The 144,179-nt window shown below is 42.8% G+C and overlaps 2 protein-coding genes and 1 long non-coding RNA gene across 3 annotated transcripts; 2 read left to right on the top strand and 1 right to left on the bottom strand.

The window, feature by feature from the left end:
• Positions 1-32,579: 32,579 nt before the first annotated feature.
• Positions 32,580-34,377, bottom strand: LOC310676635. Its single transcript, XR_014510655.1, has 2 exons — positions 34,305-34,377; positions 32,580-33,053 (listed from the first exon to the last, which is right to left on the bottom strand). It is a non-coding gene; the product is annotated as an uncharacterized lncRNA (long non-coding RNA).
• Positions 33,965-84,493, top strand: ADAMTS5 (ADAM metallopeptidase with thrombospondin type 1 motif 5). Its single transcript, XM_083438605.1, has 8 exons — positions 33,965-35,758; positions 48,463-48,595; positions 63,902-64,069; positions 70,035-70,318; positions 71,225-71,408; positions 72,193-72,368; positions 73,445-73,620; positions 75,253-84,493. The coding sequence occupies exons 1-8, from the start codon at positions 34,658-34,660 to the stop codon at positions 75,821-75,823; spliced, it is 2,793 nt and encodes a 930-aa protein (XP_083294731.1). The 5' UTR covers positions 33,965-34,657; the 3' UTR covers positions 75,824-84,493.
• Positions 84,494-97,174: 12,681 nt separating this feature from the next.
• ADAMTS1 (ADAM metallopeptidase with thrombospondin type 1 motif 1) lies at positions 97,175-110,700 on the top strand. The gene is made up of 9 exons (XM_083438597.1): positions 97,175-98,684; positions 101,896-102,242; positions 103,048-103,180; positions 104,258-104,425; positions 105,602-105,888; positions 106,458-106,644; positions 106,741-106,916; positions 108,089-108,264; positions 108,537-110,700. Exons 1-9 carry the CDS (start codon positions 98,051-98,053, stop codon positions 109,267-109,269), a joined length of 2,841 nt encoding a protein of 946 aa, XP_083294723.1. The 5' UTR covers positions 97,175-98,050; the 3' UTR covers positions 109,270-110,700.
• Positions 110,701-144,179: the final 33,479 nt, after the last annotated feature.

Genomic DNA, 144,179 nt, shown 5'->3' with positions numbered 1-144,179 from the left:
CTTCACTATGGAATTTGTTGCAAAAAGATGTGGTGATGGCCACCAATTCAGAAAGCCTTAAGAGGGCTTACACAAAGTCATGGCGCATCATGCTGGCTTCCAGTCACGAGGCCTACATATTTTATCCTTGAGCATCAGGAGGCTGAGGCTAGGGTACAACTTTGAGCGCACAAAACACACGCCCTACACTTTCAAAGGCATTGGCTTCTGGAAGATGAAAACTAAGTAACTTACGTTATAGATGGTTTTGAAAGGAGGTATTAGACAAAGTCATGGAGCTTAAGACCATTGATGTCTCCTAGTCATATTTGCCATCTAAGTGGCAGAGTGCTTCTGAATACTGGTTGCTAACCATAGCAGCCAGCAGGATGCCACAGCCAAGGCTGTGCTGCTCTCCTGGCTTCCCAATGCCGTGCATTTCTGGCAGTTGCCAGCTATGCCATTTCTTCTCTTGCAGTGAAGAGTTCAGCATACTGTACCTGCACTGTCCCCAATGCCTTGCCCATCCTCCTCTCAATAACTGGCAGCGACATGGTGTTGGGAAGCCAGGAGGCCCCACTTGTTCACCCAATGGCTAGAGCACAACAGTGAGAGAGGGCTGTTGCACTCATGCCCTGTTTGTAGGCATTCAATAGGCATCTATTTCACTACTGTAGGAAATGACATGCTGGCCTGTAGGTTTCTGGTTTAATCCAGTAGGGCTCTTCTTATGTCCTATAACCCTATTAGATACCAACCATCCTGTCTAATGTGGAAAGAGGAAACAACTGGGACTGAGGATTTCCTCCGTGGGGCAATCCAAACCAAGCAACTAATCAGGCTTATTCAGAGCTCCCATGGTGGAAAATAATGGTGTGAATCACCTTTCTAACAGACTTTCCTCACTTTTTTGGTGAAAACCACTGACTCCAAATTTCTGGGAATATCTTTGTACTTTGAAACTAAAAGTTTAAGAAGCCACTAGACATCGGTACTATGCTGCCTAAATCAGCTACTGAGAACACCCTTTATGAAATGAATGACAAGCTTTTAACAAATACAGCTATATTTTGACACCAGACAAATTAGTGTCCATAACAGACGTCTTAACATCTAGAAACATTCAAAATGTAGCAATTACATTTGTCATATCCTAATTGCATTATTGCCTCAAAATGAGCCATCTATTTTCCTTCTGAGAACATTTTCAAAGCAGACCATTGAGCAATTTCTCTGCTTTATGAATAATCGGTCCTTCAAGTTTGCCTCCAATGTGAGGTCAAAGCTGTTTTTATGCACTCTGAACAGCTGAATTTCTCTCTGCTTATGTAATTCAGATGTCGGCCTGCCTGAAATACTTCATCACAATTCTGACTGCCAAGAGAGGCGGCAAGTGGTTCTAGCAATATATAATGTAACCTAAAGTGACTGAAAATGGCATTTCCCCCCCTTTTATTTGAAACGACTTATGTGTTGGCTAAACAGAATTAAATAATAACCTAACTGTAGTATTATGAAATGCTTAATGACTGAATTTTGTTTAATGGCGGGTTGCTATATTACAATGAATAATGTCTGAATCTTGGTCGTGCTTTAAAGGAACACATACAGTCAGTCAACATAGCTTTTCTTGCTAAAGAGGTGTAATCCACTAAAATTACTGAAGGATGAGATTCCCCAAACTTGCTCTGATTGCTCTTGTTTAGCAACCAGCTGAAATTACTGATTAAGCTCCTAGTCATCTGAGCAGAAGATCTCTAACAATAAATTACAGAGTTCATGGTCTGCTGCTTGTTTTGCCTATTATTATTATTCACTTGTAGCAGGGATGTTCTGGCAGAGAATTTCAACCTCTTGCAGAGGGGCTTGCCATCTTGTTGTCTTACTTTACTGAGTAGGAATCTGCCCTACTCAGATTCCAAAACTTTCTCATCTGATTAGGGTGGATCATGATCTGGATCAGATCAATGACCCACTTCAGAATCTGCAATGCGGCAGATTCATTTATGAGGTGATCAGGAGGTTGTGCTCTGAGAGGCAACCCCCACCCACCCCAAATTCTTTTAAAATGTGTGTCCACGTGAGTGGCTAGCAACATGGGGACAGCCATACAATTCCCTCTGGTGAACACCAAGTCTGCATCTGTATTGGAATTGTTTTTAGATGTTGTAATTGTTTTGTGTGTCTGCTTCCATTCCCTCGGGAAGAAGAACGGGATATAAATTTAATCAATCAGTCACTAAGTCCTGTTACTCCCAGGGGAGATGCTCTAAACGCATTGGCAGTGTGCATGTGCTGAATGCAGAGCAGGTAGGTTTGGATTGCTCTGTAAATGATATGAGGAGATTTATAATTTAAAATTTTGATACTTGAAATCTTGATAATTGATATGTTGACATGTTTTAACTTACTCTTGCATTGTCTTGGTGGTCCTTTGTAATTTATTTTTAAGGCCATTAGTCACAGACGATAAAAATCTGTCTTTCCGAATACTCATCGTCACTGCTATAATCATGGGAATCACTACAAAGCATGCTTCAGACACTTCGTATCACCGATATACCCATATGGTTTTGCCTCCAGTTCAGAATACAATTGTATTTGAGCAGGAATGAACAATCCAATGTTGAATGTGCATTACATTCAATATTTGGAACGACATACATATATGTGGGCTCTGCGCATACTTTCTATAAATATCTAATTCCCAAAATAGCTAAACTAAACCTCCTCCAGAACTATGTTAATACTGCTTTTCATAGAATAATGATCCTTAGGTTCCTGACTTCCTTGTGTAAGTATGATGTACTTAAAAAACAACACACAAATTGGCAGTAAAACATTTTGAGCTATTTGAATGGCCCCAGTCTTGTCAATCAAGGCAAAAAAGGATAACTTTTGGTGCTACACATTGTATACCGTGGATGATCAATTTCCCTAAATCTTTCTATTTTGACCCCTATTTCCATTCACTTACAATTGGGCCCAGATGTTCCTATTTTTAAGTCTTTTAGACGAGGCTTGGAGCCTGTTTCTGATAGCAGAGGCAGCTATTAAGCATCTAAATTTGACAGTGATTGACATTAGTAACAAGTACATTGCTTGTTTTTAAGGCTGAAATCTTCATTTTAAATATGTTTTCAGTGATACCTGGAAGTGCACCAGGACCGCAGGTTATCCCTAAACTACAGTTAAAGATCCACTTTTCCTTAGGGAGCTATAGTTCTAACATCACTCAAACGATGAAGAACTGTGTTAACTTTGAATTTGGAATGAGCTAAAGAAACGTTAAATAATATTTATGAGATTTTTAATCAGTTGTCAATGGGCAGGTTTTCCTGTGTTGAGCACTTGGGGTCAACTCCAAGTTTTGGAAAGGACTTGGATGGAATGCTGTCTGTGAGCCCACCTCCCCCTTGTTACTATCAAACTGCCCATTACCTTGCCCTCTCCTGTGGGCTCAGTCCATTCAGCTGCCCACGGGGAGGGGGGGTGGAGCATGAATAGAGTGCTGCTACCACTGTTTGTTGCTGTCACCTGCAAAGGTCCATGTTAGAGTAAGGACCCCATTGCTGACTCCTGGAGCCTCTGCTGCAACATGAACCCTAGAAGGTGCCCAATGATCCAAACACCTGATGCTGGCCTTGTAAATATTCCTAAGTACTCGATAGATGCCATTCTTAAATACTTTGTTCCTGTGTAGAGAAATGCATTAGTTGTCAAGTATTCTGCGGGGAATTTTTAAATGTGTTCTGGGAATGAACCAAAATTTTCTGTTTTGCATGCCAAACCAGCTGCATTGATCATCTTAATAAACAAGTGCTATTTTCTTCCCTCTTAAATTTTCTTACAGACTCGAACTGTCCCTCCAAACACAACAGGAAGGGAGTCAGACATCTTTTGGCTTTTTGCTGCTCATCCAGATTGCATTAGGTTTTCACAATTTTTCCATAAGAACTTCCTTGTGGAAGGTGGGGAGAAATATTTTCCTCTCCTGTTTCTTAGAATCAACAACATGCTTGTTACCTGGAAAACAGTTTGGAAGGGCTTAACCAAGACCACAATTGTAATCATATGGTCAACCAGTGGCCTTTTAAAGAGTTCCACTGCACACCTATTTTTCTCTTTCACCAAAACTGAGTGTGGGTATTCACCAGTAAATGGCCTCTAGTTGTTGTGCCAGTGTAGAACAGACAGAAAACAACAACTGTTTTCTGCTTGATTCTGCTAAATTTATGTGTTGTGAAATATTTGGTATGTATAAATGCATGCGCCATGATGAATCTGGAGCAGCAAAACCAGACTCCTTTATCTGTCCCAGCTGCAATAAAACATATATCTCCCATTATTGGTTTCTACAGCCACAGCATGTGCTGTAACTCTCCAATGGTTTACTTTAACCCCAATGGTGCACTATTCCATTGCTTCTTGAGACTGATGGATGCCAACAATTATACATCATAAATTCATCATAAATGTACATCATAAATTCACAGATCTAGTTCTGTGCTTTGAAGTGATCAAGAGCTTATGTGATTGAAATTTAGAGTGAGGAGTGCAGGACACTGAATGACCACAGAGTTGAATGTAGGGTGCCCACATGTAGACCCATGCTCCCTGCTATTGAGCTGACAGGCTGATTTCAGGCAAGTAACTCCATATAACCTATCCCACAGAGTTAAAGAGATTTGTGATGCATTAATTTTTGTACACTAAAAAACAGTGCTCATTAGGCGTTTGGGGGCAGCAGTGGCAGATCTTGGCATCTCAGATTTCAGTGGCACCCTATGTGATGCCAAAATTTGTCATTCCATCCCTGTCCCCCCATTGCCTTCCATTCAACATCATAGTTGGGGAGTCCCCTGCGGGACCCCCAAATCTCCATGCCCATGACTGAACAGGTCATGCTCCATTAAATCTGGCTCTGCATACAGTTCCATAATATCATAATCAGGAGAGGTTGAGCATGATCTAGACTATTGTTTGGATGCTGTGGTGGACTGAATGAGGGCCAATAAACTGAGCTTGAAGCCTGGGAAGACAGAGGCACTGTCAGTGGGTCATTTCTGTATTGAGGAGATTGGCCAGTTTGTGGTTGATTTGAAATAGCACTTGCTCCAATTTCTTTGTTCAAAAAGCACTACGCTCAGCTGAGAAGGCATAACCTTGCCTCTGAAATATCTGTTTCTATTTTTTCTGAAATCTGATTATGAAAGAAAAGTCTTGTGTAGGTTGAAATCTTGCAGTCAATATTTAAAGATTTGCTAGTTTACTAAATGGTATAATCTCATTTGTCCAATATAGGGGATTTTTTTTCTTTCCTTTTAAAAAAGATTCTCACTAAATCGGGTTTTCTACATAAACTGAACAGTGTATATGGATTTATTCTACTTTTATATTGATCACAAAACATAAAGAGCAGATCCCATGATCAGGTGGGTGTTTTGCTATATTTCTCCTTCAGTACACAAAAACAAGTAGGCGAATTGCAATTAGCATCTTCCTAGCCTGACGTTGCATTAATAAGTGCTGATGCAAAGTTATCATCTCATATTGATGCAGTCAAATGGAAAGGAGATACAAGGTCATGAAATGGAGATGGAAATCTCAATGCAGCAGCACGAAACTAACCCCACCAGGTTTTTTACCAGCCTCATCAGCTTCTTAGGAAGCTACCTCACATAAAGCCAGACCAGGGTCCCTCTCACTTAGTCTAGCCTACAGTGACTGGCAATGGTTGCCATGAACCAGGGCTAGGAAACATTGCAGTGCACAAGACTCAAATAAGGATGGGGTTTGGGCTACTTCCTCAGTGAGAAAGCCTCCAGTACTTCCAATAGGATGGCACAGTCCTGCAGCCATAGTCTTGACTGTTTCCTCTGCAGTATCTCTTTCCCTCCAGCCTTGCAGGGGCCAAAGGATTCAAAATAAAATGAGGGCCATTTAACCCACAAACCAACTCCTCCTGGGAGGTGAAGCTCATTGCATGTCAGGCCATGTCAGCCTACATAAGTCTGCAACTGGATCTAGTCCTCTGAAGAGATAACCTCTCTTGTATGTGACTTAGCATGGACCATTGGAGTTGGCCAAGCTCTGTTTGACTCAGCCTCGTGTTCCAGCTGTCTGTGTCCCATGTTGAGCCTCAAGAGCCCACGGAACTAGAGAGCAGCACTCCAGCATGTGCTTTGCCATTTGCCCTCCAAAGCTTCCCCTCAAAGACATGAAGCATTTTCCATGCAATGCTGGCTGTCCTCAGTAGTGACAGTTGCAGCCAGAAGATACTCTGTGCAGGCCAAACCTGCATTGGTTTCTATCAGTGCCCAATGTGGAGTGCAGAGCAGGAAAGGGGGCATTCTAGGAATACAAAGAGGACTGGAAACTCAAGTTGAAAAAACAAATTGGACACCACAGTTCATTCACTGTCAGATTTTGGGGCATAGATTGAGTGCCAGTGCTACATCTAAATTGTTTCAGTCATTAACAAACTAAGCAGGGCGATCAACTGAGGTGCGATTGTATCAGACAGTCTGAAGTAATCCCAGACCCTTCAATCAAAACCAGCTGCTCTGCCATGCAGCTGCTGTCCAGCTTCTGTTGCAATCACTAACCACTCTTATTGACTCAAGCAATGAGGAAGCAGCAATTTGAAAGCCCCGCTTAAGAAATCCTGCTTATAACTTGGGAACTTTGACACATGCAATAGGAAAGAAATGATTAAGAAATGATGATGGGTTGTTTTAAGGATTTCCAAAGTGAAGAAAGAAATTAAGTCACCACCGAGAAAGGGAAAAACAATCACGACCACCTAGTGCTGATGAAGGCCCAGACACCTGCCTTTAATTGAGTGCTTGCAGAAAAACAGTAAAAGCCTGGTTTTTAATTTGTAATGAGGTTTGACTGGCCTTGACATAAGCTGTGAGAATGGCTGTGGGGGCCATTTGTCAAAAAGGAACAAGGATGTTCTGTTCTGCAGTTTTGTGCTGAAGTCTGGTGTGTGGAACTAAAGGAAGGGCTAACATGACCTAGGATTTGATTTTTGACATACTACATCACAAACTCACAGCCATGTTGCCTCCAATGCCGCAAAGAGAACTGTACTAGCGCAACCTACAGATTGGTGTTGTATAGGAAGAGTCACAGCCTGTGTAGATGCTACCTATTACATTATCACAGATATGAATGCTACCACTAAATGATGAAGCACAATAGCATCTCCCCCTCCTGTCATTTCCAGCAAACGCTATTCAGAAGAGTTGTTGCCTCCAACTGTGGAGGCAGAGTATAGTTTATGAGGTAACTGGAGTGTTTGAGTTTTTGATTATTGATGATTTTGGAGATGATTCTGGCTCTGTTCCCCTGAATCAGAGGTTCCAGCTTCTAGTCCCCACCCAAAGACAGTTAAAACATGTTACATCATTTTAGATATAAAAAAAGGGTTAGCCTATTTCATTTCAGGTTGCTAAAGGATATATTTCCATAAGACAGTTACCCTTTTCCTATTGCTTTATTTTTCAAAAGCCACAGCTCCTCAATTTGTTTTTCAAATTGTCAGTGCATTAAAAGCTCAAACGGTTCTTTCATCACACTTCCTATTATTCAAAATTAATCTTTATACCATGCTTCCATTGACATTATTAATATTAATGATCAAAAGCTCAGTATAAAGAGAGAGGTGCCTTCAAACAAGCGCCAGTGAAGCGTACAAATGAAATCTGTTTTGAAGGGCTCTTCAGAATCCTTTCATTTTCATTTATCTATTTATTTATGCAATAGTGCATGACAATTCCTGTTTTACGTTAAGTGCAACGAGGGGAGGGAAGCCTCAGAAGGGAGACAACTAGTCTTTGCCATCAGGTTGACAAAGACTGTTCATCTTGAAGTATCTGGTGTGAGTTTTCAGGTTCTCTTATATCAACTATTTTTGTAGAGGCCTATTCAAAAGCTTTCAAACATATTTTTTTGAAATGGCGAATGGCCTGCTTCTATTTACTTGTCATTTTACAGCGTGGTACAAAATGGGTTGGGGGTTATTTTTCTGGCGTTTTGAATGACACGTCCTAGAACTTTTATATACTGGATCTCGGAAGCGGCCTGCCTTGCGACATTTTGTAAACCCCTTTTACAATCGAGTGTATAAATTTTATGAAATAAATCACATGTCTCATACTGTATCTGGGGCTCTAGGCATCATGGAGGACAGGTTCCAAAAAAACCCCCCACTGCCACCAGATAAATCCATGGCCAAATAAACCATAGGTGAGCGAGAGGGACAAATAGGTATGTTCATCAGCACCAGTGCCAGGGAAATTGTCTTTCAGCACCGGAGAGTGCTGATGCCAGTCTTCCCTTCAGTGGCAAAAGACATGGCATCTGGCCAGTCCTTCTCTGGAGAAGTCTCCTTCTCTGGAGAATGATTGCAAGAATGTTCACACTGCTAGACTGTTGGGATGTTTAGGAGAGTTACACTTGAAATATCTGCAAAGGGGGATAAACATGTTAACAGAAATGTAAGTTTATTTGATTGAAATGTACGTAGGTTTATATTCATCCAGAGTTGAGGTCCAATAACCAAACACCACTACTCATATTGTACGTCTAATTATCACTTTCGGCAATAAAAAGTATTTTCCTGCCCAACCTGAACACCTAAAAATTATATCATGAGTTAAGGCGAAGGGACGTTTATGACTATTGTGCCACTAGAAGGGGGGTTCATAAGGGTTATTTATTTAACGTGAGTTTTTGCACAGATGGTGGCTTCTGTCTGTATTATGTTGGATAAGCTCTACAGTTATTTTTATACAGGATTTTTTTATTACTCTCTGTTTCACCATTCAGGTCTCTTAATGAGTGCTTCCTTTTTAACTGCAATAAAGCCTCTCTCTTTTCAGAGATTAGATTAGCATCCAGTGACCCTCCTTTGTTAGCGCCATCTGTCTAACAAAAGAAGAAGAAGAAGGTTCTGGTAGCTAGGGCTATAAACCAAGGGAGTCACTAGGACCTTCTGACTAACCATTTACAATTGTCATTAAGCTAAGCAGCCTTTAAATCATTTCGGCATCGCAGACAGCAATTTTGGTCTTTTCTCCCCATCCAAAGGGCATTAAGCCAGGATCTGATCAAAGAACAGTTTCCAAAGCTTAAAAGACTTGAAATGAACTTCCCTTGTTACAAAACTGCCGGCAAATAGAGAATCCCTTTATTAACAAATAAACATCAAAGGGCCGCTGAATCCATATTGCAGCAAATGAGTGATGGTAAAGCAACCTAATTATGAATTACTGGTAATTGCAAGAGATGTGGGTTACACTAACCTTTTTACCAAAGTCATTGCTTCCCCCAATGAATCCTTGGAAGGTTACTCTACCCCTCAGAGAGCTATAATTCCCAGCACCCTTAACCAACTAAAATTCCCATGATTCTTTGGGTGCAGCTGTGCACTTTTAAATGTATCGTCGGGATGTGACCAGAGAAAGGATAAGTCTGCAATTTTATATATACCTCCTAGTGACAACTCCATTGAACTCACTCTGGCTTACTTCTGAGTAGACTTGCATTACAATAGCACAATTAAACAATGATTCACTTTTCTTTTTATCATAACTTTCCTCCTCTGGAGCACAGAAAAAAACTGTTAAAATCAGTAATGAAATTATTGTGGGATAGAATCACAACAGCAAATGTTCTTCATCGACTGTGGATACAGTTGGTGTGTGGAGGGAGATCAGAGTTGCCACAAATCCTTTGTTGATCACATCTTGTTTGCATGTGCAAATGGATGCATGTATATAAATGTCTGCTCATGATTAAAATCATTTATATCTTGCTTTTCCTCCCTAAGGAGGTCAGAATAGTATATAGTGTACAATAAAAATAATCTGTCAAGAGATTTGCCATTGTGTGTCTGGATGTTCTTCAAATGCAACCTCATATAGAACATATTGCAGTAAGTATAATGCTGATGTAACTTAGGCATGGCAACATCTCTATTCTCAGAAGAAGGCACAGTAGGTGTATATACTTAACCTTGACAAAAGCATTCCTGGACACAACTACTAGCTAGGAATCCAGAAACAAGGCAGAATTCAGCAACTGCCCACCTAGTTTTTCAAGGAGAATGCAACCCCATACAAAACACTGAGCTGGCCTAGTGTTATGTCCACTTTGTGGCGTACATGAATCACAGTACTGTTGTCTCCATGTTGGAAGGTGATGGGCTATAATACAATAAGTGTTACAGGTGAGTTTGTGGTCTATTGAAGCTAATGCAGTACTGCTACCAGCTAATATGCAGTGACATATATGGAGATAGAGAAAATAAAGATAAAATATGATCTCCCCACTAGCAGCTCCATTTGTATTTGCAGAGGTTGTTAAGGACACACAAGGATGTTTCTGACAAAAAGGAAACAGTTGATGATGCTTAACTTTATCTCCACTCCTTTAACGAATAACAGGCAAAACACAGCTCATCTGGCTTTAAAAATGAACAGCCAGCCAATTGCTCTGACATATTTCAAAACATTTTTGTTGTGCACAAAAGGCAGGAACATGGAACATCACAGTGACCAAACATGCCAGGGAATTGTTCAGTAATCCACACACTCCTACATAATTGCATAATTCACAATTATGTGGCTGGTCCAGATGCTCTGGATGTTTAATTCTCCAAGCTCAAAAAGCAAAAACTTGTGTGGGTAGGTGGGAATCTTGGAAGCAATAAGTCTATATAGCCTTGTCCTACGAAGCTAGTAAACATTGCTGGGTCAATGACTACTTTCCATTAGCTACAGAGGGCTGCAATTACACGGAAGTGCTGTTGGATGAAGTAATTCCATTTTAGGAGGCAGGGGAAATATAACATGGTTCAAAGAGAAGAATAAATGGATCAGTAAAACATGGCATGTGATGCCATTTTAGCACTGGCCTAAGGCATTTTGCCACCTGAGGCACAGGACAAATAGTGCCCTAAGCCATATTCCATGTACAGCAGCTGACCAGGCAGACAGTTTAATCAAACTTCAACACTGGTGATAGGATTCTCCACTGAACTTGAAGGTATCAGGCTAGCCTGGGCAGTGAAAGACAGGCCACATGGCACACACAGTTCTGTCTTCCAGCAAAGGGAGCAGTCACTGGTAGTGCTGCCAGTAGTGATCAGTGATGTAATATTGCTCACCTGGTTTTGCCACATGGAGCATAGATGCTGTTTGTCAAGAGGAACAGGAGTGGGAGGAAGAGGAGTTTTGTTGTGCAACCACAGTGGTGGGAGCATTGGATGGGCTCCCCTGTCATATCCACACCATGTTGAGCTCCCTGCAAGATTGCTCCTCCCCTCTTGACAAACAGCAGCAACATTCAGCATTAGGAAGCCAGGTGAACCAAACCTCCCCATCCACACTGCCCCACTGACCTCTACTGGCTGCCACCATTACCTTCCATACCTTCTTGCATCTTTAAATGTGCCCAATGGTAGGGCCGGCCCTGGAAATTTGGAACAGAAGCGAGTGAAATATGGGAAATAAAAGCAAGACTTCTCAAGTAGCTTATCTTCATATTACTGGGCAATAAGCAAGACATTTTTGACTTGACTAGAAAAGGTTAACCATTCCTGCATTATAGGGCTCAGAAGTAGTGGCTGAGGCACATTGAGGCTGGTAGGGCAGAAGACAGGGAGATTGAAATTAGACGGCGCAAGAGCCAATGGCAGGCAGAACCATCTAACTCTAATCAACGAGTTCCTTTTGTTCCTGTCTTCCTTTCTGCTGAATTCTACAAGGTTGACACTGAAACCATGCCAAAGCTACCTTCTAGACAGGAGGGCTTTGAGGAATCAAGACTGAAGATTATGGGGACAATACCATATTTGCCCTAATGGACTAGCCTCCACTGGGACTCAGAGTAACGCCCGCCTCATTCAAACCTATGGTAGTGAAGGGGCTGTGATAACTGAAAAGTGAACATTTGTCTTGAAATTCAAGTGCTCAACTTGAATTAATTAATCTACACCACTGAATTTGCATATAGTGACAGTAGGTTGCGTAGATCCATGCAGAGTTCTGTGTACGGCAAAACACTTGGGTGACTTGTTCCTCATGCCACCTCCTCACACTCCATTGCTAAGCTGCTAGAAGTGAATTGGGCTATGAAGCAGTAAATGTAGGTTAAGCTGAGTGAGGCATTCTGTGGTCACAGGATCATTTCCCTCAAATTATGCACAAATGCCCTAATATAGGCAGCTTGGTCTTGGCAGGTGTTGAAGCCACTGATCAGTTTCTTCCATTCCATCACCAGGATTGGGAGTACTAAATAGCATTTAGGATGAATCCTTAAAGCTTAATTCTGAAACACGATCCAGATTACTGAGTTGCATAATTTCCACCTCTTCCCCTTGGAAATGTGGATATACACACCAGATTGCAGAAGAGAGTCTTAAGGTCATAACAGAAATAAAAATAAGTTCTAACAAAGGCATATAAAAGGAATAGCATGTGTTAACCAAATTATTTCAAACACAGACGTCTCAGACCACAAAGCAAGTGTCTCTTTTTAGATACGGATTTGAAGAGTCTGAAAATAAAGCCTTTGTTTCTTTGAGAAGAAAAGCATTCCACTGAAACTCTGTCAAACGTCTTATATTTCTGGCAGCACGTTTTGGAAAAGACAGGTGAAAAGTGAAGTGCAGTTTTTTCCATTGCGCCAGAACATTTTTACTTGATCCAATGCCCTGTGAAAAGTTTTATGAAGTTTTATCTAAGGCAAAATGACAGTTCAATTTAACACAAAAGCAAAACAATACTAGAGGTAATATGCTGACTTAGCAGTATTTGTTTTATTTACATAGTAGACTTGCTGATCAGAAGGTCAGCGGTTTGAATCCCCATGACGGGGTGAGCTCCCCTTGCGCGGTCCCTGCTCCTGCCCACCTAGCAGTTCGAAAGCATGTCAAAGTGCAAGTAGATAAATAGGTACCGCTCCGGCAGGAAGGTAAACGGCATTTCCGTGCGCTGCTCTGGTTCACCAGAAGCGGTTCAGTCATGCCGGCCTCATGACCCGGAAGCTGTACGCCGGCTCCCTTGGCCAGTAAAGTGAGATGAGTGCCGCAACCCCAGAGACGGCCACAACTGGACCTAATGGTCAGGGGTCCCTTTACCTTTACCTTTATTAAACTGGAAAAAAACAACTTAAAACAAAACAAAACAAACAGTTATAGCAAACTGCACAATAAAAACTGTCTGAGAGGGTGGCTGATGTGCCCCCACCCAGTGTTTTTGCCACTCTTGCCACCACTCTGCCCTGCCCCATACTGGTCCCAGCAAGTGCCAACACCATGGCAGCCAGGAGGGCAGAGCAGAGCCCCACTTCACATGCTGAGACTGGCTGTCACATGCTGTGCATCTCCCAATCAACATGCAGAGACAAAAGGCTGTGGGTGGAGGCTTCTCCAGTGTGGCAACTAAAAGCTCTAGTACTGCCACTTTTGCACTGGCACTGATCATCAGCTGGTGAGCTCAAAAACAGACTATGTTGGGGACATGCCTAGTGGATGCATTGGATCTGCAGGATCTTGTTTTATTTTGTGGGATCAGTTTCTTTTTTCTTCTTTTTTTGAGGCCTGAGAATGTGTACCAGATGCCTCCAGATGTGTGGCCCACAATATGCTCTCTCAACCCTTGCCCATCAGGATTTAGGATGCATTCAGATGCAGGGATCACTGCATTAGTGTTCCAGGTTATAGAGCTAACACTTCTGTCCCTGTTTCTAAACTTCCTGTCACACTGCACTACCTGTTCTGTTATAGAACTGTGGCTTTTTGAGCAACGCACTCTGCTAAATTTTAAAGGATGGGAAAGAATGGTAAGCCCCAAATTTCGCCACTTGAAATTACAATGCGAAACATCTGTGGTTTTCTGAGCTAAGGGGGTTGCAAATAACCAACACATCATGGACAGTGCTGTTGGGAGAGGCCCCTGCCTGAGCAAGCAGAGATGCAGCCAGTCGAAGCCACCCACTCCAGCAGGTATCGCAAATGTAGATATGTTGGTCTGTTCATGTGACGTGTGCTTGCACCACCACTGTTGTATTGCAGTATTTGTCTGAGTGGCAAAATGGGCCAAGCAAAGCCATGAGCAAGCAGCAATGGCGCAGCAGGAGACTTAGCCATGTATTCACTGCCTGAGCTGCCCTGCCACTCACAAACATTATCCCCTTTCTAGTGTTGAAGTAAAGTCATTAGCCTCCATATGTGGAATGCCATCGCCTTGTCCTTCTCAGGCAGTAAAATGTCTTCGGCTGGCCTTGACCTTGGGGGTGTCCGTAAAAATCATGTGACCGAAGAACAGCGAAAATAGCTAAGGCAGGTTTGTATTGCCATCTCTTTAGTACAGAAGCAAATGCCTCATTTTATGACTGGCTGGCTGCTCCAGAATTTAGAGGGTTCACTAGAGTTCACTGAGAATCATCTCAAGCCAATGCAGGTAACCTTGAAAGAGAATCCCTTAAAGAGAATTGCTGAGCGGATCTTATATAAGATACTCCTGCTCACTCAAAAGTCATTCCACCTGCTATCTGGCAGAGCAAATATGAGTATAATTAAAAGCAGACGTTTCAAAGAATGTTAGTACCCACAGGCTCTTGAATTCTGTGAGTTATAAGGGCTCCACCTCATCTAAGCAGAATATTCCTCCCTTTGGGGGCTCTGGAGAAATTAAGCAGCAACATTTGGCTAATAGTGACACACTCTGCAAAGCGAAAGAGTGTCATGAATGTCTTGTCCTGCCAGGAATATGTTATTTTAAACACACCTCTCCTCAAAAATCCTCTCTGTGCCAGCCCCATCCATTTCCAAAGGACTCACACTGCCTCAGGCACTTAAGGACCGGAATGCAAGTTAATTAAAACATTGAGAAACTTCCCAGCTTCAGTCTTCTTATGCCCTAACTTCCTCTGAAGGATAATAAACTATGGTGGGAGTGTGAACATATATTACATTAACGGGAGTAACAAGTTGCGCAAGTTACTTTGGAGAACGGGGTGCACCTCCATAAACTCATTCCAGTGATTAACTACTTGGAAGTATGACCTCAGACTAGAACCAAAGATTTATATATTCAAATATTTTCCACAGAGAGAAAAAATATGTGATGGTCTCATTTAATGTTTTTGATTCATTATCTCTTGTACTCTCCACCCGTGTTAGCATGTAAAATAAAGAATCAGATATTGAAACAAACTTTGGGTGGGGAACATTTTGGGATTCTCAGGGTGAAATGTGAACTCTGAGGGCATTTTTTAAAAACCCATTTGTATCTTTAATGAAATAAATTGCTGTACATTAAATTATACCTAGATACCTTCATTATATATAATTGCATACCTGCCTGTCCATCAAATATTAATCCTTAATTCTTAATCCTTAATCATATTTTTAAATGTTAGTCAATATTTTATTTTTTAAAAAAACAAACTGACTCAATTTAGATCTGTCTGATCCATGCTACTACAAGATCTTATGAGTGAAGTTATTTCCCCAGCCCCCCAACCCCAACTATAAATAATTGGTGAACACTTCACTTAGGGTGATATCCAACTTAGCAATCACACTACTTCAAGAACTTTTAGTTGCACAATGAAATTTCCCCACCCTCTCCTCTCCCTGCCGCCCAACCCCTAAATCTATTCCAGAGGGTTGGGGAAACCTAATTACAGATTTATGGGCTGCTCAGAGGAACAGAGAGAGAAGAGGGGGCAGGAAGTTCTACTGCCCAATTAAAAGTCCTTGTTAAAAGCAGAGCTGTTTAGTTTGAATAAATTACCTTAGAAATTGATCCTTCATTACAATAACCATATTTCCACTAATTTTTAATTTGTTCAGTCTATATCAAATCAGCAAAAGGATGTTTCAAGAAAGTAATGGCCAAACCTATCTGTGAAAGTCTGGCCTAACCTTCTAAAAGCCCTCATGGTGTATTATAGGCTTTTTCCATATTTATTTTATCTATCTAGACTTTTATTCCACCCAGTCCAAAGGCTCAGTGCAGTTCATGTCACAGAGCAGCAGTAGAACCCTGGTATTCCTGGGTCACACATTGGTAGTGTTTACACATAACAGTAAACTATAGTTAATAGTTTGTCATAAGCACACACAGATGATATCTCCTTTGCTCCTTTCCTGGCCCAGACTGTCCCCAGGAAAGGAGTCATAGAATCATAGAATCATAGAGTTGGAAGAGACCACAAGGGCCATCGAGTCCAACCCCCTGCCAAGCAGGAAACACCATCAGAGCACTCCTGACATATGGTTGTCAAGCCTCTGCTTAAAGACCTCCAAAGAAGGAGACTCCACCACACTCCTTGGCAGCAAATTCCACTGTCGAACAGCTCTTACTGTAAGGAAGTTCTTCCTAATGTTTAGGTGGAATCTTCTTTCTTGTAGTTTGTTTAGGTGGAATCTTCTTTCTTGTAGTTTGGATCCATTGGAGTCACCTGTGAACATAATGGCACCAGCTTTGCTTCTCCCTCGGCTGGAGTGGGAGCAACCAGCCATCATCCTTGGCTGAGCATTATATCTGAACCAGGGATCATGGTTTGCTTTGTGCCCAACAAATCAAGATGATCAGCCAAAGTTTATTCTTGTTTTCCCAATCATGGTCTGTCCGAGGAAAACAAATCATGACTACTGGTTCAAATGTGGTTTGTTGCTCCCAGTCCGATTAAGGGATTCATGAAGTGGGAGGCATTATATTCACCATGCAGTTCCTTTCTAGGGGACATGCTGGGCTAGAATCTTTGTCTCTGACTTTCTACTTTTGCATGCATGCTCTAAAGTATATTTCCAGGAACATTTCACCGCAACAAAGATTTCTCTGCATGTATTAGGCTCATAGCCATCTAAGTATCTGGTAAATATTTGTCATTCCAATAGCAACTCAGAGACACGGCATATAATTTATAATATGCATTTAGCAAAAATTATATTTTGATTCTTTGCACTTTTTGCCTTCCTGCTGGATAGGAAAGTGGTGGGTGGGAAGGTGGCACACGCATCCCTGGTGAAATGGCAGAAGCCAAGAAGCTTCCATTTTCTTTGAAATAGTAAGCCACACGTACCAAAATGACATGTTTAGTTCTGCATGCATGAAAAAGCTAATGAAGGGAAGCTGACAGCCTTTCATCTACTACCATCAAGCTGATTTCTTTTGGAAAATATTATTTGGAAGAATTTTTAACCAGCCTCCTTGGTTTTGACTTGGCCAAGTCACCCCATGCTGATACCTAAGTAGAAGAATGGAAGCACTAATCACACTTCAGGCTTTAGCAGAAACCTGAATCCCCCTAGAAACACACATTTTGAAAACAAAATGTATTTTCTGTCAAAGCAAAGGAGCCATTTGATCTATAACCACCCACACTTTGCAACATACACTGTGTGTTGTGTGTGTGAAAGTGATGCTTGGCTCATGGACTTTTGATGTCAAAAAGAGATAGGCCATTGACTTCACCATGCCCTGGATCAAGCCCAAACACTGAATTTTTTACCTTCGATGACCTTTTAAAATGTGGCCATGGGTCCTAATTTATTTGAATGACAGAGAATATCCCTCTGTTTGAAGGGCTGCCCTGTTTAAAGATAAACAGTTATGAGAGCAGGAGCTTTGAAGTTGCTCATCAACAGCTATACATATAAATTAGCACATGCAATTATTATTTTTTGCAAATCAATGTCTTCTTTTGTCCCGTTTTGTTGATGCGTTTTCTTTCCCCCCATTAATGCACACATGACCACCCTATGTGAGAAAATGTAAAGTTTGAAGTCAGTGGCTTGCCAAGAACCACTCTGTAACTAAATATGTGCCAATTTGAACCAGTTTCCTAAACGGAATCTGTTACTTCCCACAGCCAAGACAACATTGGCTTATCTCATGTTTCCCATTGTCCATAGCTGAATAGCTGCAAGAAATCACCTCTCCTGTGAATAAGACTTATCTTCTAAAAATTGAATGTGCACAATTTTTTGTGATCAATAGCATTTTTAACAGCACAATATATGTCTACTCAGAAGAAAGTTCCATTGTGTTTGATGAGACTTACATCCATGCAAATTATCTAATTCAGTTTAAACATTTTAGACAAGTCAGTAAATATTTGCTCAACTAACATGAGTGAAGGAAACATTACTCATGTTAAGTTTGCTAGAATGATAAAAATAAAATTGTGTCACGGAAAATGGATACGTTGTGAGCACATCCTTAATTGCCACCTTTACAAAGTTCTGAACCGCATATTTGTTTCATATTATGAAAGAAGCACAACTTTATCTTTAAAAAAGCATGCTTACATTTTAATAAAATGTCAGTTAGAGAAGCATAGCTTTAAACGGAAGTATTAAAATATTCTGACTCTCATTAAGGGTGCACTTCCTTTCAATATTTGTATTCTACCTGCAGATTCCAGGGGAAGAAACTGTTTCATGCAGCCCCACTTCTTGCTTGCACAGTGTTGTTAACCATGGATGGAATCTCTGAACAGCCCTTTTAAAAAATCTGGTCCCTGAAACTCTCCATTATATGCTGTTTTAGTCTGATGCATTATTTGTTTGATCTTATGATTTATTATGCTGTGGTTCTTTAACAAAATGTAAGCTTCCCTTGAATATAGACACAGGATATATACAATGTCAGAGGTGGCCTCTGTTATATGTGTTTTCTAAATTCTTCTGGATGTTTATCTCTACCAATATGTCCCCTTTGTAGCTATCTGAACTCTCGTCTGGCACTGAATTATGGAAACAAAATTGGGAGACTTAACCTTCGAACAAAAAGATACCTCTTCCTTTATGACACAAGAAATCCTACCACATATACAGCCAGCCGACTTTAGTTTGGATTATTCCCTGCCAATAGCAGAGCTGAGCAGGGGAACAGCTGAAGCCCTTGGTACATATGGTCTATAGGGATGCCTTCCTATTTGGAGTGAGGTGCCATCACTATGCTGATAATACTCAGCTCTCTCTTTCCATTCCAACTGAATCAGGAGATGCCACTGAAGTTCTGGACAAGTGCCTGGAGGTGGCAATGGGTGAGATGAAGGCCCAAAAAAGAAAAGAAAAAGAAACTGAATCTGCACAAAATGAAAGTATTATGTGTTCTGGGTTTATGAGTCCAGAGAGTGATAATACAGCCTGTCTTTAGATGGGGTAGTAAAAGGTAAAGGTACGGGCCAGTCTTGACAGACTCTAGGGTTGTGCGCACATCTCACTCAAGAGGCCAGGGGCCAGCGCTGTCCGAAGACACTTCCAGGTCACGTGGCCAGCGTGACATCGCTGCTCTGGCGAGCCAGAGCCGCACACAGAAACGCCATTTACCTTCCTGCTAGTAAGCGGTCCCTATTTATCTACTTGCACCTGAGAGTGCTTTCGAACTGCTAGGTTGGCAGGCGCTGGGACCGAACAGCGGGAGCGCACCCCGCCACGGGGATTCGAACTGCCGACCTTACGATCAGCAAGCCCTAGGCGCTGAGGCTTTAATCCACAGCGCCACCCGCGTCCCTTTCAGATGGGGTAGTACTCCTGTGTAAAAAGTGATCTATTCTCTAGTAACCTCCAGACTGTGTTACTGAAATTCGCACTATGTGGGGTTTCCCTTAGACACATTTCAGAAGCTGCAAGTAGTGCAAAATGCAACAATTACTGTTGATCAGCACAATCAGTAGGCCTCATATTTCACCTGTGAGAATTTAATTGGTTGCCTGTTTTAATAGACACCACTTATTACTGACATTTTATGAAAGCTGAATGTTTGGAAATTCTGAGGAAAGAAGACGAAGAAGAGGAGGAGGTGGAGGAGGAGGAAGAAGAAGAAGAAGAAGAAGAAGAAGAAGAAGAAGAAGAAGAAGAAGAAGAGTTGTGGTAGTAGTATAGCAAAGAGGGAGGAAAATGATATACCAAAATACAGTTTTTGTTGTTGAGTGTGGGAAATGTGTTAATCCCAGCCTCCAAAGCAGCATTTTCTGAGTTGCTTCAGATGTGGCTAGATTTGGAAATTTATTTTGAAAACCACCATTTTGGAATTTCCCAAGTCAGTGGGATGGATCCAAAAGACCTCTACTTGAAAGAGTGCCAATGCAGCAGCTTGAGTTTCTTTCTGAAAGCAGAGTTCTGGTAAATGTTTATAACTCCAACTAGTGTATGCATCCTGTGGTCTATCGTTTCCTCCTGATTACTCTGCAATCCAGCAAAGCTCAGACACCCACGGCTGGCAAGCAAAGGAGATTTCAGCCATTTGAACTGAACAAAAACCCCGTAGTCCCACCAAATGGGGCTTGCACACAATGCAATTTTACCTGCGGTAAGAGAAACACATTTCAAAAATAATGACAGGCCTCATTAAGAGCAAACACATGGTAGGTGCTCACACTACTTCCATATGTAATACCATTAGACTGCCAACTTTCTGTGGCTTTTACTACCCCAGCGGTGCCTATTTAAATTTGTTCTGGAATCTTGCCTGTGTCCCAATATTTCGGGAGAAATATTGATACAGTATTTCAAAGAAGAGTTTTAGAGCAGATATATCTTAAGCAATGCATTTATTTCCTTTCTTCAAATATCTACAGATAATGTACTAAGAGGATGGGTCCTTGTCTGCTTTACATATAACTGATTATCTTATTAAAAAGCTATGTATAACTGAGTCACCAGAGTATGAGTGACACAAAGGATGTTGAGCATGCAGATACTGTTGGACTCCAACTCCCAATAGCTGCAAGCCAACATGGATCAAGGATCGATGGGAGCTGTAGCTATAGTCCAAGAATACCCGGAGGGTCACAGGCTCCCCACTGTTGCATTAAACAAGCACAAACACATAAGGGCTGATTCTGCCATAGCGCATCTCTCACCAACAAGTGCAACTACTGGCACAAGGCATGGAGGGGCCAGGATAAGGAATAACGAACCTGTAAGAATTCACCACACTGTGGCAAATGGTGCAACATAGCAGTGCCCTTATGGGGAATGGGGGAAAGGGTCGGATGAAGTAGTTCTTATTTGAAGGGGTGAAGCTACGTATGTGCTGTACTGCTGCACATAGAAAGCAAAATGTCAAGGCTAGATAGAGTAGAAACTTTTTCTCTGGCATTGAAGATTCCTTGGCTTATTTTGTCTGAAGGATCATCTAATAATCTGAGCTTCACCTCCCTCCCAAGAGAGACTCTGAAGTGATATGGTTCAGGAAGAGATTTACCACCTCAGTGAGAAAACCTATACTTTGGTTCGTCCATGCTTATTCTCCCATACTCTGCCTGACTTTAAAAACAAAGGATGGGGGAGAAATTTGATTCAGATCATACGTAAATGCAAAGCTGCACAATTCATACTTTCTGAAACAATACACAAACCAAAACATAGACATCCTTAAAAATTACACTTCTTCAAAGTTTGCAATGGAGTTTTCCAATCAAGTAGCATGTACAAAAAAATGCATATACAAATGCATAAAAATGTGGGTTTTACTGCAAATAAGATAAACGTGTTATATTTGGGAGCTTTGCTGGAGTGTGTCCAATTAGAGGAGAACATTTGCTTGTAAATTCTTATCCTTTCCTGAAAAACAGAAAGCTTACATATTGATCCTTTGAAAATTGAATTCTGCATTTTAACATATTTTGCAAGGGAAAAGCCCCAAACTACTTTGGTATATCAAGGCATAATAATAATAATAATAATAATAAATAATAATAATAATAAATTTTATTTATACCCCGCCCTCCCCAGCCAAAGCCGGGCTCAGGGCGGCTAACAACAATAAAAACAATCCGACATTCTAAAAACTTTTCACCATAAAATCAATCAGAAACAAATTGATGGCAACCAGCAAGCAGGACCCTGTGCAGATTGCCAGAGGAGGGGGTCAGGCTGCGCCCTGACCAAAGGCCTGGTGGAACAGCTCTGTCTTACAGGCCCTGCGGAAAGATGTCAAGTCCCGCAGGGCCCTAGTCTCTTGTGACAGAGCGTTCCACCAGATTGGTGCCACAGCCGAGAAAGCTCTGGCTCTAGTTGAGGCCAGCCTAACCTCTCTGAGGCCTGGGACCTTCAGGATGTTTTTATTTGCAGACCGTAGGTTTCTCTGTGGGGCATACCAGGAGAGGCGGTCCCGCAGGTACGAGGGTCCTAGGCCGTGTAGGGCTTTAAAGGTTAAAACCAGCACCTTAAACCTGATCCTGTACTCCACCGGGAGCCAGTGCAGCTGATATAGTACTGGATGAATGTGATCTCGCAGTGACGACCCCATAAGGAGTCTCGCTGCGGCATTCTGCACCCGTTGGAGTTTCTGGGTCAGTCTCAAGGGCAGCCCCACGTAGAGCGAGTTACAATAATCCAGTCTGGAGGTGACCGTCGCGTGGATCACAGTGGCTAGGTCAGGGCGAGAGAGATAAGGAGCCAACTGCTTAGCTTGGCGGAGATGAAAAAAGGCCGCCTTTGTTATAGCTGTAATCTGCGCCTCCATAGAGAGGGAGGTATCGAAGATTACACCCAAACTCTTAACGGACGATGCTGGCACTAGTTGCACCCCCGCAAGAGATGGGAGTTGCCCCCTCAATCCCATATCGCCCCGTCCCAGCCAGAGGACCTCTGTCTTCGAAGGATTTAACTTCAACCGGCTCCCACGAAACCATCCAGCCACAGCTTCCAGGCATCTGGTCAGTGTGTCTGGGGCCGAGTCAGGATGGCCATCCATCAACAGATAGAGTTGGGTGTCATCAGCATACTGATGGCAGCCCAGCCCAAAACTCCGGACAAGCTGGGCGAGGGGGCGCATAAAGATGTTAAAAAGCATCGGAGAGAGAATCGCACCCTGAGGCACTCCACACACCAGGGAGTGGCGCGATGACAATTCCCCCCCAAGCGCCACCCTCTGTCCCCGACCAGAGAGAAACGAGCGCAGCCATTGAAGGACTGTGCCCTGGATCCCCACGTCGGCAAGGCGGTGGTCCAGGAGTTCGTGATCGACCATGTCGAAGGCTGCTGACAGGTCTAGAAGAATCAGCAGCCCCGACCCGCCTCGATCCAGCTGCCTGCGGAGATCATCTGTTAGGGTGACCAGAGCCGTCTCGGTCCCATGACCAGCGCGGAAGCCGGACTGGAATGGATCGAGAGCCGATGTCTCATCCAGAAACCTACCAAGCTGTTCAGCAACCGCTCTCTCAATCACCTTACCCAGGAATGGAAGATTCGAAACCGGGCGGTAATTGGATAGATCTAAAGGATCTAATGATGTTTTCTTTAAGAGCGGGCGCACCACTGCCTCCTTCAGTTCCCCTGGGAATGTCCCGGTGCCAAGGGACAAATTGATGATATCACCCAGGGGGGCCCGCACCTCGTCTGGACACGCTCTAATCAGCCAAGACGGGCACGGGTCAAGAGGACAGGTGGTGGGCTTTCCAGCTCGGAGGAGTCTGTCCACATCGGCTGGGGATATCTGGTCAAAGTGGTCCAATACTGGACCCGAGGACAGTCGAGGGGCCTCCAGTTCCCTTATTGTGTCCAAATTGGCAGGGAGGTCATGGCGGAGCAACAGGACCTTCTCCGCAAAAAAGCTCGCAAATGCCTCACAGCTGTGTGTCGAATTGTTATTTAAATTTGGCTGTCCTTCAAGGGACGTTAAGGACCTAATTATACTAAATAATTGCGCCGGGCGAGAGCTAGCGGATGCAATGGAGGCCGAGAAGTAGGACCTCTTAGCGGCCTTCACTGCCATCTCATAGGTTTTCATAAAAACCCTATAAGATGTTCTTGAGGCTCCGTCACGGGCACCCCGCCATACTCGCTCTAGCCGTCTGAGGTCCCGCTTCATTTTCCGAAGCTCCTCGGTAAACCAGGGAGCCCGGTTTCTGCGGGGTCGCAGAGGGCGCTTAGGTGCGATCTCATCGATGGCTGCTAGGAGCTGGGTATTCCAGCCCTCAACAAGCTCAGTCAATGAGTCGCCAGGGGGAGCAAGGTCCCGCAAGGCCTGACGGAATCTATCAGGGTCCATCAGCCTCTGCGGGCGAGCCCAAATCGGCTCGCCACCTAAGCAGGGTGGGGGTGGAACGTTAATCCTGGCTTTCAGAGCGCAGTGATCAGACCATGGCACCTTCATTGAGGGAAACATGATCACATCTATACCGACACCAAAGATCAAATCCAGCGTGTGGCCTGCTTGATGTGTGGGGCCCGAAACAAACTGGGAGAGCCCTAGTGTCGCCATGGAAGACACCAGGTCCAGAGCCTGTGAGGAGGGAGCGGCATCAGCATGGATGTTGAAGTCCCCCAATACCAATAGGTTAGGGAACTCCAAGGCCCAGCCAGCCACAGCCTCCAGCAGGCCTGACAGGGTGGCTGCTGGTGCGCTAGGTGGCCGGTACACCAGCCAGACAGCCAAGCTCACCTCGGAGCCCCACACTAGGCCAACACATTCAATGCCGGGGATCGATGGCGATGGTAGAGCCCTGAAAGAACAATCTTCCCAGATTAATAGTGCCACCCCTCCCCCCCGGCCCACAGTCCGCGACTGGTGGAGGACGGAGAAACCTGGGGGCGCCATCTCTCGTAGGGTAACAGTATCCCCTTCGCGCACCCAGGTCTCCGTCACACAAGCCAGGTCGACCCCCTGCGAGATAAAGAAATCTCGCAGGGTGGCAGTTTTGTTGCCTATAGACCTGGCATTGCACAACACCAGTGACGGAGGTGAGTTATCCTTGCTCACCCTACCCTCGTTCCTCGGGATGGGGCGCAGATTGGAAGGGGTACGAGCATATCCATATCTCGATCCCCTTCGCCTATAACATCTGCCCCCACCGCCATACCTCCCTCGCCCCACCACGGTAGCAATCCCAAGCCTCATACCAACCTCCATTTACAAGTAGAAAGCAAGCAAAAAACAAAAACAAAAAACAAAACAAAGCAAAGCAAAACAAAACAAAGCAAAGCAAAACAAAACAAAAAACAACAAAACAACAAAACAATTGTACCAAACAACACCAGGCCCCACCCCACTCAATAACCAACCCCAAACCAAAATAAAACGGAACAAAATAAACATACATCAATAAAAACCACCGTACATGGTGGAACAACAAAGTAAAAAGTAAAAACCCCTTTAAAATACTTTAAAATAAATAAAAACATTTTTAACATTTGCTGCAGCAGCACCAGTGTCTTTAGAACTATAGCAGAGGGGAGTCTGGGCCCCGCCCCCTGGGCCAGGTGGAATCAGCCTAAGGGGGGAGCGGCCTTCCCAACTCACAGTGCAGCAGCAGCAATGTCCCTGTGCCTCCTGAGGCCTCTTAAGCTCTGGCGATGGTGAGTCGGTCTGGGCCCCGCCCCCTGGGCCAGGTGGAATCAGCCTAAGGGGGGAGCGGCCTTCCCAACTCACAGTGCAGCAGCAGCAATGTCCCTGTGCCTCCTGAGGCCTCTTAAGCTCTGGCGATGGTGAGTCGGTCTGGGCCCCGCCCCCTGGGCCAGGTGGAATCAGCCTAAGGGGGGAGCGGCCCCCCTTACACAATAATGGTAAAATATAAAGTCCTCCCTAGTTTTGCACTTTCACTTATATTGATTAATATAGGAAATGATTAAAACTGGTTAGTTGTTCAACATCTGTATATAAAGGGATTCTCAAAACAACTGGCCTGGGAAGACGACTTGATCAGAGATTGTAAAAGCACTCTGAGAGTTCTAGTTTTGTGAGTGGGGTAGGGGTCTCCTAACAATTCTTAGCACCCTTAAAAAAACACCAACCACACTCCCCAGGATTCTTTGGGAGAAGCCATGACTGTTTGAATTGTTGTGTTACTGCTTTAAATGTATTTGTATAACATTGTTCTTGTTTATAAAACCCAATTTAAAAAATGTATAATGCAGATGGGGCCCTTTTCACAGCTGACTGTGGCCCACTATGGAAGGGCAGCCAGATCAGACCACTACGCACAGTATAGCATGGTTGTAACCTAGGCTTGGCAAAGCATATATTTCGTCCACCCATCAACTTATTAATTGTACCACTGCCATGTCTAGGGAATAAGTCCAGATGGAATGTACCAAATCTAGAGGTTGTGTCTGGACAGCAGAGGAGAAGCGATCACATGGAGTATGAAATATTAATGTAAGGAGGATGGGGGAGCTGAAGGGAGCATGGAACCAATGTTGGAACTGGGTGGGTGGACAGAAGAGGGAACAGTGTAGTGGGTAGAGGAGATTAGCTGGGTGGGAATGGATTACCATTGAATAATTGTCAGTAAAGCACATGCTTAAAGGTTTGCACATGTAATGCCAATACTTACTCCCATGCAGAACTGTTAGCACAGCAAAACTGTCTCAGAATAGGAGTTCACATTGCATGAATAGGAGTTCACATTGCATTTGCAAATCACCTGCTGTCATTCATTTCTTCAGAACTGGCACAATTAGGATTACATGAAAATATGGCCTTTTAGTAGGGAAATATTATACCCCAATTGTTTCTCCCTTATTCACAAAATGCTTTATTGACTAGTTTGAGGAAACAACCTTTGGATCTAACCTCATGACTGTGTTGCTTAGAAATATATTGAGTAGTATTCAAATATGTTTTACGCAGAGAAGTTAAAGGACCTAACTTAGTCATGTTTATTAATTTCAGTAGGTCGCCTCTGAGTACAACTTTCTTGAGTACCTTCCCCATTCTTACACAGTGCAATATAGAAGTTTCGCCAATGCTAGGTCATCAGGGGCAGGCCAGTGAAATAGATCTTTGTGTGCTAGAAAGTGCTTGGTTCACCATTTATTATTTACTGGCTGTAACTGAACAGAATTGCTATCTTCCTGCAGGAAACTGCAAAACAATTTAAGGTTCCTTAGTCCATCTTAAATGTCTTACACAGTAATGTCCTTTGAGAGTAAGTGCTGCTATTGTCTTATGTTACTTTTCAATGATAATTTATCAGGGGCAGAAGGATACAATTTCTCTCTCTCTCTCTCTAAGACAGGGCTTTCAGGTTAGATGAGAAAATGAACTGCACAGGACAATAGAGGAAATGAACTGGAAGAAGTGCATGAATACACAAGGTTTCCTCTGTTCCAGCCATTCATATGGAGACACAGAATGGAATATTATGCACAGGGCAACACCTGATCCTAAGGGAAGCTAGTGAGAATCTCAAGTTATATCAGTCTGGAGACTCCTATAAAGGATGTATTGAAAACGTCACCGCAGGATGGAAGCATCCATGTTTTGTTCCCCCAGGTTAAAATTTCTTGGCAGGCTTAAAATAATAATAAAAGATTGAATATCCCTTCTTTTTATACTATTATTTTAGGCAAATATTAAGGATAAAGCAAACTTTGCTCAGTGGCCAGCTGCTGTAATAATGTATAATCATTAGGCTGCTTGCCTTGGATGGGGTTGCTTTCCAAAATGAATATTACAGCTGTGAGGATATATGGATGTAGAACACTTGTATTTGAAAGCCATGTCTGACACTTGTACCCTTCAAAAGTTCAAAGCACAATTATCAGGGAACCTTCTATTCTGATCTATTGGAGCAGTATCCCCCATATCTAGTAGATGAAACTCCTATCAAGAGACACAGGGAGAGTGAAGAGAAATTGCAGTAGACTCTGTTTTTCACAAAAGGTATTGTATATTTGTGTAGGGTGAATTGGAGGAACCATGAAAACTGATATTATTGCCATTGGGAGATGGATAGCTCATAAATATACTGTACTTTGCATGCAGAATATCCTGCTTAACCTCTGACATCTTGAATTAAATAGATCTCAAGAGGGGCTGGTAAATGCCTCCACCTGAGTCCATGCCAGTCTGAGTAGACAAATATTGGGCTAGATCGTTGGTGGTCTATTCCAGGATATCTCAGAAGCTTCATATGGGCATTGCCATTATCTTTGTGTTTCTTTCACATGCTCTGGAATGAGCTCCAAAGTATAGCTCATAGAGAAGAGGATAGAAAATGGTGGTAGAGGGAAAGGCTTCCTACAAAGAGGAATTTAAGAGAGAAAAGATGTTAAGAGAGAAAAGTGGATGGAGAAAAGAGAAAAGATCAGGCAAACAGTACTGTGGGAGAAGTAGAAGATTGGAGTCAACAGGCTATGCGGAACAGAAAGGCTAAGAATGAAGGGAGAAGAAAAATCACCAGAAATTTTCACAGGAAAATGTCTTGTGAGAAATTTTTGCTCAGCTCTAGAAAATGCTGAACAAGAAGGACCAATGGCCTGCTTTGGTATAGGGTAGCTTCATATATTCATGTAGGCTGTGTCTGGAAGTTATGCTGAATGCACATGGAGGAGATGTGGTCGCAGGCGCAATCCCACTTCACACCCATTTGCACATTAACAGGATCAGTCAGCACCAGCAGTCATTCCACTTTTAAGGGTTAAGGCTTAACCCTTGCTGTGATGGCACTCTTGAAAGCAACACGGAAACGTTCTTGGCCATTCTGAGTTTTGAATGCCCTTTTCAAGGAATAGTAGCCTAAAGGGCTACTATTTGAACTGCACTTGGGCCTAGTTACATTTGCCCTGCCTTGCTACAGATACATTAACCATTGCAGAGGTGGCTCTTAAATGGCAGGAGAGAGATTAAGGAAACATTTGCTTCTCCCAGAGCAAAGTCTTCTAAAGTTTTTGACCTCTGCATTTTTGTGACGCAACAGCTGGAAACTACATTATCTATATCTCTATATAGAGATATATCTATAGATATCTTGTTTTAAAACATATTTTTACAAGAAGTTTCATGTTTTTTTAAAAGGGAACAGTTAACATTTTACCCTTCCCTTGATATTCTTGCTGTGGTTTTTGGAAGAAAGGGTAAGGGTCCAAAAGCATCCGATACTTCCTGTAGACAGATGTCTCCACCCAACATGTGTTTTAAACACGTTTCATATTAGGTTCAGTGGTCAAAAATTACCCATTTATTTTGCACTGTGATTTATGTGAGTTCAGCAGTTGCATTAAACCTAGAAAATGGTGTGATGTGAGGCCTCTATAAAATACCCAAGACTTCATGCACTCCACACACACACACAGGCTTGTGGATTTTTAAAAAACTATCTTCTTTGGAAGGCGTATCAATTAAACTATTATACTGGGGATATTTGTGCCATAAAATTTCAGTATTTCCCATTGCTGCTGATTTCTGAAGCAAAGCAGAAACACGTTAGAGTGCTTGGGTTTTCAACCATCTTTTTTTTTCTTTGTACCCACAATTTCATGGACAGGCTCTTCCCGATATAACACACCAGTAAAACCAATTGCCTTTTTTATGACCCAGCTTCCGCACTGCAACCATATACAGCTACTTGCCTTAAGAGGACATATGAAGCTCATGTAGGTTTTCAGCCTGCTGAAACCGTTAGCCATACGTTACACACACACACACACACCACTTACAAAAACACAACGGCTAAGCCAAAGGCGTTTCCTTTACTTCCCACGCTGCTCTCCTTCAGGAAGATATCGCAAAGAAAAGCAAAACTTTGCTTCTTAAAGCTGCAGTGCTCCATGCAGGGCAAAAGGAAAATCCTCTTTAACATGAAGCAAAAGCAATTCACTGCATTAATTATAAATGAATATTTTTAGATGGGAAAACTACATTTTGGAAACTTTCCTCAGCCATGCTGTGGTATGTGTGTGCTTGGGTGTGATGGAGAAGGAGCCTCTGCTAGGCTCTGATTATTATTATTTGGGGGGGGGGGGTCTGCTGTAGAAGCCCCTGCTGTGCCTGCTGATGGTGTGAGCTGTTCTGGAGCTATCGCTGGTGGTATTCCTGTCAGCAACAGAGAGCACATGCCCCTCAAATGTGATGCTTCAGGTGCAGGGCAGAGCAGGGCAGACTGGCCAAGGGTCAATGGAGCCTTGACTGACAGGGGTCAGCAGGGCTTTGGATATGGCAGTACCTCTGGCTCTCCCCCAGGACAGAATTAAAATTGTTCTGCCAATCACTGTAGCATTCTAGTGGGGTGGTGCTGTGATCTAAACCACTGAGCCTCTTGGGCTTGCTGATCGGAAGGTTGGCAGTTTGAATCCCTGTGACGGGGTGAGCTCCTATTGCTCTGTCCCAGCTCCTGCCAGCCTAGCAGTTCAAAAGCACACCAGCACAAGTAGATAAGTAGGTACTGCTGTGGTGGGAAAGTAAATGGCGTTTCTATGCACTCTGGTTTCTATCAGTGTTCTGTTGTGCCAGAAGCAGTTTAGTCATGCTGGCCACATGACCCAGACAGCTGCCTGTGAACAAACGCTGGCTCTCTCGGCCTCAAAGCGAGATGATCACAGCAACCCTAGTCGCCTTTGACTGGACCTAACGGTCCAGGGGTCCTTTACCTTTTACCTTCTAGTTATTAACACTGTTTTACAGCTCATCTGTAAGACAGACTGGTACGTAAGGCACCTTTTCTGAGTTTGCTTGATTGGGTCAACAATTCCTTTTGTTCTGGTCACATTTCTTTATTGTGGTGTCCTAGTCAAACTATCACATAAGACAATGCAACTTCTGAAAAGACCGAGACTGATATAACATAGCAAAGCACATTGTCAGCTCTCCTGCACCTTATGGCAGTGACAGCTTTGCAAAACCTAGGCTGCTTGGTTAGAGCAGAATACAATGCAAAATGTTAAGTAGAATAAGGCCTGTTTTGCAAGAATCTAAACAAAACAAAACAAAAAATATATATCTATATTGGTTCCTATGTTACTGTCCCAGTGCTGATTCTAACCAGCGTGGTGATTTAATAACAAAGGGTAACTTATACCCCTCTGCTGTCAAAAGTACATATAGTTCCACCAAGGCCCCACTTGATTTTTTTTTTAAAAATGTAACTCATGCAATCTCAAGCTATTCAAGGATTTGGGGCTTTGTACCTTTGAGCTGGGAAAGGTCAGCCCTGTGATTTCCAGGTCAGAACTATCTGACAAGGATTTGGTGGTGTGGTAACCTGAGAAATGTTAACAAGGGAATGCTGTTAAGAATAAAGAGGGCAAGAAGGACAAACACTGAAAAGTAACTATTATATAATGGTGTATTATAGTGGGCCTTGACAAATCTCTCCACCAAAAGCTATTCTTTATGACAAGGCATATTACCGAGGTAGTCTCCATAGTGCTGAAATACTGTTGTTTTGAACAGTGAACTATATAATCATGTACAGGTCTTGCTACAAAGTTTCTGTGGGGTCATTCATGATAGTAAATGCTGTATTTGCTACAAAGTGTTTGGCCTCTTGAAACCTCCTAATCTCTCAGTAAAAGGATCTTTGTTATGACCACGGCATGAAACTGAGATAGCCTCCTTAGTGTTGTTCTGAACATAAATCTATATAATCATGTAAGGGTCTTGCCAAAGAATTTCTGCTAAGGTTAGAATCTATCAGTTCTGAGTTCAGACCCAGCTACAACCTCCTCCCCTTCTGCAGCAGCATTTTTAATGGTAATTTACATTGGGTTTTAATTGCTGGGAACCACTCTGGCAAGCTAAAAATAAAGCAATCAGGCTTAATTCTTTGTCTTTTCTTTGTTTTTGTTTTTTAAAAAAAGATGACTTCTAGAATCATACAGCTACTATAAAATCTTGCCAGGAAACTCAAACTACTGATTCCCTTCCTGATGAACCATGGCCCACTTCAGGTGTTTAAACATGCAACAATAACAAGGATGTAGGGGCTTGGGCTCGAGCATTCCATGTGTGCTCCCCTCCCCTCCTATCTTTCGGTTTTGATGGGAGCTTCCAAGCACATTCAGCTGGAGACTGGGAAGTGTAGGGGGTGGAGGCACACACCTACTCCCACATTTTGCTCTTCTGTGTCTAAAGAAGTCTATGGTTTGCTGTTACAGCCCGGTTGGGTGTACTATAGTTTGTACTGCAAACCAGGGCTTGCAGGGAAAGCATAAACTACAGCTTGGCAGTTCAGATATAGACAATGAAGCAGGAAGGTAGGGAAGTGATCACAGCATGGGAGGATAGGAGGGAGTGGGAGTAAGGAGCATGAAGCTTAAGCCTCAACCCACACTCATTCGCATGACTCCAAGACAGGGTTTGATACTAAGCCAGGAGCTCCTGTTCAGCTAGGAAACTTATATGTGTGTGTGTGTGTGAACAATCCAAAATGAATATAGGGGAAATGCTGAATCCTTTCTTGTTGCACTAGAGACTCCAGAAAAATAGAGAAGGCCAAGTGTAATGTTCCCAACTGCCTGTCCTATGATCACAGCCCAGGTCTATCAGGACTACTCAGAGTCTGTACACTGGACCTTGGTTTCTTTGCTGCAATCATGTGTAGCTATTTGTTCTGTTTTCACCTTTCGACAAGCTCCCTGGCCTTACTGAATTCAACCGGAGGACCTACTTATGAGCGAACACACATATGCACGGCTTCACTGTCAACAGGCCAAGATACCCTTTTCCCTTTTTTTAAGTGACTTGAGGATGGGACTGCTAATTCAGAATGCCAGTCATGAACCATACATTAATTTGTTAGGAGGCAAATGTAACAGACTTTGAAGAACTCCAAAGAGTTGGGGATAGAGTCCTTTCTAGTTGGTCCTTTCTAAAAGTAAAATAGAATCGAAACATTGATTATCTTAGCCAAGACATTGCCACATTTATGTTTTACAGGCCACAATACTGTATACGGTTTGGTTGATAGAGGCCACGACACTTAATGTCAGGGTTGCCCCACGTTGGGCAAAAAGATTCCTGCATTGGAGGTGGTTGAACTAGATCCTTGTGGTCCTTTGCAATTCTATGATTCTATGAATAAAAATAAGGTCATTATCTTTCCCAGACATAATTCTTTTCTACATAGGTGATAGAGTCCCATTATTTACATAGCCTCTGAAGCTGCAGAGATCCAACAAGCACAGCAAACACACACATAGACAACCACGAATAGGACTCCTTGTTTACTCCTGTGAATCTTGTTCACTTTGGTACCTCATTTGACCACATTAGCAGGAATGATGGCCTGGTTCCCTTTTCACTTGTCACATCCCCTTCTGTAAAGAGGCAGTTCTATCTTGGCTTCTTCCTTTGGGGCTGTGGAGAGCCAATCTGGGTGGAATAATGAAATTGGCAGTCAGCTGAGACTATGTGCCCGCCTGTCGGGTCACCAGGGCAGGGGGGCATGGGTTAGGCTGGGCAGAAGGTGGGAAGGCGTTTTCCTTCCCAAGACTGTGGTAAGAGTTAACTCTTCCTAACCTTTTCTGCCCTTCTCTTGGGCGTGGGAGGAAATTACAGACCTTGGAGACTAAGTGACAGTTGGCTTGGGATAATGACAGGCAGGCTTGCCGTGAGAATCCAAGCGATAAAGATAAAAGGAAGGGGAAAGGGCTCGGCTTTTTCTCCTGTTTGCAGAGAAGTGGCAGCTGCTGCCCTGGGCAGGAGCTGAAGGACAGAGCAGCGCCCCCTCCGCCTTCCTTGGTGCCGTCGCAGCGGCTGCTGCCTCTGATGCGCTAACCATTCCCTCCTCGCCCTGCTTGCAGCACGCCAGGAAAGTGCCGCACGTGTGTTGTTGTCTTCTTCCCTACCGGGCATCTGCCGAGACGGCGGCAGAAGAAAGAAAGAAAAAGTTTCAGGAAGATCCAGCCTTTTCCTGTCCCTATAAAGTTGTCTCATCACCCGCCCAATAAAGACCTAAGTGCCATAACAGGATCAGGGGCCAACCTGGCAGGACACCGGGGGAAGAAAGCGAAAGGTTGTAGCAAGTAAACAGGGCTGGTGAAGAAATCTCAACCTTTTACCAGGGGACGCTGCGGCTTTAAAGGATTCCGAGAGGCGATCGGGTGGGTTTCCTCCCCCGCCCCGCTTGAACAAACGTCCCCTCCCTGCTCCGTTGCCTCGCTCGCTTTCTCACCTCCGCGAACCTCCCCCGCCCCGTCCTTCTTTCTTCCTCCCCCTCCCCGTTTCAGCGGTCCTCTCCCCCTCTCCGCCCCCCCCCCCCGCGCGCGCTCCGGTGTCTGATTAAACGAGAAGGAAGTGTGGGAGTGGAGGCTGCGAAGCTCTCCCTTTAAGAGGCAGCCTGCAATGACGAATTGTTGAAATTGCCATTGCAGGATGGCATTCCACTATAAATTCATTGTTCCACCTCCTCTCATCTTCACAGCTCTCGCTCTTCTCCTCTTGTTCACATCGGCGGACTGGGGATAACGCCGCCACCGCCACCACCAAACACCCATTAAACTCGGAGAGGGAGGAGGGGGGACCTTGAGAATCTGGGACCTTTCTCCCACCCCCTGGCCGGCAAGGGAGGGCTTGTTTTCTCCTACCTCTCTCTCTCACACACACATTCACTCACTCACTCACTCTTTCTGCCGTCCGCCTCTCCAAACCAACTCATCAACCCAAAAAACAAGGGGACGGAGGAAGCCGGCGAGACCCTCGGAGCTGTGCCAGAGCCGACCTCGCTCCCGTCGGATGACTCGGTGGCCGAGAGAGCGAGCGAGAGCGAGCGAGGCGCCAAGTCCCAACTTCGCCGATGCCTCCTGGCTGCTGCGAGAGCCGTGTCTCCCTCCCACCGATGCGCTCTTGACTCGTCCGGCGAAGACTTCTCCAAGCCTTTTGTTTTCCACCAGCCTGTCCCGTTCGCGCCCCGATTTCCCGCCCGGATCGCCGACCCGGCAATCGATTATCCGTCTGCTGCTGCTGCGGAGCCCACCATGCTGCTGAAGTTGCCTTGCCCTCCGCTGCCGGCGCTGCTGCTGCTTGCAAGCTTGCAAGCGGCTGCCTCGGCCGCCGGAGTTTCCCCGGCAACTTCAGCACCTGCCTATGATAAAGCTGTGCAGCTCTCCAAAGCAGCAGCAGCAGCAGCAGCAGCGCCGCCGCCGGGCGCTGCGCCCCCCTTCTTCGTCCCGGAGCAGCAGCAGCAGCCACGCGGGTCCAGCGGCCTCGTGGAGCGCGTGGACCAGACGTACTCGGGGGGCGGCAAGGTGGGCTACGTCCTGTACGCCGGCGGGCAGCGCTTCCTGTTGGACCTGGAGAAGGACGCGCTGCTGGGCTCCGCGGAACAGCTGCTCCAGGGCAAGGGGCGCTGCTACTACCGCGGAACCGTGGACGGCAGCGCGCAGTCCTTGGCCGTCTTCGACCTTTGCGGCGGATTGGACGGCTACTTCGCGGTCAAGCACGCCCGCTACACCGTGAAGCCGCTGCGTCTGACAGACGATGGCGGGGAAGGGGCCGAGGAGGAGGAGGAGAAGCCCGCCCGGGAGCGCATCTACGACGGGGAGTCCGCGCGGGTGGCGCACCTCTTCTCCAAGGAGCACTTCAGCTTCCAAACAGTGCCTTCTCGGCCCAGCTGCGAGACGCGCGGCTCGCCCAAGGTGCCCTTTCTGGACCAGAAGAAGCTGGGCCTGCGGCAGGAGGAGACGGACTTCACCACCAGGGCGGCGCTGTCGAGAAACTTCTCCCCGCCGGCCGGCTCCAGAAACAGAAAGCGGCGCTCCATCTCGCGGGCCAGGCAGGTGGAGCTGCTGCTGGTGGCCGACGACTCCATGGCCAAGAAGTACGGCAAGGGTCTCCATCACTACCTGTTGACCTTGGCTACCATTGCCTCCCGCCTCTATGGACACGCCAGTATTGAGAACCACATCCGCCTGGCGGTGGTGAAGGTGGTGGTGCTGGGGGACAAGGAGAAGGGCTTGGAGGTGAACAAGAACGCGGCCACCACCCTCAAGAACTTCTGCAAGTGGCAGCACCAGCACAACCAACTGGACGACCAGCACGAGGAACATTACGACGCTGCCATCCTCTTCACCCGTGAGGTAGGTTTGGGAGGAGGCCATAGCTGAGGGATCCCGCTCAGGCCTCCGCCAGCCTTGCGGAGCTGGGTTCATCACCCTCAGCTTCATTCTTCTGCTTCACCGCAGGTGTGTTGGACTTGATGACCCAAGAGGTCCTCTCTTGGGCTTTATGAATGTATGTGATTGTATTGTTGCTGTCTTTTTCTTTCTTTCTTTTAAAATTCATCTCTGGTTGTAAATGTCCAAAGGTTTCGTAGCTACTGTCTTAAGAATCCAAAGTGCTACTGAAAACACTCATTTGCCATTGGGTTCAATATCACTAATGCTAAGGTGGTGTCACATCAGGTTTAGTAGATACTTGAGGTTCCAGTAATAATTCCAAGCATCTGCTGGAAGCCTGAGTGAAAGGGGAGATGATAGATTAGATAGATAGATAGATAGATAGACAGACAGATAGATAGATAGATAGATAGATACACATATGGATAGGGAAGCCCAGGGTGCTTCCACACAGCAGCTTATTGTTGACTCGTGTTGCTGCTGTGCCCAAGTTCTGCACAGCATTCATGTGATGTTCTCATCATAAGGTAGTCCCCTGTTATTTTCCCATTTATTGTAGGCTTACTGTTCCTGCAGAAAACTAAAGTTTTGCTTGTTTGTTTTTTTAAAAAAATCATTGGAAATAGTCACTCTGGATTCAGTGTGGAAGGGGGAGGATAGGTTGGCAATTTGATGAGAATATCACATGTGCAAAAGTTGCATGCATGAGCAGCGCTGGGTCCACAATGAACTGCTGTGTGGAAGCGCCCTTGTTTCCAAACAAAATAACAAGCAATTGGGTCATGTGTCCATTTGAGATGCATCATCCTCCTGCACTCATTGCACTAACCATGAGATGTTTCTCCCATCTGGTGCACAGATTGGAAGTAGAACTGTTGGAGCTCTGTATGCTGATGGTGAAGAACTGATGCAATTTATGTTGTAGCAAAAGCAGGATCTTAAACAGGTGTTTGTAAACACAGTTGCGAACCGGAGGTTTTTTGAAATTATCAGGTCATTGGTCCATCTAGTTCAGTACTGTCTACACTGACTGGCAGCTTCAGGGTTTCATACAGGGGTCAATTCCCAGTCCAATGAGGAGGTGCTGGGAATTGAACCTGGGACCATTTGCATGCAAAGCCTGTGCTCTAACCACTGAGCTATGACCTATCACAGCAATTATGATCTTTAAATCCTGTCCAGTGAGCAGAAACTTGCCTTCTGCCTCTTCTGTGCCAAAGACATCCCTGACACCTGGCAGTGCAGAGAGAAAGTATGTGCATTGCTCATCTTTCAACAAGCTCTTCCAAGATTCATGTCCTCATTCCACCTACAACCTGTTAACTTTCTCATAAGGCTGTCATGTGTCCATAATTTGCATAGAATAACCATTAGGAGGTTCTTATTATAGGAGAGCAAGCTGTTAAGATTTTAAGAAATAAATAAAAGTAAGTTTTTTTCTATTGATGTTGCTCCTGAACAGCAATGTATATCCCTCTATTAAGATGACGCAACACATGTTCTAGCCAAACTTATACCCAGTGCTGAAGCTGACCTAAATTTTCTGTTGGGTGGCGGTGGAAATGAACCCATTTAAGTAATAAGATAAGGCACTGGTAGGCTTGCCAATCTTTCAGTGTATCTACCAGATGAGAAGAAGAACTATGAACACCTCTGGCTCAAATCCCAGTCTGACTCTGTTGAGATTAGAGGGAAAGGAAAATGTGTGAGGTGGCCTCAGGGAGCTCACAACTTCCTTGCTTAGTTGCTGGTAATTTAACATGGCATTTCCAGCATGAAAAGAAAGTAGCAATAAAACCGGAGAGGCGCAACATGTGTGGCTCAAGAGAGGGGAACGTAAATTCAAACCACATGTAAACATAGCTGCAGAAAAGTGGTGCACCAAGGTAGGCGAGGGGTGGGGCTCTAATGCCTCATTATCCACAGCGTGGAAATTGGTCTCCTAATCTGTTAGAATTCTGAACTGGCAAGGGTTCTCCATACAGCTTTCTGGATGAGTGCTGAGTGATAATCCAGCAGCATTGGCTGAACTAGTTAAGGGGAGTGGTTCCAGAGGAACATGTGACACTGTTTATGCAGCAGAACTTTTCAACATGAATGTCCCCTTCAGCATGTTCTTCCGCTTTTCCTTCTTTAATTCAGAAAAACACATAACTTTCCATTAGAGTTCCCTTCCTCCGCTACATCACAAGAGTGCCAGGAAAAAGAGAGGCTTGGGATAGTTTGTGGAATGAGTTACTCCAGTGAAGGAGTAAGGAGAGAGACAGAAAAAGCCCTCGTATGTTTATTTATTCCTCCAAATACTTGAAATATTATGGTGTTCCTGTCGTGCTGCACTTGTGCTGTATGTTCTCTCTGTTGATGTCCAAAGCCATTTGTTTTCAACCATGAACTCAGGAGTCTCCTGAGTTCAACCCAGATTTTTATCAACACAAACAAAATCTGACATGCTTTTCTAGGCTCCTTTGAGACTAGCTTCCCTCAATCTGATTCTGCAGTTTATATAAGCAAGGCGTTTGATGGTCCACCTGATTTTAGAAAATTGCTTTGGAGAGCTTGACAACTTGCATTTTTCTCAATACAGTCACACACATATGCATGCACTAGAGTTTCCCAGGGAAAGGGATCTAACAAGGTGGCAACTCAGTACTCTTAAGACAAGTTTTTAATTACTGCACATCAGGTATGACCAATGTAGTGTCCTCCTGATACTTAGCAGTAGCTTTTAGGAGCAGTCCATATTACCAAAGTGGGATAATCCACTTCAGATATATAACCAATTCAAATAGACATATAGATAGATAGCCATTATACCTTCAGAACATGAACTGGATGTGCACATGGTGGAATAGTCATATGAAATTGCCATCTAGAGCACAAATCCTTTGTGTATAAAATCAACAAAGAGTGTTGTGGCACCTTAAAGGTTAACACATGCCATCAGCTTTCTTTCTTGGACTAGAATCCACTTCTGATGAAGTGGCCTCTAGGCCATAAAATATTACATTGTAATAAATGTGTTTGGTGCCACAGCAATCTTTTTGGTTTTTACTGCAACAGACCTTTACAGCTACTCTTCTGGAAGTTTTGTGCAGATATTATCACATGGATCATAGCTGACCCACACAAGTTGTTTGTCATTTTTTTTGTTCAGTCCTTGAAGAAGGGTAGAAATGGACTGCTGACTTATTGATTTGTGTTGTAATGCACCAACTTGTAATGAAGAAGTTGTGTGGGCCTTTCATTGGGTATCTACTGTGATGCTCAACCCTTACTCAACCTTACTCATTCTCTCACTAAATCATTTTGAAAACTTTGGAATGAGATGGTTAAGTTGCAGGTTGGAGGTACATCAAAACAATGTAGAGGCACATTACGTAGAAGAAACAAGAACCATACATTTTGCCCATGTGAGTTTTGCCTTGTCCCATTGATATTTCTTTTGAGCATTAACAAGGGATGCAGATTTTGCAACAAAGTTAATGGCCAAACATAGTGTTCCTTGTCTATGCTGTCCTTGCAAGGAGTAACTGAAACACGAGAACCATCACATCTTCAGCTCTGTTATCTCAGATTATATAAGCTGATGTCTAAATCTGGCATTTTCAGTTCATTGGAGATACATCTGAATTGATTTTCCTCAATTAAAAAAACAATCTAGGGAAGAAAGAGAGGTGTCCAGGAATGAATAAATGTACATAGGTCTTCATCTAATGGCATTTGAAGTGAATGATTCACTGTTCACATTTGCAGACTGTAAACATGAAAAAGAGTTAAAAGGTAAAAGTGTCAGAGGAGAAACATCTCACAGGGCACAGGGCTTTTTCAAGCCTACTGGTGTTTTTTGTGGAGGTTTTTTTTTTTTTTACCCATTTTTGTTTTTTCAACAAGACGAGAAGTAGCAGCAATTGGCATGAGTGTTCAACTTTTACAACTCTGTTTTGAAAGTATGAAGTCGGTTGCTTAGCAACTAGACGCTTAGCCACAGTACCATGTTTTGATGGGCTCCGAATGCTGCTCTGTTAAGTTTTTGTATACCCAGATGCCTTCTTCTAAATTGCTTGTTTTTCGGTTGTGGATCAAATGTGTGAGGTACACTTTCCATCCCTGTTTATTATTCAAGGCCACTTTGAACTTCAGTAGACTAATATTTGCATATCATCTATCAAATGAACCCACCACAATTAGAATTAGGGAGCAATTAAATTCAATTCATGTTTAAAGGCAAATCTATCAAATGGAAAAGCAGGCATTGTTTGAAATTTGTGCTGGGTGTCTGAATTTGTAGTTCTCCAACCAATGTTTACGAAAATGCATATATTAGAGGAAGGTGTGCAGAAAATGGGTAATATAGAAATAATAATATAGGGGAAATTGTTTGCAGAAATCAGTCAAAACTGCATATAACAGTAAGCTTATTAGCAGAAATTGTCATGAAAATGCTGATGAATTTTCACAGTGATTTTTTAAAAATCACAAATTGCTCCAGAAATGTGGAGAACTGAATTTAAGACTGGAAAAACGAGAAACCAAGATAACCTAAACGGACAGATCGTTCCATCCCTAAACACACTATGCAAACAATTCTTCATGCCTAACTTTATGTTCATTAAATATTCAGATTGCCATAGGATGTGCTCTCATGTTGTCAATGGTCTATAACACGAGTGACTAACAGATGCCACTGGAATACAACCTTCATAATTCCTGGTTTTGGGGCTGTGTTGACTGGCGGGAGTGGAAGTCCAACCATATCTGGATGGCCACAAGTTAACCATCTCTATCTAGTCTTCAGAAATTCTTGTTTTGAAAGCATGTAACATTTGTCAGAATGGAGTTACTAGTTAAACATGTGTTTTATTTACTTGTTATGTAGCAACACTTTTTCTTGTGGCATTTTTCATGGTGAACTTTTAAGCAGTGGTCAGAATCCCCCCTCAAACTGGTGAAACTAGTTCACTGAGCCAAAAGGGGGATGTGCAGTGTGTTTGTTTCACCAAGTTCCACTAGCTCTGTGATAAATTTGCTTGTTAGCTTCAGACTTGACATGGATGCCTTTGAACTGCAGAGGATCATGCTCTGCTTTCTTCCCTCACTTGGCCATCTAGACTTGAGGGATTCTGCACTTGCTCTGTAACAACAGCGCATGCATGCCCAGAGCATACCTTGTAAGCTCCCAAGACTGTATTTCATGGAAAGATCTGAAATAGTAGGTATACTGACTTTCATGAAATCTTGTCTGCTGTTACCATTCTTCTTATCAAGGGACTCATGATACACTTAGACTGCAATCCTTAATTAGAATGTAAGCATCATCAAGCACAGTGGCTTCCTTCTGAGTAAACATGCAAAGGCTTATTCTGTTAAGGGGGTTGCTTTGAACACTACTGAAAATGACTACAAAACTACTATTACTACCTCTAAAACTCAGCTTTCTAGCATTTATTTAGTATCTGTGTTGAGTAACATGTGAAGAGTGTTTCTGAGGATGATACAAGTGTGTAGAGGATTCAGAGTCCAACATTCAGTTACGTAATCTGTGTGTCTGCTGGAATGCTGACCTATTTTATGAGGGTTTCATAGAATTGTACAGTTGGAGGAAAACTTTATTTACCAAATTTTGACCGCTAACTGTAAAAATGTCCCATTTTAAAACTTTTTTTCTAGGAATTGCAGTGATTGTGGTCTTGGACCACATATATACCAAGTTTTATCTTAATAGTTGTAGAAGAAGTAATCTAACAATTTGTCTCTTTGATGGAGTGAGCGAGTCAATAAGCCACATGCATCTTTTATTTGCACAAATACCTGCACAATAGTTGTTCTTTGTGAAGTTTGAAAAAAAAGAAGCTTATTTTGTTGCATTCATTTCAATATTTGTTTCAATTGATAACCTGTTCTAACTCAGTACCCTGAGACAGGTTAACAGTATTGCAGTTGGAAAAGATGTAGGAATAGGACCTAAGGTGAAAGTCAAAGCAAGTTAGAGGAACTCTTAACTGCTTTGCTGCTTATCAGTGAGATTTTTCATTCCCCTTCCCACTCCTGTTTGTTCTGTTTTCTTGATGTTTCCTGTTAACTTCCACTTTATATTTGAGCTTCCACACAATGTAAAAGCCACTTCATGGAATATGGCAACAATTTAACCTAGTAGCCTACATTGGTCCAAGTAGAGTTGTTAACAGCACCATACTCAGTTCAGTGGGATTGCTTCCAAATTGGTTTTATAAGACTGAAGATTGATGAGACATGTAATTTATTTGGGTTGCGTGGGTATGTAGTTGGTTAAAAGCCAGATCTGTTTAAGAACGCCTGCCAAGGGTAAGATTTTCAAATGTTCATGCCCAAGGCATTCTGCATGTTAAGTCCATTTACATTAGCCAATATGTTGAGCATCAGTCCTGTCTGCCCATGACTAATTTGGTGGTTCTGGAAACTAGTTATTTGCTGTGTTAACACTGCTTATTGACTCAAACAATGTTCTCCAGACTGCCTGTCACAAGGCAAACACATGATGGAAGAGGGTTCCAGCTGTCTAAACCAACGCCATTCTTCTCATTACTTGAGCCTGTTTCATTGTCACTCTGTAAAATCCACCAAATCTATTTCCGTCATCACCTGAGATCAATTGGAGCAGAAGCTCTGGGAGACAGAATACAGTGAGCAGTTTGGACTAAGTCCACTTATATTATTTCCCTCTCACCCTTCCCCAAGTCATGTGAAAGCTGAAAGAGATGTTTCTCACAAAAGACATAAAAGTAGCCAAGTCTTGAAAGCTGGGTGGTTCAAGAACTGGGTGGTATATTCAACGATAATGTTAACACGCCTGTCTCATTAAGAAAAACCACATATCAGCCAGAGGTCATTGCTTTGCCGTTTTCCATGCAGCACTTGTATGTGGGATCCGGTTAATTATCAAAGTGAAAGTGGTACTGAAACTTAACAGCAAGTGCTGAGTTATCCAAGTCCTATAAATGCTAATTATGTTGAGCAAAATGCATGCTTTCTTTGGCACTAGTGACTTTTCCTTAACAAACCACTATCCTGTGTTTGTATTCCAGGGGACAGGCTATAATACCAAATGCCAGCAATATAGCTATAGGGGTTCTAAGTATTTAATGTCAATTTTAACTGAGACCCTGATTGTGCTAAAACGATTGCATTTGATCTTCCTAAAGAAACTTCTCCACTGTCATTCAAGTAAATACAGGCTAGCATGCTTAAAATACGTCATTCAATTATGGTGGTATAGGAGTATCTCTAAAAGAAATTATTTAGTTGTGCAACATGTGAACAAACATATACTGTAATACCCTCCTTCCATCACTACAAGTTACTGTAGGCATTGCATGGTGTACTGTACTGAAAACACTGGTTCAGTTCAGATGTCATGCCAAATAAGGTAACAGGAAGATTAACTGTGGTTAGGCATGGCATCCGAATTGTCAAACCATGGTTCAAAGTGGATTTATAAACCATGGTTTGTGCTATGATTCAGTGTGATGCTTGAATTGACAAATAGTAGTAGCTGTGCCTCCAGAGACCACTGTACCATAGAAACAAAGGGCTGAAGAGACATACAAATCAGACAGGTAACTCTTGGTGGTGGTTCCCTAAGCATGTGGTACCTAGCACAAAATGTTGCGGCATAGTCTGCTCAGTGTTTCAGTCCATCAGACATGCCCTATTCTAGGAGGTTTCATTTCCTCCTCCATAGTTTTCAGTTTCTGTGTTCTAACAGTCAGCTAGTTCTGTGCTACTGAGCAAGCTCAGACTTCATTGGGCTATTTGGACTTTGGTTCCTTGCCCTCTTAGTCCCTGTCCCCCCACCTATTTTTTTTCTACTTCTGCAAACATCAGGCTTCCTCTGAGCATGCTGATACCTCCTTTTTCTATGTGGATAGTATCATGTTGACTTCATAAGGAGAGGCACTCAGAAAATGAGTTTGTTATGGGAAAATACAAAATCCCTTATCTTTAATTTCCAAATGTAACTCCTCCCCACCCCAAAATCCTGACCTCTAAGAGACTGTCAAATGAGTTACAGATTTTGTGATGTCCTGCTCATTTTTTCCTAAATCAATAGTGTCAAGCCTTAAGTTTCCTTATACATTGCAACCCTACATTGCACGCTTCCTGTGCTGTGACTTTGTATTGATCCAGCTACTTTGAAGGAATATCAGATAAGTTGAGGCCAGCTGCTGGAATCTTTCTTTTAAAATGCATGTGTGGTACAGCGGTGTTTAGTCAAGAGGCCTAGGTAACATGCCCAACTCCCTCAACCATTCCTCATAAGGCTTGGTTGCCCCTTTCTGCACACATTCCAGCTTGTCAATATTCTCCTTAAATTCTACCACCGAGAATTGTACACAGTACTGCAGATCCAAGGCAGAATAGAGTGGTACTATTGCTTCCCTTGATTGGGACAATATACTTTTGTTGATGCAGCCTAGAAAAGCATTAGCTTTTGTTTGTTTGTTGTTTTACTGGAGCATCACGTTGTCGACTAAGACCCCTCAATCCTTTTCATATGTACTACTGGTGTCCCCCATGAGCCTAAGTGTAGAACCTTATATTTGTCTCTATTGAAATTTATTTTGTTAGTTTTGGCCCAGCTCTCCAATCAGTTAAGGACATATTGAATCTCAATTCAGTCTTCTGCAGCATTGGCTACCCCTCCCAGTTTGGTAACACCTGCAAATTCCATGAGCCTCCCTTCCTCCCACCCCTGTTCTCCACTGTTCCAACAAATGCCGGTCTGTAGCTGAGTCTCCAGGTCCAGAACTGAAGCATCTAGATGTTAGTCCCACACAGGCCAGGACTTCCTCACTTGGTGGCTGCTTCTGATGTCTCTCACAGACCCAGCCCTAGTGGCAGATGCAATGATTGTTCACTGTATGAATGGCATCTTTTCTCATTTGGCCCTTTGTCTCAGACAGCTCTTAGTTGCAAATAGATGAATGGGGGAGATACTCCTTTGGAGGTCTTCAGTGAGAGAGACACTGCAGTAGGAGTCATGCCTTTGCCCCTGCACTCTGTCTTTGGCCAGTCTAGTTGCCAGCCACCATACTGACCATTTTGGTCATACTACCAATCATAAAAATTGGTCATGAAATTAGCAAAGTATTCCAGCTTTCATGAAATAGCCTGTTTATTTTCATGAAATCCCTCCTAGCACAATCCTCTTCACACCTGCTCAAAAGTAAGCACCTTTTAACCAAAGAAAAGAAAAGAAATTTCAGCGGGAGGCCCAGGAAGTAATGTATGTGACTGTAGCCTAGCTTTTATATAAATTACATTTAAAACATTAAATTTGCATGGTTTGCTAAATTCCTTCAAGTTGGTGAATTAGTCAGCAGCATAGCCAATGATGTGAGTTAGTCATTAGATTTGCTTTCTTCCTTAACTAGGCAGAGCATTTTGGATGTTTCATGAACTCGGCAATATTCTACACATTTCATGAATCGTGCAAATATCAAATTTAGTGGCGTATAGAAACATGGACACACATCCATAAAGCAACAGTTGTTAAAGTAGGGTGTCTACAATGCCCTCTTGCCAGAATTATTAGAGTGAGAGGTTAAGCACTTGCGGCTAAGAGTCACTATCGGATAGTAACAATATAGTATGTGTGCATAATTTTCATGGAAGTGGTAAAAAGAATATTTGAATAAAACGGAAATTGTGGATTTGGAAAAATAAGGCATCGTGCTGATAGGTTTCTTGGATGGGTTCTTGTAAAAACAGCAGTATTTTTATTTTTTGTATTTTGGTATAAAAAAAATGGAAAGCCACTTACTCTGATTGGAATTACTCCTAGGGAGCATTTGAATTGTTTTCACAGGTGCTACTTTTAATCAAGGGTCTGCCACATTTACCTTTCTATGGCCTTTTTGAGCAGTTTTGGTATCCATACATGGGCTAACCTACACCATAAACTCTGAATAATTAGAGACTCACTCATTCATTGCAAGAAATGTGCTGCACTTGCTGTAGAATTGCAGGCCTAGAACATGTGTGCCTGATCAGAATCCATACTTTTTTTCAATATTACTTTGTAGAATGAGCAATGGACAAAATGAGGGGCTTTAAGCAGAAACATTTCCCTTTGCGTTGATGAGCATTTCAACCACATTATTTATACAGTTAATGTGTCCAAACAACTCAGTGGATTGGCTCCACACTTTGTTAGTCACACTTAAATTCCCACTTATGTCAGTGGGAGAATCCATCGTTTCCTTTCTGATAAGGGAGGGGCAGATATCACAGCTATGGCCATGTTCTCCAGAAACGCTAGTATTAGAACTTAATTGAAAAACATTGCTTGCCAATACACATAAAGTGTTGTTTGTCATGTCACATAATCACAAATTAAAATGGTGCTTACGGAAAACTTTCATAAGCAACTCCTGGCGTTAGAACAGGATTGGTCACATTTCAAACCCTATGTTTCTGTATGTGTACACTGTCTGCAAGCAAAAGCAGAAGGCCTATCTCAATCAAATAAAGCTGAATGGTCTCCAAAGCGTCATGTGGGACGTGTGCCAGGGGGTGGATCAGCCGTATATCAGCTTTGCCAACACAGGAACCTACCAAACTAAAATACTTCAGAAGATGCCTGGGATTAAACAATCCTGCAATATGATTTAAAACAGGGGTCAGCAAACTTTTTTCAGCAGGGGGCCAGTCCACTGTCCCTCAGACCTTGTGGGGGGCCAGACTATATATTTTTTGGGGGGGTGGGGGAAATGGACAAATTCCTATGCCCCACAAATAACCCAGAGATGCATTTAAAATAAAACAACACATTCTACTCATCCAAAAACACGCTGATTCCTGGACCGTCCATGAGCTGGATTTAGAAGGCGATTGGGCTGGATCCGGCCCCCGGGCCTTAGTTTGCCTACCCATGATTTAAAATGCCAATACCTATCAAGGGTTTGAAGTAAACAGCTATATCAAGGGCCTTATTATATTAGAACAGTTCTTCAATAATGCAACAACACTGCATAAAATTGCATGTCCAGGATTTACCGTTAGCTGTCCATTAGAGCCAGTGTGGTGTAGCGGTTAGAGTGTTAGACTAGGATCTGGGAGGCTAGGGTTCAAATTCCCACTCAGCCATGAAGCTCATTGGGTGACCTAAGGTCAGTCAGTATTTCTTGGCCTAACGTACCTCTCAGGGTCATTGGGAGGATAAAATGGGGAGGAGGAGAGTGATGTATTGCCATCTTGAGCTCCAAGCATTGCCTCTCCTCAAGTGAACCAACCTGGGCCCTGCCATCACCAACTGAGGCCCTTTGTGTGCCCGCCTCCCATAGGAGGTTGGAGAGTGGCAAAGCAAAAATGAGCCTTTTCTGTGTTGGTTTTCCATTTGTGGAATACTCTGCCAAGGGAGGCTCACCTGGCACGTTCATTACATATTTTTAGGCAAAAGCATTCCTCTACAAGCAGGCCTTTGCCTAATTAAACTATCTGTGGCTTTTTAAACTGTGTGGGGGGTATTGTTTTTGTTTACTATTACGGTATGTAGTTTTGTGTTTCTATATTGTAAACTTCCCTATGATCCTTGGATGAAGGGTGGTATAGATATTCAATAAATAAAAAAATGAAATAAAATCGAAGGTAAGGCGGGATTGAAATGTAATGAATAAAATTACCTGTGCACCTGTATACATCTCTAAGGGAATAAGAAACCTGAGGCAGGAATATAAAATTAAAAGTGGCAGCTATGTGGTAAAGGATCAGCAGTAGCAATCCTTTCTTGATCCATGGAGCTGTGAGCCACACGCATAAGAAATAACTCTGCTTTCAAAGTTACTTATCACAGAATGAAGGAGAAGAGAGTCAGGCTGCTCTGACATTTCCAAGTTTTGTTGTTTCTTTTTCAGAAGTTATATTTACTTTCTGATCACGTTAAAAACAATAGGAGTTGAAGTTGGCTCAGGAGTTGATACTCCAAGCACTTCCCCATAGATCATGTAAGGAACCCAAACAGATGAGCTTTGCCCTCTCAGCTACAATAACCCTTGCCTTAAAGCAAAATTATTTTGGCAACTGTCCCGGGCCTGGCAGGTCAGAAGAAAGGGGAAGAAGATTATGCCGCAACTGGGAGAAAGTCCCTGGGAAGCACTGAAAAGCTCAGAGATGGGGATAGTTGCCAAAACGGCCTTCATCACTGATAATCAGCACATTGCAGATTCTCATGTCAGCCTGAGTTGGCAAAAGAGCATTGGAACGCCACCTCCCAGTCCAGCAAGGCATACGCAGAGAACTGGCCCACACCAAACCCTCCACAGCCAGCATGTGTCTTCACCTCCTTAGGAACGTCTTCCTCACACTTTTAGAATGGTGTTTCTGATTGAGTAAAACAGTATACAGTATATGAGTTAGCTCAAGAGCTCTCCCCCACCCCCAGCTTTCTTTACAATATATGGAAACGGTTTCCGACTGATCTTAGCAAATTGTCAGCTTGAGCTTTGAGCGAGTCTGCCGAAGAGCCCACGGCGTTGCTCATGTTGACTTTGTCGTTGCCCTCCTGGTGTCGGCTGTTATCGTCCGCCGTGTCTTGCTGCTTGCAAAGAGCCTTCAGCTCAGAGCTGTCATTGCCTGTGGGTGCAAAACTGTACTTCAAATGCTTTCTTTTCCCTTTCCTTCCTCGGCAGGATTTATGTGGGCACCATTCATGTGATACTCTGGGAATGGCTGACGTTGGAACCATATGCTCTCCTGAGCGCAGCTGTGCAGTGATTGAAGATGACGGCCTCCATGCGGCTTTTACGGTGGCTCACGAAATTGGTATGCAGTGCCTTTTCTGTTCCCTTGCCAAATACAACACTTGTAACAGCTGCATTAGTAACCAAAATACTTTACAAGTAATTCCAGATTTCCCCCTGGTTCACATATACACTTGGGGATTAAGGCTGTGTACATAGGCACTTTGGGGTTAACTAATAGGGGATCAGAAGGCAAGTGGAGGTACACAGTAGGTGTTTCCTTTCTGACAGTGTCACTTTTAAGCAATGATCGGAATGGAAATTGGAGGGCTGCTACTGTCCATTCATGTCCCTTTCAAAGAGGGGTCCCTCCCATCGATGAAGAATTTGAGCTCACTTGGCGGGTAAACAGCTTTCTATATATGTCTGCCTACTGGGTTAAGTGGCTTGCTGTTTATATTGTACCACCACATTCCTCTGAATGGCAAGATGCAAGTTTCAAATGATGGGGTAATTGGAAATTCTGGTGAAAGGGAGCACTGTTTATCTCGGGCAGTGGTGTGACTGTAGGGGTGTAACTTTAGATAGCAGTGAGGTTCAGATAATCAAGGCTCGTCTGTTGGGGATTCTACAATAATTACAAAATAGACCCAGGAACAGACACCAGGATTATTTTGGAATGTTTTCTTGGCAGGAAAAAGAGCTAACATTAACGTTCACAAGCAAGTTCAGATTTTCTGTGCCATCGCCCAAGTGTATTCATGAACTAGAGATAATCTATTGGGGGGGGGGGTTATTAACATTTTCTCTTTTAACATTTCCTCTTCAAATAGCTAATTTTGGCATTTGCAAGTTCATTCCTATGCAGAATAGCAGTAGCTTGAACACTACTGCAACATTTTTCAAGTAGGTATTTCTGGGTATATTTAACTAAAAGTATATTTGACTGGATGGTCATATTAGCTGCCAGCTATTATAGCACTGGATATTAACAGCAAGCTTTGGTATCATGTTTCACTTCCCATTCCTTTTTTTGAATGGCAAAAATAATGTAAGGCTTTTCTAATGTAGATATTACAAAAAAATATATATACGTGAATTAACCTTTCAAAATACAATATTCTCGCAAGGCAGCTTAGAATATCTGAAACCGCCGCACAACTAAAAACATATACAATTATACTAACAATGCATCATGCAGTCAGGGAACAATAATATCGCACTATTCATAACAGCAATTTCATAGAATGATAGAATTGTAGAGCTGGAGGGAATCCCAATGGCCATCTCGTCCAGACCGTGCTGTCACATGGAGGATGGAGCAAGCTTGTTTTCTCCTGCTCCAGATGCTGGAACCTGAACCAATGGCTTCATGTTACAAGGAAGGAGATTCCAACTAAACATCAGGAAGAACTTTCTGGTGGTAACAGCTGTCCGGTATTGGAACGGTCTCCCTCAGGAGGTTGTGGACTCTCCTTCCTTAGAGATTTTTAAGCAGAGGTTGGATGGCCAGCTGTCATGTGTGATCTAGTTGAGATTCCTGTGCTGCAGGAGGTTGGACTACATGAGCCTTGGGGACCCATTCCATGTCTACAATTCGAATGTGGCAAAATAGCTTTTCAAAGCCAGCAAGCACTGATTATCACACCAGAATCACTCAAGGTGCTTTGCAGTCCTGCTTCCCTGAGCCAAGTCAACCTTCCCTACTGACTGGCACCTTTGGCAAGATCAGGTCTGTTTCCAGTGTTGTTATTTGGAGTGGCAGGAACATGATCCAGGCAGCTCAGGCACACCATGGCAGATCAGGTGCCGGTAGGCTGATGTGAAGTTTCAGGTGCAGTACCCAAGCTGAGGCGTGCCCTGCACTACACGTACTCTCAAAACATTGCCAGGGGAAGATCATTTGTAGCTTGGAGCATGGACGTTAAGGAAAAGGTTATTACTGAGTGGCAGAACATATGCTCTGCATGTAGAAGACCCCAGATTCAATTCCTGGTATCTCCAGGCAGGGCTTGAAAGGACTCGTGTCTTACACCTTGGAGAGCCCTTACCAGTCTCTGTAGATATTATTGAGCTATAGAGAGGAATGGTCCCCCTTAAACGCAAGGAAGTTTCCTGCATTCCTAAAGTGTGGGTCGGTTTCAGCGACGAACATGTACAAACACAGCAGCTGCCTTTTCCAGTGCCCAGAGAACCCACAGCTTTTTCAGCTTTAATTCACGTAAGGAAGATGATCCATCCAGAGTTTAGCCAGAGAACAGCTGGCTGTAAATTTAAACGACAGCCTTTATTTTACACTGAGCTGTTAAGCGCAGGAGGAAGCAGGAAGAGAGGGCTGTTCCAAAATCAGCCCTCCATTTACCAGGGGGTCTCTTGTGCCAGCTAGACATTCTGTAAGGTGGAATATAGGGTGCTTCTTGCCTAAAGTAACAGCAGTGGTGAAACTCGGGGTCCCTGTTTACCAAGAGAGTAGGCTTTTCAGGTCCACATTTGCCTTGCATGCTAACATAGTCACAATCGCTAGAGATGTTTTCCATGAGGAACATTAGCTGTGCAGAGTGAACACTAAATTTAAAAATGGAAAACAGTTCTCCCTCACCCCTTTACATTCTTGGAAGGAAATAACAAGGCGAAGGGAACTTTCAGAGAGTGCCAACTACGGCTTTGCCTTGTAACTTGTGCCAAACCAAAGTAAAGTTTGCTTTGGGAGTATTGCCGTGCCAGTTCAGTTTTCAAACAGCGAGCAGGTAGGATGCAAGGGTGTTGTGCTTAATATCATTTGACCCTAACATAAAGAAACACACAAAATCTGAAATCATGGGTTTTATTAGTAGTGCTAATGTAACTACTGACACCGGACACCCTTTAGCAAAGGAGGAGCTCTAGTCTGGAAACATTTGGAAATAGATCATAACAGTGGCATATTATTGAGGCTCTCTACCTCAGGAAACAAGCCGCTTGAGGCTGCCAAGTGTCACTAAGAGCTGAAAGGACCTGTATCTTTGTGACAGAAAGTATCAGTTGGCAAGAAGAGACCTCTTCCTGAAACTTTGGAGAGTGGCTGCCAGCTAGAGTAGACCTGGGATCACCAACCTGGTGCCTGTGACTGCCATGGCACCCAAGAAGGCTTCCAGTAACCCCCTGGGTAGATGCTCCAGTGCTACTAGAAATAAAGTTATTTGGGAAAGCATGCAGGTACCCCTAAACAATTTATCTGAAATGAGAGTGGTGTTGGTACAGTCAAACCTCAGTTCTCAAATGCTTCCGTTTTGGAACGTTTTGGCTCCCGGACACCGAAAACCCAAAAGTAAGTGTTCCGGTTTTAGAAAATTTTTATGAAGTCGAAAAACCAATCAGAAGCCGCACCGTGGTTGTCAAACATTTTGGAAGCCAGACGGGCTTCCTGAAAGCATTACATTCAACAACTGAGGTTTGACTGCACAGTACCTTGATATTTTTCCTGGTACTGAGGAATGCTCCCTACAGCAACAGTGTCAGGATGTGTGTATCTTCTCCATAATCAGGACCAGCAAGACAGAATCATAGACTTGGAAGGGACCCTGAGGATCATCTAGCCCAACCCCCTGCAAGGCAGGAATAGGCAGCTGACCCCTACAGGCATCGAACCTGCAACCTTAGCATTATCAGCATCACACTCTAACCAACATAGCTGACTCCCCCTAGTAAGCACAAGGTTGTCAGGAGTGGCCATCTCTCTAATTTTGTGTTATGACACACTCCCCATGGTGGCTATTTCCTGGTATGCCACAGCCCCTCCATGAAAGCCATTTTGTGCATGGTTCCTCCGGCACGCTCTCAAAATTTGAAATGTAGTAGCAGACTGCATTGCTGGTTCCCCATTCATGGTGCACCCTTCCTAGGGAAGCTCACTTGAAACCAACAGCACTATCTTGAAGAGGCCAACTAACCCCTGCTTTATTTTCTGAGTCTTTTATCTTTCATACAGTTATAAAAATGGCCAGTGTTTCTTTCTTGTCTGCCTGCGGCTTTATAATGTGTTTTTATTCTTGTGACATTGTAATAGTGTAGAGCACCCTGGATATAAATTTCTTCAAGGGTGGTATAGAAATCTGCTAAATTAATTCTATATTTGCTTCTACCCTTCTCTTTAGCTATAATTCAAACTGCCAGATTGCTCATGTGACAACAGCAAATATCACATAAAAGGTGGTTATTTGAAGGTTTTGTCGTAAAGCAATTCAGTGGCTGTTAATGGGAAGGGGAAATTATTCCCACGTGAAGAGGTTTTTTAATTGGATGTCTGAATCCATTCTGTAGAAATTTTATTTGCTTTTGGACTCCCTGGTTGAATAGCTTCTCTCAAATAGGTTTGTGCTGCTGTTATTCTTGCATAGCCAGCCCTTTCAAAAGCTGCACAGTCTCATTACTCTATGCTACATAGGGATGAGTGAACCTTGTTGTTCTCAGTTTCTCATTTTTCCAATCTTAAAGGTTAAGGGACCCCTGACCATTAGGTCCAGTCATGGATGACTCTGGGGTTGTGGCGCTCATCTTGCTTTACTGGCCAATGGAGCTGGTGTACAGCTTCCGGGTCATGTGGCCAGCATGACTAAGCTGCTTCTGGAGAACCAGAGCAGTGCACGGAAACGCTGTTTACCTTCCCGTCGGAGCGGTACCTATTTATCTACTTGTACTTTGACATGCTTTTGAACTGCTAGGTGGGCAGGAGCAGGGACAGAGCAATGGGAGCTCACACCGCCGAGGGGATTCAAACCGCCAACCTTCTGATCGGCAAGCCCAAGTGGTTTACACCACAGTGCCACCCGTGTCCCTGCCTTCCAATCTTAGGTTCAGATAAATTATTATCACTTTAGTGTGAATTTCTCCCAAATTACACATTTGTGTACACGTTTGTGCAAGTCTATCTCCTAATATAATGCATTTTTCTCTAGGTTATTTTTACTAATAGATGCCTTTTCAGGCAGTAGTATATTCACTTTTGTACACATTGCTTGGCTGGAGGACCACACTGAAAAATTGGAAGTAATCTGAATGGTGCCGTATGGGTGTCCTTGGACTGCAACTCTCATCATAGCCAGTAGTCGGAGATTCATCCCATTTGAAGGGCACCTCATTGTCTACCCTTACATTAGAGTAGCAGTTTCCAGAGGTCTGGCTGTGTTAGTCTCTTGCAGAAAAAAATACCCAAGTCTTATTGTTTCATGGTACCTTAAACTCAAACAAATGACATTAGCATTTGGTAGTAGACACCGCTGCTGCTGTTGTCCTGCTGCTGTTACAAAAGTTAACCTAGCCACACCCAGAGCTCTGAAGAATGTAGGAAACAACTTGTGGAAGCTGCAGGAAGACACTGAGATCAGGAGTGAGCTTTCTCCTCCCAATCCTTGCTCACTTTCCTCCTTGCAGGTTGAAGATGCTGACTGGATAGGGAACTCCCATCTTTATTTGAGCACACGGTTTCTTGGCTGTATCGCTTGCATTCTGTCTACCAGACTAAGTACAGACGGGTGTGAGCAGCCTGAAGGCCCTTTCCTAAATCCACTCCAGTCTGGATAGCATTCTGGGGGGTACAAACTGAATAAGCTCTTTGTCTGGACAGTGCCCACCCCCCCTTCAAGGGGAAAATTTATTTTTCCTAGCTACTTTCACCACTAGTCTTAACAACTTTCACTCACCAGCAGCAGCTTTCACCACCAGGCAATAGTGTTAAAAGTGCTCTTTTTTAAAAAATGGAAATGACATAGTCACATGTCATGGCCTGTATGAGGGCAGCATGAAAATTAACCATTCAGATTGATCAACTCCAAGCATTTCCTTAACTAATACAAGGAGACTTGCTTAGAAAATGAATTAATTTACGTTATAATTATTGTTGTTGTTTAGTCGTTCAGTCGTGTCCGACTCTTCGTGACCCCATGGACCAGAGCACGCCAGGCATGGGGTCACGAAGAGTCGTGCCTTTTCTAAGCAAGTCTCCTTGTATTAGTTAAGGAAATGCTTGACTAATACAAGGAGACTTGCTTAGATATAATTATTAACCTTGGCCAAATTGGAGATTGGAGGAAGGGCTGTAGCAGTATCAAGGTAGAGTACCTATTTTGCATGCAGAAGATTCTGGCTTCAATTCCTGCTATCTCCAAGTAAAGCAAGGGAATTCTGGAGAGCTGCTGCCAGGTGGTTTAGCCCACAGGTAGGCAACTTGTTGCGCATGAGCCACATACAGCCCCCAAACTCATATACTGTGGCCCCTGGTGCCTCCTGAAGCTGTCCATTTTTGCATCTTGGCTTCTTTTTTTCTCCCCTTCCTTCCTGTTCATTTCCTCCTATTTATCTTGTGGGGTTTTATTTTTAAAAAGTGCTCCCCCTCACTATGTAATTTCATACAGTGGAAGGGGCAGTATTTCTTTTGATTAAAAATAAATTCATTTTTTAAAATATTTTTACATGCAAGCAGCGTGCCCGAACAGGACTACCAGTTTTACTGATTCAGCCCTCCCCAACCTGGTGCCCTCCAGACATTGTTGGACTCCAACTCCCATCAGCCCCAGTCATCATGGCCGATGGTGAGGAGTGATAGGAGTTGTTGTCCAAAAGCATCTGGATGGCACTAAGTTGGAGACAGCTGTAGTGGTTTGCAAATATAGGACAGATCAGATTAGTTTTTTAAACAATAAGAATCCCTTAAACTCATAGTTCTCAAATATTAAAATGTTTTGACCTGTTGAGCTGTAGGGGACCTGCTTAGATGGGAAGTTTTACTGGCACCCCCCCCCCCCAGTTCATTGGAACTCAACCTGTTCAACGTGAGTCTCCATCTGTTTTTGGACTACAACTCCCACAATCCCTAGCTAGTAAGATCAGTTGTCAGGGATGATGGGAATTGTAGTACAAAAACAGCGGGAGACCCAAGTCCAGTGGAGTGGCCATGTTAGTCTACTACCAGAGATGGAACTAGTTTCACCATCTTACACATATTTCCATGAATAGCTGTCTTTTAAAAGCATGCCATATGCTACATGGCCCTAGACTCAGACATATTTTCTTCCCCTGCTCTTGGCAAAAATCACTGTTGTTACTGATGATGTCAACCCGGCTATATCCAGAGGTCTGAACAATATAGAAGTAGACTTGTAGAAGGAAAAGGCTGTATTCCAGACAATGGTCTAAGATGTTCCAGGAAGTGGTCATGGAATGGGCATGGGACAAATCTCACGGATGCAGGAAAATAACTTCCATAAGGCTAGCTAGCCACATGCATCTGTTTTGCATGCGGTTGACTTTTATGTATAAGTATGTGTGGGAGGAATGAAGAAGACAATAGAAGAGAAGCAAAGAGGGTTGTACTGGCTTGGGGAAAGCTTGGGCATCAACAGAGATCAGATGGGAACAAATGTTTCTACTCACGTTCTCTTCCTTGATATTTCCAACCACCCAGCGTTCAACCCCAGTTGATATTTTAAATGCAGCCAGGTTTCCTTTGTGTTACAGTTAAAGACTACAGGTGTGGGGAATGAGTTACAGTTGCAGAAATCAACAACAGTCAAACTTCTTGAGATCTGTGCCTTAGTCAGTATAGATGAGGGGAGTCCTGGAGCCTTATCTCAGGACAAAATATATAGGTGAGTGGAGCAATTGCTGGAGTGATGAGGTTGGGGCAGAGGCAACTTTAGGGCAGTGCAACTGGTTCCCCCGCATTGAGTGCAAAGCCAAGAGGGGGGTACCACAACTATGGCGCTGTGCGTGTGCAGAATGGAAGGTAGGGTGCACCAAATTTTGGCTTTGCACAAGGTGCCACTGAAATTTGAAAGACCAAAGTCCACTCCTGATTGGGGATGCTGCGTGTCTGCAGAGAATATGAGATTATCTCTGTGTGTAGGCTTTATGTTCTAGTATGCTTGAAAAAGAAAGAACGCTTTCTGCACAAACTTACCATAGTTGTAAACAGGCACTCCCTGCCTCTGAGGCTACCTGGGCCTCAAGTGACAAAGCTGTATCAAGGAGCACCCCCAAGTAACAGACTTTGCCTTTTCAGCGGAGTTCAGCCTCTCTCTCTCCACTTCTAGGGCTCAAGAATTTTCAGATTACAGTGGCACTAATGCCCAAACACTTTCACCTGGTTTCTGAATTTTCCAGTGGCAGGGAAGTAAGGAGGGTCTCACTGGAAGATGCCAACTAATAGGCGAGGACATAGAGAGGTACGCCCTCAAATAGTTAGGCCCCACACTGTTCAGGACTTTATATGTCATTTGTAAAAATCAGAATTCAGTCTAGAAACAAAACACCAACTAATGCATATATTTAATAACCGGTGTAATATGGTTCCAGCTGGTGGCCCAACTCAGATGAGGCATCACAGGTAGATCTTTGTTAGATTCTGTATGAGATAAATGGCAAGGCTGGTGCAGTAGAGATGGTACAGACGTCAAGGCAGATGAAAATAGGAAGATGCCCTGCTGAATCACAGGATAGAATGCAAAGGCAGTCTGCTGTCAAAAGCTTTCTTTTTCCTGATGGCATTGGTGCAAGTTTATATATATATATATATGTAGAATGTAGCCAACGTCCTCTGTAACAGGTGCATTCAAATCTGTGATTCAGTAATTTATACACAATGCTCAACCTAATAGCAGCATGCACTGCTTTAAGCAAACACTGTGTTCCGTATGGGTAGTTTATTATTTGAAAAGTACATGTGAAAACATTATAAAATCCACTGTTGCTTCTTCTTTTTTCAACGCCCGTGCTGAACAGGGAGCTTTTTGAGTTGAAGGCTTGTCAGGATAGCTTAGATAAGAGCAAGCCCTAGGCTAGACAGGAGCAAATCTTTTGGAGTCCTTATGGGCAAAAGAAACAATTGTGAAGGATGTCTAGCTTTCATCTTGGCCTTCCCCTGGGAGAGATAAAGTTTGGGCAAATATCCAGGTGTCTGAATCAGGCTCTGTGGCTTTTCTAAAAACCCAGAGACTATAATTAACCCACAGCTGCTCTGCTGACATCTGTGGGAAGAAAATATTTAATGCATTCGCATTGTTACTTCTTTGAAAAGTTCTCCATTTAAGCTTCTGGTGCGAGCAAAGCATTTGGGCTAAGCCCCCATAAACATGCTTACTCGGGCAAAGAGAAAAGAGGAGCACTCAGCATTAAGCCTTGGTGAGAGGTGAGCGATAGGGCAGAGACTTCAACTGTTGCTTTCAGCCTTGGGCATGACCTTTGCAAAAGGTTGCTGATTAATGCCAGTTTAAACTTTGACTACAAATCCTTAGCTTGCCCAGGTCTGTTTTCATTAACTTGTAAGGGCAATAATTGTCCCACCTGCTGTACGGACATGGTGGCATGAAATTTCCCCTTTCAATGAAAGCTGTTCTGTTCTGTAATTGGCATGTCAGATGAGAAGGAAACTCCATCGCTTCAGAATAATGGGGCTCTTCAATACTTTTTCTACTGCTGATATTCTTGAGTGTTTTTAAAAGCAGAATCCAGTCTTGCAGTTACAGAGGCTGTGAAGTGATTTTTAATGGGAACTCAGGCATGTGAAAATCAAAGGGAACAATTCTAGCCGGGACCATGGAAGTACTTCAGACACAACAGCATCTCCACTTGAGTTTGGCTGTGGTTAAAGTTTGTGCTGATCTCTGTGTGAATGTACCCTCTGTGGATGATTAGATTAAGAGAGGTCATGTTTTCAAAAGTTACACAGCAGAGCTCGAAACCTCAGCCAGATACCCAGAGCCAAATCTCAGTATCCCTGCCCTCAGGAAAGCAGCAGGAAACCAAGATTGACCTCAGCTTTTGGAATCTATGTTTGAAGGGGGGGGTGAATGTATGATAAGCATGGATGTCAGTATCTATTATATTTTTACTGCAAAGCAAGCAGTGGCATTAGTAAACAATATGATATTAGACTCCCATTAAATGTTAGCATCTTGATGTTGAAATTTGACCTTGAAGAAATATGGCCTCTGTGTGTGTGGCAAAATATAACAGGGGCAGGGAGAGAGTTTTCTAATAAGGCAAGCATCTTAGTAGCTGACTGGTATTCTGGATCATACCATGTGTGTTTAGCACTAAAGCTTTACTGTTGTAATACCTTAACATTAAAAAATCCTTATCTGCATATCATTAGCCTCAGGCCAAGGCTGATGCCAGATTTGAGGGGGCAACGTGCCCTCTGATTGGCTGCCTCTCTACCTTGATGGGCTCTGGCAGTCTTGTCTGGCCATGGTGGCAAGTAGCAGCAGTGCACCAATTCGTAAAGGTGGAACTGGACGATCCCATTTTAATTTCCCACCATGCTCCACTGTCATGTTAAATGAAATGGCAGTTAGATCCAGCTGCCAGGTGCTGCTCATAGCACCAGGCCAGGAAATTTTCTTAAAGGGGGCCCAGGGTAGGTTTCAGTGGTGCCCAAAGATGTCTGATGCTGTAGCCAGCCCTGGTTACCCAAAAGGTTAGAAGACTGCAGCCTGCAACAAGCATCACTTCTTGGTGTGTAGCTTGCAAGGAGCATGCCTAACACACTGCTTTTCAAATCGGCACATTGCTGTGTATGTACAAGTAAACAAGTTACTGCATAGTCTTTGTGGCTGACTCAACCTGGGCAAGTAGCTTGACATCCTGCTGCCTCAGTTATGCCAGCTGGTTAGTTAGGTAAAAGTCATGGCCACACTGAGAAACAGATGTCTCATGCGAGCTGTGATTTCCTGAGTAAATATATTGTAAGACGTGTGGCATTCTTAGCAAGCTGTGTCACTGCTTCTGTCCAGTGGTCCAGCGTAAACATAGTGACAGCAATGCTCTGATGGAATAAAAAGTAGTACACCTGTGCGTAGTAATAATTCTTTTCCAAACACTTCTGTTTAACTTCATTTTCATGCCTATATGTTGTATTGGACTATGGAATTGCAGTGCTTCTCTGTTTGCAGGTCAAGGTACAGGGAAACAAAAACACAAGCAGTTTTAGATTTGCTTTTGAATTCCATGTATTAAGAAACAAAACAAAATTCCTACATTATTTAGAGCAGAAGTACTTAAACCATGGTCTTCAAGGTTGATTCAAATGGCTCATGAAAAGGCTGCAGAACAGTCAAGAATGTTTTCTTTCTGACAGTGACCAAGGCCATTTTGATAGGAAATTATTGAGTAACTAACAAGGTTCTGGCCGAAGGCCCCTGATCTTTATACTATGGTGCTGGTTTTGCTGGTGATGCCAGCACTGGGGGGGGGGGGAGTTATTAAAAACAAGTAATGTATGTGCTTTGATTTGGAGAACAAAATAGTTTATTAGAGTTTATTAAGCTTATTTAAAAGGTTGTTAAATGGTCTGCCAAGACCCCCAGCCATTTTCAAGTGGTTAAAGGAAAATTAGATTAAGGACCACTGACTTAGAGCATGCGTTTTGGAATTGTCATGGTCCAAGCACTGGGAATATTAGCTTGTCCTCTTGTTGCCACTACAACCACCTTTCCTTTAAAAAGAAAAGAAAAAAGCTTCAGATACAATCCAGGGTTCTCTAGGCATGCAATTGCAGCAACAAAAATTCCAACCCAAATATTTTTGGTGAGGCCCCTTCAGTTGTGCGATGATGTTTTCAACCTATTCAGTGAAAATATGTGGTTGCTGCAATCACTTCCTAAAGTAACTGAGCAGAGAGAATATCTAATCACAGAGCTGATTGTACAACTGAAGGGCATTGCTTCAGTTGCAAGGGGGGTGGGGGAAGTAAGAGAAATAAACCCAAATAATGCTGCAAGTTGTCGTGGAATAAGTCCTTAATGTATAGCTTTGATTTAGCTAATGGAAAATCAACATGAACTTCACAACTTCTATAAATATGGACGCACATACCCTAAAAGTTGGTCATGTAACCACTGTTCTGTTAGGTGTCAGCTGTGTAATGTTACAATCATGCTTTTCATAATAATCTTGGCACATTTCTAGACATCGAAGTAGAAATATTTAGCACAGAGCTAAAACATGTAGAATTCAAGTCTGTTTTGAACAAATACAACATGCTCAAATTCGTTACTCATTTTAACCTTCTCCCATGCAACTGAGGGTGCCTAGCTGTGTGGACCAGCGCTCACGGGACTGTGTTTGGTGCTGAAACTTAGTAGGACAGAACACCTTTAGTGTAAAACACGTCCCAAATTCCAGGGGAATTGCCATACGCACAGACACACACCTGAGATAGTACAGTATTTTAGCCAGTCAAAGTGGACACATGGGCCAACTGAAGGAGGTTTGGATAGGTGTCCAAATCTACCATGTACCAGTATGTCTCCCCAATGGGAATGGTTTTACTTAAACCATCTATTTTGTTAGCATACCATTATTCTGGCACAGAAGATGGGAGTGACCTGTGAGTGGGCCTACTTTTCTTTGTGACAGGATCCCACAGGCACAGTGATACTGCTCACTGGCATAGATTTCACTCTGTCCGTATAGTGTTGCATCAGTGCAAATGAATGTAGTAGTGATCCTGTTGCACTCCTCAAGCATAACTGTTGGATAGGATCACTCCCCTGGTTTTATCCCCCAGAATTTTCTTATTTTAGGACACTTAAAAAAAAAATCTGCATCCCAGCACTTGCATCTTTGCACCACCAACAGTCAGTTCTATTTATCTGATAAGGATGTTGTAGTGTTACGTGCCAATGGAATGGAAACATGTAAAAACTTCCCTTAAGGACTGTTTGCTGAGGAACATTATGCCAAATCCAATTCCACTTATCAGGTAGAATTACCCATCCCAAATCTATCTTGGCTGTTTTCATACTAGTTTTCTATAATATGTAAGCCCAATATAATTTCATTTATTTTAATTACTTTGTTGTGTTTCCCTTTATAAGAAATGTTTCAGAATCTGTTAAATGTCCAAATCTTGAAATTAAACTACGATAACACATTGTTCAAACCCCAAAGTCATGGGCATCTTTCCACAATATACATATATAAGATGCTTCCAGGTAAGCGATTCCTCTGCCTACCAACATGCCTGACAGAGCTTGGCGCTTCCAGTGCAGACACGCCTTTTTCTTGGGACAACACATTCCCAGGTTTTACTAAAACCAGCTCATTAACATATCATTGGCTTTTTCAGAACAAGCTTGATGTCAGTTGCAAATGACTATAATAAGAGCTCAGTTACCTCAGAATTCATTGAAGTGTTGAGTGCCGCCTGCCTGCAGTGCCTTTAAAACAGTGAGTAGAGCATCCTGGTGCCACTCAATCCATGAGTTTGATGCACTCTCTGTGATAACATCAGCCATGGAGACAGCAAAGCCAGCACTGTCTTCATGTTTCTTAAAGGCATCCTTTGTTTCAGGATGGCCTTTCAAGATTTTTTGGCACTGACAGAGAAAGAAGACTATACAGAGCCTCTGTCTTAAAAAAAATTCAAATCTGTTGGAAGTATACGAATTCACAACTTGATAAAGGGTGCAGTCTGGCCCTTTGTTACATGTCAGGCCCTTGTTGTTGTTTGTTTCAGGAGTCCATAGTATACAGAAGCATAGTGCATGCTGAGTACTGTGCTGAAAGTTTTCTGGTGATTTCAGAGCATTATCTCCGAAATGGCAGTGATTTGAAAGGGGAAATTTCCCCCGGATATTCCCTCAGGGATAAATAAGGGAGGGGTCGAGAGAAGTGAGATTAAGCAATGTGGTAGCATGGAATGACAGCAACTAGGTAAAGGTAAAGGGACCCCTGACCATTAGGTCCAGTCGTGACCGACTCTGGGGTTGCGGCGCTCATCTCACTTTATCAGCCGATGGAGCCGGCATACAGCTTCCGGGTCATGTGGCTAGCATGACTAAGCCGCTTCTGGCGAACCAGATCAGCACACAGAAACGCCGTTTACCTTCCTGCCAGAGCAGTACCTATTGATCTACTTGCACTTTGACGTGCTTTTGAACTGCTATGTTGGCAGGAGCAGGGACCAAGCAATGTGAGCTCACCCCATCACAGGGATTCGAACTGACCTTCTGACCGGCAAGTCCTAGGCTCTGTGGTTTAACCCACAGCGCCACCTGTATCCCGTGGACAGCAACTAAGGGGAAACCATTTTTGTGTGTGTGATGCTCCTTTTTGTTTGCCACCCCACTCTAGATCTTAGAAACAATCTCCCACACCTACTAGTGTTTCCCAGTGAGTTGCGGTTGAAGCTACAAGGATGTGCCATTTGTAGGCCAGTAATACAGTAATGCTACTTCTTCTGCCAACTGTGGGACAAAGTCCTTCTTTAGAATGAGATGTGCTAACAAAATCTATATGCCCATTGCTGAAGTCTCAGGAGAGATGTGTGCTTAGATCCTACCTGCTAGCAGCTTGGAAGCGGGGGCAGCACATATTCCTCTGTGGTGTGTGAGTTCTTTCACTAGCTTGCATTATCAGATTTGTGTAGCAAGCATCCCTGTCTTGAAGCATCTTCATCTCCTCCTCTATAGCCCATTATAGCCAGGATCATCTGCAGCAGTATGCAGCAGTATTGAGCTGTAGACCTTGGTCTCACATTATACTGTGCCAAGCTTATGTGTGTCCCACTGATGCACACGGTGCCTTGGAATGCAACCCCTGTGTAAATGGGGAGTTGCTTGTACCTGGCAGGGGAGGTACAAACACTAAGCTATAAATATCTATAGTTTTATATCTAGAATAAAACTTACTGGTTCTCTATGTTGATATCACACTGTGTATAACGATCTAAATAGTTGTGGTCATTTCTGTGGTGCTGGTTCAGAATGGCCTTCTCAAGGAAAAATGCCTCACATTGACATTGCAATCTTTTTGATGCCAGATTAGGACTTTCCTATTTCCCTAGATTAGATTATTTTAACTGGAACTGCTTTCTTTGGTCCTTAGTTTTTTGTGTTTGCTCCACTACCTTTTTTGTGTTTTTTGTTGAGTTATCTTTTGTTTTTGTTGGATATGTGAATAGTTTTCATCACACTTTTGCACACTGCCCAGGAATCTCCTGCTTGAGGGTGATTAAGAAATATTTTAAATGACTAAATAAACGAAATACTGATTCTGAGGGTAGCTCAGTCAGTAGAGCATGAGACGCTGAATCTCAGGGTTATGGGTTTAAGCCTCAAATTGGGCAAAAAGATTCCTGCATTGCAGGGGGTTGGACCCTCGTGGTCCCTTCCAACTCTACAATTCTATTATTCAGTTCATTTAGAATATTTATATCCAACTTTATAGTCCCAATCACATTCATAAAGCTTTGCAAGTATAATCTGAAATAATATAGTGGCAGGTTTATTCGACAAGCTGTTTTTTTGTCCCCTCATTCTTAAATAAATGACTAATGAATCAATAGTTGGGTGGAAATTTTAATTTAAAAGGAGTATTAAGACTGAGATGCTGTTCCATTTCCTTCCTTCAGGACATCTCCTTGGACTTTCCCATGACGACTCCAAATTCTGTGAGGAGAACTTTGGTTCCATGGAAGATAAGAGGCTTATGTCTTCCATCTTAACAAGCATTGATGCTTCTAAACCCTGGTCCAAATGCACTTCAGCAACAATAACAGAATTTCTGGATGATGGCCATGGTATGTATGGATATCTTAGCGTCCTATATTATGCTGGACATTATGTGCTGCTAGGAACTTTATTTTTTTTAAAAAAAAACATTTTAACTAATTTATTAAATATGTGTTTGTTATTCTAATTAGAACTGAAGTTACTTTCACTTTTCTTTAACATTCTTCATGCTATTACAATAATTGCTATCTGACTCCTAAATGCAATGTACAGCCCCTGACACTCTGCTACCACTACCTAAATGAGGAGGGAAAGCAGTAGTAGGAATAGTAAATAGCAGTGAGATGTTGTATTAGTAATAGTGGTAGATAAAAATAAGTAGTAATAGCAAATACCAAAAGGATTGCAAATAAGTAGATTATTAACAACAGTGTGAAGTACAGTGGTACCTCGGGTTAAGTACTTAATTTATTCCGGAGGTCTGTTCTTAATCTGAAACTGTTCTTAACCTGAAGCTCCACTTTAGCTAATGGGGCCTCCCGCTGCCGTGGCACCGCCGGAGCACGATTTCTGTTCTCATCCTGAAGCAAGGTTCTTAACCTGAGGTACTATTTCTGGGTTAGCAGAGTCTGTACTCTGAAGCGTATGTAACCTGAAGTGTATGTAACCCAAGGTACCACTGTAGGCCACTTTTATCACCAGTTGGCAAGTGGAGAACTAAAATTGAGCAAAGTGACTTGCCCAAGGCATCAGGGGCTAAACAGAGATTTCAACTCAGGTTTCCATGTCTTTTCAGAAGACAGCCCTGCTTCAAAAGCTGACAGTTTGATTTATTTAGCTAATATTAGTATTTCTGTGTTCTTTCCCAGCTTCTCCTTAACAACGACAAAATGCTCTTAAAATCCTTCACTGTGCTGCTAACGCAACTGCAGCTCTTAAACAACCTTTTCAAATTCCAGAATGCTTAGATAAAAATGACCTAACTGAACGAATGGATCTAGTTGTTATGGAAACTGAAATCCTTATGGATGAAAAACATACTATATGCTTGCAGCACTTGTAAAAGGCAACATTGTGTAGGATGGTTTTGAGTGCTGTGTGCAATGGTATGTTTCATCCCATTATCATTTGTCGATAACTGCCTCTAACACAGCCAAATGGGTAGGGTATAAATAATAAAATTATTAGTATTATTAACTTTCTGCAATTTTAGAAGGCATTTATTAAAGATCTACAGTTGTATCTCCCATAGTATGTCTACACTCCTTTAGTGTTATCTTAAACACATTGCATTGCAGTCTTATCCAAGTTAACATTAGGTGGACAAGGATGGGATTGCAGCAAAAGTCCATTCGCTAGTGTAGCTCCAAGTTGTGATGGTATAGTCACAAGATTTAACATAAGGTTAGAATCAGTGTAAGTTCTGTGCAAATGTAATTAGAATGGCATAAGGAGAATAGAATGGATAGGGGTCTCATTCTGAGACGAATGGGTGGCTTAGTCTGATTCTTATTCTCCCCCAGGCTAGGCCCCAACTGCCCTGTTGGCACCAACAAAATAACTGTTATATGAAAATAAGCACTCACAAGAGGTAGTGGAGAGCTCAGAAGAACCCCTCCCCCTCCTCCATACCCTCTTCCCACTATCACTAATGGTCGATGATGCAGAAGCCAGTCATAGCACACCATCAAAAGTCCATGAGACACAGTCATACATTAAGACATGTGAATGTCCCAAGGAAGCAACTTGTGAGGTGGAGTCACTATGCTAGTTTCCTGGCAGGTGGCAGGAGAAGGCAGGAAAAGGCAGTGAGGAGGTCAGCAGAGTGCAGACACGTTGGCAGGAGTGCCGGATTGGCTCTACCCATGCATTTGCACCACCCTGACCTCCCTGTCACTTTCTCCCCTCCCTCCTAGCAAGCAACCTACCTACCAGGAAGCTAGCATAGCAGCTCTTCCCCCACTTAGCCAGCTGCTTCTGCTGCATCTATGAAACATGAGAATGCAAGAAGGAACTGTGGTGGAGGAGGATTCAGTTAAAGGCACAGTTTGCACAATCAACATAATACTTGGGGAGGATGGGTGTGACAGGGTTCACTCCCAGAATAACAAAAATCTTATAATGTGTCTCCTTTCTGCTCTTACGTGTGTGTTGAGAGTAGGATTTTTGCATGCCAACCCTGCCTTCCGTTGTCTCTCCCTTCCCCCCACCTCCGAAACACAACATTGTTGTTTTTGAGCTCCCAAAAAGAAGCATGGGGAGGCAGTGAGACACAAAGACTCGCCAGGGACGAGATCTTTAGGTTGTGGAGAACTGGTCCATGAAAACATGACCCAGTGTGTGGCAGTGGTGGGAAAGACAAATTCCATGTTAGGGTTCATTAGAAATGGGACTGAAAATAAAGTGACCAGTGCCTTCATATAAATCTGTGGTCCAATCACCCTTGGAATACGACATACATTGCTGGTTGCTGCTTCTCAAAATGAATGCTGCAGAGCTGGAAAATGTTCAGGAAAGGGCAACCAAAGCAACTGAGGGGCTCAAGCAACTCTTCCATTATGGGAAATGTGTGGCGTTCACTATTACACACATTGTCTGCATAGAAGGATGCAGCAGAACTTGAAGATCCCCATCTCCTGCCCCATAAATCTGTATGGGTCCTACAGCCTAGCCTCCTAACCATTGGCCACGGCATGCCCTAACGGATCAGGCACTGTTGTCAATGCACGGCAGACTATGTGCAATTTATGCCTTCCATGTATGCCTAATAGGGAGACACTGTTGGCAAGTGTCATCATGATTCCCATATGTCAGTATAGCTGCTGTGGACTTTGTGGGTGGCTGTCTTGTTAGCTCCCCCCCCCCCGCCCCTATTGTTGTTGTTGTGTTTTGGATATTGTTCCTGGCATAATCCTAACTAGAACCTTCCACTACCTCTTTCTGCAGTCGTGCCATAGGCTTAATCTTGAGCAGTTCTATGTGTGGTTAAGAGAGTGTTTCTCAAGCACAGCCTTCATGGTTACTTGCAGCCACCAGCTGGCTTCTGAGCAGCTGCCTCATCATAGACCGCCATTGGCATTTCTCTATCCACACACATAACAAACTTGCAAAGTAGCTGGCTTATTTTTCTGTTTATTGTTAGAATAAACAATGTGGTGAGTAAATATTGAGGGTCACATGCTGAGCTACCAAAAATACTGTTTTAACTCATTAATTGGAACATTTAAAGCAATGAAGAAGCTTGTTTGTAGTGTCTAAATGTGTTTATCCAAGAACTGAGACAGAATGTTTTTGAGAAAAGAAACAGTTTAATCCTTGCGTTTAATCCTTATTTGACAGAGGCCCCCAATGTTAAGTTTCTGGGCATTTTGCACCCCTTATCTATTATCCAGAAAGTTCACTTGGTGCACTTCTAGAAAACACAAAGACCAGGGGAAGGAACCTTCAGATACAAATGGAAGCTTTGAGTAAAGTCCTCAGATTTATTTTTAATACTGAAGCTATAAATGGGAATCTTGTGGGGCTTTAGCACCCACAGCTGTAAGCAGGTCAGTTTACAATATTACAGAGCCAAGACAGAAGGTTAAAAACCCTGGACAGATTAATAGCAAGACGACATTTAGAAATCTTCACTGCCTTCTGGGCCATAGTTAAGATAGACCTGAATAATACTGTTGGACCAATTACTATAATTGGCTCTTTTGATGCACTGCAGTAAATGTATGTGGTTTTTCCCTGACCTGTCTTATAGGACATTGTACCCAGGGACGTCTTGTGTACTAAGCCATTACTTTTCCACAGACCTATGGCCTCATAGTGCCAGATTACATAGTTTGGTTTGCTTTGCCATGTGCATGGCTGTGAGAAAAGGGAGGCAAACATATGTGTTGTATGTTAGGCTGCTTTGAGACTACAGTAATATGAAGAGTACAGTGTGGTTAAGACAGGAGTGGGTGGTTGACCAGCTTTGTCCCAAGGGCTACAGGATTCCAGCATTTCTTCTGAGGTGGGGTGGGTCTGCCTACATGTCTTCTCCCAACCACAGGGCTATGGACTTGGCTTATATTATAGGAATGGCAGATTTTCTTTTGCTGTGCAGTTCTGGCATTTTCCCGGGCAAAAGTATGCTTGTTTGAAGGATGCTGTTAGCTGTGTGTGGATTTCCATATTAGAAACAACTACTGAGATGATTGTGCTGTTGACTTTGCTGCTAGCACAGTGTAGAATCACAACATTACTCCAGCGTTAGCCATGCTGTATATTGTGGACCATATACAGTGGACTATATAAAGGTATATGTTGTAAATGTTTTTCATAGACTAGTAGCCTTGCATCTAGCACTGCTCAAGAATTCTAAGAAGCCAAAAAACAGGACCATTTTTAAATTCGTGATTAGAATCAGTGGTATTGAAATATTTATTCAACTGTCTTGATTCAAAATGATGCCCAATTGTATCCAAATATAGACCAAACAAAAAAACCCTTCTTGATCTCAGGAACCATAATGCAAAATTTGGTTTTATCTTAAGATGTGTCCAAATTCATAGCGAACAAGCAACTTTCCCAAATATATAGATGATAAGTTGTTTGGTCTCCTTATCCTATTCATTCTCCAAGCACAGTTCAGCATGCACAAGATAACCCAGGGGTGTTTTATTTCACAACAATGTATCATCAAGTAGCAAGGACATTTTATTTTTAAAATGCAGTGAAATATGCCTGAGGTAAAAGTTATATCCTGCATGCTGGCTCAGGGTCATCAGAAAGCCGATAAAGTTTTAAACTTGAGGAAATAAGTGATGATGCAGAAGGGTGTTTTAACTAAAACTGAATCATGAGGGGGGCAAATAATCATGGTGGTTGAGTTCTGTTTATGGCAGTGAGGTATCATTGATTTTATTAAAAAGAAATGTTCTGAAATATAGACCTTTATCCCAATTATGTTTTCAAAGTCCCTGAAGTTGGGAGGTATTTATATTCTGCATGCTTTCATCCATCATCAAGTGGAAGTTGGCACTGCTTGCAGCGAGAGACAGGTTGTGGTAATCTATTTTGGCTCAAGAGAAATGAAGCTTTGCTGAACCACAGGCACCCACACAGGACTCTTACAAGGGTTATAAACAAGACAGAAAGCTCTTCAGATTGGCTGTAATTCCCTGTATTAGCATAAGAGCCGGTTACTTCTATGAGAAAGAAAAATCCTCTAAAATTGAATTTCCAGAACAACTACTTGATTTTTTTTGGCTTTTTTTCCAAAGAGATGGTGCCAGGTCAATGCTTGACATCACAGATAACGTAATTATGCCTTATACCATGTTCTTTTCCATTTGTATAGACATGAACTGTTTGGTCTTGTGGCTCTCCTTGGTTTTAGGGGGTCCCAATGAGCACTTGCCACCAATATTGCCTTTCCTGTGCTGATTTGGTTTTTGATTTAATGAATCCTCCTCCCTTCTTACAAGTTTCCCTTGGCTACAGCTGTGTGTCATGCTTTTTCTGGCTTTCCTTATTAAGAAGGCTTAGCTTTTCAACAGCATGTTCAAATGACAGCTTTGTTTATTTTGAAATGTCTCTAGGTCCCATTGATATATATGGAAGACCTCACTCACAGAGTGGGTTTGAGTACACGGAAATTAAAAAGAAACGAAAACCCCTATGCCCGGTTCTGAAGCTGATAGTACCAATTATAAACTGACATGCAAGCCAGAGCAATCTTTTCTTTTTTTTAATACTAGGGAAAATACTTTTTCTATATCTGTAATTTAAAGACCAACTTACTCTGGTGGGACTACTAGAAAATAAAATAAATGGGTTATGAATTGCAGCCTGTGAAATAAAGGTTATTGTAAAAGCAGAGGTTATATAGCCACAAGGAGGTTACAGTTAGAGGTTTCCACATGATATACAAGAGCCCAACGGAGAACTGAATGGATTTGGAACAAACTCTTGATGACTTTATCTAGTTTGGAAGCTCCAGAGGTATGGCAAGCATCATAGAGAGGAAGCAAATTATAAACTGGGTTGTCCTTTCAGGTAACTGTTTACTGGATCAACCACGAAAACAGATCTTGGGCCCTGAGGAGCTTCCAGGACAAACATATGATGCCATTCGTCAATGCAAGCTGGCATTTGGGTCTGAATACACAGTGTGTCCTGGAATGGATGTGTGCTCTCGTCTGTGGTGTGCGGTTGTTCGCCAAGGTCAGATGGTGTGTTTGACCAAAAAACTCCCTGCTGTGGAGGGGACGCCATGCGGAAAAGGAAGGATCTGCCTTCAGGGGAAATGTGTTGATAAAACGAAGAAAAAATATTACTCGGTATGTTGCTACTTTAATGATCAAACCATATGAAAGTGTACAAGGCCCAATCATGCTGTGGCCTGTTTTGAGTGAGAATTCAAGGGAAATTAATCAACAGAACAAGGTATTAGTCTAGGCATCCCACTTTTCTTTGTTAGGATACAGTTGATACTGGACCTCTTGGCTGCTCACCTGGATTAAAAAGAATTCTCGAGCCCTCCAACAGCCACAGAACATGACTTCTGCTGGTCCTGTAGTCCAGCATTTTAACAACACTTGATAGGGGCTCCTGCCTTCACTGGAACCAAACTTACTGGAATTGGAACAGTTTTTGGATACATTTGCCATGACAGTATGTTACCTGGTTGATTGATTATGGGTTGTTAGTGCACAGCCAAGTGATTGTATCTGCACCAGAGAGGGAGAACCTGACATAGCTGATGGTACAATGGCTGCCCCAGGATCAAATGGGGTGTTAACTCTGAGTTCTCCTTACCTTGTAGTCTTTGGTTTTAGAAACACAAACTCCTTGTGACCTTAGTGTTACCTTTATCCTGCACTTGAATGCAACATTTTGCAGTTCTCACCTAGTTTGATTCTGATCCAATATGAAATATTGAAAAGGTAACACGCTAAAGGCAAGAGAACACAAGAAATGCCCTGCCAGATCTGACCAATGTTCCATCTAGTGTAGCATCCTATACCACACAGTGGCCAATCAGATGCCTCAAGAGAAGCCGAGAAGCAGGTCAGGAAGGCAACAGCTCTGTCCTTTTGTTGAATACCAGCTGTTGGTAATCAGTGACATGCTGCCTCTGAACCTGGACATCAAGGTTGCATACCGCCATAAAGATTTCTAGTTTCAGTAAAAGAGAAAAAGACGCAGAGAAAGAGCTTTGTTAACCTTTATCCTTTATATTTCAGGCTTCAAACCATGGGAACTGGGGTTCCTGGGGACCATGGGGACAGTGCTCTCGCACATGCGGCGGAGGTGTTCAGTTTGCATATCGTCACTGCAATAACCCTGCACCTAGAAACAATGGCCGGTATTGCACCGGAAAGCGGGCAATCTATCGCTCCTGTAATGTCCTGCCGTGTCCTGCCAATGGTATGTTTTCCACAAATCAAAGTCAATAACAATGTCAGAGACTGTGGTACTTCTTAAATAGTGTGCAAATGTTGTTTCTTGCTGTACCCAGAGCAGTAGTGACATGGTTAAAGACTCTTGACTATTTCTGCAGAGTCTCTAGGTTTAAATAATAATTGACATTTCTGCATTCACTACTGCTCTGGGTTGACTACAGTGACTACATGCACTTTATGCAATTGCAAGTGGTTATCTGATCTAATGATGGTTAGACAGTGTTCTCGAAGCTACAAACATGAGTCTGACCAAACTGCGGGTGGCAGTGGAAGACAGGAGTGCCTGGCGTGCTCTGGTCCATGGGGTCACGAAGAGTCGGACACGACTGAACGACTAAACAACAACAACATCTGATCTAATGGGTTGAAAAAGAGAAGTCCAAGAAAGGAAGAGTTGCCTAGAGAGATTTTGCATGGACCTGTCAGGGTTTCACTAGATGGGTGTTAGTTGCACATTAGACCTACAGGCCATATACAGTATATCAAGGCTTTTTCCTACCTACTTTATGCTATGACAGCTGTTCCACAGGTGAATCACCATATTGTAACAGTGTGGCATACTGTTTGCTATGATGTTTTGTTTTGTTGGATATGATCCATAAGCTTTGCCTTGGCTGTCCCTTGATAAGATGGATTCTCCATCTTCCAGTGTTGTGAATTTGTGTTTGAAATGATGCACACCTTGTGTGTAGGCTAGCATTGGGAGAATATATGTACACAAATAGTAATGAGTTATAATCCTTCTCCAGCTAAAGCTTTTCGCCAGGAACAATGTGAAGCAAGAAACGGTTACCAGTCCGATGCAAAAGGTGTCAAAACCTTTGTAGAATGGGTCCCCAAGTATGCAGGAGTGCTGCCGGGAGATGTCTGCAAGCTCACTTGTCGAGCCAAAGGAACTGGCTACTATGTAGTTTTCTCTCAAAAGGTAAACGTAGTTTCAATAACTGCTTCTCTCTCAGATATCAAAATATTTGTGTTATGAATAGCAGGGGTGGCCAAGGTCTGTTGAAGCTGAAAGCTTTTCTATAGCCAAATCTTCAACAGCCCCTGGCCAGGCTGTTGCTTCTTCTCTCTCTCTCCCCTGACAGATCTGGCAAGCCCCAGATAATATGCTAAGCCAAACCTTGTTTTAACTAAGCATGGTGCAGTAGCAAAAAGAACCAGGGAAGGGCAAGGGCGCTACTAGCTGTTATTTGTGAACCTGCATGCTCACACAGTTTTACGAAGCCAATCTTTGGCTTAGCATGCTGTGGAAATCAGAGTATATACATGGGTAAAAGACCTTCTTTGAATTTTGTGGTTTTACATAGGTAAAGGTAAAGGGACCGCTGACCATTAGGTCCAGTCGTGACTGACTCTGGGGTTGCACTCATCTTGCTTTATTGGCCAAGGGAGCTGGCGTACAGCTTCCAGGTCATGTCGCCAGCAGGACTAAGCTGCTTCTGGAGAACCAGAGCAACGCACGGAAACATCGTTTACCTTCCTGCTGCAGCGGTACCTATTTATCTACTTGCACTTTGACGTGCTTTCGAACTGCTAGGTTGGCAGGAGCTGGGACCGAACAACGGGAGCTCACCCTGTCGCGGGGATTCGAACCGCCGACCTTCTGATCAGCAAGTCCTAGGCTCTGTGCCACCCGTGTCAGGACATAATAACAATCATCTGTTCCTTAGCAGGTCTTAAAATTAGGTAAATACAACAAATGACATGGTACACCATGTCATGACTCCTCCAACCATGCTTTTTTGTTAACATTGTTTGGTTGGCGAACTGCATCACAAAATTCAGATGACTGCGAATTTGAAAACACAGCTGTGCTTCATTCTTGATACTGTTTTGGAAAGGATGAATTTGACAGATTCAGCTTTAAATGCAAACCGAATTGAATTCCTGCCATCCCTGCTCTTGAGCTTCCCCAAAAGTTAAGAATGTTCACTAAGAAATCATCCAGAAATGAATCTTAAAACTGTAGTTTTAACCAGCATTGACTTCATCCAACAGGTGACTGATGGAACGGAATGCAGGCCGTACAGTAATTCAGTCTGTGTCCGCGGCAAATGCGTGAGAACAGGATGTGATGGCATTATTGGCTCAAAGCTGCAGTATGATAAATGTGGAATCTGTGGCGGAGACAATTCCAGCTGCACAAAAATTATGGGAACCTTTAATAAAAAAAGGTAAGAATTCTGATCACAGCTATTGTTTTGCAAGCCGAATTGATTATTGCAATGGTGAAAGCTAATTATGTAGGTTTCAGTGAAATACAGTGTTGAATAGCAAATTTGTATGCAAAAATACAGCCAAGAGTACCTCATCTTCCACTGGAAAGGTCTCACAGGTGCTGCTGCACATTCAAACACAGGGTGTGTAGCAGATGTGTAATAGAACTCATATATAGCAGATAGCAGAGCTTCCACCACTAAGCTGCTTTCCACAAATTTTACACGAACAGAGATTTTGTTTTCACTCAAAGTTTTCTAAAGGCTGCTATATACCTACAGCGAAGGCATTTGTTATCGCCAAGTAAGTACGCCACTTGATTATGTTGGCTTGTTTGCTAGATATTCCTAGCTTTCTAATAGTATTTCTAATAACTGATTGGTGGGAACTACCTCACACAACCAAGTTACCACTGCTGTCAAACTCTGTATATTATACATTATCATATTATCAGTGTTAAATGTGCTAAACAAGTCACCTGAATGCCCTGCTTCAGATAAGCACTCTGACACTGAAGATGTGATAATCCTCATCATTATTGTTTTTGTGTGGATACTTCATCCTTTTTTTGTTCCTGACCAGACTGAGCAGTTCAACTATATTTCAAATTTCACATTTTAACTATATAAGACCTCACTTAATGTCAGGTTTCCTGTTATGAAACTCACTCATATATAACACAACTAACACATGAGATGAATAGAGTAATAATTCTTCAAAATAGAAATTATACTGTGTAAAATGTATTAATTAAATGTTACCACTAGAGATGAGTGAGCTTTCCAAAGTGGCTTTTGGATTAACTCATAAATTAATACTAGTCAGAAATGAATACTAATACAAAAAGATACTAGTCTCCAATATCAATAATAATATTTATTTTTCACAGGGATTATGAATGAAATAATCTAAATTAGTATTACTATTATTACTTTTGTGTGTGTGCATGTGTATGCTTAATTTTAATTTTCATTCAATTGTATTTTTTCATTTCTTTAAAAAGCAGGGGGAGAATCCGGGTACATTTTCCAAATTAACTCCACATCTTTTACCTGTCCCCATACAAGCTTGCACTATTAGTATCATTGTTTCATGACATTTAATAGGGGGAAATTAAGAAGACAGTGAAGCTGTATTTCTTCTCCCATTCAAATTTTAATATGAGGGTGGTTCTAGAGGGTGTAACCTTTACCTCTTCTTGGAAGTAATTTAACTTAGTTTAATTAAGCCCAGAAAAATCTTTCTGAAGCCTTTAATCATTTTCAATTAAGTTTTACTTAGACCTATAAAACTTAATGAACTACTTAGCTGTGTGGGTCTATGAGTAAAGTTTAGTTGACTATCACCCTATTTCTCGTCATCACGTTTGTGATATCGTATTTCAACAACTGCTGATAAAGTGGGATGCTTTCATTGGCTTCAACAGAATTTTAATTAGCTCATCTTCTATTGGAAATTAGAAAAGACAGATACATTTAACGCTAGACCCAGTTCATTGTCAGATAAGTGAACTACTACCAATGGCTTCAATAGGCTTCGAAAGACTATCCATTTCTTTCTCACTAACATGTACTTTTCTTACATTTCAGTAAGGGCTACACAGATATTGTGAAAATACCAGAGGGAGCAACACACATCAAAATCCGACAGTTCAAAGCAAAAGACCAGAGTAGATTCACAGCTTACTTGGCCCTGAAAAAGAAAAATGGTGAGTACCTTGTCAATGGGAAGTACATGATCTCAACCTCAGAAACCATCATTGACCTCAACGGAACTGTCATGAACTATAGCGGCTGGAGTCACAAGGACGATTTCTTGCATGCAATGGGACATACAGGCACGAAGGAGATCCTCATTGTACAGATTCTTGCAACTGACCCAACTAAACCATTGGACGTCCGTTACAGTTTTTATGTGCCAAAGAAGCCAACCCAAATGACAAACTCCGTCACCAGCAACAGCAGCAGTAACAAACTGGCAACGCCGCTCACCCAGCCCCAGTGGGTGACTGGGCCGTGGCTTTCTTGCTCTCGAACATGTGACACAGGCTGGCACACAAGAACTGTCCAGTGCAAAGACAGAAATGAAAAATTAGCTAAAGGGTGTCTTCTGTCTCAAAGACCTTCAGCATTCAAACAGTGCTTGCTCAAAAAATGTTAACCTGTGGTTCCATCGGCTTCTTAAAAAGGAGCCTCATTAAGTCGTAGTTGACATGTTGACATAAGGTCTACCCCGGCACAGAGAAAAGCCAACACTTCAATATGCTTTCATGTTGTCTCAAATTATGGGCAGAATCTGCCTATTTGGACCAAATGAAGATATGCACTGCTCTGAGTCACAGTGAGGTGATCTTGATATGTCAAAGGCACTAAACATTAGTCGCTACAAGCCCTTTGTATCTGCAAATAAGAAGAGGATAAACCAGTGAATCATCTCCCTTATCTCACCTACCTCTAACACAGTATGTCCTTAGACAACTTGTCATACTTACCCACGATACCACAATAGCTTTTTTATACTATTTGTAAATATCTCTGCTTTGGTATGTCACTTTATAATCACTTGATCATCTTGTGGAAGAACAAAGGCCTTTCTATACAACACAAGTGATTGACCAAAGTATGTCTGCAGCCATTGAGGACTCCACAATTTCAAAAATGGCTGTGGATATTTTACTGGAAAGTTAAAGAGCTTGCTGCTTTATTTAAAAAAAAAAATTAATTTTTGACAAAAGGAAATGCATTTCCATCCTAGGAATTTCCTGACAAGACTTTAGTTCTGTATTAATGCCTTTCTAACCAGATATTCTCATACAAGTGGACCTCTGCAGCAAAGAGAGAGAGAGCGAGCTGCTAGTATGTATCTTGAAAATGTAAAAGGGGGGCATACTTAATTCTGTTTTAGCAGATGAGAGGGTCATGATCCAGTCCCATATGTGCATCCTTCCACGTGCAGGGAGACAGTGTGAAGGAATTCTACATGTGGGAGCAGCACATATAAGAGAGTTTGGTGAGGCACTGGATCATGCCTTCAGTGTCTTCTATCTCAAATATTCTGATACCTGTTCACATCTTTCTTTTATTAGTTTCACAGTGGCTTCTACTGGAAATCTAACAATGTAGTGAATTTCTTATCTACTGAAGAAGCTATGAAGAAATCAAAATACATAGCATATGTTTCTTGCATGTAGCAATGTATTATCTTTTGGGATGCATTTTTACCACTCAGACAACCCCAATCCCAATGCACAGGCTCAGTTATGAACAAAGATATATTGTGCACAAACTGTCCCACTGTTGCAATGGAGCATGTGCAATCTTCTGCACATGTGGCTTGGGCCACTCCATTGAATTATTTCAGGTGCACCTCAAAACTCCCATACAATTGGGGGTGCCCATGCACAATTTGTTTTAATTAGTTAATTTTAAAACAAAAAAAACAAAACTATAAAATATATTTATTTTTTGTGACATTGCATATTTTTGTAGATTAAGGCTGCAATCCTATACCCACTTACTTGGGAGTAAGTCCCATTGAGTATAACGGGACTAGCTTCTGAGAAAATAAGCAAGGCCCACAATAAGTGATAGCTATAGTCAGTGCTTTTGGGGGGGATGCAGGGGTACACATACCCCTAAAGATTTTGTGACTATAAGTTTAGCCTCATTGAGGGGCAGTATTTCAATATGAGGAGGAAAATGAGAGTACCCCTAAACATTTTTTTTAGAAATAAAAAGCACTGGCTATAGTCAATATTCTGAAGAGTATTTCCACCAATAAAAGGGTGCAATTTTTTCCAGGGCATAGGCAAATAAATTTTCCATTTTAGAAAGGTAACATAAATACCTCGATCTGAAATGTGATGAAATTAATTGAATTTTGGATGATGTTTATATAACATGGAATATATATATATGGGTATAAAATCCCAGTAAAAGAAGATTGCCCCTCTGCTCCTAGTGCCTTCCACAAATATTGCAAGTATGGACAATTCTTGATTTTCCATTGCAATTTAGTTTTAGATTTCAGGGGAGTCAGGACTATATCTGAAAGTACCCAAGTTTAATTTTGATCTAAAGTATTTGCACTCCAGCACTAGTTCTGATGTTGTTCTGGAACAGTGGTTAGAATGCACCATTCTAAGCATTTATTTTCTAATGTAGGACATTTTAGGGCGAATAGATTGTTAAACCACTCCCATTTATATAGGCCAGGAGTAGGAAACCCTGTGGCCCTCTAGAAAACTATGTGTTTGCATTCCTGTTGGCACTCCAGAACCTGTGGCATTTCAGATATCTCTCACCATCCCTGATCATTGGACATATGAACTAGGGCTGATCAGGTTTGGAGTCGAACAACATCAGGAGGGCTATAGGTTGCCAACAAGTCCTGTTTACAGCTATTTCATTGCAGTACAGTAGTACTCCCATTTATAAGTAATTGCCTGACTTGATAAGACATTATCATCAATGATGATTGACAACTGCACTTTCACATCCAGGTCAGACAGATGCCCATTAGGACTGGTAGCGCAGAAGGCAGGGAGACCAACAGTAGACAGAGACAGAGCCAATGACTGGTGGAGCCAATGAATTCTCAGTATGTCTCTAGTCTCTTCTCTGTTGCATTATAAAATGGCAACACCAAGACTAACAAGGAGGAAGCTGACAGCAGCAGCACCCGCTGGACTGATTGTAAGAAGGCAGGCATTGTCCTAATTGCCCTAAAAGACCAGCCGAACAGATATGGGTTTGAAGAATGTAGGTGCATTTACTAGGTACATAATATGTTGATCCAAACAAACAGGCGTTTCCAGAAAACACATTGATCGATTAAAACAGCTGTTCTCCAGCACTGTTCTAGCATATGTAATTATGCATAGCTAGTTGTGGCAGGATATGGATAGGGTTGTGCATCCAGATGTGGATCAAAAAGTGCATCCCATCTATAGCATTGCAAGGTGAATTAGCAACATCCACATTCAAATGCATGCCTCCTTTTTATACCTGTAATTGCTGTCCAGAGAAAGAGTGCCACATATGAAATACACCTCTGCAGAATGCTTCTACCTGTGACTATAGGACTGGGAGAGATATCAGTTTAGTACATTCTTTCACCCACTTTCTGTTCCAAATTATAGAGGTCCCCTGACTTTAAACAGTTCTCATGCCATTAAACAAATTCTGATCTTATGTGCATAATCAAGGAGATTGAGCTTTTTATCTATAAAAGATGCAGCTCTTTCTTCAGTGATTTTCGGATGTGATCGGTTTTTTTAACTGAAAGAAAGGGCAGTGCAGAGATTTTAAAAAACCCAGGAAATGAACTTCAAGCTGGTGCCAATCTTCAACATTTAATCTTTTTATATTAACTGAAGAATCAATCAATTTGGCACCATGTCCAGGATCACCTTTCAGTACTTGCCTAAATTCTTTATGAGAAGAGGCCTGAGGTGCTTGAACATTATGGGTTATATCCAGGGCTTTTTCCAGCTGGAACTTGCTGGAACTCAGCACCTTTCAGGTGGGTGCCATTGCCATTATAAGGCAACAAGGGAGGCGTTCATGGTGAGTTTTAGCACCTCTTTTTCTAGAAAAAAAAAGAACTGGTTAGATCAGTGAATCAATGCTCCTATATTCTAGGGTTGATGAACCTGTAGCCATCCAGACGTTGTTGGACTTCAGATCCTATCAGCCCCAACTAGCATGGCCGTTGGTCAGGGATGAAGGAAGTGATAGCCCAACAACATGTGTAGGGCCACAGGTTTCCCATCCCTGCCTTACACTCTAGTTTTCCCAAGCAATAGTATAGGAAACTTTTAACTGAAAGTAGTCCCTTCAAGAACAGGAAAGGGAAAACTCAAAAGAAGCAACTGAACCCAGTAAGCTAAATGCAGAGATGGTGTACATACATGTAGAAGTATGTGCGATTGAGTTCCATGAAGCCAACTTCCTAGTAAGCGTGTTTAGGATCACTGTCATCATGGTCTAAGTTACATGGGCACATGTAAATTACTCAAACTCAGGTAAAAGCATGGAAATAAACTGAATTTTAGTTTCCTTATCATAGCATGATTCTAGGACATATGTGACATATGGTAAGCACATTACACTTTGGCAAGAAATAAAAAAGGCAAAATTAAGGAGAACTGTGTGTTTGCCCTTTTCCTACACCCTCCCTCCCTCTCTTGCTCTCTTCCGCATTGCTTTCCGCACTCATTAATGTGAAACTGGTGCCAATTGTGTCACTTTATAGTTTCTGACTATGTTTGAAGCAGGTCAGTGCCAGAGACTCAAATCTAGTCACCACCTGATGTACTGTTTGGTTATTCAGATTTTCTCTGAGAATTCTACTAGCTTGAATGGGAGCGTATCCACTGCTAAAATCACAACTGGTGCCATGATTCAGTGCATCTCTGTACAGTGAAGGCTAACTTTCCAAATAATCCTCTACACTAGAAAGCTGTAATCCTCAAACCACATGCTGTCACTGTATGAAACCTACTGGGTGGTTTAAAGATTGAATAAGGCTGAATGGAGTAACTTTTCCATGGAAATAGTTTATCCTATGGGGAGGGAGTGGGGAATGATGTTGGTAACTGATCACAGATGTAAGAAGAAAAAAAGAAAATTTAAAATTTAAAAAACAAAAAAGTAAAAAAGCAACATAGCACTGAAAATAAATAATTTATTGTTTTTACAAATTGGTATGTGAATGGATGTAATGAATTTATTTATTCTTATTTAACATGAAATGCCAATTGTGAAAATTCTTCTATATTTAAATTGTTTTGCTATCACTTCTTTGTCTGTCTTTCCCTCTTGTTTTCCTTTAATTTATGCCTTATATTTGAATGGAAAGTACTATGTGAATTTATCAGCACGCAGCACTGGTTGCTTTTATATTGTTTTTCTTTGATTTATCTGGAACGCGTGTGTATGTGAATGTGGTGCATGCATGTGAGAGTATGGTTAATAGTACAAATAAATATACTTGGGTGAATGGCTGTGCGAGTGTTATCACATATATAAACATACAGAATGCACATGCATCCATACAGATATGTGTCTGTATATGTATACTGATATATTTTGTAACCATGGCTTTTCTTTTCCTTGCAACTACCTTGCATTGCATTATTTTCAAAGCTTGTAGTTACAGGGTGCAGTCACAGGTTTAAGTATTGTATAAGAACCTTCTCCCATCACCATATTCTTGTACCTCCATCTACCCAAGGCCTGATTTCAAACAATATTTCTGCAGCTTCCTCTATAGCTTCCTTTGGGATGTCATGGGGAAGCTGTTTGTGCGAAGTAACTCTCTTTTGGTTCCCCTTTAACCATACCTGCAGCTTCTTTGAAAATGATGGGTTTTGGTGTTTTGACATTAGTGGGCCCCTTACCATAAATGGCTTCCCATGTAGGTGGTATCTAGGCAGTTCCCCATTTAATTTGTAGTTGTGCTGCAAAAATAATGTCTGGGTTTGTCTTGCAAGCTCACTTTGATCTGTTTGCACTAGTGGTATGACAAACTAATCACACAAACCATTTTCCATGGGTAGAAGGCTGCCAGAGAAAAAGCATAGTTAGCACAGAGATGGCAATCAGTCTCATTCATTTGATATCTCATGTTACGGACAGCCAAGAGCCTCAAAATCAATAGGGCCTAAGCATATATCCAACATTGTAATACATGTTTATTTCAGTGGGACTTGAATAAGGCTGTAGTAAATAGCTGCTGGTTCTAAAATGCACTTCATGTGCACAGCCAGGCGTCTGATTCAATGTTCTTTGCATTTTGAGCTGAACACGCATATATCCTAAAATACATGGTTCATAATCTAGTGTGCAAAGGTATGATGGGGCACCTGAGGTTTTCTGGAGACTCCACAGTACCAAAACCCAGAACCAAATGGGTTTCTCTCATCCATCCACTTTCCCACTGCTTCTAGTGAAGCAGTATATACAAGAGCTGTTTCTCTTTCTTCCTGCAAAGAGCTTCAGGTAACCTGAAGATTGGGGAAAACATCATTAGCTCAGCCCCAGAGAAGCAAGTACTAGCTTTGGCATGTCCTCAGTGGAAGCAGAAGCCTGAGGATGAAGAAAACATACTGGGTCACATTTCTGGATATGAAAGTACCAATGCATTGAGAATGCAAAAGCAACTAAATAAATCAATATTACTGAGGCAACTGGCTTGTGAAACCAACTTTTCATAAACCATACTGTAAATCCTGCAATCCTAAGCCTATTTACCTGGGAGTAAATCCTATTTAACTCAATGGGACTTCCAAGTAGGAATGTATAAATTACACTGTCAGTCTGGATTAATCTTACAACCACCTTACTTGTTTAAAGGCCCCTTCAGTGGTGCATATCAGAAACACAAAACAAAAATTACACCAACCATATTAGTGATTCTGAAATGTATTTAATCTCTTCAGGTTGGAAGCCATTGTCTTTTGCCAACTAGTAACAGATGGTTGTTCCATCCAAACGGTTACAACAGATTACTGGTGCATCCAGCTACAACATCTGAAACATTTTTAATAGCCAAAAGTCCTAGGAGCTACCACTATTGCACATATATAACAACAGGTGCATTTTGTGAAGTAGCTGAAGAAACCAGATGGCTTCACTAGACGCACAACAGAAAAGTTCAGACACTTATTTAATACTATGAATAATTCCACGCTGATCATTTTGCTGACAATTCTTCCAAAACAAGTTTTTCAATTGCCCTCTTAACAATAGCATGGTAGAAATATGTAATGCCATCTATTTATGAGAACTTTTTTCCAGTAGTTCAGGAATTCTAGCAACCACCCTGCACAGCTATATAGTGAGAGAAAGAGCGCAATACCAAAATTTCAATCTAGTTACAAAGCATTTTTCAGTATGTAGCATACAAGTTAAGAAAGTGTGTGTCTTTTATTAGCTTTCCCTTCTATGTACCATTTTATGTTGTTTTCCAACTGCTACTCAGTCAGTTTCACAATTCAGTTGTTTTAGCCCTAGCAAATGACTTCTGATGTTCAGGTTTCACCGCAGTACTGGCCTATTGGTTACTTTTATCCTTGAATGTGTAAACTCAGTTGCTTTAGAATGTGAAAAACATTCAGGGGCAGGCACTCTCAATTCTCATTACTTTTAACTCAATAACAAATTGGGAAATAAATGTTCATGTCTGTTACACTGGATTCAGTGAAGCAATCTAAGCAGGTCTGTTGTCTATTGTAACAGGTGACTGCTACAGATTAACACCCCAAAAATACCAGATATTTTGCTAGTAACTTGTAGTCAGAAATCACTTAGCCTAATGCTCCTGCTCCCTGAACTCTTAATTCAAAGCTGAGATGTAACAAACGAATGCCGGAAAATGTGTTTTCATGCCAGCTAAAGACATTTATGTACAACTAAATAATTAGATGTGTGTGTGTGTGTGCAGATTCATGTATCTGTATAAAATACGTGCTGTATATGGATAATCAAGGAGATCAACATCAGCCTTCACCAGCTTGGAACCCTCTACCTGTTTTCAACTACAGCTCCCATCAGTCCTAGTCATCCCAGCCAATGGGATGGGAGTTGTAGTTCAAAATATCTGAAAGGCACCAAGTTGCCAAAGGCTGGCCTATTTAATTATTGGGTCCATAGTGTGCATTTATTACTTCCACTGCATCAGTCTATAGCCAGAATAACTTCACCAGAGGTAACAATTTACATAATTATATATGTGAATTTAACGCAAAATACACCAAATTTGATATATTATACTATAAAACATGATGGCACTTCACAGCAAAACCCATTCAAAACACATGGTAAACTGCCCCATCGAATGCTATACTAAACATCCGTGCACCAGAGAAATGTTGGTTCAATCAATTTTAACCTTGCTACAGATAAATAAACTTTGGGGTGGGGGAGTGAACAAACATGTAAGAGAGAAAAGGCTGGGCTACACTAGGACTCCATAGAATAATAATAAAAAAAAAAAACTAGCAGAGATCTTGCTGTTGGAAGATGACTTAAAAGCCAGTAGGTTCGGTCTGGCTGTACCAACAGGACACATTGCACTAAAATACAGGCAGCCAGTGTGCTCCATGGCCCTGCTTGACACAATTTCTGGCACACATACCAAGAAAGTTGGCCATCATGGCACTAAACCACCACAGCTTTTGTTTTTCCTTTAAAGGATGAAGGAAAACTCCACAACTGCTCTGAGCAATGAATTCCACAGGCCAACTGTCCTTTACTTATAAAACCTTGTTGCATACTGATTTCTCTTTACCCTTGCCTCCCTGCAGTGTTTTCTGTATACTAAACATGTCTTTTGACAGTGCAGTGACCAAAGCTGGACAGTAACTCCAGCTGAGAACCAATACTGCTAACTATAATGGTGCTATAAACTCCTGGGTCTTTCATATGAATCTGCTGTTAATGCCAACCAAAATGATTTTTATTTTTTTGCATTTCCTGGCCTTATAGTAAACACCTCATTATTGAATGTTAGTGTGGCCATTGTGTTCTGTAATACCTTGCACTAGATGTTTTAGACATTTATTGGTAATGTAAGTACACCTTAGGAAACTGATGTGTGTGTTGCCAGCTTTTTGTCTTTTGTTGGAAAAATGCCTTACCATAGTGAATTAACACTGGAGAACACTACAGTGTCAGCCATTGTACAAGATTTGTACTGTATTATGAAACATTAAAGGCCAGCGCCTTGAAGCTATACAACTATGATGACCAATGTATAAGAGACCAGTTGTGATCTTAACTGATTTTGTGGCTTCAGTTGAAGTAATAAACTGTGTCATGGGCTTGACTAGTTCCTGTAGATTTTGTCTTTCCATTCCTCCAACCAGCAGCCTTAACCAGAGACTGGGTTGTTTCTTTTCTGCAAGGTTCAGTGAGGTGGCTGTTCATGTACATAAATAGATGTGCATTAAAAAACAGCTGCTTTTTACTTATCGAAGGAGTTGAGGGAGGTGCACCTAAGTTCCACACAGTGCAAATGGTTTATCAGTATAACTTTCCTTAGGTCTTGTGTGAGTGCCTGGAGGTGGTTGGAGGTTGGATGGCGGCTAACAGATTGAGGTTGAATCCTGACAAGACAGAAGTACTGTTTTGGGGGGACAGGAGGCGGGCAGGTGTGGAGGATTCCCTGGTCCTGAATGGGGTAACTGTGTCCCTGAAGGACCAGGTGTGCAGCCTGGGAGTCATTTTGGACTCACAGCTGTCCATGGAGGCGCAGGTCAAATCTGTGTCCAGGGCAGCTGTTTACCAGCTCCATCTGTTTTTTTTTAAATGATATTTATTAAAAGTTTTATAATTACAGAAGAAAAGAAACAAAAAGGAAAAACACAGTATATATATAAAAAAGAGGGGGGGGAATAAAAAAATTAAGAAATACATCAAAAAAGCAAAAAAGAAGACAATACCTCCACCCAACTAGAGAACAAACAAAAACATTTAAAAACACACCCATTTTTCACATCTCTATCCTTTACCAGCTCCATCTGGTACGCAGGCTGAGACCCTATCTGCCTGCAGACTGCCTCGCCAGAGTGGTGCATGCTCTGGTTATCTCCCGCTTGGATTACTGCAATGCGCTCTACGTGGGGCTACCTTTGAAGGTGGCCCGGAAACTACAACTAATCCAGAACGCGGCAGCTACACTGGTGACTGGGAGCGGCCACAAGACCACATAACACCGGTCTTGAAAGACCTACATTGGCTCCCAGTATGTTTCCGAGCACAATTCAAAGTGTTGGTGTTGACCTTTAAAGCCCTAAACGGCCTTGGTCCAGTATATCTGAAGGAGCGTCTCCACCCCCATCGTTTTACCCGGACACTGAGGTCCAGCACCGAGGGCCTTCTGGCGGTTCCCTCACTGCGAGAAGCCAAGTTACAGGGAACCAGGCAGAGGGCCTTCTCGGTAGTGGCGCCTTCCCACCAGATGTCAAAGAGAACAACAACTACCAGGCTTTTAGAAGACATCTGAAGGCAGCCCTGTTTAGGGAAGCTTTTAATGTTTGATGTATTTTAATATTCTTTTGGAAGCCGCCCAGAGTGGCTGGGGAAGCCCAGCCAGATGGGCGGGGTATAAATAAATTATTATTATTATTATTATTATTATTATTATTATTAGTGGTAGTAAAGGGGGTAAAGAAACTCAAAAATATTTGAAATCTTCACTCACTACCCCTGAATTCATAATGATGTTGTTCTTCAAAAGGTTTTTAGCTGATATCTAGATGAGAAGCTTACAAATTCAATGAATATTAATGAGAAAGGGCAAAATTTTATTTCCCCCCCCCCCCCAATTGCTCTCTCTCCATTCTGGAATGTTGTGTTGTTCTTCAACAGATTTCATATTTGGGGTGGATATATATTATATATAGTCAGAAAATAGCAAAGTAAATGGCCCCCCGAATCTGCCTACATAGTTTTTAATACAGCTGTCCATGTGCAGCTACTTTGAGCTATAGTATGATGGCACAAGAGAGAGACACAGATAGCCTACCAAACAATGATTTTCTTCCACACAGCACTGAAAGCTTTGATTTGCCCAGGAAAGTAGTCCATAGAGAATATTTTACTGTGCTGCAATATTTTTTCCAAAAATAACAGGGTTACACCTATGCAATGTGGGTTGAGTAAAAATTCTTTCCCAAGTCCCAGTTCTATTTATGTGGCAAATTGAGAACTGCTACCCATCCAGTTGCTTTCAAGCCAGCATCTCATTTGAAGTCGGTGTTGTCCTTTTTAGTTACAGCCCTGTTCATTCCTTATAATAAGGAGGAAATGGAAAGAAGAACAGCTGCCTAGGGTCTTGTTGCAATCGCCACATATTATCTATACCTGTGGATACAGCTTCCTTTGATAGGAATCTAAGCTATGAAAAGATTTTGAGAGAAAATACCAGGAGGACATTGCATTCCAATACACAGAGCTATAAATCTGGCTTCCCCTCTTCAACAGAAAAAAAGGGAAATCGTGGGTGGTGTTTTTCATTTTTATATTATTATTTTTTTGTAAACCGCAGTCTCTTGAAATCAGTAGTCAGATGTCAGTGTGGGTTTTTCTTTCCCTTGAAATACTAAATGCTTTTGGAGTTAGTTCATTTTCTATACCTAAATGTTTGCCCCAAACGTAACTGAAAGTTAAAGCAAATGTGTTTAACAATACCCCAGTGGTGTTCTTTTAAAAGACAGGTGGGTAGCTGTTTTGGGATAGAAAAAATTAAGAAGAAAAGGAAAGGAGGTATTTAATCCTTCCTGCATGTCAAATCTCACCCACAAAGACATCCCTCCTCCCTCTCATACACACTCCTGTTTCTAAACATTAGTGAAAAGGATACATGTGTGTTTCTAGAATGTGGGGTGGGTGAGGTGGTTTGATGTTGATGGGGAAAGGGTTTTTTAAAAGGCTTGGGTTGGAACCCCTTTTTTCTGAATTTGTCTAGTTTTTGTCCAGGCCGTCACATCTCTAATAACAAATAAATTGCAATGCAGTATTGCCAATGTAATAACACCACCTACAAAATATAAACATTATTTTAGAGAGCTGTCAAAAAGGCTGTGGACATGGAAACAAAGTCCTCTGGGGAGTTCTGCTTCTGCTTCTACACTTTTGTCATCCCTCTCCTCCAACAGCCTAATGGATAGCTGCTGCTACAAGTTCTGCTCACATTAAAGACAAGATTAGAAGTAATGGCTTCCAGAGTATGGATTCACCCAGCTGATCATGCAAATCGTTGTCATTTATTTACAAACCACTTTTTCATTTAAGAAAGACCCACAAAGTGCTGGACAATGTTAAAAGATAAGGCAATAAAAATACAAGATGCAATACTGAGACCCTAGTGTGTTTATTATTTACTAAATTTCCATATCACCCTTCATCTGAGGATCACAGGATGGTTTACATTATAAAACCACAAAAATAACCATAGTAACAAACAAAAGCAATAACCACCCCCCACACACTTTAAAAGGCAATAGATGGTTTAATTACCCAAAGGCCTGGGAGATGAATGTTTCTGCCTGGTGCCTGAAGATATGTAACGCTGGCTCTAAGCATACTAACTTTAGTAGAAGACAACATTAAATAACAAAGACAAGGCATTTGTCCTGAACTGAAATGGTTTGGCCCTACTTTCTTGGAGTATAGTCACTTAACTTGCTGCATATACCTGTACAGCTGGATGCCGGCCTGCTCATCTTTTTGGCCAAACTCCTGAATGTGGGTGTTCTGTTGTCACATGCAGTACGGTTTGTTATCTCTGCATCATCATCTTTTTTGCCCCTTCAAATAAACAGTTATGTGCTGATGTGCACATAAAATAGAACTACGATTTGATTTCTTGACCTGCAACAATATGCAGCAGATCTAATTCCCGAGACACATCAAATGGAAGCAAAATGGCTGAATAACTCAAATCACATGACGACCTACTTTCAACCACTAATTGGCTGGAATGTTTTCATGAAACTTAGGAATTTTCCTTTAGAGCTGTCTTAATATACACACATTCAAATACTAAGTAGCAAAAGGTTTTCCTGTCAGTATTTAGAAACATTCACCTCACCAACTTATGCCAGCATCCCTATTTATTAACAGGTTCCTCATTCTGTTAACTCCAGTGCATTCTCCCCAATGAGAGCACATCTCCCTCAGCACGCTCTTTCCAAGTTGCCTGCTAATCCAAAAACAAATTCATAGGACAAACCACCTACACTCCACTTCAAAATGCCTTTTGTGCAACATCCTCAGATACTTTTACCCCCAGCTAGAAAGGACCTCTCTCCCCACCCACATTTTCAAGGGCCAGGCCTTGTGCTTTTCCAAGGCTGTGGCTCACAGGACTGGGCAAGTCTGAAATATTTTATTTGACAATAACAGTAGCAGCAGCTATTCCAGTTTTATCACCCAACCCAAATATCATTCCTATTTGGAATTACTGTCCAGTTACATATCCAGATATCAGCCAAGGCAACTTGTTGCGAAACTAGCAGTCCTAGTAGTTAAACAAATTTCTCGAGAAGGCAGTAACACTTACTTTTCATATCTGTAGAAATGTCAAGCTTTCAACACTATAGGGATCAAAGCCGAACTTAATTAGACAAATAAAGTTATTTTCTCTTTAACTGAACTGTGCAGTATGGAGACATGCATACAGCTGATGCACATGTAACACATTTCCCCAAAGTACCCTGGAACTGGAGTTTGCTAATGGTGCTGGGAATTGTTACTCAATGGGGAGCAAGCTACAGTTTCCAAGATTCTTTGGTGGACACCATGTTTATATTAAACATTCGGTGTACACCAGTAAAAGCAGAATAGTTTTCTACAATTATATTTCATGCACTAAGCCACTGTTTTTACTATTTTAAAATCTGTTCTCCATGATCTTGTTTTATTTTGCATTTGCCTCAAAGCATACAATAAAAACATTGTTTTTGGAAAGTCATGAAAAAGTACATTAATAAAATTGGGAGGGCCCTCTTAGTTAAATATATAGCCAGACCAACTTTTTGTCATTTTTGTTACAAAAAAAACCTTGTTTATACTTTTCAGGCCAGGCTATTTTAACACATCTGTTTATTCATCTGACATCAACATGAAAGGTAAAAATGTATGTACATTTGTAAAGCAGATTTTTGTTAAACGCCTTTGGATGTTTCTGTTCAAAATGTTTAGCACATCTGATTGGAATCTGCACATGCTGACTACAACAGTAGCAGGGCAATCCAAACCTTCTTTGGGACAGTTCTGGCAACTCAGCCATCCTCCTCCCGGCTTCTCATTTCGTCCTCATTTCGTCTCATCAGTCGTCCTTAATGTTGTACCCCACTTTTCGACTGATTTTAATGAATAATGGGTCACCTAAATGATTGATTAAACTAAGAGGATAAATGGCTCATTTCAAGGTAGTAGTTTAAAGCAATGCATAGGAGTGAGTTTAACACTCGTTGCTGATGTAGCTGCATATTCATGGCATCACACCAATCTGGAGATGTTACTTCAGAATCAACTATATTATACTACATTGTGTTGCAGGTTGTAGCCATCAACACATGGAAGAGAGTCAATCCAAGCACTGAGGCACACTAACAATTGTTTTGTATTTGCTCTCTCCCCAAGTTGCCTGATGACAGGCTGATGATGTAAGCTAAGATACATTGAGGTGAATTTAGATTTCTTATATTCATTGAAAATATAGTTCATTTTGTTCTCCCACAATGTAGTTATTCTTTAGAGTATCAATGACTTCTATATTAGACCTATTGCAAAGGACCACATGAGGGAAATACATGCAATTCTCATTATGGGAAAGGATAAGAGGAAAATAGAAGCTATTTCCCTTACTGAAATTAGTGGGAGAGTCTAAAGTTCATCAAAATATTCACTCCTAGAAAAGTAGAACATGCATTTCCAAATCTGTCATTTTCCAAGAGGACTGTTTAAATTGTATTGGTTTACCACCTGACAGCTGAGACTGTGATTAGAACGTTTAATTCTAAGCTGGACTTTCCAACAGATCTAAAAATTGTCTCATTTGCTCAAGAAGCTCAGAATGGAGAAATGACAGGTAACTGGTACCTTCCCCTCTACTTAGGCTTGCCATACATCAGGAAAATTCTTGACATGTCCCGGTTTTCAGGTGTAAAAATGGCACCAGGGAGGAATTTTGCCAAATCTACAAAATGTCAGGGAAAACCCGAATGTATGGCAACACAGTGGGAAAAGCAGCAGAAACAGCTCAAAAATCATAAAATCACTATTTTGTGGGTGCCAGAAATTTTACTTTTTGAAATACAGTGGTACCTCTGGTTAAGAACTTAATTCGTTCCGGAGGTCCGTTCTTAACCTGAAACTGTTCTTAACTTGAGGTACCACTTTAGCTAATGGGGCCTCCCGCTGCCACTGCATGATTTCTGTTCTCATCCTGAAGCAAAGTTCTTAACCTGAGGTACTATTTCTGGGTTATCAGAGTCTGTAACCTGAAGCATCTGTAACCTGAAGCGTCTGTAACCCGAGGTACCACTGTATGGCAACCCTACCTCTACTGAAAGCCAGGCCATTTCCCTTAGCACCCTTCTAGAAAAGCCAAAACAAATAGTGTTTTCCAAGCAACAAAACCTGCAGCTGGAGTGCAATGAAAATGTGACAATCCTCAAGCAGAAGCACAGAACTGTAAACAAGGACTTCTAGATCCCTCACCCAAGTGCAAAAGAACAGCTATGGTTGCAATCCTCACCCCAATGAGAACTCACTTGAGAGAACCCCATCAACTGCAGCGGACCCTACTTCTGAGTAAACACAGGATTTCAAGGTACAACAGGTGTCTTACAATCACAAACACACACACATCATCTCTAAAGGCTGTTAGATCCATTATCCACCAAAAGGGTGCCAGGAACAGTCTGTTTGGGCAGCACTTTAGGCTTTCCAGTTGCTACTGATTAACATCCATCTCACAAGCCCCCTTCACATCTTAGTACACTACCCAACTGTTTTGTCTGTGGTACATAGGCTGTAGTATAAAGCAATTTAGAACACTTAGTGGAGCCCTCCACATACCATATGCACACAAAGACCAGGAAGGCAGGCTGCCCTGCTGTACCCAAACCATCTATAGATTAATGTCACTGATTAAAAATCACTTTAAACAAGGATTGAAACTTGAAGTTCATTCAGTCCTAGTGTGAACATATTCCTGATAGTCAAAATATTAAGCATGCCTGAAGGAAGTGAGGTTCACATGACAAAATGAGAACTCTCATATTACCAGACATTAATCTTCAGACAAATGCTACAGCTAAGAATGTAAGCTGGAGGCTCATCAAAGGGGGAAATACATCAACATTATAGTATCTGTTAGCAGAACAATCTCTACTGATGGATCAGAGTCACTGTGTAAATAGATGAAGGACAGCTGACCTGGGTCCACAGGACTAGTCAAAGCAACTGTTAGTGTCAAGCAGACATTAATTTTTTTCCAAGCATCTAGGATCTAAGAAAAGAGGTAGAGATAAGGTAGAGTATTGCATGATTATACGCTTTGAAAAATCCTTATGCTGATAGAATTTATAACAGGATCATTCTAAAGCTGAAAGACAAACTGAAATTAAAGTTCATTAATTAAGGCTAGTGGGCTATCTACTAACGTGTGCATCCTGCAAAGTTTATCAGAGAAAAATAAGGTATTAGCTTCAGGGAAATAGATAGCTACCTGATACTAGATCAGCTGAATATTGCCTATTTTGACTAGCTGTAGCCCTCCAGGATTTCAGACCTGGGTCTCTCGCAGCTCCACCTGGAGATGTTAGGGAATGAACCTGGGACTTTCTGTTCTCTCCTAAACTGAAGAATCAGAATATAAGTTATCTTATAATGAGGCAAAAAACTAAATGAACGACTTCACCTATCTGATGAAAACTCTTACCTCAAATGAACAGTAGTAGCCAGAAGGACAATTTATAGCTAAAATTGGCAGGAGAGGGGAAAAACCTCTCCTATCCACGTAATGTGCTCATGAACTGGATTGGACCGCTGCACAGCTGCTTTGTCTTGAAAATGAGCATGACCGAGATTTAGCATGCTTAACATAACATTGTTTCCTATTTGTTCCCTAATGCAACACCTAATGCAACATTGTTCCCTAATGCAACACTTGCAGATGAATTTTCAGCTACTACCTAACTTCCACAGCATTAAACCAACATTAACATTCAACAAAGCTAATACCGTATCAAAATGCACACCCCTATTTTCAAACCGATGAGCATGCACGAACGGTAAATAGCCACATCTACAGAACTGGTAAATCTACTCAAATGTTTTGGAATATTTCCTCATCAAAATGAGCAGTTGCCTGATCTAAGTGAGCCATCTGGTGGTGTGTATTCTCATTTATATTCTCTCTTCTGTTTTTTCCAAAAATAAGCTAAATGGGTAGGCACATTTCTAAATGGGTATGCATCTAGTAAATAGAATGCCACAACCACCACTTTAGTCACAATTGCCTACATATTTGTCCACTGTGGTTTCAGACCACTTTGGACATGCAATAATTCCACATAGAAAATGTACTAAGCTTCAACTTGACACCTGAATGTCTTGTGAGACCTTACATTCTGCTTACACCAAGCAACTCCACAAACTGCACAGATAGAAAGTTGGTTTATAAAACCATTTTTGGGTAGGAAAACTGGCACTCACTATCCATATGACAGTATCAGAGAAATTTTGGATGGAGCAAAATAGTATCATAAAAGATGCAAGCTCAGTGAATAAAAATGCCCTGGCATGACACCTGAAAAAATGATAATGATGGCACCAGGCATTCCTCAAAGTGGGGTGGGGGTGGGGATGGACACTACTGATAAGGCCTGTTCTCTTGTGCTTGCCCTCCACACCTTCCTTGGGTGTGCAGAAGGGTTTCTGCATAAGATCGCAGGCTGGTTCATATGGGGAGATTTGGGTTAGCTAAACTATTTCAGGCAAAAGACTACATTGAGCCATGACCAACCCTCCAAAAGTCCCATTGCAAAATAACAAACAAACAAAAAAAGAGCCTGGCAGAAATGAAAAAATTGGCATGAAGCAGAAAATGAATACCATTTTAATTAAATGCTGAATGCATACATTAACTTACGCCCTCAGTTCACCCTCTTCCTTCATTGGCCCATTAATGATTAGTCCATTAGCCCCCTTCAAACTTTATTTTTATCCAAGTCGCTCTATTCCCATCCTTAATCCTTCCAAAATCATTCCATTTGTATTTTATTTTATTTATTTTAGCTGATTATTTTAATTATTCTGTATCCCATCCAAAGTCAGCTGGTCCATCCTTTAATCCACTGCCTCAAGACTCCATTAAGTGAATTAGGGAGCTGCCCCCCCCCCTCGTTGCTCCAGTGAAGCAAGGATTTGCTGAGCAGTAGGGCCATCAGCCATATTCGCAGCTGGGTTGCACACACTGACTAAGGAGGGAGGCAGGGTGATCACCTTGTGAGCCTGGAGCTGATGCAGCAATTGAACTCAAAGCTGTCACATGACAGGATCAGAAGCAGTCCAGCCCAGAGCCCAAGAAGCCCCACTGTGGAGTGTTCTATTAACTGCTGCTGGCAGGGATCTCACTAGCAGTGGGACTGAAAATCAACCCCACTCCCAGCCAGGTGCAAAGGGGCAGAGAAGGTGGACTGTTCAGCCTGATCCAGACTAAACTACTTGAACTTAGTTCCCGCCATCAATGGGACTAAAGCCATACTAACAGTGCAGGCGCATACAGTGGTGCCTCACAAGACGAAAAGAATCCGTTCCGCGAGTCTCTTCGTCTTGCGGTTTTTTTCGTCTTGCGAAGCAAGCTCATTAGCGGCTTAGTGGATTAGTGCTATTAGCGGCTTAGTGGATCAGCTGTTAAGCGGCTTAGCGGCTTGGGAAAAAGGGGGGGGGGAGAGGAAAAAAACCCCGCAGGAACTCGCAAGACATTTTCGTCTTGTGAAGCAAGCCCATAGCAAATTCGTTTTGCGAAGCACCTCCAAAACGGAAAACCCTTTCGTCTAGCGGGTTTTCCGTCTTGCGAGGCATTCGTCTTGCGGGGCACCACTGTATATGTCTACTTGAATATCCCACTGGGATGGATGGGTTGACTCCCAAGCAAGTGGATACAGAGTTTCAACCTAAAGATGGAATCCCATGCTCACTTACTTTGGAGAAACCCCCACTGAATGCAGTGGGAATTTCTTCAGATTACCCGTGTAAAGGACCTAAAAGAACACTCCTTCGGTAGCAGTGAAACTGAGGGTTGATCTTCTTCTTGTCCCCACTTGGACCCATGCCTAGAAAGTGTGAGCCAAGCTGAAAACCACTTGGACCCGTAATTTTTGGCATGACACAAGCAAAAGTGTGAATGAGCCTTAAATTCCAATAGTACATTTTAAAGTGACGTATAACCCTGAGGTCTTTTTATAACAGCCATCTACTTTATTAGACAGGTAAAACACTTGTCTGCTAATATGAACTTTACCCAATTGCTTGACTAACAAAATGCAAGGTTTTCTGCACATCCCAATGGCATGTTTTTCTCCAATTTACAGCACAATCCTATGCATGTCTTCTCAGAAGTACCCATTGATTTCAATGGGATTTCAATTTGCTACTCAGCCTTAAAATACCAAGCAGAAAAAGAAAACTGCCTCTTAAGTGTGTCTACATTCCTAAAATTATTCATCAGATACTATACAAACAGTGTGACAGTGTTAAACAAACTGTTGTAATAAAATACTGAGTCCATAGAACAAAATGTGAATGCTTCCACTAACTTCAGCTCAGCATCTATTGCAGCAAACGCTATTAGAAAGTAATCTTTGATAGCAGAGTGCCACCTGGTGGAGAAACTGATAGCTTTTTAATGTCAAAAAGTTTAAGGTGGTCTGTATCTTTCACACCAGCCTCCAACACACACACACACACACACACACACACACACGTGCTTACGTGCACACAGACACACAAGTAGTGTTGAAGTTATACAAGATAGCATTAAAACTGTGTTGTCACCTATGTAAATTAAGCTTAACCAGTGGAGGGGTGTATTTGCATACAGAAGGGCTTAAATTACCATTACAACTTAAAAATACTTGCAGCTGCAGCTAAGTGATTACAATAGCAATCTAATAATTCTACAAGTATAGATAATGTTGTCTTTTACATGATGTAATTCATTGTTCTACTTTAACAGAAGGAAGTACATTTCTTAGAATAATACTTCCTTAGAATATAAACTTGAATACACTTGTTTCCAAGTAAGTATGATTAAGACAGCAACCAAAGGCTTCAATATATACTTGTTTGGGCATAAATCTTATCAAACTTACAATGACTTCCTTCCAAGTAAAAGAGACACAACATTTTAAATGATGTAATGCACAGAAAGCATATGGACAACCAACAGCCGGTTTTATTGAAAGCACAATGCTCATTTTGAAATAAACTTGCTGTTTCACTTTCCCAATATATACTGGGGGATTCCAGAGGGGATTTTTCACATACACCCATTGTACCAGTGTCTTCCATTTGGAAGGTCTTCTACATTTCTACCATGATTCAGGTTTATCTGGTTGTGAAATAGTTCTAGTCTAGTAATGTCCCTTGGCTCAGTGTAAATATAGTGGTGTTCTAGGAGTATGCTGAAAAAGTTACACTTGCCCCTAGAAAGGTGCCAAGGGGTGTGGATTATCTGGGTGAAAATGTAGCAGTTGGACAAAAGCTTATCTTACTATAATTAATTTGATATGTTGTAAAATACACATCTGAAACAAACCTTGAAAGTTGTATAGCTCTAACTGAAGCAGCACTGTGGTATGAATATACATATACTTGTAGGTTACCATGTATCCCACATAATGAATATGCAACTCACGTGTCCTGATATACTTTGCTGAGCAAAGTCTTCCATTTGGATCTAGGGAGAAAAGCCCTTGATTTAGAATGACTGTGCTGAAATGTCATTGTGCAAAGGCCAACTGAAGGAAGGAAACTCTCTGAAGTTTAACCTAATGTGTAGTGTGCATGTGATGCAATGGAGAACTTTGGATTCAGATCTATTAGCAGCTGAACAATAACCACATTAGTTCTGTTCATTTCAACGTTTCCCTTTTTTTAAAGGGAAATTCCCTTATTCCAAATAGGATTCCTTGCAAGAAAAGGAAAAAGTTGACAGCTATGTTTCAGACATGTGCCTGATTGTTCTTTGCCCTGGGTCTTAAGAAGAGCCTCCCTTAACTGGAGTGAGGGGTGAGGAAAGAAGCAGTCAAAATACTGGACATCTCAAGCATGTTGTATATAAATAATTAAGTGGATTAGCTGTACTTCTAGAGTTTAGCTGGGATTTCCAGATAAGTTTATTGGCTGCTGCACATACACAAATGTGCCTGTTCAAGTGGTTTTTAAAATAATACAAACTTCCCAGAAGTACAGGTGTACAACAGACTGTAGCTGTCATGAGAGCTGTACAAGAACAGGAAGCTATAGGTAAAATCATCACTCTCACAACCATCACATTCGTGAGGCTCTGTTTTAGGACATGCTGTTCTTGCCCTGTAATTGGAGACTTTTTCATCATACCCTTAGTTCTCCTTTTCCAAAGGAGCCCTGATCTGAGAGTAAGAAAATAAATTTATGAGGGTCAAATGAACAACACACACACCACTGTCCAATTCAAGGAGGGGAAACAGATGATTTAGCTCTAGTGTATTTTGTTCACCTAACCCTTTCTCCTCTGGTTTGGTCAACAGTGCTGCAACAAGTGAGAGTTGTAGAGTAAAAAAGCTAGTAAAAATGCAACATGTTGATTAAACGGCGTTTTACACATCCAGCGCCCACAAATTAACCTGTTCCAAGCTGGACTGGACAGATGTTGGCTAGCGTGGGCCACTGTCACTCCGCTTTAGAAAGGATCTCACAGCAGGTGAGTGGCAGACGCCTTTGGAGAAATGATCCGTACCTTGGATCAAACAAGACGCCTGCTAGAATCTCACACACTGCCTCGTGTGCTAAAACGACGTGTGCTCTCTCTGTCCTCCTAAAATTGCCTTGGCAAACTCGAGAGAGCGAGTGGGAAGCCCAAAGATCTGGCAGGGTCGTCGGAGATCTTCTTGGGTGGAGGAGATTCAAGGAAACCTCTGCCCTCGGCGTCCTCCTCCTCCAACTCTCCCTTCCCTGGAACACCGAGCGACCGCAGCAGGCGCCTCCTACGTGGAAAACCTGAGCTGCTGGCAGCGGCGGCGGGGAGGGGAAGGGCGCGCGGCCTCGGGGCCAGGCGGCTTGAGCGGGGGGAGCCGCCGTGCTCGGAGCAGGTATCTCCCCCTCGGCCCCGGCCCGTCTCCCTTCCCCGCCGCCGCCCTCCTCCTCCTCCTCCTCCTCGCGGAGGGTGTGGCGGCCGGCCAGGGCTGGAGGCAGGCGTCCAGCGCCAGCGAGGAGCTGCAGCAGCAGCAGCCACGAGTTACGCACGCAGTGAGCTCAAAGCTTGTCTACGGGGGTCCCGCCTCCTCGGGTAGGGGGAGGGGGGCTCCCCCGAGCGCATCCCATAAAGGGCAGGGCGGGCTGCCTCGGCGCTCGCATTCAAGGCGAACAGCCGAGGCGCTCGCGAAGCCGGGACCCGCCTCGCTTGCTTCCCTCAGCGGACTCCCGAGAGTTCACTTGACGAGGCGAGCCCGGCGGCGCCCCTTCCCGCCTCAAGAGTCGTCCCGAGAGGAGCGCCGGGGCTTCGAAGGTGCTGCTGAGGCGCTTGGACTGCCCGAGCCCACGCCCGCCTTTCGGGGCGTCTTCGCTTGTCCCTTCTCTCCTCCGCAAGTTACCTCAGCACAGCATGGAGAGGGCGGCAGCACGCCTGGCGCTGAGCGCGCTGTTGCTCTGCCTGGCCGCTCGGGGCAGCCCGCGGCAGCCCGACGAGGAGGAGAAGGCGCTGGTGGTGCCCGTGAGGCTGGATTCCGCCGGGCGGCAGCAGCAGCGGCTCTACCGCCTGGACGCCTTTGGCGAGCGCCTCAGCTTGGAGCTGCAGCCCGACAGCAGCTTTTTGGCGCCGGACCTGACGCTGCAGTACGTGGGCAGCCGGCCCCGGAGCGAAGAGGAAGAGGCTTCCGAGCAGCCGGGCGCCTTGGCCGGCTGCTTCTACTCCGGCACGGTCAACGGCGACGCGCATTCCGCCGCCGCCCTCAGCCTGTGCGGAGGGCTCCGCGGGGCTTTCTACCTGCGCGGCGTCGAGTACCTCATTCAACCGGCCAACGCCTCCCTCCAGCAAGGAGGAGACGAGCCGCTTCGGCTGCACGTCCTGCGGCGCCGGCTGCGGAGGAGCCCCCGGCAAGACGGCGGAGCGAAGTGCGGAGTGACGGACTCCGATTTCCCCTCTACGGCTGCGGAAGGGCGGCCGCAGCTGCATGAAGGGAAGAAAGCGGCGGCTGCAGCAGCAGGAGCAGCAGCACCGGAGCACGCGGCTCGCGCAGGTATTAACCTCCCTGCACTTGGCTGTCCTTGGCGGGGAAGCCGCTGAACTTCCAAGCCAAGGGAGTTCAGGCTCTGTGGGAACGTCAGCGGGATGCGGCGTGGCACGCATGCGCCCGGGCGGCCGCACTTTTTTGCCAAAGCGCCCGGAGTGGTCCAAAGGCTGCAGTCGACTTCCTCCGATTGGCCACTCTAAAAAATGGGGGTGGGTGCAAAAAGAGAGAGAGAGATTTATAACAAAGCTAGCTTGTGCTTAGGAAATAAGGGTAGTTTCCAGAGTTTGCATTCCGTCGCCCTTAAGAATCCTTGCAACGATTCTATGACTGAATAAGCTCTTCAGAAATGTCCATATTTTAAATCCTGAGAGTATTTGTTTGGAGGTTCTATTGATTGCAACAGGCACCATTTCCAAGCAGTTTAAATCCTATGCAAGTGGAGTGAGTCCTGTTGGACGCAGTGGGAGTGGCTTTCCGATAAACATGCACAGGATTGCGTCGCCCAATAATGACCTACATTTATTGTCCACATGGAGGTCTTTATTTGGGACTGCTCTGGAGTAAATGTGGTGTGTGGATCCATTATTCCAGTGTTAGACATTACAGGATGCTTGGTGCCAAGTTGTGCCCACCTGTTCTAGAATATTCCCCCCAAAAGTGCTTACTACTGTATATTCCCTGCCCCTCTACCATTTAAAATTAGAAGCTTCTAAAAAGTAAATAGTCTGCAGTTCATATAAGGAGGAAAGCTGACCCTAACCTTTTAAAAAGATCGTCGTAAGGGGGTTCAAAATAAATGAAAAGGGCAGGTCCATCATAGTCTGCAAACCTCTTATTTCAGCATAACCTCATAGGAGTCAGGGGTAATACTGTGGCATTTACTAGTTTGAGGAGACCACTTTAGCAGAATATGAATTGAAATTAATGAGCACACAACCTGATCCTCTGTTGCTTGGAAATAAATTCTACTGAGTTAAATGGGGTCATCCTGCTCATCAAGCATGTGTAGGAGTGCTTGTGTAGGAATGCACAATGTTCAGGCTAAGGGTTGAATTGCAATTCATTAGAGCCTGGGTTACAGTCCCAAACACAATTACTAAGTAAACTGGGCTACACTGAACATACCCTAAATGCAGTGAGATTTTGTTTCCCTTCAGTTAAAACAAGGCAGAACCTTGCAATTAGCAGTGGTGCTGCAATCCTATATATATTGGCTAAGAAACAATTATCCAGCAAATTACATTGTAACTCATAAATAAACATATCTACATCAAATTACATTGATAGTACTCTTGAGTCCTAAATATGTAAATCTGTGCTCTCTCAACAATAAAACATGATCTCTATTGAAATTAGAGATTGCACTCTGATCCTAGGTTGCTCAGTTTGCAAATCCCAGAGACATAGCAGCTAATCCCAAATAAGTGTGCATAGGAATGCAGCCTTAATCTATGCAGAATTATTCAGAAATAAGTAATCTAATAACCATTGCTAGTCCCAAAATATGAATGAGAGGAGGTAGTTCAAGTATAATTTCCATCTACATCTTTATGGATCTTTATGGATGACACAGACACAGAACACTCGTTGGTTTTCTGAAGCTTGAGCACCAATTCCAGCAGTAAATGCTTTTTGAATATACTTTCCTACCTTGTATCTTTCCTCATCTTAAATCAGTCACTCCTTTCCAAAGCTGCTTTTAGCTCCATGGGCAGGAAAGGGCAGCCCCCGTAGCTAAATGAACAACTTAAAACTGTTGCTGCTTCCACTCATTTACATGGCCTTTATGATTAGGAAATTTCCACTGCAAATTACACGGGGCAAGGGGAAGGAATGAATAGTGAATCGAGCTCACTGTATCCTCAAGTATATGCTCATGGGGGGGGGGGGGGGAGAAGGCAGATCTTTATTGACACAAAAGTATCCTAAAATTGTGGTAATTGCTGTACAGTATGATCATTCACAACCATGCCTTTGGACACAGGTGTAGCAAAGGGGAAGTTCCAGCCCAGTAAGGGCTTGTGAATGAAGACCATTTAATATGACTCATGCAGCCAATGAGAAAGTAGAGGAAAAGGCACTAGGAGTAAGACAAGGGCACAGTGTCTGGAGCATAGAAAGTGATGCAGTGAGGTCACAAGAACTGGGTCACAGTAGCAATTGGCTGCTTGGCACAAACTTTTATTCCTGCACTCTGCTTTCCACGTGGAGCCCCACAATCTTAGTCAAGGCTTTTGATTTCCAGTGCCAGCATGACATAATCCTAAGGTTTTATTACCGGAAAGGGGGGAGGGCACTTCTTCCAAGCATGCTTCCAGTCGTTTTAATCCTACAGCAAATTAATTGTATGTTCATTCCTGGTTCCATTCATACCCTTTGCTTTTATTTAAGTACAAATTTTATTTTTAATAGAATTACAGCTGTTCTACATGGAAATCACACTCCAGTTTAAAACTGAGGGCTGAACAAGCAATGCAAAAAGGATAAAGCTTTTCCTCAGTTGATGTGAGCTGGGCTTCCACATACTGAAGCACACCATTTGATCAACAAGACAACAAACTTCTATTCTGTTTAGGAGGCTCAGCAATTGTGTCTGTCTGCAGCACACTTAACTTACAGCAGTAGGAAGGTGGGGCATCTTTCTGCCTGCCTATAACAGCAGGGAGCTCAATGGAGACGTGAGGCATTACCCATTTGCAGAGGGAATATGATCCCTCGCTTCTCTACTGGCAGTAATAAGGGAACAATTTCCCTTTCTTAGAGGAATAACTCCTCCTACAGGCAGGCAAGGAATTTTGTTTCCAAACCAGGAAAGCAGCTGTCATCAGCATGAAGGTGTGCCATTTCCAAGAAAAGTGGGGAAACCCCACTCCTAGTATTATGCCATGCACAGAAACGTGGGCACGTGTAACATGCATGGATCCATGATGAGACTTTGGACCTGATCCTGAGTCAGCCTCTTATTTCTAGACTCTGAATCTTGGCCTAGGTTGCTTGTGAAGAATGATTCACAGCAGCAAGGGAGATTTATATTTTTACCTGTGATGGAAATATTGCCTGGATTGGAAAAAAAATTACAGAATTTGCTTTTAATAATAATAATATGTTGCATCTTTGCTACTTTAAACTCTGTCAGAAATGTTTACTGTTCAAGCTCTAGGTATAAAACAAGTCCTCAGTCAGCTATTTATAAGTATTTTTCTTTTCTAAAATACAGGACATAGAAGTACAAGGAAGAAAAGATTTGTGTCAAGCCATCGCTATGTGGAAACCTTGCTTGTAGCTGACCAATCTATGGCAGAGTTCCATGGCAATGGGCTGAAACATTATCTTCTGACACTCCTGTCTGTGGCTGCCAAATTGTATAAACATCCCAGCATCCGGAACTCTGTCAGTCTGGTGGTAGTGAAAATAATGGTCATCTATGATGAGCAGAAGGGGCCTGATGTGTCCTCAAATGCTGCACTTACCTTAAAAAAATTCTGCAACTGGCAAAAGCAACACAATCCTCCTAGTGACCGGCATCCTGAGCATTATGACACTGCAATTCTTTTCACTAGACAGGTAAGGAGAAAAGAATGAAAAAGGAATGTGTTTGTTTGGCAGATTTCCCGAGTATGGTCTGGAAGTACATGGGCTAAGCTGAGGCTAAGCAGGTCTGAGCCTGGTTAGTGTTTGGATGGGTGACTAGCTGGGACCCAGTTTGGGTGCCATGATGGGGAAAGGCAGGATTTAAAAATAATAAAATAATAATACATTTATTTACTTATTTATCATAAGGCTTTGGAACCAATGCATCCAGAAACTTTTGATTTGATTTTTTTAGAAATATTGTTCCAAAGATCCAGTCAGTGAAGAAATATGTTAATGCACCAGTTTTACTTGCTATACTTTTTGTAATTTCACCCATTTGGAAACTACAGAAAGTAAGTAGTTCAGCATGCATACTGCTGAGAATTTGATTTGTGAGATTTGTTGGCTCCTGCCTGAACGGCAAATCCACCTGGAACTCATTCACAAGAAGTTTTAGGTAAATTTCCATTGCCACACAACTGCATAAAGTAGGTGGGGAAAACTCATACATTATGGTGTGGGATAATAACCCAAACAGTTTATTTTAAAAAACCTCCATAGGAAACTTACACTATTGACTTAAAATATATTTCTTTGCAGCATGACTACCACAATTAGCATAGCAAAGTTTTGTGCAAGTCCTTCCAAGAGAGAATTATCTTTATACCTGTTGAAATTCTGAGTATTAATGCTCTTTCCAGAAGGAAAGGCAAACTGCCAAAGTAAGACTCTTCATGCCAAGGTTAAGCTCCTGACCTAATTAATAATGAAACTGGCTCTTCTTCTCCTTATATAGGATCTCTGTGGTGCCAAGACATGTGATACACTTGGGATGGCTGATGTGGGAACAGCTTGTGATCCAAACCGCAGTTGCTCTGTCATAGAAGATGATGGCTTGCAAGCCGCTTTTACCGCCACTCATGAATTAGGTAATTGAGATTCAAGAGAGATCTGTGGCAGCCGTGATTTATTTTAAAACATACATTATGCATTTTAGTCTGCATTTAAGCTATTAAATCAGCATGGTTCTCTGTTACTGTGGTCTAGTTCTCAATGAGGTGGTAAACCTTTGCCTGGATTGTTCCTCAGACTACAGGTGGGGGGCATGCATTATTGAGTGTTCATCCGGCAACAACAAAATATCAGTTTACACAGAAAACTAGATCTTAAGGAGGATAGGTCAGAACCCTTCTCTCTGATTTCCCCGCCTCCCTAGAGAAGCATTCAGTTATGCCACCCTCCACTTGTAATCTGAAGAAACAAGACCATAGGTGTGTGTAGTCTGAAGTGATACAGCCACCTTACTGAGAATCTGCATAAAGTTGGGCAGCATTTGGAGAACAATCAAGGGGCCTTTTAATTAGTGCTGTATCAAAGTGTTTTGCCAAAACCTTTCTTCTTCTTCTTCTTCTTCTTCTTCTTCTTCTTTTGGCATTTCAGCAAAGTGGAGGAGATGCAATGAGCTCCATCCCCAAGCTTGATCTTCAGGAGTGGGGAAGAAAACTCTTTCAAATAACATTTTGGAAGGGCAGCTTTCTTGCGATTCCAAACAAGATGGCTGAGGGTTTACTCTCTCTGCCCTCAAAATACACATGACAAAAAAAAAAACAGTGCCAGAACTTCTTGAGCAGTCCAATCTGAACTATTTTCAAAATTCTCCAATGCTGCATTATGCAGCCTTATTCCACGGGGCATTATTGTGGATCCATTGGCCAAATGTGAATTACCAAAGGAAGTAAGAGAGGGTCTTCTGTTCAAAGTTTACTTATACTCTGAATTGCAGCTTTTGGCTGCTTGCAACCCTGGCAGATGGCCTTGCAACCCTGACGCAAAACTTGCTCTGTTATCATTTTGTCCTTGGGACTCCTAAACTGTGACTTCTTTTCTCCAGTAGTACACATCAAAATTACATCCATGCAGATGTTTAATACTTAGTGTAACAGAAGGTAATTTTAATGAGTCATAATGTACATAGCAGATTTTATGATGCTACCGTTTTTTTCCAGGCCATGTGTTCAGTATGCCCCATGACGATGCAAAGCAATGTGCTGGCATTAATGGTGTAAGCAGGGACTCCCATATGATGGCATCTATGCTTTCCAACTTGGATCGAAGCCAGCCGTGGTCTCCGTGCAGTGCTTATATGATTACTACGTTTTTGGATAATGGCCATGGTAAGTTGTGGTTTCAATTTATCTCTGTAATGCTAGGGTTCATATACTGCTTACATTTAACGCTTTAATTTCCAGCTTACTGAAACAATTCTGCACTTCGTTATGCTGCTTTCTAATATAAGTCTGCTGTTACTTGCCCTTTAGACCACTTTTACACATCTGGGGAATTATTTAAAAGATGGCCTTTCCCACAGAAGTGGCATCATTCCAGAAGGGGTGGGTGTTGACTGCATGAGAAAACCCCACACAACTGGCTCATTCAGCCATGTGGGTGGGTTATCTAAGCCAAATAGGAAACGCTTGTGTGTAAGTGACATCCATACTGTTGTGACAATGTCAAGAACATATTTTACTTGCTCTTCAGCTGTATCAGATAGCTATTGGTCATAGTAACACAAATGCAGTCCCCGTGCTCGTGTCCAGCATGCTCCTGAGTATTAGGGAGAGAGGGCAAATAGAGGACTGGTGCTTTTGAAACCTCAACACACATTTCCTAGAGGCCTCTGCTTGGTTGTTACTGGAAACAGAATGCTATACTAGCCAGATCATAGGGGTGATCTGAATTTCAACGGCAACTTCCATTTTATGGTTGAAAATATGTTGTCAAATATTGACAGATTCACTTCAATAGTCTAAAACATTCCTTTCTGCAGGCAAAATGTGCCCATCTTTGCACACTATAAATGCTATAAAAATGACTTTGCAAAGATGGGCACATTTTGCCTGCAGAAAGGTCCAGGCTCAATTGCCAGCATCTCTAGGTAGGGCAAGGAAAAGGCCATCATGTCTAAAACCCCAGTGAGCCACTGCCAATCCATTTATACCAGGGATGGGGAACCTGCCCTCCAGCATATGGTGTTGGACCCCAAATCCCATCAGCCCTAGTAAGCATGGCTGCTAAGCTGTGTGGGCCCAGTGGCCTTAAGACTGCTACCTATGTTCCTCAGTGCTTTTGATTTTGATCCCTTTCATGCAATCATTCAACAGATCTCTGTTGCACCTGCTTAGACGTATTTTCTTACAGTACATTTTGTTAAATAAATAAAATCCTAGTGAGTGCATGTCTCAGAACAGAAATCCCTCAAATCTTTTTCTGATACTATCCTATTTACAGGAAAAGCAACCCAACTTTTTTTAACAAAAGTTTCCCGTCACTCTTTTTCCCCCTTTCTCCAGGTGAGTGTTTGCTGGACAAGCCTCACAAGCCTATCCAACTCCCTTCTGATCTGCCTGGGACACAGTATGATGTGAATAGGCAGTGCCAGTTCACATTTGGAGAAGATTCCAAACACTGTCCTGATGCAGCCAGCACATGTACAACTTTGTGGTGTACTGGCATGTCTGGTGGATTGCTCGTGTGCCAAACCAAACATTTCCCTTGGGCAGATGGCACCACTTGTGGAGAGGAAAAGTGGTGCATGAATGGCAAGTGCATTGAGAAGACAGACAGGAAGCATTATGATGTAAGTATGGTTATTTCTTTTTATAAAAAAACCTGAAAATATATATCTATATATAATCAAGAGTGATGATGTACAGTGTAATTATTATTAGCTGCCTTGAGTCCCAGAATGGGGAAATGGTGGAATATAAATAATAATAATTAATAGTAATAATGATGATGATGATTTGATTTGCTACCTGCCCTTCACCTCAAGATCCTATGCACAACCATTTAAAATGCAGCATGAAGATATGGCTAAACAAATTAGGAATACTCTGGGCCGCTCAAGTTTTTAGTTCTGATAAATCTAAATATTTTAGCTTAGTATAGTGCTCCTGTGTGTGTTAACTCAGAAGTAAGGGGGCAGTCCAAACGTCCGACTGACAGCAGTATGGCCTAATGGGGCAGCATAGCCCCCACCACAGTCACGCCACTCATGCCAACTTGGCCAGGGGCAGCAGAGGAAAATGACACTCCCAGTCACTGAAAAGTGGGCCTAGAGTTGCAGCCTAAAATATGTTTCTAATGGTTGATGCTTTCCCCCAAAGCATTTCACATGTGGGCTTATTTCTGTGTCTTGAAATGTAGACCCCTGTTCATGGTGCCTGGGGATCATGGAGTTCCTGGGGAGAGTGTTCCAGGACATGCGGTGGTGGAGTGCAGTACTCTCTGCGAGAGTGCGACAACCCAGTTCCCAAGAACGGCGGGAAATACTGCGAGGGAAAGCGGGTGCAGTACAGGTCGTGCAACATTGAAGACTGTCCAGACAACAATGGTAAGTTACAATCAGTTGGTTGTTTTTTTTCAAATAGAAAAGAAATGTAGTTGTGATATCTTCAAAATGCCTAATAAATGTATTTTCTGCACACAGGCAAAACCTTCAGGGAGGAACAGTGTGAGACTCACAATGACATTTCCAAGTCTCCTTTTGGAACTGGGCCTGTAGTGGAATGGACACCCAAGTTTGCTGGAGTCACTCCCAAAGACAGATGCAAGCTTACCTGCCTTGCAAAAGGCACTGGCTATTTCTTTGTCCTTCAGCCTAAGGTGGGTGTGGGTGTCAGTGTCGGTGCACATTACTTATAGGCAAAGTTTTATATGTGCCATTAAATTTTATTGATCCTAACAATTGCTTAAAGAGGCACACCCTAGTATGGAAACTAACACTTTATTCAAATAGCTTCACTCCCCTTGCTTCGCTGCAGTCCAATCTTCCCACTGCAAGCCAATTTGCGTGCATAGTCATTCTGTTTCTATATCTTATCTTTAAAATACCTTTGAAAATATTTTACATGGTATCTGAATTTATTCATTTTCTAAGATCCAGCAGGTTCCTTCATTCTCCCTTTACGCCATAGCAATGCCTAATTACTAAACATCTAACTTCTAAAAAGTAATAAAATGCTTTTTATTCGATTTAGTTTCAATTTTGGAGCTATTAGTCAGAAAAACTCATCCCTCAAAGCTTAAAGTAAGGTATAGTCATATTCTTCATAATGAAATATTACTTGGCTATATGCTGACTTCCTGATCCTTGAAGAAATTAATTAGGCTCCTGCTGACACAAGCGCTGGAAGATCAAAGTCTGTTTGCTGCTGTTACAGAATATAAATTTATAACTTTTGATCTAGAGAGACAGGCAAGGAGCAGTGAGCTGTCTTTGTGACGCTATGCATGAGCAACTGCCCAAGAAAGAACTTAGTGTTGTCAGTTCTGAACACCAATGTGAGAGATTTGGGGAGGCTTAAATTCTGAGAGGGAAGAGGAGACTGTACTCGGCCACATTCCCTACCAACCCCCCAAAATCCTCACAGATGCTTAGCTTACAGAGCTGGACTTCTGTTCAGTTTTATACCAACACAGTTCCTAATGATCACAAACTATGCGCACAACCCCCAAGTGCTGGATATAGAAATCCAGGAAGCAGTTAGGCAGTACCTTTCTATGCATGTAGTCCAGAATCCAGCCAGTCATGTGTTTATGGAAACCCACTTCTACACATGCAGCACACTCACTGAACAAGGACAATAAAATTATAGTTTTATTATGACTCCCACTATTGATTTTCAGTGGGGACCACTGAATATCTCCTCCGTTGAAACTATTGTGATTAAAAAGTGTTTAACTCTGGATGGATTGTACCTGGTGCCAAAAATGTTTAGTGTTAGTACGAACACATGTGTGCCCTTCTAATCATGGCTTCTTTGCTTTCTTTAAAGGTGGTGGATGGAACCTTGTGTAGCCCAGAGTCCACTTCAGTCTGTGTCCAGGGGCAATGTGTAAAAGCTGGCTGTGATCGCATCATAGGCTCCAGTAAGAAGTTTGATAAATGTGGCATCTGTGGAGGAAATGGATCTACTTGCAAGAAAGTGTCTGGAACACTTTCTAGTTCTAGGTATGTGGGGTTTTATCTTTAACTGTTCCTAATAGCTTACAGATATGTCTTATCCACTAGGATTGTAGAGCAGTTGTATTGTTCAGCTGAGGGACCAAACTTTCATCTTTTAAAATCGAAAGCTTACTTAAAGCTTGCATTAATGTACAGGAATTTTAACTTTTGAAGCTGCAAAGATCTAGCCAATCATAAGTTTCTGTACTTAATGTGATCCTTGAGTAAATAAGGATATACTGGAGACTCAACTGCTGTCCTCTTTTTCTTACCTCTAGACCTGGTTATCATGATGTTGTTGTGATCCCTGCTGGGGCAACGAACATAGAAGTTAAACAACGGAATCACAGAGGTATCAGGCAGGACGGCAGCTTCCTTGCTATTAAAGCTGCAGACGGCACCTACATTCTCAATGGTGACTATACACTATCAACTGTGGAGCAAGACATCACCCATAAAGGCAGTGTGTTGACATACAGCGGCTCCTCAGCTCCTCTGGAAAGAATCCGCAGCTTCAGCCCACTGAAGGAACCTTTAACAATACAGGTCCTTACCGTGGGTGATTCGTTTCGACTTAAGATCAAATACAGCTATTTTGTGAAGAAAGCGGGTTCCGAGAAACCTCCCAGCAAAAAGACTGATTCTTTCAATGCAATTCAGGAGACGATCTTATCTGAATGGATTTTTGAAGAATGGGGAGAATGTTCTAAGTCCTGTGGTACTGGTTGGCAGAGGAGATCTGTAGAGTGCAGAGACCTTAATGGACAGCCTGCCACAGACTGTGCAAAAGAACTCAAGCCAAGCGATGTCCGGCCGTGTGCAGACACACCATGCCCACAGTGGCAGCTGGGAGACTGGTCACCATGCTCTAAGACATGTGGGAAAGGCTTCAAGAAGAGATTGTTAAGATGCATGTCCTTTGATGGTGCCACATTGTCCAACGAAAGCTGTGACATTTCAAAGAAACCTAAGCATTTAATAGACTTCTGTAATGTTACAAACTGCAGCTAAACCGTAACAGGTTGGGGAAGCTAAAGTTGGTTGTTTTCTTTTCCCCTTCAGACCAAAGCACTGAAAATGAACTATTGAGAGGTAGCAATTGTAATTCGCATGGAAAATTCACAGGGAATCCACTGAGATGGAACAGTGCAAATAACGTTAAATAGTATACTGAAATGTAAAACAAAAAACCAAACAAAAAACCACGTCAACTGAAAATCTGATAAAAAACAATCTTAGTTGCTAGCTGTTTCATCTTCAGCAGGTAAAAGTCCTGAGGCATTACAATTTCCTCTTTTAAGTCTGTTACAAATTAAACAAAACATAGGCAGTGGCCAAAGAAGTTTAAACAAACATTTCAATGTTTTAGTGAGAGCTGGGTTTTTTGTTAAAACTTATGGAGTTTGTTTTGTGGTACTGATAAAATCCCTCTCTTAATCAAAGTTGGAGAGGGAGGACCATTTTCCTCTAAGCTTAATTATTGGTCAGCTCTTGCCTACCTCACAAAAGCAAAAAAAGTAACAGTATTTTTTTTTGGGGGGGGGACTATATTGTTCATGGCTGCTATCAGTAGTTTTATATAACAGTAGAGTGATATTTTCCACCAGGAAGCAAACAATTACAATGATGTTTGCTTGTAAAAGCTGATAACTAGAATGTAGTGCTCTTAAAACCTTTTGATTTAATTAGATCCTTTTTCTTCATTGTAGCTGGTATGCTCAACCTGCAGAGTTAGAATGGTAGCAGTTCGAGAACCGCACACTGTTCTCACTGCCTTGGATTGATCGCTCCCTCGTGTGTGTGTCTGTTCTTCATGCCCACAATTGTTCCACAGGACTCCAACAAAACCCAAATTTAGCTTTGGAGCACATGCATGTGCCTGATTCCACCATGAAGACATATTCCTAAATTGTTACCATTTGAGTTATCTAACAGCCACCATTTTGTTCAGATACAGCCCTCCACCTCGTCGAAAGTAATATTCTTAGGTTTTCTGCAAAGAGTTAATGGAATTTTATGGATAGAAGATTGCTTAATACATGGCACCCCATAAATTTGCATTGTTTGAATCACTTGTACGGCAGGGAAGATTGCTGCGGGATAGCAGGTCCATCCACAGCAGTATGCCAGTCCCTGCATATTTAAAAAGGATGTGCTAGTTCATAGACTATGAGAGAATATGGCTCTCCATATGTATATAGTAAAATATATTGCTATAGAGGATGCGTACTTTATAAGTATTTATATTCTTTCCCTTCTGAGAAGGGTTATAATTGGTAATAAAATGCATATAATGAACCTATTTATTTTTATATTTCTTGGCTAATATGATCTCCTAAGTTATCACTTTTTTTAAAAAAAGAAAAAGACATATAACAAGGATAGAGTATTTATGCAATATAATATGATACTAGAGATAATAAACACTATGAATTTTGGAAACTGTGTGAGGGTTTTTATTTCACTGATGTTCACATTACTGTGTTCAAAAGAATAGCTGTTGTGAAGGTTAATGAAGGACATTGAAAGACACAATCCAGCCTAGCGCATGCATTATGTTCTATGCAGATATCAGCCCTCCAGCGCCCTTAACATGCATGCTCCACTTCACCTGGTTTGCAGCTGGGAGTGGAAGAGCTACGATTCCTGTCTCATTCCCACCTTAGTGCTTACCTGGATGTAGAGATACACAAGCTTATCTCAACACAGTCCTAATTGCATTTATGCTCCTTTTGTTGGATATAGCTGTTAGGCCTGGTTAATACATGGAAACGGTGATGCTTTAACCACCTGAAATGCCACTGCGTGCAACAAGATTATTCAGGTAAGGCAGCTTGGGACATGAATCCATCTGCTTTCACTGCACCACTGCAATCTGAAAGTCTTGCAGTAGAATAGTGAAAACCATTGCATCTGCATGAACTACTTCGTTGGAATGACTTCCTGTAAAATGCTTGCCTCTGCACAGTTGCATTTCCATCTGCCATTGTGCTGCTGTTCAAAAATAGCAGCTGCAAGCAGACTTCCCTGATAGATGTTTCTGTGGGAACAAAGATAAATGTTTTCCCCCTCACACATTGCAAGAGAATTGGTTTACAAAATTAAAAGATCAATTCATATTACAATTATTTCACCTTTGTGTTCTTTGTCTCACACATTCAATATGCACATACAAAACACACACGGGGGGGGGTATTTGTGCAAACTTCAGAGAATGTGTTCGTTGTGAGGTTTGGTTTACATAGCTCTTGTAGAAACAGATTTAATAACAGATTTGACCCAGGCTTCTAGTTGATAAACAATGATTCATCCAAACTGGCTTACATCTGCCAATGGTATTAAAGAAAGAGGGGAATAGCAAATTCTAGGCTTTAGGAGCCATAAAGATGAGAGCATTGTAGTACATAAGAAATGTCAGAAATCCTTTTTGTGTACTTCCCATTTAAGTAAATGAGAGCTGTGCTAGAACACAGCAGTTTTAATATTTACACGAGAATTTCCCACTGGGTTGTGTTAATTGGACCGCTGTGCCAACTATGCTACCCAGTGTGGGGTGTTTTGACCTTTGCTTCCTGCCATCTCCATCCCAGCTAAAAACACTTAAGAGTCTTTTGTCAGGGAGAAATAGTTGTACTTATAAATACTTATAAGTACTTATAAATGTACTTACCAGCACATACCCTGTACTTCATAACCTGATCTTGCTTTTGTACAAGCTGGTCAAAATGTTCAGTGCAAGTGTCTTTCAAATGAGTATATTTAAGATTACAATGAGAACGGGAGCGGGACACAGACACTTTCTTGCACATAATAGTGCAAATGTGATTGTGTGCCCCCTGTCCTGTGGAAAAACAATATGCTTCATTTTTCATAGGTAATCAGTTTTCCGTGATCCTGAGCATGCCGGCTCCCCAATCCTAAACAGATTTACTTGGAACTTATTTCCATAATATCAGTGGGATTTAATTCCAAATGCATTAGTGCATAGCAATGTGTCAGGAATGCAGGGTCTCAGGGTCAAATGCCCAGCTCTTGGGACTTTCCCCCAGTTTCACACCCTCCTCAAGTGCTTTTGTGTTAATGAAATGTGATAATGCTTCTTGGTTGCGTGAACAGGGGACTGTTGAATGTGTGTGTAGCAGAGGTGCCAACGCCTGGGGCCCCAACTCTTTTGGGTCCTCCCGATGTTCAGAATATCAGGGCCAACTACAATGTGGCTTCAGTGGCTGGTTTCTCCTCCTCCTGCTGCTGCTGCGGAGGGGAAGGAGGGTGAAGCAGCCCCCTGGCCAGTAGTGGCAGCAGGAGGGGCTACTGGTCATTGAAGCCGCACTGCTGCCGTGTTTGGCTCTGCCCCCTGGTTCCTCTGACATCCTGACATGATGTTGGGACATCACATGCATGATGTCACACACAACGTGTCCCCACTCCCCCCAGTGCCTCTGGTGTGTAGATTCATTTGGCTTTTACATGACTGGATTGTAATCTACTACACAGTCATAAAGTAAAGGTAAAGGGACCCCTGACCATTAGGTCCAGTCGTGGCCGACTCTGGGGTTGTGGCGCTCATCTCACTTTATTGGCCGAGGGAGCTGGCGTACAGCATGTGGCCAGCATGACTAAGCCGCTTCTGGCGAACCAGAGCAGCGCACGGAAACGCCGTTTACCTTCCCGCCGGAGCAGTACCTATTTATCTACTTGCACTTTGATGTGCTTTGGAACTGCTAGGTTGGCAGGAGCAGGGACCGAACAATGGGAGCGCACCCCATTGCGGGGATTCAAACCGCCGACCTTCTGATCGGCAAGTCCTAGGCTCTGTGGTTTAACCCACAGCGCCACCCACGTCCCACTATACAGTCATACCTTGGGTTAAATATGCTTCAGGTTGAGCGTTTTCAGGTTGCGTTCCGAGGCAACCCAGAAGTAATGGAACAGGTTACTTCTGGGTTTTGTCGCTCGCGCATGCGTAGACACTCAAAATGATATCACGTGCACGCGCAGAAGTGGCGAATTGCAACCCACAGACGCGCAGACACGGGTTGTATTCTGCTCAGGATGCAAACGGGGCTCCGGAATGGATCCTGTTCGCATCCAGAGGTACCACTGTATAGAGGTTGGAGTTGGATCCATTGCTCTGCCCACATGGGGGAATGCACCCCTCAGTCTGAAAAGGGTCACTCACTTTCTGCTCTTACGTGATGGCAATAGTTCTGTGTGATTGAATGCAGAAAAACAAAGAATTGGTTCCTACGTTGATCCCAGACGCTGGCAATGTATTGCCTTGATTGGAAGAGTAAGCAGGCACGCTGCCACCTGACAACCTCAATAAATGTACGCAGGAAGTTCATAAGGGATCTTGCACTTCACAACATGAGCACCCCCCTCACTCCCACATGCCAAAAACACACTAGGATAGTGTAGGGCACTCAGCAAACTAGGAAATATTGTTGCTATGAGGCCAGTTTGCATAAAATCCTCCTGGACTGTTCAGGAGATAGCAGAAGTTTTGCATTGCAATATTTATGAGATTATTTTTTTTAATGATAATATATGTAAACATGTTGTATTTTGATGTATTTTGCTGTCTATGGATGCTTTGATTGTTTCCTTCCTTAGGGAAGTGAGCAATACTCTGCATTAAGACACAAGAGGGACCTTTACAGCTGCTCTCTACACAGGTTTCCTCTCAGGCTTTTAATGCACAGTTTTATTTATTTGTAATAAGAATCAGCATAATACTTTGTGTCAGCAGGAAGGAACGTCCTTGCAGTATTGTTTGCCCATAACTCCAGCTGAGCCTCATCCAAGAAAAGATTCTCAGTCACTACTTGGCAAGGAAGAAGGTAGGCACGAAAAAACCTACATAAAATATTGTGGAATTCAAGCCTGTCAAGGTCATCCACTTTACAATTCCAAACCTGTGTGTGTGTGTGTGTGTGTGTGTGTGTGTGTGTGTGGTTTCTTAATGAGGCTGTATTTTGTATAGCCTGTGTCAGCAACTGGCCAGCTCTGGTGCCACATAAGGACAAGTATTAAGGTTATTGAAGTCTGCTATTTACTCTTTCTGTGGCAGCACTTGTATTCCACTCCTTCTCAGAATAATATATCGTTTCTACTAACTGTGGGCCTGTGCCACAGACAACAGACATCGCTGCTGAATGTATTTCACCCATACACAGACCCTCCAAGTGTCCCTGTTTTTCAGGGACAACCTCGGATTTACAAAAGCCATCCTGGTTTCTGATTTGATCCTGGAATGTCCCGCTATTCTGTAGGATGTCCCTTTTTCCCCCAGAGAAATGTTGGAGGGTTTGGAGTTATGTGACCCCCCCCCCCCAAGCCAAGTACCTATACAACCTTTAGAAGACATCTGAAGGCAGCCCTATATAGTGAAGTTTTTTTAAAAAAAAATAAATGCAATGTTTTACAGTGGTACCTCGGGTTAAGAACTTTATTCATTCTGGAGGTCCGTTTTTAACCTGAAACTGTTCTTAACCTGAGGTACCACTTTAGCTAATGGGGCCTCCCACTGCTGCCACACCGCCGCCGCACGATTTCTGTTCTCATCCTGAAGCAAAGTTCTTAACCCGAGGTACTATTTTTGGGTTAGCCGAGTCTGTAACCTGAAGCATCTGTAACCCGAAGCATCTGTAACCCGAGGTACCACTGTATTGTGTCTGTGTTTATATGTTGTAAGCCGCCCAGAGTGGCTGTGGCAACCCAATTAGATGGGCGGGGAATAAATAATAAACATGACATATGTCCAGTATCACATCTAGATCATCCTTGTTCACACTGAAAGAAAGAAATGTAAAACTATTTGAGTTAAGAACACTAGAAGACCCATGTTAGATCATGCCATACGTCTATCGAGTTCAGCATCCTTTTCATCCAGTATCCAGCTAGATACCTATGGGAAACAAGCAGGACCTGAGCACAACATCACTCTCATTCTCCCCAACAACTTGTGTCCAGAGGAATGCCTCTTCCAATACATACAGCCATCGTGACTACTAGTTAGTGATAGCCTTGTACCCTGCATAATGGCCAATCCTGTTTTTAAGCCAGTTCGGAGAAGGGAGAGAGGCAATTGTAATATTGTCTCAGTACCTTGCATATAAGGAACGTGGGTGGCGCTGTGGGTTAAACCACAGAGCCTAGGACTTGCCAATCAGAAGGTTGGCGGTTTGAATCCCCGCGACGGGGTGAGCTCCCGTTGCTTGGCTCCTGCTCCTGCCAACCTAGCAGTTCGAAAGCACGTCAAAGTGCAAGTAGATAAATAGTTACCACTCCGGCGGGAAGGTAAACGGTGTTTCCGTGCACTGCTCTGGTTCGCCAGAAGCGGCTTAGTCATGCTGGCCACATGACCCAGAAGCTGTACACCGGCTCCCTCGGCCAATAAAACGAGAAGAGCACCGCAACCCCAGAGTCGGCCACGACTGGACCTAATGGTCAGGGGTCCCTTTACCTTTACCTTACCTTGCATATAAGTCAGTGTTGTGTGGATTATTCTTTTGTATATCTCTCTAGATAAAGAGCCATATACGAGAACCAAAAAAACAAAAACAAAATAAAACTTTCCCCAAACTGCTGCATGCGTCTTGGTCGGCTGAAGTCATAAATTCAACACCCTCCCCTTTCCTCCACAACAGAATTTATGATGGAAAGGCTGATGAAGTTTAAATAAGAAGCATTCAGCTCAGTCAGCAGCGCTGTATTTTAAAAGGACGGCAGTATTTTTTGTTGTTGAAGATAATGAACTGTTCTGTGCTGCTTCAGGCAATATTAAATTAAAATCCATTGGGAAACAAACGGGAAGAAATATCTTGTTTTTGCAAAAGTACCAATTACTGGCATCTCCCCTCACTTTAACTTAATGCCCTCCTGTCTGATACACAGACTTTGACCCCATCTGCACTGTACATTGAAAGCAATAGCATACCACTTTAAACAGTCATGGCTTCCCCCAAAGAATTCTGGGAGCTGTAGTTTAAGAGTGCTAAGAGTTGTCACAAGGTCCCAATTTCCCTTCAGTTCTCTGAGTAGTTTAATAAGCAATCTCTCTTCCCCAGTAACTCTGGGAATCGTAGCTCTGTGAGGGGAAAGGGGATCTTGTTCTTCTAACAAATTACAGTTCCCAGGATTCCTTGGGGGGAAGCCATGCTTAAAGTGGTATCATATTGCTCTAAATGTGTAGATTTTGCTTCATGGCTGTGTCCGCATTTCTCAGAATGCAACCTCTTCAAAGAATGCAAACCTCTTCAAACCGCCACTCTATGGCAGAGCTTTCCAAACTGTGTGTCGTGACATGTTAGTGTCTTATAAGGGTTTCGTTTAACCTCCAGTTTGCTAGTACAGTCATACCTCGAGTTTGGGCAGGGATGGGGACCTTGTGGCCTTTCAGGTGGACTCCAGCTCCCAGTCAGCATGGCCAGGAATGATGGCAGTTGCAGTTCAGCAACATCTGGGCGTCACCTTCTTGGGTACCCTGCACTACATGTTCCTGGTTTGGTTTCTAAGTGCTTCCGGGGTCACTGTCATACATGTTAGAAATAAATAGTTAGTGAGGGAACCAAATCCATCCACTTACTTATTCTTTGCTTGGCAAAAGTGGTACAAAAGAGCTGACTCAGGAAGTAAGATTTGACCTGAGGCTCTATACAGCAAGGGGTATTTTCATCAAAAGAGCTGCTCACACCAGTAGCTCTTATTAAGTTGAATTGTAAAGTAACCTTTCATGTATAACTAATTCAATTTTTCAAGGCACAGCTCAATAGTATCCCCTGCTCCCACATCTTCTTAGAAACTTTCTATTTCTAGCTGCATACACAGAAATAAAGCAGGACAGTCGTCAAAGGCTCCCTAGCCTACGGTCTTTACTAATATCTGTGCATATGGCTTCACTCATTGGTAAGATAGGTAGAAGACACTGAAGTCAGAAAAAAGGACTGGGGCTGGAACAAGACACAGAATAGTACAGTATACTGCATGTTGAAACTTTTCCTGCTGTGAAAGTCTTGTTAGGATAAAGGTATAAACTCAAACAAAAGCCAGTCCCTGGTGCGGCCCCCCAGCTGGCTTAGACCTCTGAGACAAGGAGTGAGTGTATTCAGCTGCCCCCTACCATGGGTAGACCCTTACAGGTAGACCCATATAGGAAGACACAGATAGGGTGGCACTGCATGATAATCTCACTATTGTTATCTTTGTTCTGAAAAGAATTACTGTCAATATCTATGGATGCTGGGCCCTAAACCTGATGTGAGACCTTATATTTTGCCCTCTGTTCTTCAGATAATATTTGTTAACTGCTAAGGTTTTAGGACAGGAACAAGAAAACATCAAGAAAAGAAGACAAAAGGGTGTGTGTGTGTGTGAATCCATTCAACATTTGTAGATGTAAATCTGAGTCGGGAGAGGTGCCCTTTACCTGTTAAAAAAGAAACTCACCACCATTTCACACAACGGTTCTGCCTTTGCCACATGATTGCTCTCTTTTGACGAAGAACTGTGTATTTACACAAAATAAAAGCATATTGGTTCCATCTTCTCCAGACAGTTTCTTTTCAAAGTCTCCACTCCATTTCCTGTTTCCCCCTCTAATGCTCCAATGTTTGCATACAAAGAACTTAGCAATGTTGGCCTGGCATCTTCTAAATCATTTCAAGTTGTCTGGGGAAGTAAAAAAAGAAGAATGCCTTTGCTACAAAAGAAGATTAAGCAACAAGTATGGTTAAGAGTCGCTTCATACGTTGCGTTTGTCCTACATAGGGGAAAGGCACGTGCTTTTCCATCTTCACCACGTATCTGTGGCAGAAAAAGTACTCATGCCATACTTTGTATTTATACAAGATGGAATTATTTATTCCTCCCCATTTAGATGCTGCCTTATGGCCCACCCAGGACACTCAAGATAGATTTCAATATGAATTCTGTTTAAAACAAACTATTCAACATCTCAAGGGAAGCGAGATCATTATTATTTTTTAAAAAAGCAGAACAAAAGTAGATATTCTCTTTTTGGCGATCACTGAAGGAAGATGGTCTTCCAGCCCTAAAAGGGTTAAGCAAGAATGCCTGGTAGTCTTCCTTGGTAGAAAATACCAGAAATTGTGGATCACCATCCAAAAAATATCCCGGTTCTATGTATACACCAGTTTCATTTCCAAAGATCAGAGAATTCAGAGTACGTCCTCATGGACAAGAGGGTACGCATGAGAAAGGCATTTCCTTCCATACACTTTGCTATTTGGAAGTTATCAATTTACATATATATGCACAGCATTTCCTGTGTTGTGATTTTGCAGGAAGGTGATCAGGGATGGAGAACCGGAGACCCTCCAGATGTTGTTGGATTACAACTCTATCAACTATGACTATTGGTCATGCTGGCTGGGGCTAATGGGACTTGGAGTCCAACAATATAGACAGAGCCACAAATTCCACATCCTGAGGTTAAATCACACTTAAGAAGAGAGAGAGAGAGAGAGAGTGTGTGTGTGTGTGTGTGTGTGTGTGTGTGTGTGTGATAATGTCCCCATCTGCCTCACCAATTTACAAAGAGGGGATTTGGTATCAACAACTTCCCATTTCTCTTCTGTTCAGTCCCTCTTGGGCTGCCTGGATCTTTCTCTTTAACCTTTCCCCTTTTGTCCTCTCCTTGCTGCCTCTTCCCACAACACATTCCTTGGTTGCCTGGAGAGTTCTAAAGTAAGAACACATTGTGAGAAGGTAAGAAAAGGACATATTTGTGTGTATCAGAACAAGAATATGTGGTCCTTTTAATAACCTGCTATAATGCTGCATCGGATAAATGAATAAGCTTCATAAATAAGGAACCATCCTTTCAAATACGGCCCCTCAACTTCCTTGTCTATTACATGTGCCCTATGAGGTTTAGAGCAGTGGCGGGGAACCTTATTCACCTCAAGGGCTGTAGTCCTTTGTGGTCAACCTTTTGGGGGCCACATGTCAGTGGTTAGAGCCAAGAAGTGGGCAAAGCACAGTAGGCTATGTTTTCTAGTCACAAAGTCAGAGGTTTCACCACACACACAAACACACCTCCATCCAGATAAGCAAGAAGTATTAGCATGATTCAAGGACACTTTCCAGGAAGGCAAAGGCACCTGAGGAGGGCAAGGAGTGGCGCTGAGAAGGGGCATGGCCATTGTTGCCCTATCTGGGTGCCTGGGGCACTGCCCACCAATCTCAGTCTGCCCTCAGATATCCCCCACCTGTCTGCCTTCTTACCAGTCCAATGAGTGCCACTGTCTGTCAGCTTCCTCCTCCCTGATCTCAGTGCTGCCCTTGTAGAACGACACAGAGAAGAGGATGGGGAGAAGACTAGAATGAGTTGGCTGTAGCTCTCATAAGCTCTGTCTCCAACCTACAGTTGGTCCCCCTGCCTTCCACTCTACCAGCTGCAATGGGCGACAGCCATCACTGGTCTTGTGGCCCAGATGGAGAGTTTTGGTGGACTGTATGCAGCCCTCAAGACAAAGGTTCTGTAACACTAGCTTTGAGTCATAGTTTTGCTATCAAGGGCATGGTTGCTTCTTGGAATTGTCTGGTGCTGGCTACAGTTGCTCTACTCCAGAACACACTGAATTTAGGCTGCCCTTTGATTCCATTCATTGTTTCCACCTGTTGATAAGGCCCCACCCCATAAAAATCTATTTACATATAATGGTTTGTGGTCTCGGACAATCTTATAAACATATTTCCTTGATTGAAGCAATTTCTTTTTATAGCTCTATAACTGTTGTTATACATCGTGAATTCTGCACCATGCACAAAGCAAACAAAGACAGATGTGTATAAAGTGGTGTGCTTTTTGAGTGTGTGTGTTTTTTAAACTTATTAAATTGATCTTATAAAACCTGTTGATATTCATTTCCTTTCCCCTCCTTAAAAGGTATCACAATTGCAAGTGTTTGCATCAGGGCAGTTACACAATTCCCCCTTTGCCAATGCCTGTAAGAAATTTTAGTTATTTTCGTCACACTCTGCATTCCCTAGGTTGCCAGTGCATTCAGTTTCAATTAAGTTCTGTTGCTTTGCAGTATAGTAAAACAATTCTTAGAATCAGCGGAAAAGATTACTAAAGTCCAGGGCTGCCACATTTATTTATTAAAGTTTTATTCACTTGAATAAAATGAGAAGAGGGGAATCATCATTGCCACAGATTTAGAGCTAAACTAGATGTGATGTGGAAGACCCATTGTGAATCTCCCTCTCTGTTTTCCACCGTACTGCATTCTCAGGGAGATGTGTATTTAATTGGAGCAGTGGATCCCATGCCCAGTATGAAAGCATCAGCCAAGGCTAGCCCTACTATTTCATAAAGTACGTTGACCATCTAAGTTAGCTGATGCTAGGAGGGCAGCTGTTTCTCTGAAGCCCCCCAGCCATTTCCTTCTGTTGGAGAGCAGAGATGTTTTGGCTACACAGCTTATCCTGACCTGCTACTTCAGGTGCCATAGAGAATGCTAATCCCCTTTTCAACACTTTCAGCCACCAGTCTAGTTGGCTTCTGCCTATGGAATGGGGAGGGTGTTCCACATTAAGAGTGTGCCGCACCAGGCAGCATAAATCCATTAGAAATTGATATTTTGACTTCAGTGCACCAGAAGCAGAGAGCAAGGGCAACCATAGACCAGTGTTTCTCAAACTTGGGTCCCCAGCTATTGTTGGACTCCCATCATCCCTAGCTAGCAGGATCAGTGGGCGGGGATGGTGGGAGTTGCAGTCCACCAATCGCCGGGGACACAAGTTTTAGAAACACTGCCATAGACAGTGTGTTCAGAGCTAGCTGTAGAACAATAAATGCAATACAAATGACCCAGTCGAGCTTTGCCATGTGATAAAATGGGAAGCCTACGCCGTCATCAGCCAGTGAAATTAGTACATTTTCATTATGGCTCTGTTTACATTTCCAGCATGCCTCTGTTCCAGCACCCTTAAAGGTAAAGGTACCCCTGCCCGTACGGGCCAGTCGTGTCTGACTCTAGGGTTGTGCGCCCATCTCACTTAAGAGGCCAGGGGCCAGCGCTGTCCGGAGACACTTCCGGGTCACGTGGCCAGCGTGACGAAGCTGCTCTGGCGAGCCAGCACCAGCGCAGCACACGGAAACGCCATTTACCTTCCCACTTTTAAAGCGGTACCTATTTATCTACTTGCACTTAGGGGGGCTTTCGAACTGCTAGGTGGGCAAGAGCTGGGACCGAATGACGGGAGCTCACCCTGCCGCGGGGATTCGAACTGCCGACCATGCGCTCGGCAAGTCCTAGGCACTGAGGTTTTACCCACAGCGCCACCCGCGTCCCAATTACAGCACCCTTACATTCCAGTGATTCCTCTTTGGTAAACTCCATCTTGCAGCCTTCACCACCACCTAAAAGATGCAATGAATGTCCAAGAACCTTGCCAACACTGCCAGACTGTGCAGATCAGGGAGGGCTAGAGCAACATTTTCTGGATCCTGCACTGACTTTTGCAAGAGTGATTGAGCAATGCACTTCCCTGCAGCATTATCCCAAAGCTAATCCAGCTTGAGCAGTGCTGGAGCAATTCCTCCATGTACTTCCTTTGGAGGCCGGCATGACACTCCCTTGTGATCAGTCTAGGATCATTCTACATTGCCTTCCATTCTGGGCTCCTGACTCTTGAACCATTTGTTCAGTCCCACTTCTTGTCTGAGATATCTGAATTTGCCAACTTTCTGGACTGAAGGAACTTTCTATGGTCTTAATGTCCTAATGTTCACTGGCTCTTTCAGGGCCAGCTCCAGAATTTGGGGAAGAGCCCTGCTGATGTGTCCTTGATGTCCTCTAATGCCTACTCTGACTTTGTCCCTCTGGTGGTGCTCCTTCCACTGCCAGTCTTGGCCTCTCCCTTATATGCAAGTGGACTCACCTAGCACAGCACATTACACCACAGCTGCCTTCAGGGAAAGTCACTTGTGTGAGGGGGTGGAGCAACCAGCAACCTCCCCTTCACACTCACAAATGGGCTTACCCTACAATGGCAGTAGCATAATGGGCCAGTGAGTCCACTGATTGCTTAATTCCTGCATAGTCTTAACTTACTGCACAGTTTGGGGATGCCCTTCAGCCATCATAGCTTGAGCTGTAGAAAGTAAAAACTACTATTTCATGTTGTAATGCACACTGTGTTACAACATCCCTTGGTGACCCTGATCAGTTTTGTGGCCTGCGGCCCTTCTTAGTAACAACAACAACAAAATCAGAATTCTGCCCCCATGCCCATTTTCTAGTCTTGTCTCTCTATTGATACCAATGGCTGGGAGAAGTAAAACCATTTTAGTCTCAGATGCTCCTCCCAACTTCAGACGGGATGTGGCAGAGTAAGTGGTTTAAGGCTTACAGCCTATGGCTACCCACCATCTAAAGGGCAATACCACAAATATTAACAATGTAAATGGGTTATGGCTTGCAGCTCACCATCTGTGTGATGGTAAACCTCAGCAATAACAAGCAGAAACCATAGAATGTAACTTCGATTGAAGATGTCAGGGATAAAAAGGTTGTGGCAACTGGAAAAAACACGCACATTCCAATTAATTTTTCATTTTTCATCATTAGCATTCTTTAAATTGCAGATAAAACCCACTGAGGAAGTTAATTAATTTAAATCAATGATGGACTTCCTAGATTCAAGAAGCATCCTGGATATTCTAATAATAAAAGCTATTGAAAATGTGGTGATGCCAATTAGTCAAGCTGTAAATTGCAGAGAGCCATACAAAGCCACAAACACAACTTCCAATATCTTTCAGATATATTGCAAGGCAGAGATAGAAAGTCAGCAATTAATCCAACTCTGCTACAATTAATTATAAAGTTCATGGTCCTGCTACCATAATGAAAAGACACTTCTCATGTTTTATTACGTAGATGGGGCAGAAAGTGTAATCTCTTGTTAAGTGGTCATTACGTAGTAGATACATTTTTTCTGGGTTTATGACATCAAGTTTTATGAATGCCTTATCCCTCTGCTCATTGCTGTTTCCTATTATATAAATGGCTATGTGAAAGTAAAGATATTGAAGTTCACTTGTTGGCTGGAGCAAAGTGGTTTAATACAGAAGCCAAAGTACAACAGAAGGCACCAGCACTGATTAAATATGGAATACTGCTGATGTATCAATGTGCCATATGTATTTTCTTTACAACATGAAAGGCTGATACAATGGACACCATGGGATTCAATCACATGCCAACAAATTCAAGTTGCACAATTAAATTTGGTCAGTGTTGTTGCACAGGAAACCCACTCTCCTCCCCCATCAGACAAAGTGTCAAAGAGTGACAGGAAAATGCACTCGACAGAATGGGATAGCAATTGCTTCACACAACATCAGATAACTTCCCCACAAACAAATCAGGATGAATGCTCAAGTTTCCCACAGCCCAGCTCCATAGCTGGCCAGGGGGGGCTCAGGTGATTCCTCAGCTGGAGTAGACTTGGGACAGATGAGGGTCACGTGCCTCATCAAGTCCAGATTCTGCAATCAGCTTGCAAAGTGTGAAAGGGAAGCAGACTGAGATGCTGTGTTTACTCAACTGCCCGTGGTGATGGACCTTGGCTTGGCTGCTCCTGGACTCTATGGGACCGTGCTTCAGGTTTGACTCTGATCTTCAGACTTGGTTGCTTGGACTGACCCTGGACTGTGTTTCCTGACCTTTGGACTGTGTTTCCTGACCTCTGGACTTTGCTTGCATGGATTGACCCCCAGACCTTGAACTTGATGCACTGACTCACTGCCAGGTAGGCCAGAGGTTCAGGACACCCACAGTCTTTGCATAAATAAATCTGAAAGCAGCCAATACAGAAAAGCACTGGCTTGTGTCAAACCTGAAATTGTGTCAAACCTTTTTGGCTATAATTCTGTAGTATGGCGGATATATTATTATAATATAGAAATGTAAATATTGGCAATATGTGAAATAGTGCTACTCTTACTACTGAATACATTATTTAATTAAGCATTGCAGAAAACACTGCAAACACTGCAAAGACCTAGCACAGAAAATTAGAATCAAGACACATGGGACATTCCCTGAGCCAGACCATCAGCTCCAATTTCCAACCCAGAGCAAACACATGGCAATGGAAATTAGCAGAAGACCATATTTGGTGTTAAGGTCCTAGGACTGCCCTGAGTTACTTTACACACAAGACAATCTGAGCATGGTGCCCTATTCTGATGATGAAGTCAAGAAGGTGCAAAGTGCCTACAACTCGCAATAGCACTGAATGAAGTTGAAAACCTGTTACAGTGGTACCTCGCAAGACGAATGCCTCGCAAGACGAAAGAGTTTTTTGTTTTTTGAGTTGCTTCGCAAGACGAATTTCCCTATGGGCTTGCTTCACAAGACAAAAACGTCTTGCGCCTTTTTCAATGCATTCCTATGGGAAACCGTCAATGCATTTCCTATGGGAAACCGTGCTTCGCAAGACGAAAAATTCATAAGACGAACAAACTCGCAGAATGAATTAATTTCGTCTTGCGAGGCACCACTGTACTTTAAAAGTAAGTGCTTGGATTTAGTTAATGCATAAATGGCCAGAAGGAACAGACATCTTTATACCTCAAGAATGCTTTTGGGAAAGCTCCCAAGAATAGGGTTGCCATATTTCAAAAAGTGAAAATTCAGACACAAAAGTTGTTGAGCTTTTTATGGCAAAGTTGTTGAACCTGGACCCTGTTGCTGACTGCCATATTCCAGTGATGTCCAGGAAACTCCAGGTGGATGGTAGCCCTACAATGCAGCTGTCACTTAGAGCAGCAGTTAGGCTTTTCTGTGTGTCTAAAAAGACAAACAGAAAAACTTCTATTTAGAGCAGGCATTAGGAACCTCAGTCTAATTGCAGCCATAGGCACCCTCTGCAGGCCACACCTTTTAACAGTCCTGCTTTATACCCTCCTTGAGTATTTTTGCCTGCCTGGAATGCATCCTTGTTTTTCTTGCATTTCAGTGAAATAAAGGGATGTACAAGCAGGTGTAGAAACTAGTCTATGGTACAAAGGTATAATCCACATTTGTTTTCTGCCCACTTTTGTCTCTAGGAAGGTTGCCCAGAAGGGAATATGCCCTTCAGGCTGAAAAAGATCCCACCCACCCCCCTTTAGAAGTGCAGCCACCACTGAACATTCATAGAATTTACCCACTCTTTCAGAAAGGGAGCAGTTGAATGGCCACCACACCCACTTTTGCAGGGCACAATTAGCCCTGTGAAAGTGAGAGGGGGTATTCAGCCCAGCTTTAGGCTAAATCAGCTTTACATTCAGTATGCTGAAAGTCTGGAATGAAGTTGGTACTTTGAGCTCCACCTATTTCATTCGTTGCTGCTTTAGATATGGTGTGTGTCAAACATGAGCTCAGCACATGGTGTTATAAACAAGACTATTAAAAAGGGTAGAAATCCCTGTGGATCAATGCAGGTAATGGAAATACAATGCAATTACTAACGGGGAGCTGGTGTTTCTGGATGCAGAAGATACTAACACTCCCTGCTAAAGAAAGATCTATTGAACTGTGATGTGTAAATGTAAACCCTTCCAAGGTTTGTTTGAGGTCAGGTTTTTAAAAGTTTGGAAGCCCATGCAATTTTCCAGATTAGGAGCTGGGGTACGACGGCAGAGCTGGTCTCTTGCACAGTACTTCCTGGATACGGCCAAGTTAGAAATATCACAAAAATATTCCTTCTCTCTACCCTGCTTCCTGTAGTTTGATACATCTGTTTCTGATTTTAGTAATATCAGGAAGTGAAGACTCACAGGAACATTAAATTAGAGAAAGAGGAAAGAAACATTTTATATGACTTAGCTAACTCATGAAAACAGCTGATTGATGCTGTGAGCATGGAGGTGGCGATCTTCCAGTTAAGTTAAAGATGGGGAATCTTTGTCTCTCCAGATGTTGCTGGACCATCTGTGACCATGCTGCTTGGAGCTGATGTCAGTTAAAGTCCAAAAACATAAGGAGAGCCACAAGTTTCTTACCTCCAATTTTAGTTCACCTCTTATCACTACTGTGTGGAGGTTGGCTGAAACAGCCTCCATTTGATGACTCTCAATTTAGAGTGGATCACTCCTATTCTGTGGAGAGCCTGGTGAAAGCAGCAAAGGAGAAAGCAGAGATTCAAACATAGAGATTCAAACCATTTCAATCAAGTCCTATACTGACCAAGGAGAGTCAACTGGGATCCTTTTGAGGCTAGAAATGGCTTCCAGTTCAACTGTTTTGCTGCTCCTGTTTCCCAAAAGAGGACATGGATTTTATGGCTGAACACTGAAATAGGCTTTGGACTACTGCAGATAATGTCTGCACATGACTGAGATTAGCCTCTGGTATTTGTTTTATTATTTCTACAATTCGTATACCACTGAATCACAATCATCTCTAAGTAGTGTACAAGAGACCCAATGCAATAGGACTAGGAATGAGTTAAAACTATAAAATCAGAGTTCAGTTTAAAAGCCTGCTGTAGTAAGCAAAACAAAAATGATCTACAAGCTGATGTATGCTGCTGTCCAACCCCAAAGTCCATTTGTGCACAATTTATTGCCATATGGGCAGACCCTGTCCTTCACATTAAAATTACAAAGCAAATAAGAGACTGGGATACTGCCCCTCAACAAATAACCATTGGATCACCCCAAAACACAGCATGGTTCTCTCCTATACACTATCATAAAAGTATTTTATCCTGTGGCCCTCCAGATGTTGTTGGATTCCTAACTCTCATCAGTCCTAGCCAGCAGGGCCGATAATATGAAGGGCCACAGATTGCCCATTCCTGCTGAAGAGGGCAACCAAACTCTGGGGTGATATGCAGGATTGATTTCCTGAATCAGACAATGTAAGATGTGAATTGGCCTTGATGGGAGGAAGGACATGATCTAATCATGAAATTGCAATGTTCGAAAATGGGATCAAAGGGAAAACAGCTGTTAGGTAAGAAGATTGCAAGAGGCAATGATAGCAACCATTTTCATAAATGTGAACATGTTAAACAGAAAAGCCATAAATCGTAACTAACATTTGCCTATTAACCAGACGGCTAGTCGTTTCGAGAACAGAGACGCTAGGAGTCTCTCAGCTGGAGTCTCTCCAAACACTATGAATCACAGATGAGACCTGAGCTTCTGAGCACACATAACACTGCCAGGTGAAACCAAAGAATGTAATCTCTGGATATAAACATATCTTTGAGTTCAGCGATCGGAATTTGGTGCTTTAGCAGAACAACAATTCCTGTGTTATATGCTGAAAAAACAAACCTGCCCTATTCTGATTGCAATCTGCATGCATAACTTCCACTCATACATAGCTTCTTTTATATTCAACATCTGTGGGAAAGGCTGCTTCCCAAGCTGGCCTCATGCCTGCCAAATAAAACCCAGAGGAAATTGGCCAAGCTGCTCGAACACCATTGTGAGAGAGGTCAAGCTTTAAGGATGACCTTTGATCCCACGACCTTTGATTCTGCATCTGAACTCCTTGAATTGCAAGAGCACAAGGGGGCTAAGAGAATGACCTGGGGAGACCCTAAAAGGCTGGTTGCTTCATTTTCATAAATGGCCACATGGCTATTAATAGCTTTGCCAGCTATTCCTGGAAAGTATTATCATCTGAAGTTTTAGGAAGTGGTTAAGATGGCCAAGAAGATAGCACTAAAACATTCTTTGTTTTTTCAAATACTCCCATAATAACCTTAAGTAAGAACATAAGGCAAGCAGGGGGAAGACGACTCCAAACGATCAACCTCAGCTGAAATAGTATTACAGAAATAACATTTTTCCAATTGTGTACAGTTCAGAGTCTGGATGTAATCTAATAGGTAGGACTAGGAGACCAGGCATTTCCAGGACTTCCCATGTGTCCTTGAGCAAGTTGCTACCTCTGCCTCATTTCCCTATCTATAAAATATTATGCTACACAACCATCGGAATCAAATCCAAGGGGTCGAGGTTCCTTTGATGCCTCCAATAAAATATTCGAGGGGCATTGCCATTCAGATGGAGTGTGTGTCTGTTGTGTATTATGATCAATTGTGTAGATTGAGGCCTCCTCCCCCCCCCCAGTATTTTATTCAAGTTGGCACCCCTGAACTGTCTGCTTTTAGTTTGAACTGTCTGCTTTTAGTTTCAGCTTACTTTATATACACATAAGATATACTCAGCGAAAAAAATACATTGTGGAACCTATGTGTTCTTAGACCTGTTCAAGAGACAATCAGTGCACACTCTGGTGCATGAATGTGAACAGGGAGGGAAGTGGGATTTCAAGGGCAAGAGCATCCCTGACCTACATGCAGAGCAGGTTGGTCATGTGAATAGCATGTAGGATTGTTCCTGGTTACAATACAGAGTGTACTGTTCACACACATGAAAAGCATGTTCACATGTCCAACTGAACATGTATAGGTCAGGCCTGGGAACTAGCACTACAGTCTGACTCCCAACACCTGCTGTGCATGCTCCCTGCACACTGAAAGTCACGTGAACAATGTTATTGCATGACATGTGCGGGTTTCGTTGACCTACAGTCATCTGTGCACCAAATGTCATTTCCTCAAATGGAAATTACACTTCTCCAAATGTCGCATTAGAGTTCTCCAACCAACAACGCATACAAAAATGCATATATTGGGGGGGGGGGGAGTTTGCATAAAACACATATTTTGGTGAAAATGACATACAGAAATGCACTATATTATTGAAGATTGACGGGGGGGGGGAGTGATTGTGCAAAATGTGTTCTGACAATTTGGAAACTGGAAATGTGAAGAACTGAAGTTACAAGCGGAAAAATGGAGGGAATCCAAAAGTGGCAGATTCTTCCATCCCTGCAATGAATCAGACCAGCTCAGTGCTATGCATTGTTTCCATAGCAGCAGCTGTCCAAGGTCTTAGCTGAAGTACCTCCCCCCCCCCCCATCCTTTTAATCAGAGGTGTCAAGAACTGAACCTGGGACCTTTCTGCATATAAAACATGTGTTCTATCACTGAGCGAAGATTTCTTCCAGTTTTGGAGAGAGTAAGCTAAGTGTTACTCAGACCAATAGAAATCAATGAGCATGACTAAGTTAGGTCCATTGATTTCAATGGGTCTACTCTGAACAAGAGTTAGTTGGCTACTACCCATAGTTGCCAGCAACGACATTAGTCATGTCATGTACTGGTGACCAGTAGTGGCCAGTGTGGTGGGGCAGAGCAACCTTCCTGACACCTGTGTCACTGCTGCACACCTGGCTGGGACAGGGTGACAGTGAGATTGGTACTACACAGACATGCTAGCAGAGCCAATCTGGCACTCGTTTGGGGCATCCATGCAGCCACAATCTTGCTATCACCCTGTTCCCTTTACATCCAGCTAAGTTGAAGAAGTGCTGGGAAAACAGCTCCACAGCTTTGTCTCCACCGCACTGGCCACTGCTGCTGCTCTCAGTGGCATCATGAGAGTGTTAATGTTGATTCCTATGATGTACTGAAGAAGAGGCACTTATTGCCACTGATGCAGAAGGGTCAATGTAGTTGGCACCTTTCCTGACAAAATGCTATAGATATTGTCAGCTGTTGATTTACCACACAGGGATGCTGGTGTGGTTGATACCGTTAGAATTCCTGCTCTGTGACTGCAGTCATGGGATTTTTGTCTATCACATGACGGTGTGTGTTTTGACTCCACAAAGTGGGAAGTGACGGAGACAGGATGTTTGTGTTACTGTGTTCCGTGAAGTGGGACTCTTATCCTTTGTTCTTTCTCTCTTTGCTGTCTGATGTTAGAGAGAGAGGGAGCCTTGTTGCAGTGCTCTGTGTGTGTTTATATGTAAATAAAGTAGATTAGCCAAAGTGCTGAGTTGCTGAGGTGTGTTACGCAAGCTGCTCAAACTCTGCAGATCCTTAAGTGTGCCAATGTCTGTTGGCATCAGTCGCTATGATGTTCGGCAGAAGAAAGCTTTTGAAGCTCCCAAACAATTGACCAGGAGGGAGAGAACATGCCAGTTGGGCATGTGTCTCTGCCAGGGTCCTACTCGAGTGTAGACAAGCTCCTGACAGATACCACCACTGAAACCTTTTTTGCCTTCTTTCTTGGCCTTGTTTGCTGACTACTGGATGCCAATTACCTTACACCAGTAACTAACACAGCTCTCTGTGTCCACAAACCCAGACTTCTTACTTACCGGGGAGGAGAGCTGGCTAAAGAGCTGTCTGGCTGCTGAGTCACTGCTTATATAATACAAGTGGACCAGGTCTCACTTCCTAGGCAGTGAAAGATGAGGTGTTTCTGTTGTTTTACAGAAAGAAGACGTGATTTCAGAAGTAAAGCAGGCATTCTCTGAGTGTAAGCTGCTGGCCTTCATTTTATCACTGCAGTTTTGCAGATATGCTTGCCAAACATTTACCTAAGGAGGTCAATGAAGGAGATGAGCAAGACCTTGTCTATTTTGTTTTCTTTTTAAATCCATCAAAGCTGCAGACAAGCCACCATCTCCCTGCTCTTCACTCTCCCATGCTGCAGGACCCTATCGTTACCTGTCTTTTCTCAACAGGTGTCTGCCTTTTCTCAAGGCCAACTACTGATGCTGCAAAACATCTTTTTTTCAACAGGAAACATCTTTGGAATTTTCTTTTTTGGAGCAGATACACTCTCTGATTGCACTCTTCCAGCTGGTTCAGCTTTGGCTATGACCACCATTTCAATATACCCTGATTTATTAAGAGCCTGGCATGGCAGCAGAATAAGCACCTGGCATTCATAAAGCAATGACTCACTACTTTTCCCTTCTGTGATCTTAGTCTTGTCCTTTGCCCCAAAGGCCTTCACACTGTTTCTTCTGAAATTCCTAACCTCAAATGACCAAAGAAGCCCTAAGACCGCCAGAGAACAAGTGGCTCACTGCCTACTGCAAGAGGGATGCAAGCGTAGCGCAGATTTCTACCACAAGGAAAAGGTCAAGCCAAGGTTTTGTAGCTGAGCAGATTATTATGTCTCACAGGGGAAGCAGGATGAGGCAGCAAAGGAGGTTCTGGCATGCAAAATTTTGTGGATGCAAATATATAACTTTAGAGAGATGCAGACTGACAGACATAGACACACTATGGGTTGCTTCAGTGCTTTTTCGCTAGAAAAATAGGTGCTGGTACTCACCATGAAATTGTTACAGTAAGTGCCACACTTTTTAACAGCAAAGAAGGTGCCGGTACCACATACCCTTGAGTACCCCCTGGAAAAAAGCATTGGGTTGCATCCAGCTAAGAGCCTTTCTGTACTTCCTGCATTTATATAGTGATAGAGTTGACGGATCCCCCCTACTCTCTCACTCTCTCATTGCATTGCAACCACACGAGATGGTCATTATTCAGCTTGGATTCCAGAATAACATACTCAAATCTCCACTTTTCCTCCTACCAGGAAAAACAAATCAAACTTTTGTGAAAGATCCAGAATTTGTGTGGCATGCATACGAGCACTATCCCTGTATCTGTGTTGAGGGGTTGGGGGCTAGGCGGCATAGTCTGGCAGGTGTCCGTTTCACCCCATTTCCCTCTGACAAGTGACAGTTCAGAAGAGCTCAGTTCAGAGGAGTGTTGTGACAGAGAAAGGATGGCTCTGAGTCATGCCCCCCCCCCAAAAAAATGGCCACATAAATATGCCAGCCCTGGAGCTGGCACTCCACTCACTGAGGTCAATGGAATGAAAATTAATAAAACTTTCTCCACCTTCAAAGAAGGGAAAAGCCATTCCCTCTCACCTTCTGCCCTGACCAGAATGATCTCAGCAAGGCTTACGTTGTGGCAGCTTCTGGGCCTGCAACTCTTCCCACCACCCTCTTCAAACCTCCATAGGAACACTCCATCTAATTCCAATAACCAAGACAAATAACTTAACTTAGCTGCCATACCTAAAAGACCTTGGTAAGAAAAGTCTTAACCTGATGCCTACATGGTAGTAAAGAAGGCTCCAGCTTGGACTTCCCTGGAAAGGCAGCTCCACAAACAAGACGCCACTCTGAGAAATGCCCTCTCTGGTCTTTGTTTTGACTGCAGGACAACCTAGGTTATACATATATTTTCTTGGCTTTGCTTTTTCAGGCATAGGAAGTAAGGGGTAGGGCACAGTCCTTCATTCTTTTCTTTGGCATCTTAAGAAAATGCCACATATGTACAGTGGTACCTCGGGTTAAGTACTTAATTCGTTCCGGAGGTCTGTTCTTAACCTGAAACTGTTCTTAAGCTGAAGCACCACTTTAGCTAATGGGGCTTCCTGCTGCCGCCGCGCCGCAGTAGCACGATTTCTGTTCTCATCCTGAAGCAAAGTTCTTAACCTGAAGCACTATTTCTGGGTTAGCGGAGTCTGTAACCTGAAGCGTATGTAACCTGAAGCATATGTAGCCTGAGGTACCACTGTATAAGATGGTTTAATAATAGCCTGGAAAATTAAGAGATGGCTCAGTTTCTAAAAACACATCACTGAAATTCCATGCACTTCCAGGGGGCAACCCTCTGCAATGATCTCACATAGATTTTTTTTTTAATTATTTAATCACAGGAAGTACTTTTGCTGCTTCAGCAAATGGAAGCACAAGTCTGAAATCCCAGAGGCAAAGCAAGGGCCAAGGTGTTATAAAGAAGGTCCAGGCACTAGAGGAGCTGGACAATAAATCCAAAGATTCAAGCTCTAATGGATGGTGGGATCATTTTAAAATTTAAGCTGGAATATCAATATTCCCAAAGTCAGTCCTAGATCCCAGCCTCAGTAGTCAAACATTTTTTATTCAATTCCTTATTTGTAGGCTGCAGTGGAGGTATTTAAACTGCCTCTTGTCACATCGGTTTAAAACAAGATCTATTCTTATCACAATTGTCACCTTATGTCTCCAAAAAATGGGACTCATGGGAGGCCTTTAGATAATGGTGACTGATACATGAAGAGTACAATACAACACAATGAAGAAGCTGTTGGATGGATGAGCTGGAGGAATACTTGAAAAAGCACATTGTTCTTTATTGAAATTCCTCTCATTATGCATCTATAACAGTTGATCATGACAAAGACTCTTTATGAATATAAAGCACATGATAAGTAAGGCAGATGTTCAGGTCCTATTGTACTGTAATAGTTAGACTGGTTCACTATCTAGTTTAGATAATCATTTAGGATGTGTAAGCATTCTCCAAGATCCCAAATGGAGTTGCCAGGCCCAAATAAGGAGTTATGTTCTTTCAATGGCTATCTGATTCATGAAAATAGATGTATTTTTAGTCACTAAATCAACAGATATTAACTTCAAACTTTTTCAGCTGCTCTGATGTGAATTGAAGTGTAAGGTAGCCAAGGTGACAGTTACAGAATACAAAGGATAGACTATTCTGAATGTCACATTTACTGTAAATATGGTAGGTGTGTTCTGAATTGACGCCATGTTTTGTTAAGGATAGACGTCTACATATCTGATTTCCCCCAAGTATATATTTACCCAGGTTTCCTATTGTTTCCAATTATCTTGGTCAAATGGCACCCCTGCTGCAATAAATAGAAAGGCTGTGATTGTCTGAATTACAGTTCTTCTCAACTGCTTGTTCCAATTTTTCAAGCAGATTGAGGATGTATGGTTTCTGAAATGTGTTTGTTGACCATGTTGTGGTTTTACCCATGTATAAAGCATGACAGCCTGGGTGTTTGCACTTGTTGATGTAAGTTACTTAGATGTAAATGATCCGTTCTCATGGTGGCAGTGCTTTTGAAGTAAACTGTCCCCCAGAGATAAATACAGACGACAGAACATTTGGATTCACAAGGATGTGATCCTGAATTGTAGATTGCTGGTTTAAGTACAGCTCTCACTAGTAATCTGTGTAGATTTTGAGGATGGTAGAATACCATAACAGGGTAAAAAGGTAAAGGTAAAGGACCTCTGACAGTTAAGCATAGCTGTCAACCGTCCCTTATTTGGCGGGAAAATCCCTTATCCCAGCACCGTGTCCCACTGCTATCCCTTATTGATGATGTCCCTTAAATTTCCCGGGTTTCAAAGGAAGCAGCTCCTTTCCCTCCCTCCCTCCCTGTCGGCCAGGGAGGAGGGAGGATCCAACTGTGTTGCTTGGCTGCGTTGCTCACCCAATAAGGAGTCTAAGAATGACTGGGGGGTGGAGCTTGCATGCCTTGTGCTGATCAAATTGGCCGCGTTGCCTGGGGACTCACCTTTGCTCAGTGCTTCCCAGCGGAGAGGTGACGGTGGTTTTCCTGGCTGCATCCCCTTTGCCAGGTTGCTGCGCTGTGGGAACCACCACTTGGGGCTTCGTTTGGCTGCTGGCTGGGCTTTCTGCCTTTGGCACAGAGGGGCTCAGAAGTTGAACATACCTGTGCTGCGAAAATCCCTTATTTTGGCTGCTGATCCCTTATTTTCGAGGCTGCTGGTCCCTTATTTTCAAACCTGTAAGTTGACAGCTATGCAGTTAAGTCCAGTTGCGAACGACTCTGGGGTTGCGGCACTCATCTCGCTTTACTGGCCGAGGGAGCCGACATTGTCCGCAGACAGTTTTTCTGGGTCATGTGGCCAGATCTGCTAAATAAATGAACGATTTTAATGATTAGCCACATCCTTCCAGGATCCAGTATAAACTTATCTGAAATGTTGTTTGATTAGGTAAAGGTAAAGGTAAAGGACCCCTGGACAGTTAAGTCCAGTCAAAGACGACTATGGGTTGCGGCACTCATCTCGCTTTCCGGCCAAGGGAGCCAGTGTTTGTTCACAGACATCATTCCGAGTCATGAGGCCAGCATGACTAAACCGCTTCTGGTGCAATGGAACACCATGATGGAAGCCAGAGCACACAGAAATGCTGTTTACCTTCCCACCACAGAGGTATCTATTTATCTGCTTGCACTGATATGCTTTCGAACTGCTAGGTTGGCAGGAGCTGGGACAGAGAAATGGGAGCTCACTCCATTGCAGGGATTCAAACCGCCAACCTTCTGATCGGCAAGACCCAGAGGCTCAGTGGTTTACACCACAGTGCCACCAATGTCCCTGTTGTTTGATTATTATATCTATGTATGTGCTGATATGGGGTAGCAAGTTTTGCATTTGTATATATTTACTTATATGCTGTTTCACGCTATGAAGAAACCATAACAAGGCTAAGATATATAGTTCAAAAGCCTTCAATTGCTGGGTGAGGACCCTCTAGTGAGTTGCAGGCTGGTGCAAGCTGAGTTGCAAATGGAATGGTACCACCATGAAAATATATGGTAAATGACTAAGAAATGGGTCCCCAAATACATGTTTAGGTTAAATGTGGGTACTGGGTCTGAAAAGGTTGAAGATACTTGATATAGTTTCAACAACTATGAAGAGCAGTAAGAAAAGTGTGTGTGTGTGTGTGTGTGTGTGTGTGTGTTTTGAAGGCAGAGTAGGATATCTGACAGCCAAAATACTGGTAGCTTAGAGATTACATATTGTGTGACAATGAGAAGCAACTTTTACAGTATGCAGGCTTTGTGAAATGGTCTTAACTATAACTAAATTATTAAAAACTGCACTGCCACTCATCTCCGTTAGGTGGCATTCTATACTCAGATTCATGTCCCTAAATCAGTTACTGGAAATGATTACTCTTAGCAGTGGCACCTTTATGGAGTATAATATGTGTTATATATTAGTGTGAATTTGAAGACTAGTGTTACACTCTAAAAACTTAATTTTAAATCACATTTCATTTGTCAAATAGGAGTTGCATTCCACATGCTTCTAAAATCCAGAATGCAAGCTAATGGTTAGTAACCAGAGGATTCTGCAGATTGACAGAAGTACTGCTTATAGCGGATGGCAACTTTTTCATCAGCCCACCAATATTATATAAACGTTTATTTACACATAGTAGTTTAGATACTCAAAGCAGATGTGAGTAAAAATATATGGTTAACCGTTACAAGTGTGGGTGGGGGGAGAAACTTGATTCAGTTCACCTTTAAAGGCAAATCTATCATATTTACGCTTCCTGAAACACTCTGGGAACCAAAGCATGGATACGATTTGAAATTCGCACATATTCGGATTTTTGGAATGCAGTTCTCGAACCAAATGATGTTTACAACAATTTATCTGCCAGGAGAAAATGTGGATAAAAATGAATGTGTTAGTGAAAGTAACATACAAAGTCCATTCTATTCAGAGAAATTGCTAGTCTGTGATGGTCTGGGAATCTGATTCAGAGGCTGAACCAGAGGAATCCCAGCCTGCACAGGAGTCCCCGCCTCCAGGGCTGGCTGAGCCGGGGCAGGGCCTTGAATCTGAAGGGCCCACACCTGTGCCGGATCCTCAGGAGCAGACACCAGATGAATCCACTCTGGCTCCGGGGTGATTGAGGACCCATTGCCCGCAGGTGCTCCTCTCCCAGCCCTGTCAGGGGAAGGTGAGGCGGCCTCTGGGTCCAGTAACCCTCCAGCCTCTCCTGAGCTGCAGAGGCTCAGGGCAGAGAGGCGGAGGCAACTAAGTTCTCTCAGGAGGAGTGCTCGCCTTAAGGCCAGGAGAGGCGAGTCACCTGTGGGCTGGGACTGCCCTAGGCCCTAGAGGAGATAAAGGCCAGTCAGCCCAGTCCCAGGTTGCGGGAGCAACATCACTGGAAACCTGTTTCTGCCAGCACCCTGACCTATTTTTCCGGAGTTCCCAACCACACCTGGCTTCTTGCCCTTGGTGGGCAGTCTCCAGACCCTCAACCCAGGACCGGACTCTGACCACGCCTCACAGTAACACCCCCCCCCCCGGGGACCAGCACATTGTCAAACCTCCATTTCCAGACCATAAATTTAAACAGTTTGTACAGAAATACAGACAGGCAAAAAGATACTCTTACACAGAATGAAGGCAGGTACTAGGAAACCATTCAGAACAGCAGCAAAGGCCTAAATGCACAGCAGAAAAGCTGGAATACAGTGAGATTAGGGAAATGAGAAAGGTAGAGCAAGGAAGGAGGGGTGAGATGTTAATAATTATCTGTCCTCGCGGAAGGGGTGTAAAGAGAAGCAGGTCTCTTGAATTTCATTGTGATCTACAGGTGCAGCGTCATAGCTAGGCTCAAGGTTCCTAGTAGAGGCCATATTGTTTATTTTGATGGGGGCACCCTTGACAGTTAAAGCAGAGCTAATTAATCTGTGTCTGCTTCCTCCAGGGCAATCCAACCAGCCTTCCGCTTTCCTCTGACAAGGCTTACCCAAAGGAGCAGGCTTACGAAGCCATGTCCAATTCATTAGGGTTACATGATCCATTATGCATCTTGGTTATTGTGGCGAAATCTCCCTAGGCAGCAGCTACCGAGGAGAGGATATTTGGCAGCAGCCATTAGGACTCCCCATGGTGGGAGGATATGTTGTTTGGGCTACCGTAATTTTCTGTGATTCCTCGTACTAGCTGCTCAAAGCAAAGCAAAAATAAACACAGGGCACATGCAGAATTTCAGTTGAACTGTGTTCCTTTGTATCTTTCCCTTTTCTGCAAAAATAATCTCCCTGAGTGATTTGATTTGATTTTTTATCTTTAGGCGAGAGAGAATTTGGAATTTTGTAATATGTATTTGCATGTGATGTTCAACCTGTTACTTTCAGACTTGCGCAATATTAAAAGGACTGTGCTTTCCAGTACATGAGGTTCTTATATAAACATCCATTGATAGCATTGAAAACAAGGCTTCCAATATTGTGTTGTTTACATGAGAGGCCCAACTAGACCAGCATCCTGTTGGCCAACCGGATGCCTATGGGAAACCTGTAAGCAGGACAAGAGCACTCTTCTGTGGTTTCCAGCAACTGGTATTCAGACGCATTACTGCCTCTGACCGTAGAAGCAGAACATAGACTTGTCCTCCATGAATTTGCCCAATCCTATTTTATAGCCATCCAAGTCGGTGGCCCTCAGTGCCTTCTGTGGGAGTAAGTTTCTTTTTCTGGTTGGCCTTTGTTGTTGTTCAGTCATTTAGTCGTGTCTGACTCTTCGTGACCCCATGGACCAGAGCATGCCAGGCACTCCTGTCTTCCACTGCCTCCCACAGTTTGGTCAAACTCATGCTGGTAGCTTCAAGAACACTATCCAACCATCTCGTCCTCTGCCGTCCCCTTCTCCTTGTGCCCTCCATCTTTCCCAACATCAAGGTCTTTTCCAGGGAGTCTTCTCTTCTCATGAGGTGGCCAAAGTATTGGAGTCTCAGCTTCAGGATCTGTCCTTCCAGTGAGCACTTAGGGCTGATTTCCTTCAGAATGGATAGATTTGATCTTCTTGCAGTCCATGGGACTCTCAAGAGTCTCCTCCAGCACCATAATTCAAAAGCATCAATTCTTCTGATTGGCCTTAATTGATGAATAAATAATATTAGTTTTGTGTTACTAACATGATTTCAGTAGCTGACACTAGAGCAGTTTCTGGACAAGTATCCCATTGCTGTTGCTGTGACTTGGCAAGAAGTGCGAGGAGTGATCAGGAGGAAATTCATTGTGGCAAAGGAAGGCCACATTCTGACTGGTGAGCAGATGAGATGATTGCAATCACACTACAGCCTGCACCCAGCTGCCACCGAGGAGCTGCCCACCCCCAGCTCAGAGTCACCAGGCTCTCCAATCTGTCTGGAGTGCTTATTGTCACATACAATTTTCCTGGGAAAGAAGCGCTCATTAGGAAACGTCTCAGAGGAAGGCTGACCCTTGACCGTAATAATTGTGTGTGTGGTAGAGCATGTTTTTAAACTCATTTTGCTGCAGTATTTTGAAGCTAGTTTGGAAACACTGAATGTGTGATTAAAATCGATGCACACTTCTGCACACCTATCAGAGTTTCTGAGGACCAATCCGCCTCTTTCATACCAAAACATCATATGCCCTTTAAAAAAACAGCTCCTGAAAATCAGGGACTAGGCTGGGGTAGCTTCGGGCAAACATCTCAATCTTTGACATTCAAGCCAAGTAACATTTTCTCTTAAGTTTTGGTGAGCACCAAAAAAGGAGAACACAATACAATACAATGCATATACAGTGGTACTTCAGGTTACATACGCTTCAGGTTACATACGCTTCAGGTTACAGACTCCACTAACCCAGAAATATTACCTCGGGTTAAGAACTTTGCTTCAGGATGAGAACAGAAATCGTGCTCCGGCAGCGTGGCAGCAGCAGCAGGAGACCCTATTAGCTAAAGTGGTGCTTCAGGTTAAGAACAATTTCAGGTTAAGTACGGACCTCCGGAACGAATTAAGTACTTAACTTGAGGTACCACTGTATCATATCTATCAAGGGTGGAACCCAAGATTTCTTATTGTCCAGAAGGTCCCTTCAGAGTGGCATACCCTTTCCTAGGTTTATTCATCCTGCTGTACTATTGAGCAGTGCTCATACCTAATTCATGTGGAAAATGAGGAATCGGTTTCCATATGAAGGTCAGAATATTCAAACTTGAATGAATCCCTGGATGTACAAACTTAAAATGAGATTTGTTACTCTATTAGTAATCGATAGAGCATTAAATATCACTAGTAAATGTCAAATAACTACTGAGCTTATAATGCTTACTGGTACACAGCCTGACTGGTAAATAATGTCTAATGATGTATTTGCCATAAAAAAAATACAAGGCTTTAAGGAGGGAGAGGCTTGCAGTCAAAAAACAGGAATGTTGTATGTGGGAAAGGATCACCCTGGACAGAAGACCCTGTATTTGTGATGGAAGCAGCAAAGAGTGGGAGTCTTCAGCCATTACTAGCAAAAGCAACTAATGCAGTACATTTGCAGCTTGATTATATCTGCCTCAGCACTTGAAACAACTTGCCTTGTGACATGAATTGATTCAGAGGCCACTTCTCCCCAGTCCAAGCATTTATTAACTGGCACAGCAGCACAGAGTCAAGGTGTCTGGTTCTGCATGTAGCGCAAAGACTACAGCTGTATGAAAGCAGAGTAAAAAAATGTTTTTTTAATAAAGAAAAACAGTGTTTTGTATAACCAATAGTCAAGTTAGTAAAGGGGACTCTAACCTTTCCGGGCCCAGAGGCACATTTGGAAATCTAAGAAACTGTCATGGAAACCACAAAATACCCATTTAAGTAGTTAAGCTCAGGGCCCCCCCCAAAAAAAATAAAAAGCAGATAAAACACTTTCGCAAATAATCACAGGCTAAAAATAAAACAGGCAACCTCAAAGCTCATTCTTAATTTAAGAAAAATTAGAGGGAGTGTGTTTCTATGGTGCCAGCCGGTGCTACACTGGCAGAGGCACACTTCGGTCTTTCAACATTCAACGGCACCCCGTGTGAGCCCAAAATTTGGCACCCCCTACCTCTCACCATCCATTCTGCTCTATTCAGTACATCATAGTTGTGATGCCCTGTGGCACCCCTATGCTCAGCACCCCGTGTGGCAGAACTGGTTGTGCTGCCCTAAATCCACCTCTGACATTGGGGGCTCCAGTATTAGACACCTCCTGTATCTGATCTCAGTGCAATAGACCTAACCACTCATTCAACCTTTCCCGTCAAATCAATGAAACTTGAATATGGTTACCTTTAGCTAAATCATGCCCTTCGCTACATGTTTTAGGAAGTCTTTTGTAAATCTCTTAAAACTGCATAATTAAATTTTGCATGATAGTTCCTGCGATTAAGGAACAGTTTTTCATCTACGTTTGGTTTCGGTGATAGACTCTTTTGAATCATCGTGGTGGACTGAACTTTTTGAAATGGCACCGATTTTTTAGTTTCTTAGAAATCCTAAGCAATGCTGGATAAGAAGAGAACATAGAGCATTTCATGGATCTGGAGCTATAGTAGCATTCAGGTTAATTCTACTTCTGGTTAGGGTTGCCAGGTCAGGAACATGCCAGACTTGAGATTTCAAGGGCCAAACTTGAGACCTGGTGGCAGCCCTGGTGACCAGGACCTTGAGACAGAAGTAAATTGGGAGAGGAGAGAAGGGCCAACCCCTACAAAATATCTGTGCTATAAGTTGCAAGCAGCTCTTACTGGGCTGAAGTTTGCAAACTGCATACACAGTCTTCCTACTAATGTTTTTTTTTAAAGGCACCCTTGCCCACCTGGAGATTCAAGCTCACCACCTGCCACCCGGGAGCCAGGAAAGCCTGGAGATTTCAGGTCAGACCTTGAGGTCCAGCAACCCTGCTGGTGGCCAAGATAAGAGACAATTACTTCAGTTGCAGTCATTCTGTGGGACAAAAGGAGTGAGTTTGTATCAAAAACTATGTCAGTCATATAATCTAAACATATGTTATTCATTATGAGGAAATAGATACTTTCAAAATATTCTCCACATTGGCAGAGCAGAGAGGAATCTGAATTAATAGATTGGATTGCCCATTTCCAGAGTACCTGTCTCATATTAAATATGAGAAAATGTGGAACTTCAGCTGGGAGACAAGAATGCACCCCTCCTCTCCTATTCATAAGTGAAACATGAGTTCTGGGGTTTGACAGGAAATTAGGGAATGCAATGGGGGCGCAAAGCTTGTTCATGATTTTACTGAACATACTTAAAAAAAATGTTTGTCACTAACACTACAGTTGGCAGGCTAAGATTCATTTGATTGTCCTGATAGGCCTTGTTTTTAAAGGCTTATGGTGAAAATGTAGGCCGACAAGGAGATGTGAGAACAATATCAAAGTAATTATTAATCCATTTCTGGGAGATGGAACAAAAAGATTGCACAGGAATAAATACTGCCCTAGCATCTTACCACAGCTGCTGTAATTAGTTATGGATATGCCGGCTAATTAACCTCTGAATAGAGCAAGGCATAAAACATACAGTACTGTATATTACAAAAAAAGAGGCTTCACAGTGTAGAAGTAACTTAGTATCTAAGGAGTGTGAATGTGACTTCATGTCCCTTCATTTCAAAGCTGAAACATACAACCAACTAGAAGACTGACATGGACTGTTTTGTGGATTTTGCAAATATTTTGAAATTTTCATTTCAGGTGGGAAGGGGTCTTGCAAGACTGAATCCTCCAGGTTTTTAAAGCTTTGCCTCCTGAAGAAGAGGAGGAGGAGGAACTTTCATCAAGAAAAAAAATATATGAGGGTGGATATTAACTGAATATTCAAATGTAGTAGCAGAAGGTATGATGGGGCAGCATCAACTCCCCTGACAGCTGAGTCACTGCTGCTTACAAGGAGGAAGAAGAGGAGGCAGAGTTGGCACAGTGCAAACACACCAGCAGGGGCACCAGATTGACTTTGCCGGTATGTTTGCACTGTGCTGACTTCCCCAGCACCTTGGCCCCTAACCCTCTCAGTAAGCAGCAACTACTCAGCTATCAGGTCAGGTGAGCACAGCCATCCCATCATGCTGTCCACTACTCTTTGAATGCATCCCAATCCAAAATTATTCGCCTCCCTGAGCTACAATTCCCACAGTTCCTTGTGTAAAGGGATTGCTTGTTAAACCAATGAGAGGAGAATAGGGGTCTCCTAACAGCGCTCAGCCCTGTTAATAAACTGCAGCTCCCAGAATGCATGAAGTGGTTTGATTCTGTGTAGTGTTTTTTGTGTGAATTTGACCTTCGTTCAGGATTTTTGCTAATCACATTGGGATTGGGTGGTTGCAGAGACATTGGATACAACCCTGCTACTCTCTCCACTCTTTCGGTGAATGCATGGAGGGAGAAGGCTTGTTCGTACATTACACTGAGCACAGGTACAAGCTGTCTCTACACATATACAAGTTTTGTGTGAAGGAGTGTACAGTTGCTGATTTGTACTGTTCTGTACGTCGATGGCACACTCACTGAATGTTTACACATGAATTATTTTACTTATGTACAGCTCAACTCTTTATGTAGCCAGGTATACAGATTGTTCACTTCTCAATAGAACATGTGACCACCCCTTATGGGAACAAGATTAATGTGAATTCAGGCAGGAAATCTGCCACATGTAAATGCTTGGATGGTGCAGTCTTTCCAGGGCTGCCTCATGCAGCCTTTCTGAAAGCCTGATCTGATTCTTTGTGGAGGAGGGCAGAATCATTTCTCTGTTTGTGTCATCAGAGCTGTATAATACATTTATAAGTAGAAAGAGCGGGGAATTGAATCAACAGCAGTGGTCTGACTGGTATTCGGATTAACTTTAGTGAAGATTGATGGTTGTTAAATACTGAGGGGATGAAGAGCACTAGGAACACGCAGAAGGTCTATAATACGTCCCCAACTCAGAAGGATCAACTCCATCTTAGTACTCTTTCAAGACTGCGAAAGTCTTACTAGTTTACTGTGCCCTGATGTACACAAAGCTCTGTAAAACAATGACTGTGTTACTATTTCCTGCAAGTTGAAAAAAAAATCGAAGAAAGTACATTAATAATAGTGTTAGCAGTGCTCATTTATATAGGCATACAAAAACCCCAGCTGCATGGAGGTTTTACAATGGGGAAAACACGTATTTGGTTTGGAAAAGCTCAGCTTTGTTAGAAAAACATATCTCTAGCTCATGTGGCCACAGAGAAAATCTTTACAAATGTGACTATTGTGTGTGCCCAAAGCAACAATTCTGAAATGTAAGCAATCTGGACACTTGTTGTCAGGGACTGGTTGGACACAGAGGAATGATGGGAGGAGCCAGCTGAGGAAGAAAGGTTCAGAGCCCAGGGAATGGTGGTGGAATGAGGGAGAGGAGGAAGATGACTGGGAAGAGGAGGTGTTGAAAGCTGGAGAGGTGACAGGGCTTAGTGAGCTGGGAAAGTCTGTGGCAGAGAGAAGCCCAGAATCAGAGGCAGAAGCTGAAGTGGGAGGAGGAAGACCAGTCAGGCTGATGAAGTGTCTCCCCTTCCTGCTGTGACAAGTTAACCCCCTCCACACTTGTCTCCCAGAACCAGAAGAGGCATGTAAAGGGTGGAGAG

The sequence above is a fragment of the Podarcis tiliguerta genome (assembly GCF_965153285.1).
Source record: "Podarcis tiliguerta genome assembly, chromosome: 4".
Taxonomy (NCBI): domain Eukaryota; kingdom Metazoa; phylum Chordata; class Lepidosauria; order Squamata; family Lacertidae; genus Podarcis; species Podarcis tiliguerta.
This window is presented reverse-complemented; position numbering and strand designations above follow the sequence as displayed.

What these genes read in the sequence shown, in the direction of transcription:
- ADAMTS5 (XM_083438605.1), top strand. Translation starts at nt 34,658, where the DNA reads ATGCTGCTGAAGTTGCCTTGCCCTCCGCTGCCGGCGCTGCTGCTGCTT. An exon ending in CCATCCTCTTCACCCGTGAG is followed by an intron (nt 35,759 to 48,462) that starts GTAGGTTTGGGA and finishes CTTCCTCGGCAG; the next exon opens with GATTTATGTGGGCACCATTC. An exon ending in TACGGTGGCTCACGAAATTG is followed by an intron (nt 48,596 to 63,901) that starts GTATGCAGTGCC and finishes TCCTTCCTTCAG; the next exon opens with GACATCTCCTTGGACTTTCC.
- ADAMTS1 (XM_083438597.1), top strand. Translation starts at nt 98,051, where the DNA reads ATGGAGAGGGCGGCAGCACGCCTGGCGCTGAGCGCGCTGTTGCTCTGC. An exon ending in GGAGCACGCGGCTCGCGCAG is followed by an intron (nt 98,685 to 101,895) that starts GTATTAACCTCC and finishes TCTAAAATACAG; the next exon opens with GACATAGAAGTACAAGGAAG. An exon ending in CAGACAGGAAGCATTATGAT is followed by an intron (nt 105,889 to 106,457) that starts GTAAGTATGGTT and finishes CTTGAAATGTAG; the next exon opens with ACCCCTGTTCATGGTGCCTG.